Source organism: Triticum aestivum, chromosome 7A (assembly GCF_018294505.1).
Source record: "Triticum aestivum cultivar Chinese Spring chromosome 7A, IWGSC CS RefSeq v2.1, whole genome shotgun sequence".
NCBI classification, from domain to species: Eukaryota; Viridiplantae; Streptophyta; class Magnoliopsida; order Poales; family Poaceae; genus Triticum; species Triticum aestivum.
The window spans coordinates 486,827,523-486,971,701 of record NC_057812.1 but is presented as its reverse complement, the minus strand read 5'-3'; the positions used below and the strand labels follow the sequence as shown (position 1 = coordinate 486,971,701).

The 144,179-nt window shown below is 43.3% G+C and overlaps 1 protein-coding gene across 1 annotated transcript in view; it reads left to right on the top strand.

The window, feature by feature from the left end:
* LOC123147718 (stromal cell-derived factor 2-like protein) overlaps positions 1-2,272 on the top strand; it is a 20,518-nt gene extending 18,246 nt beyond the window's left edge. Inside the window, exons 3-6 of the mRNA XM_044567011.1 lie at positions 639-779; positions 1,505-1,554; positions 1,640-1,769; positions 1,878-2,272. Of these exons, the coding sequence (XP_044422946.1) occupies positions 639-779; positions 1,505-1,554; positions 1,640-1,769; positions 1,878-1,961 (405 nt within the window). The 3' untranslated portion in view covers positions 1,962-2,272. The remainder of the gene's footprint in view (positions 1-638; positions 780-1,504; positions 1,555-1,639; positions 1,770-1,877) is intronic.
* The last annotated feature ends 141,907 nt before the right edge of the window (positions 2,273-144,179 follow it).

The window sequence follows — 144,179 nt, the reverse complement described above, 5'->3', positions numbered from 1 at the left end:
CGCGACCTCCTCCAGCGACGGGCTGCGATGGCGCAGCGGCGGGGGGCTTGGCCCGGACGGGGACGCGAGTACCAATAATTACCGCTTTATCTGACCAAACTATAGTGGAAACTAAAACGTGAGTACGGATGAAAATATATTTAGGTGAGACATTGCACAAATAATAAAATACAACTACATACGAACATTATGTAGGTAGAATCCAAACATTCATTTTTGATTTACTTTATAATAGAAATGTAGGCGTAGCAATCTGAATAACATATAACAAATATAGTGTTCGCATGGTAAAATTAGGATACAATCTTTCTCCGAAGCTTTAAATGGTTGAGAAATGGACTACTAACACAATAACATAAACATCTAGCCGCGCAAATGCGCGGGTCACCCTTCTAGTTTTATTAAAACAGCAAGCAAAATGAAAATAAAATGACATTCTAAGAATAGCACAACTTATGTACCCCACCCACCATATGCGCCCCCACATAAGAGTTCTTGTTTCTTTCTTGTACTATTTCATGGTGGAACATATTTTAGTAGTTTGTTACCATATTAATTGATAACTCGTGGTACATGTTCTGAGTCAAACTCAAGCCTTTTCTTGATAACTTATTTTTATATTATATTTGAGAATGCAGATTGTGAGACCTCAACCGGATACTTCAGCAAAACAAGGTCATGCTATAACACCTGGAACAATCGTCAGGCTTCAACATATGAGGACTAGAAAGTGGTTGCACAGCCATCTGCATGCTTCTCCCATTACGGGGAATCTGGAGGTCAGTAACTCTTGTGACTTTCTTCTAATTTCAGGTCATGCATGATATGGTCCTTGTACCATTAGAAAACTTTTATTACTTTTAATTGTAGAAACAGTTTTAGCTGCAATTTTAGTTCTTACGTGTCCAGTTTGGTGGAGTAATTCTCATTGAAGTGACAAAATGGATGTATCTGCTGATTCAGTGGCCTATTATGTTAGTTGGTGGGGTCAACGGCCACATATGGTGTATGTCATCATTTAACGGAGTGGATTAAATTAACCAGTCTTTGTATAATTAGGCAGATACTTCTTTTGGTTTTGAATTGTCAAAAAAAGTATATCATATAAGTGAATTAAACTACTTAATTTCAAGAGTAAATTACTCTGGGTGACTATTTATTTGAGTGTGTTGAATAGGTTACCATCCTTCTTATTTGCACTTGGATCACCAATGTGCGCGGTAGTGCTGTACCCACTCATTTCGGTCAGTGCCTATATGTGCAAGTTAATAGAGTGGTAACCTATTTTACACACTCAAAAAAGTTTTGTGGCCTATTCGATACATATAATCATAAGGAATACATTATTAAAAAAATCAATTTTGTGGCACTTTTTGCTTGCACCCTTCACCAAATGAACAGTGTTTTATACAGAGAACTTATGGTGTTGCCTTCAATTATATTAGTTCACTTTCTTAGAACGTCATGATGTTCAATATGTATTCATGAATTCGTCTAATCTCAGGTTAGTTGCTTTGGTGGTGAGGGTGAGTCAGATACAGGAGACTATTGGATGTAAGTGTTGCACAATGCACATTATATTTCTGTGAACAGCTGTCGGGCCCAGTCCTTGATCTAGTTGATCTCTTTCCAATGCCAGGCTCGAGATTGAGGGCGGTGGGAAAACATGGCGTCAAAACCAACGAATTCGGTTGCGCCATGTTGACACTGGTGGCTATCTGCACAGCCATGACAGAAAGTATACCCGCATTGCAGGCGGACAGCAAGAGGTGAGTCCATCTGTCCATGAGAATATTCTCGGATGTTAGGTTGAATTCTCAGATTCTCTAGGTATTCTCCTCCAACAGTTCAAGAGCTTCTTGTCTCTGCCTTCGCAGGTATGCGGTGTTGGCGACAAGCGACCCGACAATGTCTGGCTTGCAGCTGAAGGTGTCTACTTCCCCGTGAGCCAGGCCAAATAGCTGCCTTGCTGGATGAGAAGTGTCTTCACTGAAATAGCAATTGTGTATGATTCGGAATACTGGAGTTGTAATCATTAGAAATGTTTGGTTACGTCCGAGTTCAGTTAATTTGAGCTATTAGTGTAATGTAAGCTTGTTGTATATGAACTGAAGAGCGCATGATGCTGCTGAGTACCACTTCGTTCATGCTCCGTTTCTTCCAATGCAAATAAATTGCATTAGCAGGTGTGCGTTGCAACATTACTCGCCACCGAATGATCCGGGGCAGATTGTAGGGGTGGTCTGATCTTCACGAATTGAAGGGGGAACAAGGAAGAGCACGAAGAACACCAAGAAGAAACACAAAGATAACTAGTGTAGCCCATTTAGTGAAGCACATATTGGCAGCGAACATCTTGATTGTCAACAACACTCTTTCAATTTTTAATAATTCAAAGGTTGACAGTTGATCCCAAATCCAAAGGAAAAATAGAAGGGGCGAAGCAGAACGTGGTGTTTTGGCTCCTGAGCTTGGATGCTCCCGCTGATGAACGACAGTAAAGAAATAAAAAAATCTGAATATTTTTTGCGTGCAAGATGCTCATGTGTGTGATGTCTGCAAAATTTGGTGAAGTCTGGACATTCAAGGAGCTTGTGGCACAAAAGACAAATTTTGGGTGTTTGAGAAACATTGAGTAAACATTTGAAAAAACACTGTTCGGAGTCGATTTTGTCTTTTTTACCATGAACTCCTCGAATATCCAAACACATTGAAATTTTGCACGGAGATCACACACTTGAGCATCTTCGATGACAAAAAAAAAGAATTTTCTACAATTTTTTGATTTATTGTCCATCGGATGCAGATGAGCCCGGGCACCATTTTAAATTATCGAGGCAAAGTAGTTTTTCCCATAGTCCACAGAGATATTGTATCTCCCTGAAGCTTTTTCTAGAAGGTAGAATTCGTGTGATCCATTGGAATCTTCTCCTAGAAGGGAGATCTTGACCCACGAAGGAAGGGTGCAGTCTAAATCGTGAAAACGGGGTTGTGGGAGAGTAGTGTTGTACTGCTAGACGAAGAGGTTGAGTGCCGCACTCTAGATGACTAAGGTCCAGTAACCGACAAACATAAGTTATCTCTAGAATGACAATTTTTTATGTAGCTTCACGTCCCTGATACTACCACTTGGATCTAGAACATACGTGTTGATGCTCATGATTTCCCCGATCCGAGTTCCCACGTCCGCTTTTATTCGCCTTTAGAACAGGAAAACTCAGTTAGTCACTAATGTTTGGACCATTCCAAGTCTCTATTGAAATTCGTTAAATAAATGTTAATGCTCCTTCTTTCATTTTTTTCACTTTCCTTAAAAGAATTAGAACTTTCCTGGATAAAGTTTATTGAGGGAGTTAACCACTTGCAAATGGAATCCTGGGCTAGAGTCTTTGGCTCAACATCCACAAATGACCGATTCCCCGCGCTAGCAAGTATTTGACTGGAGTGGGGGTTCTCTAGCCGAATGCGGAACATTCCATTGGGCTAGGCTTAGATGAGCGAAACTCCATCCAAATTAATATGCTTTGCAAACCCTAGATCTCTAGACACGGTTATGACTTATATTTTATTTTTTGAAAACACGGTATGACTTATATAGTTTGGGGTGTTAATATACATGGGTTGGTGGTATCAACCCAAACAGTCCAACCACCCGACCGAAGCTGCCCTTTGCGTGCTTCTCCTTCCTTGATCATGACTTGGCTTTCTCCTTGTATTTCTCTATGATCCATGCCTTTATGTCTTAGTATACAAATCGTTCTTACTCGAGGTAGTATCCATGTCTCATGTAAATTCAAATGTTGTTCATTAAAAAGTGGAGTCACCTCTATAGTACATAATAACCAATATAAAAATATGATCAATATATTTAACTAGGCCAAAATTGGATCATATATTCAAGACACCAACTAGTAAAAAGGGTAAGAGCATCTACAAGTAAACCCCTCACTTCGTTCCTACATGTCCGGACGGGCAACCTGGATAGTGCCCGGACAGGGGAGAGAGAGTAAGAAAGCCTACCCCCCTTCAGGTTGTACCTAAATACGAAAACCCGACCCATATATGGGGAGGATATAAAGGTGTACGGGAAATCCGCCACGTTAGAACCACCTCCACAATTCGTATGCATGTGTGCGGACAATTTGGAAGACATGGTTGTATGCACTAACAAATAGGGTCTCAAAGTGGGCATGCCTGGACACCATATGAACGCGTCCGCAAATGTATAGGGAGGGGGGCAAGTTAGTCAATCGTGGCTGTAGACGCTCTAAACACCCCGGTAAGCCCATCTCCAACGTCGTGCATCAAATCAGACACACCAAACATCTGCGGATACATTCGGACATTAGGAGTTGGGAGTTGGCGGAGTTCCTCACTCTCGAATTGTGGATTGTGTCTCGCAAGGAGGAGAAGGAAAATTGCCTCATCATGCAGTAGTGCACCTCCCATGAGAATGATGAGGCAGCTATGGCGAGGTTCGCTGCGGGAAATCCACACCTTGTGCAGGCGAAGTACGAAATCTTTGCCAATAAGTACGCGCAAGGCAAGAAGGCGATCAAGAAGGAGGACGAGTCTAGCCCCCTCAAGGGCGACCAAGAAGGAGGACGAGGTAGGCCCCTTGGTGATCAAGGTTGTGTCTGACGACGAAGAAGAATAGTTGGATAGTGAGACATAGCCATTCCTAGAGCTTTGGAACCGTGTCGACGACGAGATGATGATGATGAGTAGTGTGCTTAGTACTGAGTCTATCGTAGTACTTTGGTAGTGAGTCTAACATGTTTAAGTTTGGACATTTGGTATTTCGAAATATCGGAATATGCAATGATCATGTGCCTTATTTACACCACATCTACTATGACACAAAAATGTTCTAATGCCTTATTTACACCATTTTCTAGGTGATACAACACAAAGGTATCTACTTTTTCCAACAATTTTGCTATTGTTTTGGCCTCTCATTTGCATGTTTGAATGAAACTAACATGGACTGGCGTTGTTTTCAGCAGAATGGACTTGGGTGTTATTTTTGTGCAGAAACAAAAGTGTTCCAAACTAAACGGAAACTTTTGAGGATTTTTTCCAGAAAAAAAGAGGACTAGTGGATCGAAGATTGATCAAAGGAGGTCAACCAGGGCGCCACATGTCTTGGTGGTGCCTGTCAGCCCTAGGCGCGCCAGGTGTCTGTGTGGGCCCTCAAAACCGCCTTACAGTGATTCCACCACCTATAAATCACATATATTCTAGAAAAAATCACAAAACTGTTGGAAATATGCTCTAAAGGCAATAATGTTTATATTATTATATTTTTATATTCACAATTAAAGAGTTTATATTCTATGCTATAACTGTTATGATCCTGGAATACACGGTTCAATGGAAAACTCATATGCACGTGTGAAATGATAAATAGTTAAATAAAAGATTCCTCGTCTTGCCTCTAGGACTAGCTCAAGTGTTGTTGTTGATCACATTTTTCGGATCTTAGGATATCTTTTAAACTGTTAAACGAGAATCCTAAAACAACATTGAGATTACGATGTTAGAAGAACGATCATATTGAATCGAATCAAATTTGTCTGTTATGAATTGAGTAATATATATCGTTTATAATCAATTGTAATATCACAAAGTGTTAACGTATGATTTTGCTCCTTAGACCATGAGAGCATCGTAGTCACTTCTTACCGTACAATGAGCTTCGGGGTTGCTCAAACGTCACCTGTAACACGGTGATCATAACAACAACTTACGGGTTCATCAGAAAGTTTGACAAGGGACTAGATAGCTCAAGAGCGGGATTTGCTCCTCCGACGATTGAGAGATATTCTTAGGCACTCTTAGTGTGACGGCGTCCACCATCGTCTGGCTAGACATAGGTGAGTACGTCACGGGGATGCCGGAACACAACAACGAGAAAAATGAATAAAACCGGTAACGAGGATTTCAGTATAGTGAGCATAGTGATGACTCGGGAGGATACCGATGCATCCCGGGTTTTGTGAAATACCATGAAGCAAATGAAACATCACATGATAACCAAAGGTTCACTCGAATATCATTTGTGTGCTCATACGGACCGATATGGATGTCCACGGTCCCGCTATCGACCATTGAATGAAGGGGTTTCACTCATGTCTATGAGTTATCGAACCTACGCGGTCATAAACTTAAGGTAATCATGATCTACTGAGTGTTAGTAGTACGGGAGTGACGATAATATATTTGTAGAATTGTTTCATTAATATTCGGAACATTTCCGAGAGGATCCAGAAGCGTTAGGGGTCACCAGAAGGGTTTCTGTGAATATCGGGTGATACCGGGTTTTACCGATAAATATATATCAGTGAAAAATATTTCCGGGGATGTTAAATTATATAAAAAATGGTATGAAAGTATTTAGAACTATTTAATATTTAATTAAATATCAACGAGCCTTATAAAAGACCAAGAGGTGGAAGGCAACTTGGGCCACAAAGGCCCAAGTGGGGAGGCGTCTCCCTTCCCTAAGGAGGGAGGCTGAATTGGAGCAGGGGAGGAGTCCAACTCTTTCTCCCTTGACGGGCCAAAGGGGAGGGACTTTCCCTCCCCTTATGAGGCCCCCCCTCTCCCCTCCAACCTATATATACATGATGATTTGTGCTCTTTTGACATACAAGTTTTGGAGACTTTTCTAGTTTTTCTAGTTCTAGTTCTACTTGGTCCTAATTTACTAATTAGAGCTAGACTAATCCTCTAATCCTCATAATTAGGAGCCCATTGTGGTTCTAATATCCTTCCTCTAATTCTCCCACGACGATTAGCTCTAGACGATGAAGCACTGCCGGATCATGAAGGTTGTACGCTTGCAACCAAGTAGAGAGGTCGTGCTTCCGGTCTTCCGTTTGAGGGACTGTTCGTCGGCGGTTCGCGGGATCGTTCATCGGTGATTCAAGGGACTCCAAGTACAATCTACACCGACACGTTCTTCTCTCGCTACAAATCGGTGACGATAATGATCATGAGCCCAACCCATTATGCATCTTCATATTAATCTTGGGTGTGTGCGTTGCTACCTCTTGAACATGCGTTGGTTTTCCCTTGAAGAGGAAAGGGTGATGCAGCAAAGTAGCGTAAATATTTCCCTCAGTTTTTGAGAACCAAGGTATCAGTCCAGTAGGAGACTACACGCAAGCCCCTCGTACCTGCACAAACAATCGAGAACCTTGCAACGAACGCGATAAAGGGGTTGTCAATCCCTTCACGGCCACTTGCAAAAGTGAGATCTGATAAAGATAATAAGATAAATATTTTTGGTATTTTTGTTGTATAGATTGAAAAGTAAAGATTGCAAAATAAACAACGCCAGAAATAGCTAGTTGATGAGAGATTAATATGATGGAAAATAGACCCGGGGGCTATAGGTTTCACTAGCGGCTTCTCTCAAGATAGCATAATCTACGGTGGGTGAACAAATTGCTGTCGAGCAAGTGATAGACAAGCGCATAGTTATGAGAATATCTAGGCATGATCATGTATATAGGCATCACGTCCGTGACAAGTAGACCAAAATGATTCTGCATCTACTACTATTACTCCACACATCACCCGCTATCCAGCATGCATCTAGAGTATTAAGTTCATAAGAATAGAGTAATGCATTAGGCAAGATGACATGATGTAGAGGGATAAACTCAAGCAATATGATATAAACCCCATCTTTTTATCCTCGATGGCAACGATACAATACGTGCCTTGCTGCCCCTGCTGTCACTAGGAAAGGACACCGCAAGATTGAACCCAAAGCTAAGCACTTCTCCCATTGCAAGAAAGATCAATCTAGTAGGCCAAACCAAACTGATAATTCGAAGAGACTTACGAAGATATTTAAATCATGCATAAAAAAATTCAGAGAAGAATAAAATATTGTTCATAGATAATCTTGATCATAAACCCACAATCCATCGGATCTCGACAAACACACCGCAAAAAGAATTACATCGAATAGATCTCCAAGAAAATTGAGGAGAACTTTGTATTAAGATCCAAAGAGAGAGAGAGAGGAAGCTGATATGTCCATTTTGCATCATGCTTTTATATCAATATTTATTGCATTATGGGCTGTTATTACACATTATGTCACAATACTTATGCCTATTCTCTCTTATTTTACAAGGTTTACATAAAGAGGGAGAATGCCAGCAGCTGGGATTCTACCTGGAAAAGGAGCAAATATTAGAGACCTATTCTGCATAGCTCCAAAAGTCCTGAAACTTCACGGATGATGTTTTCCAAATATATAAAAAACATTGAGCGCAAGAACTTCACCAGGGGGGCCACACCCTGCCCATGAGGGTGGGGGGCGCGCCCCCTACCTCATGGGCCCCCTGGTGGCCCTCCGGTGACCATCTTCTACTATATGGACTCTTTCGATGGGAAAATAATCATAAGCCATCTTCTCAGATGAAACTCCGCTGCCACGAGGCAGAACCTTGGCGGAGCCAATCTAGGGTTAGAGCGGGACTGTTCTGCCGGGGAAACTTCCCTCCCGGAGGGGGAAATCATCGCCATCGTCATCACCAATGCTCCTCTCATCGGGAGAGGGCAATCTCCATCAACATATTCATCAGCACCATCTCATCTCAAAACCCTAGTTCATCTCTTGTATCCAATTCTTGTCTCCAAGTCCGGGATTGGTGCTAGTAGGTTGCTAGTAGTGTTAATTACTCCTTGTAGTTGATGCTAGTTGGTTTAATTGGTGGAAGATCATATGTTCAGATCCTATATGCACATTAATACCCCTCTGATTATGAACATGTTTATGCTTTGTGAGTAGTTACTTTTGTTCCCGAGGACATGGGAGAAGTCTTGCTATTAGTAGTCATGTGAATTTGGTATTCGTTCGATATTTTGATGAGATGTATGTTGTCTCACCTCTAGTGGTGTTATGTGAACGTCGACTACATGACACTTCACCATTGTTTGGGCCTAGAGGAAGGCATTGGGAAGTAATAAGTAGATGATGGGTTGCTAGAGTGACAAAAGCTTAAACCCTAGTTTATGCGTTGCTTCGTAAGGGGCTGATTTGGATCCATATGTTTCATGCTATGGTTGGGTTTACCTTAATACTTTTGTTGTATTTGCATATGCTTGCAATAGAGGTTAATCATAAGTGGGATGCTTGTCCAAGTAAGGGCAGCACCCAAGCACCGGTCCACCCACATACCAAATTATCAAAGTACCGAACGCGAATCATATGAATGTGATGAAAACTAGCTTGACGATATTCCCATGTGTCCCCGGGAGCGCTTTACATCATATAAGAGTTTGTCCAGGCTTGTCCTTTGCTACAAAAGGATTGGGCCACCTTTCTGCACTTTATTTACTTTTGTTACTTGTTGCTTGTTACAAATTATCTTATCACAAAACTATCTGTTGCCACTTATTTTAGTACTTGCAGAGACTACCTTGTTGGAAACCGCTTATCATTTCCTTCTTCTCCTCGTTGGGTTCGACACTCTTACTTATCTAAAGGACTACGATAGATCCCCTATACTTGTGGGTCATCAAGACTCTTTTCTGGCCCCGTTGCCGGGGAGTGAAGCGCCTTTGGTAGGTGGAATTTGGTAAGGAAAAATTTATATAGTGTGCTGAAATTTACTGTCACTTGTTACTATGGAAAGTAATCCTCTGAGGGGCTTGTTCGGGGTATCTTCACCCCGACCAGTAGAGCAAAGAGTTGCTCCTCAACCTACTGAACCTACTGAAAATGAAAATGCTTGCTTTGAAATTCCTTTGGGTATGGTAGAAAAACTCCTAGCTAATCCTTTTTAGGAGATGGAACAAAACATCCTGATGAGCATCTAATATATGTGGATGAAGTTTGTGGATTATTTAAGCTTGCTGGTGTACCCGGAGATGTTGTTAAGAAGAAGGTCTTCCCTTTATCTTTGAGGGGAGATGCATCGACATGGTATAGGCTATGTGATGATATGGAGTCTTGGAACTACAAACGATTGAAATTGGAATTTCATCAAAAGTTTTATCCTATGCATCTTGTTCATCGTGATCACAATTATATATATAATTTTTGGCCCCGTGAAGGAGAAAGCATTGCTCAAGCTTGGGGGAGGCTTAAATCAATGTTATATTCATGCCCCAATCATGAGCTCTCAAGAGAAATGATTATTCAAAATTTTTATGCTCGGCTTTCTGGTAACAATCGCACCATGCTTGATACTTCTTGTGCTGGCTCTTTTATGATGAAGACTATTGAATTCAAATGGGATTTATTGGAAAGAATTAAATGCAACTCCGAAGATTGGGACCTCGACAATAGTAAGGAGTCAGGTATGACACCTAGTTTTGATTGTGTTAAATCTTTTATGGATACCAATATTTTTCGTAATTTAGCACTAAATATGGACTTGACTCTGAGATAGTAGCTTCTTTCTGTGAATCTTTTGCTGCCTATGTTGATCTCCCCAAGGAGAAGTGGTTTAAATATCATCCTCCCATAGAAGTAAAAGTAGCTGCACCTATTAAAGTTGAAGAAAAGACTATTACTTATAATGATCCTATTGTTCCTACTTCTTATGTTGAGAAACCGCCTTTCCCTATTAGGATAAAGGATCATGCTAAAGCTTCAACTGTGGTTCATAAAAGCAATATTAAAACATATACACCTCCTGAGCAAGTTAAAGTTGAACCTAATATGCTATTGTTAAAGATCTCTTGTCTGATAATATAGATGGGCATGTTATTTATTTCTGTAATGAAACTGCTAGAATTGCTAAACCCCGTGATACAGATAAACCTAGACCTGTGGTAGGCATGCCTGTTATTTGTGTTAAAATAGGAGATCATTGTTATCATGGCTTGTGTGATATGGGTGCTAGTGCTAGTTCAATACCTATTGACTTATACAAAGAAATTATGCATGACATTGCACCCGCTGAGTTAGAAGATATTAATGTCACAATTAAACTTGCTAATAGAGATACTATTTCACCAATGGAAATTGTTAGAGATGTTAAAGTCTTGTGTGGGAAAACTAAATATCCTGCTGATTTTCTTGTTCTTGGTTCCCCACAAGATAGTTTTTGTCCCATTATATTTGGTAGACCCTTCTTAAATACTGTTAATGCTACCATAGATTGCAAAAGGGATGTTGTTACTGTCGGTTTAGATGATATGACTCATGAATTTAATTTTTCTAAATTTAGTAGACAACACCGTGAAGAAGAATTATCTAGTAAGGATGAAATTATTGGTCTTGCTTCTATTGCTGTACCTCCTAGTGATCCTTTAGAATAATATTTGCTAGACCATGAAAATGATACGTTTATGAATGAAAGAAGGGAATTAGATGAAGTACTCTTTAAATAGGAACCTATTCTAAAAAAAAATTACCTGTTGAAATCCCAGGGGATCCTCCTCCACCCAAGGGTGATCCCGTGTTTGAGCTTAAACCGTTACCTGATACTCTTAAATATGCTTATCTTGATGAGAAAAAGATATACCCTGTTATTATTAGTGCTACCTTTCAGAACATGAAGAAGAGAGATTATTAAAAACTGTGAAGAAGCACCGTGCTGATATTGGGTATACTCTTGATGATCTTAAGGGCATTAGTCCCACTCTATGTCAACATAAAATTAATTTGGAAGAAGATGCTAAACCAGTTCGTGATCATCAACGCCGTCTGAATCCTAAAATGAAAGAAGTGGTAAGAAAGGAGATACTAAAGCTCCTTGAGGTAGGTATAATTTATCCCGTTGCTGATAGTAAGTGGGTAAGTCATGTCCATTATGTCCCTAAGAAGGGAGGTATTACTGTTGTTCCTAATGATAAAGATGAATTGATCCCTCAAAGATTACTAGTTATAGGATGGTAATTGATTTCCGCAAATTAAATAAGGCTACTAAAAAGGATCATTACCCCTTACCTTTTATCAATCAAATGCTAGAAAGATTATCCAAACATACACATTTTTGCTTTCTAGATGGTTATTCTGGTTTCTCTCAAATACCTGTGTCAGCCAAAGATCAATCAAAGACTACTTTTACATGCCCTTTTGGTACTTTTGCTTATAGACGTATGCCTTTTGGTTTATGTAATGCACCTGCTACCTTTCAAAGATGCATGATGGCTATATTCTCTGACTTTTGTGAAAAGATTTGTGAGGTTTTCATGGACGACTTTTCCGTCTATGGATCTTCTTTTGATGATTGCTTGGGCAACCTTGATCGAGTTTTGCAGAGATGTGAAGAAAATAATCTTGTCTTGAATTGGGAAAAGTGCCACCTTATGGTTAATGAAGGTATTGTCTTGGGGCATAAAGTTTCTGAAAGAGGTATTGGAGTTGATAAAGCCAAGGTTGATGCTATTGAAAAGATGCCATGTCCCAAGGACATCAAAGGTGTAAGAAGTTTCCTTGGTCATGTCGGTTTTTATAGGAGGTTCGTCAAGGACTTCTCAAAATTCTCTCGGCCTCTGACTAATTTATTACAAAAAGATATACCATTTGTCTTTGATGATGATTGTGTAGAAGCATTTGAAATACTTAAGAAAGCATTGATCTCTGCACCTATTGTTCAGCCACCTGATTGGAATTTACCCTTTGAAATTATGTGTGATGCTAGTGATTATGCTATAGGTGCTGTTCTAGGACAAAGAGTTGATAAGAAACTAAATGTTATTCAATATGCTAGTAAAACTCTAGACAATGCTCAAAGAAATTATGCTACTACTGAAAAAGAATTCTTAGCAGTTGTATTTGCTTGTGATAAGTTTAGACCTTATATTGTTGATTCTAAAGTAACTATTCACACTAATCATGCTGCTATTAAATATCTTATGGAAAAGAAAGATGCTAAACCTAGACTTATTAGATGGGTTCTCTTGCTACAAGAATTTGATTTACATATTGTTGATAGAAAAGGAGCTGAGAACCCCGTTGCAGAAAACTTGTCTAGGCTAGAAAATGTGCTTGATGACCCACTACCTATTGATGATAGCTTTCCTGATGAGCAACTAAATGTCATAAATACTTCTCATACTGCTCCATGGTATGCTGACTATGCTAATTATATTGTTGCTAAGTTTATACCACCTAGTTTCACATACCAGCAAAAGAAAAAGTTCTTCTATGATTTGAGGCATTACTTTTGGGATGACCCACATATTTATAAAGGAGTAAATGGTTTTATTAGACGTTGTGTACCTGAGCATGAATAGGAACAAATCCTACGCAAGTGTCACTCCGAAGCTTATGGAGGACACCATGCTGGAGATAGGACTGCACATAAGGTATTGCAATCTATTTTTTATTGGCCTACTCTCTTCAAGGATGCCCGTAAGTTTGTCTTATCTTGTGATGAATGTCAAAGAATTGGTAATATTAGTAGACGTCAAGAAATGCCTACGAATTATTCACTTGTTATTGAACCATTTGATGTTTGGGGCTTTGACTATATGGGACCTTTTCCTTCCTCTAATGGTTATACACATATTTTAGTTGCTGTTGATTACGTTACTAAGTGGGTAGAAGCTATTCCAACTAGTAGTGCTGATCATAACACTGCTATTAAAATGCTTCAAGAAGTTATTTTTCCAAGGTTTGGAGTCCCTAGATATTTAATGACTGATGGTGGTTCACATTTTATTCATGGTGCTTTCCATAAAATGCTTGCTAAATATGATGTTAATCATAGAATTGCATCTCCTTATCACCCTCAGTCTAGTGGTCAAGTAGAATTGAGCAATAGAGAACTCAAATTAATTTTGCAAAAGACTGTTAATAGGTCCAGAAAGAATTGGTCCAAGAAACTTGACGATGCATTATGGGCCTATAGAACTGCATATTAAAATCCTATGGGTATGTCTCCGTACAAAATGATCTATGGAAAAGCATGTCACTTACCTCTCGAACTAGAACACAAGGCTTATTGGGCTATTAAAGAACTTAATTATGATTTTAAACTTGCCGGTGAGAAGAGGTTATTTGATATTAGCTCACTTGATGAATGGAGAACTCAAGCCTATGAAAATGCCAAGTTGTTTAAAGAAAAAGTTAAAAGATGGCATGACAAAAGGATACAAAAGCGTGAGTTTAATGTAGGTGATTATGTATTGCTATACAACTCTCGTTTAAGATTTTTTCCAGGAAAACTTCTCTCTAAATGGGAAGGTCCTTACGTTATCGAGGAGGTCTACCATTCCGGTGCCATAAAAATCAACAACTTCGAAGGCACAAATCCGAAGGTGGTGAACGGTCAAAGAATCAAACACTATATCTCAGGTAATCCCATAAATGTTGAAACTAATGTTATTGAAACCGTAACCCCGTAGGAATACATAAAGGACACTTTCTAGAACGTTTCAGACTCCGAAAAGGAATATGTATGTGGTACGGTAAGTAAACCGACTCCAAAACAATTTTTAAGGCAATATTTCTCCGTTTTGGAATATTTAGAAAAATAGAAAAATAAGCAACAGTCCGGAAAGGACACGAGCGCCCCCTACCTCGTGGGCACCTCGTGTGCTCTCCGGACTCCTTTTTCTTACTGGACATGTATTTTGGTCGGTAAAAATTCATTATATAACCTCCCGGGGGTTTTGACTCCCGTATCACGCAAAAATCTCCTGTCTTTGTTTCTAGCTGTTTTTCTGACAGATCTAGATTATCATGACGTCTCCAAGTGCTCCCAAGGACAGGTTCTTCGAGAAGGTCATCAAACCTTACCTCGCGGAGGTGCAGCGACACCCTCAAACCATTGAGATGCGTGATGGGTTGCTGCACATCCATGATGCTGAGGGACCGAAGGGGAATGGAAGCGTGGAGACGAGGCTCAAAGCAATGGTGCAACAAGTTTTCAAGTGTCAGGGGATGGTGGAGCGTGGACTCAACTCCAACTACATGATGATCGCAGAGTTCACCAACAAACACAAGCTAGATGCCGACAACATCGGGGAGACCATCTTCAAGCTTCACGAGAAAATCGAGCACCTTCAAGCTCAGATCTATGACCTGCAAAACCAAAACTGTGAGTATGAATATATATTCAAAAGGATGAGTTTGGCTACAGATTTGTGGATCCCGGAGACTCGGTCATCCTTCTATGATGGTGAGCCTATGCCTTGGAAGAAGGACGACAAGCCTACGCCATCAACAAAATCACCACCGTCTCCTCCAACAAAGAAGAATTGAGTATCTGGTATGGGCACTCCACTTGGCAACTGCCAAGCTTGGGGGAGTGCCCCGGTATCATATCACCATCAGTTTTATCTTTACCATTTTTCTTAGTTCGACCCTTTTGGTAATATCCTTGATCTAGTAGAATAAAAGTTCTTAGTATGATCTAGTTGTGAGTTTTGCTTTATTATCCTTCTATGTAATCGAGTCTGTGAGTTATATAATAAAGATTAGTGTTGAGTCAAGGGCTTGATTATTTTTACCATGATCCCAAGTGAATAAAAGAAATAAAAAGAAACAAAGAGATCATGTGACTCTTATGGAGAGTAATGAGCTCACATAGAAAGAGTATGATGAATAAAAGTTATTGAGGGTTGACAAACATAGTTTTGGTCATCGTTGCAATTAATAGGAAGTAATAAAGGAAGAGAGGTCTTCACATATAAATATACTATCTTGGACATCTTTTATGATTGTGAGCACTCATTAAAATATGACATGCTAAAGAGTTGACATTGGACAAGGAAGACAACGTGATGGGTTATGTTTTCTTACATCTGAGATAAATTATATTGTCTTGGATCCTCCAACATGTTGAGCTTGCCTTTATCCCTCATGCTAGCCAAATTCATTGCACCAAGTAGAGATACTACTTGTGCTTCCAAATACCCTTAAACTAGTTTTTCCATGAGAGTCCACCATACCTACCTATGGATTGAGTAAGATCCATCAAGTAAATTGTCATCGGTGCAAGCAATAAAAAATTGCTCTCTAAATATGTATGATTGATTGGTGTGGAAGAAATAAGCTTTATACGATCGTGTGATATGGAAGTAATAAAAGCGACAGACTGCATAATAAAGGTCCATATCACAAGTGGAAATATAAAGTGACATTCTTTCGCATTAGGATTTTGTGCATCCAACCATAAAAGCGCATGACAACCTCTGCTTCCCTCTGCGAAGGGCCTATCTTTTACTTTTATCTCCTATACTGCAAAAGAGTCAAGGTGATCTTCACCCTTCCTTTTTACATTTTATCCTTTGGCAAGCACAATATGTTGGAAAGATCCTGGTATATATGGCTAATTGGATGTGGGTTTTCATGAACTATTACTGTTGACATTACCCTTGAGGTAAAATGTTGGGAGGCAAAACTATAAGCCCCTATCTTTCTCCGTGTCCGATTAAAACTCCATACCCATAAGTATTGCGTGAGTGTCAGCAATTGTGAAAGACTATATGATAGTTGAGTATGTGGACTTGCTGAAAAGCTCTTATACATTGACTCTTTCCTATGTTATGATAAATTGCAATTGCTTCAATGACTGAGATTATAGTTTGTTAGTTTTCAATGAAGTTTACGATTCATACTTGATATTGTGATTGAATTATTACTCTAGCATAAGATATCATATGACAAGAATTATATAAGTTGCTGCAATAAGAATGATCATGATACCCTCATGTCCGTATTTTATTTTTATCGACACCTTCATCTCTAAACATGTGGACATATTTTTCGATTTCGGATTTTCGCTTGAGGACAAGCGAGGTCTAAGCTTGGGGGAGTTGATATGTCCATTTTGCATCATGCTTTTATATCAATATTTATTGCATTATGGGCTGTTATTACACATTATGTCACAATACTTATGCCTATTCTCTCTTATTTTACAAGGTTTACATAAAGAGGGAGAATGCCGGCAGCTGGGATTCTGGCTGGAAAAGGAGCAAATATTAGAGACCTATTCTGCACAACTCCAAAAGTCCTGAAACTTCACAGATGATGTTTTACAAATATATAAAAAACATTGAGCGCAAGAACTTCACCAGGGGGGCACACCCTGCCCACGAGGGTGGGGGGCGCGCCCTACCCCCTGGGCGCGCCCCTACCTCGTGGGCCCCCTGGTGGCCCTCCGGTGACCATCTTCTGCTATATGGACTCTTTCGATGGGAAAATAACCATAAGCCATCTTTTCGGACGAAACTCCGCCGCCACGAGGCGGAACCTTGGCGGAGCCAATCTAGGGTTCTGGCGGGGCTGTTCTGCCAGGGAAACTTCCCTCCTGGAGGGGGAAATCATCGCCATCATCATCACCAGCGCTCCTCTCATCGGGAGAGGGCAATCTCCATCAACATCTTCATCAGCACCATCTCATCTCAAAACCCTAGTTCATCTCTTGTATCCAATTCTTGTCTCCAAGTCCGGGATTGGTGCTAGTAGGTTGCTAGTAGTGTTAATTACTCCTTGTAGTTGATGCTAGTTGGTTTAATTGGTGGAAGATCATATGTTCAGATCCTATATGTGATAACCCACAAGTATAGGGGATCAATTGTAGCCTCTTTCGATAAGTAAGAGTGTCGAACCCAACGAGGAGCTAAAGGTAGAACAAATATTCCCTCAAGTTCTATCGACCACCGATACAACTCTACGCACGCTTGACGTCCGCTTTACCTAGAACAAGTATGAAACTAGAAGTGCTTTGTAGGTGTTTTTGGGTAAGCTTGAAAGAAAGTAAAGAACACGAAAATAAAAGCTAGGGGCTGTTTAGATAAAGACACAACTAAATTAGTTTTAGTGGAGAGCTTTTGTCAACAAGAAAGTTATTTGTCCCTAGGCAATCGATAACTAGGCCGGTAATCATTATTGCAATTTTATTTGAGGGAGAGGCATAAGCTAACATACTTTCTCTACTTGGATCATATGCACTTATGATTGGAACTCTAGCAAGCATCCAAAACTACTAAAGATTCATTAAGGTAAAACCCAACCATAGCATTAAAGCATCAAGTCCCCTTTATCCCATATGCAAACAACCTACTTACTCGGGTATGTGCTTCTGTCACTCACGCCACCCACCATAAGCAAATCATAAGCATATTGCAAACCCTACAGCGGGAATCCCTCACGCTTGCGTGACACGGAGAGCACCATAGGACAGCACCAATAATAAAACATACAACTCAAACCAATCACGATCATCAAATAGCCATTAGGACAAAACAGATCTACTCAAACATCATAGGATAGCCATACATCATTGGGAAATAATATATAGCGTTGAGCACCATGTTTAAGTAGATATTACAGTGGGTAAGAGAGAGGTTACACCGCTGCATAGAGGGGGGAAGAGTTGGTGATGATGGCGGTGAAGTTGTTGGTGAAGATGGTGGTGATGATGATGGCCCCGGCAGCGCTCCGGCGCCATCGGAAGCAAGGGGAGAGGGGCCCCCTTCTTCTTCTTCTTCTTCCTTGACCTCCTCCCTAGATGGGAGAAGGGTTTCCCCTATGGTCCTTGGCCTCCATGGCATGGGAGGGGCGAGAGCCCCTCCGAGATTGGATCTATCTCTATGTTTCTCTCTGTTTCTGCGTTCTATTCTAGCTCTGTTTCACCGTTTCGTATATATATGGAGATCCGTAACTCCGATTGGCCTAAAACCTTCGCCGTGAATTTTTTCCGAATATTAGCTTTCTTTCAGCAAAAGAAGAGCGGCAACCACCTTACGGTGGGCTCACGAGGGTAGGGGGCGCGCCCTAAGGGGGGCGCCCCTGCCTCGTGACCACCACGGGCACTGGTTCGCATTGATTTTCCTTCCAAATTTTCCATATTTTCCAAAAATAAGCTCCGTCCGTTTTTACCCCGTTTGGACTCCGTTTGATATGGATATTCTGCGAAACCAAAAACATCCAACAGACAGGAACTAGCACTGGGCACTGGATCAATATGTTAGTCCCAAAAATAATATAAAAAGTTGCCAAAAAGTATATGAAAGTTGAATAATATTGGCATGGAACAATTAAAAATTATAGATACGACGGAGATGTATCAGCATCCCCAAGCTTAATTCCTGCTCGTCCTCGAGTAGGTAAATGATAAAAAAATAATTTTTGATGTGGAATGCTACCTAGCATAATCTTGATCATATGTCTAATAATGGCATGAATATTAAGACACGTGTGATTCAAAGCAATAATCTATCCTTTGACATAAAGACAATAATATTTCAAGCATACCAACCAAGCAATTATGCCTTATTGAAATAACATAGCCAAAGAAAGCTCATCCCTACAAAATCATATAGTCTGGCTATGCTCCATCTTCACCACACAAAGCATTCACATCATGCACAACCCCGATGACAAGCCAATCAATTGTTTTATACTTTGACGTTTCTCAAACCTTTTCAACTTTCACGCAATACATGAGCGTGAGCCATGAACATAGCACTATAGGTGGAATAGAATATGATGATGGGGGTTATGCGGAGAAGACAAAAAAGGAGAAAGTCTCACATCAACTAGGCGTATCAACGGGCTATGGAGATGCCCATTAATAGATATCAATGTGAGGAGTAGGGATTGCCATGCAACGGATGCACTAGAGCTATAAGTATATGAAAGCTCAAACTGAAACTAAGTGGGTGTGCGTCCAACTTGCTTGCTCATGAAGACCTAGGGCATTTGAGGAAGCCCATCGTTGGAATATACAAGCCAAGTTCTATAATGAAAATTCCCACTAGTATATGAAAGTGATAACTCAAGAGACTCTCTATATGAAGAACATGGTGCTACTTTGAAGCACAAGTGTGGTAAAAGGATAGAAACATTGCCCCTTCTCTCTTTTTCTCTCATTTTTTTGTTTTTTTCTTTTCTCTTTTTTTGGGCCTTCTCTTTTTTGGCCTTTCTCTTCTTTTTTTCGTCCGGAGTCTCATCCCGACTTATGGGGGAATCATAGTCTCCATCATCCTTTCCTCACTGGGGAAATGCTCTAATAATGATGATCATCACACTTTTATTTACTTACAACTCAATATTACAACTCGATACTAGAACAAAGATATGACTCTATATGAATGCCTCCGGCGGTGTACCGGGATGTGCAATGATCTAGCGTAGCAATGACATCAAAAAACGGACAAGCCATGAAAACATCATGCTAGCTATCTTATGATCATGCAAAGCAATATGACAATAAATGCTCAAGTCATGTATATGATGATGATGGAAGTTGCATGGCAATATATCTCGGAATGGCTATGGAAATGCCACGATAGGTAGGTATGGTGGCTGTTTTGAGGAAGGTATATGGTGGGTTTAAGGTACCGGCAAAAGTTGCACGGTACTAGAGAGGCTAGCAATGGTGGAAGGGTGAGAGTGCGTATAATCCATGGAATCAACATTAGTCATAAAGAACTCACATACTTATTGCAAAAATCTATTAGTCATCTAAACAAAGTACTACGCATGCTCCTAGGGGGATAGATTGGTAGGAAAAGACCATCGCTCGTTCCCGACCGCCACTCATAAGGAAGACAATCAACAAACACCTCATGCTCCGACTTCATTACATAACGGTTCACCATACGTGCATTCTACGGGACTTGCAAACCTCAACACAAGTATTTCTCAATTTCACAATTACTCGACTAGCATGACTCTAATATCACCATCTTTATATCGCAAAACTATTGCAATGAATCAAACATATCATATTCAGCGATCTACAAGTTTATGTAGGATTTTATGACTAACCATGTGAATGACCAATTCCTGTCATCTCTCTAAATAGATATAAGTGAAGCAAGAGAGTTTAATTCTTTCTACAAAAGATATGCCCACGCTCTAACAAGTATAAGTGAAGTAAAAGAGCATTCTACAAATGGTAGTTGTCTAAGTGAAGAGAAACAGGCAATCCAAACTTCAAATGATATAAGTGAAGCACATGAAGCATTCTATAAAGCCATACTCAAAAGATATAAGTGAAGTTCAATGAGCATTCTATAAATCAACCAAGGACCATCTCATACCAGCATGGTGCATAAAAGAAAAATGAAAACCTAAATGCAAAAGACGCTCCAAGATTGCACCCAGCATCCCCAAGCTTAGACGCTTGAGTCTCCTTGAATATTTACTTGGGGTGCCTCGGGCATCCCCAAGCTTTAGCTCTTGCCTCTCTTCCTTCTTCTCACATCGAGACCTTCTCAATCATCGAACACTTCATCCACACAAAACTTCAACAGAAAACTCGGTAAGATCCGTTAGTATAATAAAGCAAATCACTATTCTAAGTACCGTTGCAAACCAATTCATATTTTGTTTTTGCATTGTTTCTACTGTAATATAACTCTTTCATGGCTTAATCCACTGATATAAATTGATAGTTTCATCAAAACAAGCAAACTATGCATCAAAAACAGAATTTGTCTAAAACAAAACAGTCTGTAATAATCTGAACATTCACCATACTTATGATACTTGAAAAATTCTTCCAAAATTAGGAAAAATAAACAATTTGTATAGGAAGACAGTGCAAAAATAATCAGAACAATTTGACGTTCCAGCTAAAAATGTAAAATCGTGCACTACAACCAAAGTTTCCGTCCTGCACCGTACAAACCATCAAGCAAATGTAAACATCCTAAAGGCAAACCTTGGCACATTATTTTTATAATACAATGGAATTGTACAAGGGGATAATTATTATTATTGAAAAGTTTCTGTAATCAAGATTCACAAAGTTTCTGTGAGCACGAACAAAGTTCAAGGCTAGCTCCCACTTCAACAATGCTCGTCTTTCTCACTTTCGCTTTTCTTTTTGAAAAAGTTTTGGGTTCCCCTCTTAATTTTTGTTGTTTTTAAACTATATATAAGCACTCAATAGAAATAAATGACTCTCTAAAACTTCCGGGTTGTCTCCCTGGCAGCGCTTTCTTTAAAGCCATTAAGCTAGGCATATAGTGCTCAAATAATGAATCCACCCGGATCCCAAGGTATATCAAAGCCAATTTTAATTAACAATGATTTGTAATTTAGTAGTGAGCACAAAGAAACATATATCATGCAATGACGAAGTCTAACTCTCTTCCTATGCATCGGCATGTCATAAAAGAACAATTCATGCACACCTAGTAAAGGCCAATGCATAGTATAAACAGTTTCTTGCAATTTTATCATATTGGAAACATAGAGAGGTGGAGATATAGTTCCTCTCTCATAATAATTGCAAGTAGGAGCATCAAGCACATGCATATTATATTCATCAAAATCATCATGTGCAACGGTAAAAGGCAACCCATCAATATAATCCTTAATAAGTGCAAACTTCTCCGATATAGTGTAGTCGGGAGAATTCAAAAAGATAATAGGACTATTATGCATGGGTGCAATAGCAACAATTTCATGTTTAACATAAGGAACTATAGCAAGTTCATCTCCATAAGCATAATTCATATTGGCATCTTGGCCAGAAGCATAGCAAGCATCATCAAAAAGGGATATTTCAAAAGAATCAACGGGATCATAATAGTCATCATAGAAATCATCCTTCGGTAAGCACGAAGGGAAATTAAACAATGTATGAGTTGAAGAGTTACTCTCATTAGAAGGTGGGCACGGGTAGCTAATCCGCTCTACCTCCTTTTGTTCTTCGCTCTCCTCCTCATCTTTTTCATCCAATGAGATCACAGTTTCATCAACTTCTTCTTCCATAGATTCCTGCAAAATATTAGTCTCTTCTTGGACAGCGGAGACTTTCTCAATAAGCGCATTAATTTCGTAATTGTATTCATAATTCTCATAACAATATTTTAGGATAGCTAAATTTCCAGGTCTATAAACAACATCATCAAAATCTTCAAACTCTTTAAACATAGATTCAATTTCATAAGCACCCATAAAAGCAACAAATTCTTCTATTTGTTCCACATCATAGTAATCATATATACCATTAGCATAAGAAGCTAAGGTTTTATATCATTAAATTTGCATGAAAAGGGAAGGTGTGGAGCCTTCATCCTAGAGCAATAAGTATAATCATATCTCAAGCATAGTTACCTAGCATACCAATTCAATATATGAATTTGATCCCATAATAGTTTCCCTTTTTGTGTCAAGCGATAATCCCTAAAGTATTCACGTTGATCCAACATTACTCCCATTACATAATTGAATGGGGTTTTCTCAGGATTATTAAAGTAGTACATAATATCTTTCACATAACCAGCATCGAGGGTTTTAGGAGGTTCCCCATCTACATGAGCAGAAAGTACACCTAATTTTTTTGGTATTTCATGTTCCATATCCATAACTAAAGATAAAGAACAACTAAGAACAGCAAATAAAATTACTTAATGATAAAGCAAACAAGCACACATGAGAATATTCACCCCACGCCATTGCTCCCCGGTAACGGCGCCAGAAAAAGGTCTTGATAACCCACAAGTATAGGGGATCAATTGTAGCCTCTTTCGATAAGTAAGAGTGTCGAACCCAACGTGGAGCTAAAGGTAGAACAAATATTCCCTCAAGTTCTATCGACCACCGATACAACTCTACGCACGCTTGACGTTCGCTTTACCTAGAATAAGTATGAAACTAGAAGTGCTTTGTAGGTGTTTTTGGGTAAGCTTGAAAGAAAGTAAAGAACACGAAAATAAAAGCTAGGGGATGTTTAGATAAAGACACAACTAAATTAGTTTTAGTGGAGAGCTTTTGTCAACAAGAAAGTTATTTGTCCCTAGGCAATCGATAACTAGACCCGTAATCATTATTGCAATTTTATTTGAGGGAGAGGCATAAGCTAACATACTTTCTCTACTTGGATCATATGCATTTATGATTGGAACTCTAGCAAGCATCCTCAACTACTAAAGATTCATTAAGGTAAAACCCAACCATAGCATTAAAGCATCAAGTCCCCTTTATCCCATATGCAAACAACCTACTTACTCGGGTCTGTGCTTCTGTCACTCACGCCACCCACCATAAGCAAATCATAAGCATATTGCAAACCCTACAGCGGGAATCCCTCACGCTTGCGCGACACGGAGAGCACCATAGGACAACACAAATAATAAAACATACAACTCAAACCAATCACGATCATCAAATAGCCATTAGGACAAAACAGATCTACTCGAACATCATAGGATAGCCATACATCATTGGGAAATAATATATAGCGTTGAGCACCATGTTTAAGTAGAGATTATAACAGGTAAGAGAGAGGTTACACCGCTGCATAGAGGGGGGAAGAGTTGGTGATGACGGCGGTGAAGTTGTTGGTGAAGATGGCGGTGATGATGATGGCCCCGGCAGCACTCCGGCGCCACTGGAAGCAAGGGGGAGAGGGCCCCCCTTCTTCTTATTCTTCCTTGACCTCCTCCCTAGATGGGAGAAGGGTTTCCCGTCTGGTCCTTGGCCTCCATGGCATGGGAGGGGTGAGAGCCCCTCTGAGATTGGATCTATCTCTCTGTTTCTCTCTGGTTCTGCGTTCTGTTCTAGCTCTGTTTCACCGTTTCGTATATATATGGAGATCCGTAACTCCGATTGGACTAAAACCTTCACCGTGATTTTTTTCCGAATATTAGCTTTCTTGTGGCAAAATAAGAGTGTCAACCGCCTTACGGTGGGCTCACGAGGGTAGGGGGCGCCCCGTCCGTTTTTATCCCGTTTGGACTCCGTTTGATATGAATATTCTGCGAAACCAAAAACATGCAACAGACAGGAACTGGCACTGGATCAATATGTTAGTTCCAAAAATAATATAAAAAGTTGCCAAAAAGTATATGAAAGTTGAATAATATTGGCATGGAACAATCAAAAAATATAGATACGACGGAGAAGTATAAATATGCACATTAATACCCCTCCGATTATGAACATGTTTATGCTTTGTGAGTAGTTACTTTTGTTCCCGAGGACATGGGAGAAGTCTTGCTATTAGTAGTCATGTGAATTTGGTATTCGTTCGATATTTTGATGAGATGTATGTTGTCTCTCCTCTAGTGGTGTTATGTGAACGTCGACTACATGACACTTCACCATTGTTTGGGCCTAGAGGAAGGCATTGGGAAGTAATAAGTAGGTGATGGGTTGCTAGAGTGACAGAAGCTTAAACCCTAGTTTATGCGTTGCTTCGTAAGGGGCTGATTTGGATCCATATGTTTCATGCTATGGTTAGGTTTACCTTAATACTTTTGTTGTATTTGCGGATGCTTGCAATAGAGGTTAATCATAAGTGGGATGCTTGTCTAAGTAGGGGCAGCACCCAAGCACCGGTCCACCCACATACCAAATTAGCAAAGTACCGAACGCGAATCATATGAACGTGATGAAAACTAGCTTGACGATATTCCCATGTGTCCTCGAGAGCGCTTTACATCATATAAGAGTTTGTCCAGGCTTGTCCTTTTCTACAAAAGGATTGGGCCACCTTGCTGCACTTTATTTACTTTTGTTACTCGTTGCTCGTTACAAATTATCTTATCACAAAACTATCTGTTGCCACTTAGTTCAGTACTTGCAGAGAATACCTTGCTGGAAACCGCTTATCATTTCCTTCCGCTCCTCATTGGGTTCGACACTCTTACTTATTGAAAGGACTACGATAGATCCCCTATACTTGTGGGTCATCAGAATACATTTAGCTAATAACTATGGACCCGAAGGTCTGTGGTAAACTACTCACACATCATCGAAGAGGCTATGGTGTTGATGTAGAAGCCCTCCGTGATCGATTCCCCCACCGACGGAGCGCCGGAAAAGGCCCCAAGATGGGATCTCACGGGTACAGAAGGTTGCGGCGGTGGAAATAGGGTTTCGTGGTGCTCCTGGATGTTTTGGGGGTATATAAGTATATATAGGAGGAAGAAGTAGGTCGGTGGAGCTGCGAGGGGCCCACGGGGGTGGGGGGCGCCCTCCTGCCTCGTGGCCTCCTCGCTTCTTTCTTCACGCCCACTCCAAGTCTCCTGGATCACGTTTGTTCCAAAAACAATCCTCGCAAAGGTTTCATTCCGTTTGGATTCCGTTTGATATTCCTTTTCTGCGAAACACTAAAATAGGCAAAAAAACAACAATTTACACCGGGCTTTTGGTTAATAGGTTAGTCCCAAAAATAATATAAAAGTGCATAATAAAGCCCACTAAACATCCAAAATAGATAATATAATAGCATGGAACAATCAAAAATTATAGATACGTTGGAGACGTATCAAGCATCCCCAAGCTTAATTCCTGCTTGTCCTCAAGTAGGTAAATGATAAAAACAGAATTTTTGATGTGGAATGCTACCTAACATAATTTTCAAAGTAATTCTCTTTATTGTGGCATGAATGTTCAGATCTGAAAGATTTAAGATAAAAGCTTAATATTGACATAAAAATAAGAATACTTCAAGCATACTAACTAAGCAATTATCTTCTCAAAATAACATGGCCAAAGAAAGCTTATCCCTACCCAATCATATAGTTTGGCTATGCTTCATTTTCGTCACACAAAAATGCTCTCATCTTAGACAACCCCGATGACAAGCCAAGCAATTGTTTCATACTTTAGTAATCTCAAACTTTTTTCAACTTTCACGCAATACATGAGCGTGAGCCATGGACATAGCACTATGGGTGGAATAGAATATGATAATGGAGGTTGTGTGGAGAAGACAAAAAAGAAAAAGTCTCACATTGACGCGGCTAATCAGCAGGCTAGGGAGATGTCCATCAATTGATGTCAATGCAAGGAGTAGGGATTGCCATGCAACGGATGCACTAGAGCTATAAATGTATGAAAGCTCAACAAAAGAAACTAAGTGGGTGTGCATCCAACTTGCTTACTCGCAAAGACCTAGGGCATTTGAGGAAACCCATTGTTGGAATATACAAGCCAAGTTCTATAATGAAAAATTCCCGCTAGTATATGAAAGTGACAAAATAAGAGACTCTCTATCATAAAGATCATGGTGCTACTTAAAGGATAGTAGCATTGCCCCTTTTATTTTTTATTTTTTTTGGGCCTTCCTTTTTTTATTCGGCATTTCTCTTTTTTATTTCTTTTTTATTATTATTTGGGACAATTCTCTATTAATGATGATCATCACACTTCTATTTACTTACAACTCAATGATTACAACTGAATACTAGAACAAGATATGACTCTATATGAGTGCCTCCGGTGGTGTACCAGGATGGGAAATGAATCAAGAGTGACATGTATGATAAATTATGCATGGTGGCTTTGCCACAAATACGATGTCAACTACATGATCATGCAAGGCAACATGACAATGATGAAGCTTGTCATAATAAATGAAACGGTGGAAAGTTGCATGGCAATATATCTTGGAATGGCTATGGAAATGCCATAATAGGTAGGTATGGTGGCTTTTTGGAGGAAGATATAAGGAGGTTTTTGTGTGATAGAGCATATCATATCACGGGGGTTGGATGCACCGGTGAAGTTTGCACCAACTCTCAAGGTGAGAAAGGGCAATGCACGGTACCGAAGAGGCTAGCAATGATGGAAAGGTGAGAGTGCGTATAATCCATGGACTCAAAATTAGTAATAAAGAACTCACATACTTATTGCAAAAATCTACAAGTCATCAAAAACCAAGCATTACACGCATGCTCCTAGGGGGATAGATTGGTAGGAAAAGACCATCGCCGTCCTCGACCGCCACTCATAAGGATGATAATCAAAGAACACCTTATGTTTCAAATTTGTCACACAACGGTCACCATACGTGCATGCTACGGGACTTGCAAACTTCAAAACAAGTATTTCTCAAATTTACAACTACTCAAATAGCACGACTCTAGTATTACCATCTTCATATCTCAAAACAATCATCAAGTATCAAACTTCTCGTAGTATTCAATGCACTTTTTATGGAAGTTTTTATTATACCCATCTCGGATGCCTATCATATTAGGACTAATTTTATAGCCAAAGAAAATTACCATGCTGTTATAAAAGTCTCTCAAAATGATATAAGTGAAGCATGAGAGATCAATAATTTCTATAAAATAAAACCACCACCGTGCTCTGAAAAGATATAAGTGAAGCACTAGAGCAAAATTGTCTAGCTCAAAAAGATATAAGTGAAGCACATAGAGTATTCTAATAAATTCTGATTCATGTGCGTCTATACAAAAGGTGTGTACATCAAGGATGATTGTGGTAAACTAATAAGCAAATAATCAAATCATACAAGACGCTCCAAGCAAAACACATATCATGTGGTGAATAAAAATATAGCCTCAAGTAAAGTTACCGATGGACGAAGTCAAAAGAGGGGATGCCTTCCAGGGCATCCCCAAGCTTAGGCTTTTGGTTTTCCTTGAATTTTACCTTGGGGTGCCATGGTAATCCCCAAGCTTAGGCTCTTGCCACTCATTATTCCGAAATCCATCAAATCTTTACTCAAAACTTGAAAACTTCACAACACAAAACTCAACAAAAAATCTCATGAGCTCCATTAGTATAAGAAAACAAATCACCACTTCAAGGTACTGTAATGAACTCATTCTTTATTTATATTGGTGTTAAACATACTGTGTTCCAACTTCTCTATGGTTCATACCCCCCGATACTAGCCATATATTCATCAAAATAAGCAAACAACACACGAAAAACAGAATCTGTCAAAAATAGAACAGTCTGTAGTAATCTGTAGGTTTCGAATACTTATGTAACTCCAAAAATCCTACCAAATTAGGAAGACCTAAATAATTTGTATATTGATCTACTTCAGTTGGAATTGGTATTTTATCTCTCTCTGGTTAAAATTGAAAATTATTCTCGTGAGCGCATACTTTCTGTTTTTTTCAGCAAGATCAAACAACAATCATCTAAGAAGATCCTAAAGGCTTTACTTGGCACAAACACTAACTGAAACATAAAAACACAATCATAACAGAGGATAGATGATTTATTTATTACTAAACAGGAACAAAAATAAAATTGGGTTGCCTCCCAACAAGCGCTATCGTTTAACGCCCCTAGCTAGGCATAAAAACAAGAATAGATCTAGGTATTGTCATCTTTGGTATGCAATCCATAAGTAGCTCTCATAACAGATTCATAAGGTAATTTAATTTAATTTCTAGGAAAGTGTTCCATGCCTTTCCTTAACGGAAATTGGAATCTAATATTTCCTTCTTTCATATCAATAATTGCACCAATCGTTCTAAGGAAAGGTCTACCACGAATAATAGGACATGTAGGATTGCAATCTATATCAAGAACAATGAAATCTGTCAGGACCCCGACTCAATGCCACATCGATCTAGCATGTAACACCTCATATCACTTTGCGGCCTCACGCACGGTATTTCCATGGGTGTCGCCTTACCTTTGCCCGGGACCGTTTGCGCCTTTTGGCACACGTATATGATAGTGTCGCTAGCATCCATATGATAAGGAGCCCGGGCTGACATGGCTAGTCGTAAACCCAAAGTGGCACAAACCTACAGGGACAGGCATCCATGACCCAGCATCGAATGTGTCGGTCATCAGCGAGTGAATCCAGGCTGTAGCACTCGGCTAGCAGGACTCCGGTGAACCGGGCTGTAGCGGGCTAACAGGACTCTGGTATTCATCGCGTGACATTTCCCCGAAGGGACAGACACAGGAACAAGGAAGGACACATGCCGGCCAGCCTAAGTGTTCCGGAGCAGTAGCAAGCTACCATGGCTCAGTGGAAACACTAGGAGACATTTCCCGGTAAGAGAGGCTACTAAGAATAAACAACTAGATAGTCAGATCCCACACATACCAAGCATTTCAATAACATACACACAATATGCTCGATATGTGCACATACAACATGGCATCACAACATGACTCTACGTCCCAAGTATGTATTCATTAGGCTCCGAGGAGCGAGATATCACAAACAGGGGTCTCATGACCCAACATTCAGAGCATACAAATCAAATCACAAGCGGAAGCTTAACATGTCTGAGTACAGACATCTACAAATGAAAAAGGCTGAGAAGCCTGACTATCTACCAGATCCTGCCGAGGGCACAAGATCGTAGCTGAGGTAACAAGCTAAACATCGAAGTCCACGCGGAACTACTAGCGAGACCGAAGTCTCTCTGCAAAAACATAAAATAGGCAAACGTGAGTACAAATGTACCCGGCAAGACTTACATCAGAACTAACTACATATGCATCATTATCAACAAAGGGATGGTGGGGGTTTAACTGCAGCAAGCCAGCTTTGACTCGGTGGCTATCCTGAACTACGACTGCAAGTAACTCTTTTGAGGTGGCGCACACGAGTCCACATATTCACCATATCAATACACCACTATGGATCCGCTCCCGTCTCCCTACGAGAACGCCATCCATAGCACTCACGCTTATCTTGCATATTTTAGGGTATCCACTTTCAGTTGTCTATGAACTGATATAAGCAACCCAGAAGTCCTTTACCGCGGACACGGCTATTCGAATAGATGATGTTAATCCTGCAGGGGTGTACTTCTTCATACATGTTTCCACCACTTAGCGTCTGCACACGACATGTGCTCGGCAGACTTCAAGCGAAAGCCGACGTGGGTGTAGACCACGACCTACCTAAACACCTAAGTCTCTAGTCCAGGTTTATCGCCTATCCAGGTTCCATCCGCAGGGAGTCCGGCCGAGGTTTCCCATACGGCCCCGAACGATGTGTACAGGGTTCCCGAGATACCTAACGGGTATTCGGTACACCGTGCCACGTACCTACCGCATCACAGCCCACCCCGCGGGTCAGCGCTGTCCACGGCCTCCAGTAAGCTACAAACACCAGAAACTACTTGCAACTCCTGGACAGAGGACTAGGGTGAATAAGAAGTCGAGCGGGGTCATATTTCAGGGCCCAATGCATGGTAGTAGCTGAAATCATGGATCACAAACACAGAACTCAGTTCCTGAGGACGGCTTCAATGAGACAACCCACCATGTACTCCTACATGGCCTCTCACCGTTACCTTTTACCAAATCGTGTTCACACACTTAGCTCACACATAGTAGGACATGTTCACACACCTCTGATTCATTCCCGATGAATCAGACCTGACTCAACTCTAAGCAGTAGCAGGCATGACAAACAAACATGAATGAGTAGGCACAACAGGGCTCAAACAACTCCTACTCATACTAGTGGGTTTCATCTATTTACTGTGGCAATGACAGGTCATGCAGAGGATAAAGGGGTTCAGCTACCGCATCAAGTAACAAATGACTCGTTGTTGTTCTAATGCAGTAAAAGAGAGCAGGGTGAGAGAGTAGGATTGTATCGGAATGAACAAGGGGTTTTTGCTTGCCTGGCACTTCTGAAGATAACACTCAGTCTTCATCAGTGTCAACGATCACATCATCGGTACAGCATCTATCGAGGGGGAACAACACCGGCAAACACAGAAGAAACACAATCAATGCAATGCACAGTATGATGCATGCTATGACATGGCAATATGAATGTGTTTTGGGCTAATGCATCTAGCAACAAGTTAAATGGGGTTGGTCTGAATACAAGATTCAAATTCAAACTCCATATGTGAGAGTTTAAATGCCATTTATTTGTTTTGTCCAAAACAGAGGACAAACATTGTTCAAACATGCATGAAAATGGTCCAGATGGATTCCTTGAATTTTTCTGATAATTTTTCATATATAATTTGTTTGATTTGGAGTCACGGTTGAATTACTATGATTTTTAGAAGTTTTAGCTATTTTATGAAATAAATAAATCATTTAGATTTTTTTTAAAATCCAGAAAAGGGTTTACTACGTCAGCATGATGTTGGCATGACGTCAGCAGGTCAACAGGGGCTGGTCCGGGTCAAACCTGACCAGCGGGGTCCACACGTCAGTGACACAAGTGACTAACAGAGTTAATTAATTCTAACTAATCAAATTAATAGCCACGGGGCCCACTGTCAGTGTCAACAGGGGTAATTAGTCCTAAACTAATCTTGTCAGGTGCAGGGCCCACGCATGTTAATCCCAGGGAGGTCAAACCCCTGGTCAGCGGGGTCAAACCCACCGGCGACTCGATGCCGGCGAGGCCAGACACGGCGGCGAGGCTCGGATTTGGTCCTCCGTCGACCAAATCGACGGCGGAGATGCGCTACGCGTAGCTGGGGAGCTCGCGCATCGAGTGGTGGTGGCGGTTGGGCTCGGGATGGTCGGAAAAGACGCCGGCGACGACGTTGGCGGCTGCCGGAGCTCGGGCGAGCTCGGGGTCGTCGCTAGGAGGCACGACAGGAGGAGCTGGTGGTGGCTACGGGCTACTGAGGTTGCGGTGAGCACGACGGTGGGCTCAGGAGCGAGCTGCGGTGGCTGTGGCCACGGCCACGCCATGGCCGGCGGCGAGAAGCTCTCGGCCGCGGTGGTTAGCACGGCTACAGCGGCCTTACAGGGCAAAGGAGAGGGGAAATTGGTTCAGGGGCTCACGGGGATCATGCAGGGAGGGTCAGCGAGCTCGGGGAAGCACGAACGGCGGAGAATCGATGATGAGGTTGACGGCGGCCGAAGGTTGAAGATGAGCTTGAGGGCAACGCTGCAGGGCTTCCGGAGGGCCGTGGATCGGTGGGGAGGAAGAGGGGGTCGAGGCGGAGCTCCTGAGCCCAGCGGCAGGGCGAGGGGTGGCCGGTGGCCGCGGCGAACGGCGTCGGTGGCGATGGCTGCGTTCGGGCGAGTGAGAGAGAGGAAGCAGAGGAGAGGAGGGCCACAGGGAGAGTGATAGAGAGGTCGAGGGGGTTCGGCATCTCCGTGGCGTCGTCTAGGCGCATCGGAGAGGGGCCAGGCAGGCAGGGAGGGAGGAGGTGGCCGGCGCGGGGCGGGCACGCGCCTCCGTCCTTCTGGCGAGGGAGGAAGACGACAGGGAGGAGGTGGTGATGGGCTGGGCCGTTGGAGCTGGGCCGGTTGGTGGGCGCCAGGTAAGTCCAGGTGGGTTCTCTCTCTCTTTCTTTCTCTTTTCTATTTTCTGCAATTGGTTTTGATTTGATTTAAAATATCAAATCATTTTTCTAAAACTTTCTGTAAATTGTATGTGAGCTCAGGAACTAGTCCAAGGTCACAGGCAACTTACAAAAATATTTGAACTTTATTTCTTATATAATAGAAATAAATTCAACTCAAATATGTCATTGGTTTAAGTCAAAGACCCAAAAATAAATAATTCTGTGATTCCAAAAATATTGGTTTGAATTTTACCTCTTACCAATATTTTCACAGAGTAACAGGAACATTTCTTTGGACTCATTTGATGAGATTTAAATGTTGGTTATTTTTAGAGGTCTTCTGAGGCTTTTGAAAATTCCTCAATTCAAATTTCATTTGAATTAAAACATGATGCTCACATGAGGGTCTAGCCTAGTGCATAACAGGACCAGGGATGTGACAACTCACCCCCACTAAACAAAAATCTCGTCCCGAGATTCAAGCATAGGGGAGGGTGAAGGGGGAACGCAAACTAGCACAATCTTCACGATCCAGGTTGCACTCCAAATGAACGTTGATTCAAACACCATCTTTGACTCAAAGTCTTCCTCTGAGAACTCCAACTAACATGACAACGAGAGGAAAGGAAAGACCCTAAAAGAATTGTTCTTCTCGAAGGTCGAACAACTCAGGATTAACCCACGGAATGAGACATAGCAACATCTCTCGAGCTAAGAGACGAAGCACACATCCATAGGAATGGAGTGAAGCAGATGACGAAGGTTCACTAGGTAGACAACAATTTCACGCTTAAGAAGGTGGTAATCGGTTGTCAACACAGCGAGGAGTTGGGTTGCCATGATACCATATCAAGACACCTGAGGGATGGTGACTCGTAGATATATATCCCCCGTAAGTGGCAAAAAGAATTACCTTTGATATAGAGATCATTGAGACTCTCCATATCAGCCTAGGGCAAATCACAATCGATCATTTGGAGGAGTTCGGTGGAATGACATTCCGGGCCAGAATGGATGATGTGGATTACCTTGTTGAAGACAACACAAGGGATGATTTTATTAACTGGGGGGGGGGGGAAGCTCAACAATAGAGAGTGAGTCCACTATTTTGAAAAGTTATAGCATAACCGAGGAAACTGAGAGCATCCCAGTTAGTGTCGATGATAACACCCAACGCTTGTACATGCTCTCAAGAGCTTGAGCATTTCCATATTCATCAGGGTTTACCAATCTCCGTGTCAAGGATCCTGGCAACACAACATACTACCATGATGAATAATGATGGATGATGCAGATGCAAAGGAAGATAACACCTTCTCAGATTTTACCTTAGCGAGGCTAAGGAAACAAAATCTGGATGATCGACCGAGAGACATTTGACACTCCGCTTCTAATGTTCTCCTTGATGTACTAGCGTATCCCATTCCTTGAAATGGTCTGGTATCTAGAACATCAAGTAAAGGTCGGACTTCGGAAACACAAAAATCATAAGGCATAACTAGGGAGTAAATCCTACGAAGTCCTTATGGGGAGGTGGCCAACTTCTTCAATCAAGATACTACAATAATAGGTCTTCTGGCGGGGTGTGTTGGCCACGACATCCACTTTACCGGTTACAGAGTAACCAATATTATAATCCTTGGAAAACATTCCAACCATCATATCTGCCTGAGATTCAGATCCGGTTGGTGTCAGAATATTCTAGACTCATCGAGTCTAGAAAGTAAAATGAAAGTTTGCAACACAAATCGATGAGATAACGTTGCGAGATTCTCGGGGAGTGAACTATGGTAGTAAGCTCCAAAACATGAGCTGGTACTGCTACACACATGTGAACACGCTGTCTCAGACAAGCATGACCACATGGTAGTCTTATAATAAAACACTACTGAGTTCAGGTGGGGAAACCATCAACAAGGATATCGAAGCCCTTGCATAAGGCATGCTCTTAAGAAGGAACTTCTTCTCCTTGAACAAATCAATCGGTGGCTTGGTGTGCTCGGGACACATATGGAATGAAGGTTGCAAGTCTCCAGACCACAGAATACTTCGCACGTATGCATGACTGACTTGGGATGATTCCAGAGGAAGCAACATTGACTTTCTCGAATCCACGGCGGCAACTTGCTCCAAGTGCACATGAATTAGAGGAAGTCACTCCTTTCATCCGAACATATACCTCATGAGCGGAACACGAAGATAATGCTTACACAAGTTTCCAACGCTAGCCTGATGTTCATCATGAATTATGGAGGAGATAAAATGTTGCTGATGGGCTCAACAACAACTCATCAGAATTTCCATATCACTGGAATTCCGCCATTATGTGAACAAGGTGATAGTATTGGTCAGACCAAAAGATGGAATGGTGTATGCTCGAGGGATCAACCACGAGTAAGACAACATTACGAACATCGTTGGTTTCTGATTTGACTTGACGATAGCCCATACTCAAATCCACGTTTTGTCAAGACAATAGATCCAACAACTGATCACGAGGACCAATTGATGGAGATATCATCCTTCTTCAACACACACACACACACACACACACACAAGAAGATATCCCTTAACATGAACTAAGCCAGACAAGCTTTTATCTCCCAACTCTCCAAGTTGTTGTCTAGCTCAACCAACTAGCTCAGGAATATCCAACACAGATTCTTGGAGAAGGAGTGATTTATAAGAAAACCAACTTGGTCACGAACTCAACATAGCGGCCAGGTGACAACCTGGTAATACTTTCGAGAAGATATTCGGAAAATCACGAACCACCGATATGTTAGTAAGCTCGAGAACAATCTCGCTTTCCAGAGCAAGACGATATGATCAAATAAGCAAGGATTGGCACTATCCTAACTCATTGATCGGAGAGTGCACCAGAAATAAGGACTAGGTAGCACAATCAACCTTAGGGTGACGATTCAATAATCAACACGCTAAGAATGAGGTTATCGTCCATTTAACTACCAAGCAACGGAGTTGCTAGGAGTATTGATTTCACACACCATGATTCACTTGTCGGCATTCTGGTTACCATAGCACATGAACCGAGGAATGAACAATGATGGCAAGAAGTATCACTATACCAAGAGTTCATAGGATGGTGTGCAGTTCCTATAATAATCCCGATATAAAAGATGGTAATACTCCAAGGTAGAACAGAACAAAAGCTGGAATAGCAATTTGATCTACGGAGCACAACTTCTTTGACCCAACCCTGGATATGGGTCAGGTTCTGGAGTTTGTTTCTCCTAGTCATTCCAGAATAGAATGGCTTGACGGACCACAAGAATAATAGGCATCGATGAATGAATGCATACATACTCTTGACTATCAATTGATAGACGACGGTCAGAAGACAACTAAAGGGGGACAACTCAAAGGAACATATGTTTTTCTGAGTTGTGGATGCATGGACTAGCATGTCGAACCAAGTTCAACATGTTTCTTTCGGATAACCCATGCAGAAAGGTAGAACTGGCAGAGTCACGATTTATGAATGGAGAACTCCTCAAGAGTACTCTGATTGTGATCTTTTGGTTCAGATAACTTCTGCCTGAATGGTTCATGGTATTTGGAAGAAGGAAATACCACGGACCTCGAGGACTATCGCAAGGTTACCATTAACCTAACGGAACTAGCAAACACTATCAACATGAAGTAAGTAGAGTGAATCTCGGGTTCAAGAACCCAGGAATAGAATACCTACTACTAAGTAGCATCACGGGATGCTTTCGAGAATAAAGGCCAGAAGCATCACAGTGGGACGCAAATCATGGCTAGATTACTAGATGATCCCCTAGGACACCTAGGGTCATAATAATAATTCCAACATATATGTCGAGGCAATAAATTACCTCAACGCACCGGTTAGTGTGCTTATTCTGACCATAAAGGACATCGGAAACGGAAAGAAAGGATTTGCAAATGCATCAGACTATTTAGAAACTTGGGATGACTCGGACGGCATAACGGCTGTAAATGCTCAGAAAAGATTTGAGACATTCACAAAAATGGTGGCATAACCACTCGGAAGCACAATATCAAGGTTTCGAGATCAACAGTTAACGTACGGAAGTAGTAGAAACTGAACAGAGGCTTAAGTCCAACAATTCTATAAGTCTACGGATTAGTAACACGTGATCCTGACAGAAAGAAGAGATAGCCTAGTTCTTAATCCCCGTAGAAGAGAAGATGATGACTCAGATCAGAAGGCCATGAGGTATAAGGAGTAAAAGAGCCTTACGTTTCAACCCACAATCAATTCCCCTACGTATAACTAAAGAATTTCTAGACTCGACTTCGACCAGTTTGGCTTGGTAATCCTACAGGCAGTCAAGCTCTGATACCAACGCTGTCAGGACCCCGACTCAATGCCACATCGATCTAGCATGTAACACCTCATATCACTTTGCGGCCTCACGCACGGTATTCCCACGGGTGTCGCCTTACCTTTGCCCGGGACCGTTTGCGCCTTTTGGCACACGTATATGATAGTGTCGCTAGCATCCATATGATAAGGAGCCCGGGCTGACATGGCTAGTCGTAAACCCAAAGTGGCACAAACCTACAGGGACAGGCATCCATGACCCAGCATCGAACGTGTCGGTCATCAGCGAGTGAATCCAGGCTGTAGCACTGGGCTAGCAGGACTCCGGTGAACCGGGCTGTAGCGGGCTAACAGGACTCTGGTATTCATCGCGTGACATTTCCCCGAAGGGACAGACACAGGAACGAAGAAGGACACATGCCGGCCAGCCTAAGTGTTCCGGAGCAGTAGCAAGCTACCATGGCTCAGTGGAAACACTAGGAGACATTTCCCGGTAAGAGAGGCTACTAAGAATAAACAACTAGATAGTCAGATCCCACACATACCAAGCATTTCAATAACATACACACAATATGCTCGATATGTGCACATACAACATGGCATCACAACATGACTCTACGACCCAAGTATGTATTCATTAGGCTCCGAGGAGCGAGATATTACAAACAGGGGTCTCATGACCCAACATTCAGAGCATACAAATCAAATCACAAGCGGAAGCTTAACATGTCTGAGTACAGACATCTACAAATGAAAAAGGCTGAGAAGCCTGACTATCTACCAGATCCTGCCGAGGGCACAAGATCGTAGCTGAGGTAACAAGCTAAACATCGAAGTCCACGCGGAACTACTAGCGAGACCGAAGTCTCTCTGCAAAAACATAAAATAGGCAAACGTGAGTACAAATGTACCCAGCAAGACTTACATCAGAACTAACTACATATGCATCATTATCAACAAAGGGATGGTGGGGGTTTAACTGCAGCAAGCCAGCTTTGACTCGGTGGCTATCCTGAACTACGACTGCAAGTAACTCTTTTGAGGTGGCGCACACGAGTCCACATATTCACCATATCAATACACCACTATGGATCCGCTCCCGTCTCCCTACGAGAACGCCATCCATAGCACTCACGCTTATCTTGCGTATTTTAGGGTATCCACTTTCACTTGTCTATGAACTGATATAAGCAACCCAGAAGTCCTTTACCGCGGACACGGCTATTCGAATAGATGATGTTAACCCTGCAGGGGTGTACTTCTTCATACATGTTTCCACCACTTAGCGTCTGCACACGACATGTGCTCGGCAGACTTCAAGCGAAAGCCGACGTGGGTGTAGACCACGACCTACCTAAACACCTAAGTCTCTAGTCCAGGTTTATCGCCTATCCAGGTTCCATCCGCAGGGAGTCCGGCCGAGGTTTCCCATACGGCCCCGAACGATGTGTACAGGGTTCCCGAGATACCTAACGGGTATTCGGTACACCGTGCCACGTACCTACCGCATCACAGCCCACCCCGCGGGTCAGCGCTGTCCACGGCCTCCAGTAAGCTACAAACACCAGAAACTACTTGCAACTCCTGGACAGAGGACTAGGGTGAATAAGAAGTCGAGCGGGGTCATATTTCAGGGCCCAATGCATGGTAGTAGCTGAAATCATGGATCACAAACACAGAACTCAGTTCCTGAGGACGGCTTCAATGAGACAACCCACCATGTACTCCTACATGGCCTCTCACCGTTACCTTTTACCAAATCGTGTTCACACACTTAGCTCACACACAGTAGGACATGTTCACACACCTCTGATTCATTCCCGATGAATCAGACCTGACTCAACTCTAAGCAGTAGCAGGCATGACAAACAAACATGAATGAGTAGGCACAACAGGGCTCAAACAACTCCTACTCATACTAGTGGGTTTCATCTATTTACTGTGGCAATGACAGGTCATGCAGAGGATAAAGGGGTTCAGCTACCGCAGCAAGTAACAAATGACTCGTTGTTGTTCTAATGCAGTAAAAGAGAGCAGGGCGAGAGAGTAGGATTGTATCGGAATGAACAAGGGGGTTTTGCTTGCCTGGCACTTCTGAAGATAACATTCAGTCTTCATCAGTGTCAACGATCACATCATCGGTACAGCGTCTACCGAGGGGGAACAACACCGGCAAACACAGAAGAAACACGATCAATGCAATGCACAGTATGATGCATGCTATGACATGGCAATATGAATGTGTTTTGGGCTAATGCATCTAGCAACAAGTTAAATGGGGTTGGTTTGAATACAAGATTCAAATTCAAACTCCATATGTGAGAGTTTAAATGCCATTTATTTGTTTTGTCCAAAACAGAGGACAAACATTGTTCAAACATGCATGAAAATGGTACAGATGGATTCCTTGAATTTTTCTGATAATTTTTCATATATAATTTGTTTGATTTGGAGTCACGGTTGAATTACTATGATTTTTAGAAGTTTTAGCTATTTTCTGAAATAAATAAATCGTTTAGATTTATTTAAAATCCAGAAAAGGGTTTACTGCGTCAGCATGACGTTGGCATGACGTCAGCAGGTCAACAGGGGCTGGTCCGGGTCAAACCTGACCAGCGGGGTCCACACGTCAGTGACACAAGTGACTAACAGAGTTAATTAATTCTAACTAATCAAATTAATAGCCACGGGGCCCACTGTCAGTGTCAGCAGGGGTAATTAGTCCTAAACTAATCTTGTCAGGTGCAGGGCCCACGCGTGTTAATCCCAGGGAGGTCAAACCCCTGGTCAGCGGGGTCAAACCCGCCGGCGACTCGACGCCGGCGAGGCCAGACACGGCGGCGAGGCTCGGATTTGGTCCTCCGTCGACCAAATCGACGGCGGAGATGCGCTACGCGTAGCTGGGGAGCTCGCGCATCGAGTGGTGGTGGCGGTTGGGCTCGGGATGGTCGGAAAAGACGCCGGCGACGACGTTGGCGGCTGCCGGAGCTCGGGCGAGCTCGGGGTCGTCGCTAGGAGGCACGGCAGGAGGAGCTGGTGGTGGCTACGGGCTACTGAGGTTGCGGTGAGCACGACGGTGGGCTCGGGAGCGAGCTGCGGTGGCTGTGGCCACGGCCACGCCATGGCCGGCGGCGAGAAGCTCTCGGCCGCGGTGGTTAGCACGGCTACAGCGGCCTTACAGGGCAAAGGAGAGGGGAAATCGGTTCAGGGGCTCACGGGGATCATGCAGGGAGGGTCAGCGAGCTCGGGGAAGCACGAACGGCGGCGAATCGATGATGAGGTTGACGGCGGCCGAAGGTTGAAGATGAGCTTGAGGGCGACGCTGCAGGGCTTCCGGAGGGCCGTGGATCGGTGGGGAGGAAGAGGGGGTCGAGGCGGAGCTCCTGAGCCCAGCGGCAGGGCGAGGGGTGGCCGGTGGCCGCGGCGAACGGCGTCGGTGGCGATGGCTGCGTTCGGGCGAGTGAGAGAGAGGAAGCAGAGGAGAGGAGGGCCACGGGGAGAGTGATAGAGAGGTCGAGGGGGTTCGGCATCTCCGTGGCGTCGTCTAGGCGCATCGGAGAGGGGCCAGGCAGGCAGGGAGGGAGGAGGTGGCCGGCGCGGGGCGGGCACGCGCCTCCGTCCTTCTGGCGAGGGAGGAAGACGACAGGGAGGAGGCGGTGATGGGCTGGGCCGTTGGAGCTGGGCCGGTTGGTGGGCGCCAGGTAAGTCCAGGTGGGTTCTCTCTCTCTTTCTTTCTCTTTTCTATTTTCTGCAATTGGTTTTGATTTGATTTAAAATATCAAATCATTTTTCTAAAACTTTCTGTAAATTGTATGTGAGCTCAGGAACTAGTCCAAGGTCACAGGCAACTTACAAAAATATTTGAACTTTATTTCTTATATAATAGAAATAAATTCAACTCAAATATGTCATTGGTTTAAGTCAAAGACCCAAAAATAAATAATTCTGTGATTCCAAAAATATTGGTTTGAATTTTACCTCTTACCCATATTTTCACAGAATAACAGGAACATTTCTTTGGACTCATTTGATGAGATTTAAATGTTGGTTATTTTTAGAGGTCTTCTGAGGCTTTTGAAAATTCCTCAATTCAAATTTCATTTGAATTAAAACATGATGCTCACATGAGGGTCTAGCCTAGTGCATAACAGGACCAGGGATGTGACAACTCACCCCCACTAAACAAAAATCTCGTCCCGAGATTCAAGCATAGGGGAGGGTGAAGGGGGAACGCAAACTAGCACAATCTTCACGATCCAGGGTGCACTCCAAATGAACGTTGATTCAAACACCATCTTTGACTCGAAGTCTTCCTCTGAGAACTCCAACTAACATGACAACGAGAGGAAAGGAAAGACCCTAAAAGAATTGTGCTGATGAAGCTCTTCCTTGAAGCTCTACTGGATCGTGAGTTCATGGGACATCATCGAGCTGAATGTGTGCAGATCGCGGAGGTACTGTACATTTGGTACTAGGATCGGTCGATCGTGAAGACGTACGACTACATCAACCGCGTTGTCATAACGCTTCCGCTTTTGGTCTACGAGGGTACATGGACAACACTCTCCCCTCTCGTTGCTATGCATCATCATGATCTTGCGTGTGCGTAGGAATTTTTTTGAAATCACTACATTCCCCAACAGTGGCATCAGAGCCAGGTTTATGCGTAGATGTTATATGCACGAGTAGAACACAAAGGAGTTGTGGGCGTGGGTATATACATATTGCTTGCCGTCACTAGTTGATTCTTGATTCGGCGGTATTGTGGGATGAAGCGGCCCAGACCGACATTACACGTACGCTTACGCGAGACTGGTTCTACCGACGTGCTTCGCACATAGGTGGCTGGTGGGTGTCAGTTTCTCCAACTTTAGTTGAATCAGATTCAATGAATAGGGTTCTTTCTGAAGATCAAAAAGCAATCACTATACCATGTTGTGGTTTTTGATGCGTAGGTAAGAACGGTTCTTGCCCAGCTCGTAGCAGCCACGTAAAACTTGCAACAACAAAGTAGAGAACGTCTAACTTGTTTTTGCAGGTAATGTTTGTAACACCCCGGACACACCCGCCGATGGTCGTTACTCCTAGCGGGATCTAGACTGGCCCCACAGATCAATACTAGTCTTTTCTGCGCACTTTGTCCTCACTCGTGCGCACCTGGGAGCAACTTCCCAGTCGGTCACCCATCCTAAAATTACTCCAAGCCGAGCACGCTTAACTTTCGAGTTTTGTCCGAATGGGCTTCCGGAAAAGAAGGAATTCCTTATTGATATGAGTAGTCTATCATCCCTATTAAGCTAGGCTATCACGTACACCCCCACTCAAAGGAATCAACGTCCTTGTCGGGCCACAAGAACATTCCCTCTTGGCACATACGTATGTGCATCCAGTACGGTACATGTGCCATGTCGGGTGCCACGATGGGTCACAAACGTCATGAACAACATGACCGCGCACCTGTTCGCAAACATCCGTGTAACCGCGAGGGTCGGCTCTGATACCAACTTGTAACGCCTCGGACACACCCGCAGGTGGTCGTTACTCCTGGCGGGATCTAGACTGGCCCCACAGATCAATACTAGTCTTTTCTGCGCACTTTGTCCTCAGTCGTGCGCACCCGGGAGCAACTTCTCGGTCGGTCACCCATCCTGAAATTACTCCAAGCTAAGCACGCTTAACTTTGGAGTTTTGTCCGAATGGGCTTCCGGAAAAGAAGGAATTCCTTATTGATATGAGTAGTCTATCATCCCTATTAAGCCAGGCTATCACAATGTTGTGATGTGATATGGTCAAGACATGATGCTAAATTTTATTGTATGAGATGATCATGTTTTGTAACACAGTTATCAGCAACTGGCAGGAGCCATATGGTTGTCGCTTTATTGTATGAAGTGCAATCGCCATGTAATTGCTTTACTTCATCACTAAGCGGTAGCGATAGTCGTAGAAGCAATAGCTGGCGAGATGACAACGATACTTCGATGGAGATCAAGGTGTCAAGCCGGTGATGATGGTGATCATGATGGTGCTTTGGAGGTGGAGATCAAAGGCACAAGATGATGATGGCCATATCATATCACTTATATTGATTGCATGTGATGTTTATCCTTTATGCATCTTATTTTGCTTAGTCCGATGGTAGCATTATAAGATGATCTCTCACTAAATTTCAAGGTATAAGTGTTCTCCCTGACTATGCACCATTGCTACAGTTCATCGTGCCGAGACACCACGTGATGATCGGGTGTGATAAGCTCTATGTTCACATACAATGGGTGCAAGCCAGTTTTGCACACGCGGAATACTCGGGTTAAACTTGATGAGCCTAGCATATGCAGTTATGGCCTCCGAACACTGAGACCGAAAGGTCGAGCGTGAATCATATAGTAGATATGATCAACATAGTGATGTTCATCATTGAAAACTACTCCATCTCACGTGATGATCGGACATGGTTTAGTTGATATGGATCACGTGATCACTTAGATGATTAGAGAGATGTCTATCTAAGTGGGAGTTCTTAAGTAATTTGATTAATTGAACTTTAATTTATCATGAACTTAGTACCTAATAGTATTTTGCATGTCTATGTTGTTGTAGATAGATGGCCCGTGCTGTTGTTCCGTTGAATTTTAATGCGTTCCTAGAATCCTCATTGCTGCACAGAAGAATTACATCCTGGAAGCACCGCTAGGTGACAAACCCGCTGCAGGAGCAACGCCAGATGTTGTGAACACCTGGCAGAGCAAAGCTGATGACTACTCGATAGTTCAGTGTGCCATGCTTTACGACTTAGAACCGGGACTTCAACGACGTTTTGAACGTCATGGAGCATATGAGATGTTTGAGGAGTTGAATATAATATTTCAAGCAAATGCCCAGATTGAGAGATATGAACTCCCCAATAAGTTCTACAGCTGCAAGATGGAGGAGAATAGTTCTGTCAGTGAACATATACTTAGAATGTCTGGGTACCACAACCACTTGACTCAACTGGGAGTTAATCTTCCAGATGATAGTGTCATTGATAGAGTTCTTCAATCACTGCCACCAAGCTACAAGAGCTTTGTGATGAACTATAATATGCAAGGGATGGATAAGACGATTCCTGAGCTCTTCGCAATGCTAAAGGCTGCGGAGGTAGAAATCAAGAAGGAGCATCAAGTGTTGATGGTCAACAAGACCACCAGTTTCAAGAAAAATGGTAAAGGGAAGAAGGGGAACTTCAAGAAGACCAGCAAGCCAGTTGCTGCTCAAGTGAAGAAACCCAAGTCTGGACCTAAGCCTGAAACTGAGTGCTTCTACTACAAAGGAACTGGTCACTAGAAATGGAACTGCCCCAAGTATTTGGCGGAGAAGAAGGATGGCAAAGTGAAAGGTATATTTGATATACATGTTATTGATGTATGATAATCCCCAAGTGCAGGGAATCATCGTAGCAATTTCCAAAGGTGGACGTGATAAGTATGGAGTGTCGAACCCACAAGGAGCTAAAGGTAAGATCAATATTCTCTCAAGCCCTATCTACCACTGATACGACTCTACGTACACCGAACGTTTGCTTCCAACTAGCAACGAGAAATAAAACTACATTGTGGGTATGAAAAGGATAACTTCGTACGATATCGGAGAGCTAAAATATGAAAGTAGGTACTGTTATCATAAAGTTAGAATATATTACCAAATATTATAAATAGCGAGTGTGGAATAATGATGGGTCGGTGTGCGGAATTGTCCTAGGCAATTGTTAACAAGACCGGTAATCACTATTGTAGTTTCATAGGAGGGAGAGGCATAAGCTAACATACTTTCTATTCTTGGATCATATGCACTTATGATTGGAATTCTAGCAAGCATCCGGAACTACTAAAGACCATTAAGCTAAAACCCAACCATAGCATTAAAGTATCAAGTCCTCTTTATTCCCATATGCCATGTCCCGCTTATCCGTGTTTGTGTTTCAGTCACTCACGCAACACAGACAATAAGCAAACCATGGACATATTGCAACACCCTACATCGGTAATCCCTCACGCTTACGCGACACGGAGGGCACCATAGGAAAGCACCAAAGTAAAACATACAACTCATACCAATCTAGATCATCAATCAACCCAAAGGCAAAGGATATCTACTCAAAACATCATAGGATGGCAACACATCATTGGATCATAATGTGGCATAAAGCACCATGTTCAAGTAGGGATTACAGCGGGGTGCCGGAGAGTGGACCGCGTAAAAGAGATGAGGATGGTGATGATGATGGTGATGTTGATGAAGACGATCACCGCGTCAATGATTTCCCTCCCGATGGCACTCCGGTGCCACCGAGAGAGAGGATGAGAGGTTCTCCCCCTTGTGCTTCCTCCTCCATGCCCCTTCTAGATGGGGAGAGGTTCTCCCTCTGGTCCTTGGCCTTCATGGCGATGATGGCCCCTCCGGGATCCTCCTCCATGGCCTCCGGTGATGATGGCCCCCTCCGTCAGGGTGCCAGAGAGGGCCTAGATTGACTTCTCGTGCCTACAGAGGCTTGCGGCGGCGGAACTTCCGATCTAGGTTAATTTCTGGAGGTTTCTGTATATATAAGAGGTTTTGGCGTCGAGAACAGGTCAGGGGGGTCTCCGGGCTATCCACGAGGTAGGGGGCGCGCCTCCCACCCTCGTGGGCAGCCCGGGACTCTTCTGGCCCAACTCTTTTACCCCTTGGCCTTCTTCTGGTCCAAAAATAAGCTTCGTCAAGTTTCAGGTCAATTGGACTCCGTTTGGTTTTCCTTTTCTGCGATACTCTAAAACAAGGAAAAAAACAGAAACTAGCACTTGGCTCTAGGTTAATAGGTTAGTCTCAAAAACCAAATAAAATAGCATATAAATGCATATAAAACATCCAAGGTTGATAATATAATAGCATGAATACTTCATAAATTATAGATAAGTTGGAGACGTATCAATGTACCTTACTAATGCTCGCAGTAGTGCCTGGGTATTTGATACTGGTTCAGTTGCTAACATTTGCAACTTGAAACAGGGGCTACGGATTAAGTGAAGATTGGCTAAGGACGAGGTGACAATGCGCGTGGGAAATGGTTCCAAAGTCGATGTGATCGCCGTCGGCACGCTACCTCTACATCTACCTTCGGGATTAGTTTTAGACCTAAATAATTGTTATTTGGTGCCAGCGTTGAGCATGAACATTATATCTGTATCTTGTTTGATGCGAGACGGTTATTCATTTAAATCAGAGAATAATGGTTGTTCTATTTATATGAGTAATATCTTTTATTGTCATGCACCCTTGATGAGTGGTCTATTTTTACTAAATCTTGATAGTAGTGATACACATGTTCATAGTATTGAAGCCAAAAGATGCAGAGTTGATAATGATAGTGCAACTTATTTGTGGCACTGCCGTTTAGGTCATATTGGTGTAAAGCGCATGAAGAAACTCGATTCCGATGGACTTCTGGAATCACTTGATTATGAATCACTTGGTACTTGCGAACCATGCCTCATGGGCAAGATGACTAAAACTCCGTTCTCCAGAACAATGGAGCGAACAATAGAGTTATTGGAAATCATACATACTGATGTATGTGGTGTGGTCCAATGAACATTGAAGCTCGCGGCGGGTATCGTTATTTTCTCATCTTCACAGATGATTTGAGCAGATATGGGTATATCTACTTAATGAAACATAAGTCTAGAACATTTGAGAAGTTCAAAGAATTTCAGAGTGAAGTGGAAAATCATCATAACAAGAAAATCAAGTTTCTACGATCTGATTGTGGAGGTGAATATTTGAGTTATGAGTTTGGTCTTCATTTGAAACAATGCGGAATAGTTTCGCAACTCACGCCACCTGGAACACCACAACATAATGGTGTGTCCGAACGTCGTAACCGCACTTTATTAGATAGGGTATGATCTATGATGTCTCTCACTGATTTACCGCTATCGTTTTGGGGTTATGTGTAACACCCCAGATGTAACTTTCCCTATTTGTACTCCAACTCCTGCCGTTTCCGGCGTTAAGTTATATTTATTTTCTCGGGTTCGGGTTTTTGTCTCCGGTGTTATTATCGTTGTCATGCATCTCATATCATGTCATCATGTGCATTGCATTTGCATATGTGTTCATCTCATGCATTCGAGCTTTTTCCCCGTTGTCCATTTTGCATTCCGGCGCTCCGTTCTCCTCCGGTTGTCATTTCTAGCTTTCTTTCGTGTGTGGGGATTAAACATTTCCGGATTGGACCGAGACTTGCCAAGCGGCCTTGGTTTACTACCGGTGGACCGCCTGTCAAGTTTCGTACCATTTGAACTTCGTTTGATACTCCAACGGTTAACCGAGGGACCGAAAAGGCCTCGTGTGTGTTGCAGCCCAACACACCTCCAATTTGGCCCCAAACCCACCAAACTCTGCTCCATGTCCTAGAGCGTTCGATCACGATCGCGTGGCTGAAAACCGCACCTCATTTGGACTCTCCTAGCTCCCTCTATGCCTATATATACACCCCCATTCCAAATTCGCGGATCCTCTCCCCCCTAACCCTAAAAAAATCCCAGATCTGCGCCGGCCGGACACGTCCGCCCCGGCCGGACGCGTCCGCTCCGATCCGCCAGCCACCCCACGCTCGCCACGTGGCAAGCCGCCGCCGTCCCCGCCCGCGGCCCGGCCGACCCGCAGCCGGCCCCTGCCAGCCCGAGGCCGCCGCCGCCCGCGCCCTTCGCCCGCCGCCGTCGCCCTCCACTCCGGCGCTGCGCCGCCGCGGCCCGCCCCGCCGGCCACCGTCGCCACCTCGTCGCCGGGCCGCCGCAGCCGCCGTCGCCGCCCCAAGCCATCGGGGAGCTCGCCGGCGTCACCCGGCCCCGGCCACCGGGCGTCGCCCCCGCCGGCTGCCGTCCTCGTCTTCGCCGGAGTCGCCTCGGGAGGCGCGCCCCGACCCGGTTGCTACAGTGATCCGAAACCCTAGATCCAGATCTGGGTAGTTTTTTTCGCTAAGTCCTCAGAATTTTTAGTCCAAGTGCACATGTTCGCGGCTCCGTAACGTTTCATCTGTAGCTCCGATTTGGGCGTATAGCATATCAAAATGTTTATCTCAGAGAGTACATCACTTCATTCCATTGCATTATTTTCGTTTGAGCTCATCTTGATGCCCGAAATGCTGTTAGAAGAGGGCTACTTGAGTTAATTGTCAGATCGGTTACTCCGTTTAGCACTTTTGTCATTTTTGCCATGATTAATGTGTGCATGCTATGCCCGTGAGTTCTTCATATGTTTTGTTAAGGGTTTTGTCATCTTTCCAGAGGTGCAACCCATGTATTTTTAGGATGTGTGTGGTGACTTGTGCAAGCTTGCAAAGAGGTGCACTTGCTAATTCTGTTTTCAGGGACTTAGTGATTTCACTAAGTCCTGGGATTGTTTAGTTCATGATGCCATATGTTCTTATTGTTTCCTAGTGATCCGTGCCTCTTTTGAGGATGATCAGTAAGGGAGTTTTGTTAACATTGTAGTGCTCTATCCATCCATGTCTTTGTTTGCAATTATGGAGCACCCTAGCTTGAGTCAATCGAGCTCTACTTTTGCTTCGTGGTGAATCTGGGCAGATTGTCAACTTGTTTGCGATTTTGCCGATGTTATTGTAGTTGATCCGTGCATGCAATGCTATTGTTCTTGCCATGTCTAGCTTGTATTTTGTGCCTTCTTTATGGATGTATGATTGTCTTGCCATGACTTTCACCGTAGTGAGTGCATCGAGCTCGTAAACATGCCTTCGTGAGTTATATTTCAGCATGTCCCAGTTTTCACTAAGTCTGAAAACTGATTTTGTTTTTGCTATGTTCGCGTGCTTGCAATTGTATTTTGTGATCCCTTTTGGCTCAAGGTCACTAAGGGACTTTTGTTAAGCTTGTTGAGTAGCTCCATGCCATGTCTTTCTTTGTCATGTTCAGGTCCTGTAGCATGTTGTTTTGTTGCTCCGAAGAGGGCTATATGATCTGAAATTCTAGACAAGTGTTAATTTCACTAAGTCTGAGATCTGTTTACCATTTGCGTTTTTGCCATGCTTGTTTGAACCTCCTAATGGATGAATTGGCCGTAGCTCAGTGCTAGACTTTTGTTAAGCATCTTGTATGCATCCCTGCCATGTATTTTTTGTCATGTTTGGTTGCTGTAGCCTGTTCATTTCATTGCATTTAGATGCCTACTTGCTGTAATCGCAGACCGGTGTCATATTTGAATCGCTTGCCATTTCCAAACCGTAACTCCGATTCCGGCGATCTTTATATCGTTTTCAAGCGATTTCACCTCATATTTCCAGTGGCACCCTTGGAATTCCAAGTTGAGGCCAGGTTCATGCATTTCCTGTCATATCTTGCATTTTGCATCCCGCATCGCATCCCGCATAGCATATCATCATTTCATCATGTTGCTTGATCTTGCACGTGGTTGATTGTATCCTTGTTGCTTGTTTGTCTTGTTTGGGTAGAGCCGGGAGACGAGTTCACTAACGAGGAGCCCGTTGAGTTTGCTTTTGAGGATCCAGTCAACTCTGACAACTGTGCAGGCAAGATGATCATACCCTCGAAATCACTACTATCTTTGCTATGCTAGTTTGCTCGCTCTTTTGCTATGCCATTGCTACGATGCCTACCATTTGCTTGCAAGCCTCCCAAATTGCCATGTCAAACCCCTAACCCACCTTTGTCCTAGCAAACCGTTGATTGGCTACGTTACCGCTTTGCTCAGCCCCTCTTATAGCGTTGCTAGTTGCAGGTGAAGATTGGAGGCCGTTCCTTGTTGGAACATCTTTTATTTACTTGTTGGGATATCATTATATTGCTATGTTATCTTAATGCATCTATATAGTTGGTAAAGGGTGGAAGGCTTGGCCTCTCGCCTAGTGTTTTGTTCCACTCTTGCCGCCCTAGTTTCCGTCATATCGGTGTTATGTTCCCAGATTTTGCGTTACTTACGCGGTTGGGTTATAATGGGAACCCCTTGATAGTTCGCCTTGATTAAAGCTTTTCCAGCAATGCCCAACCTTGGTCTTACCATTTGCCACCTAGCCTTTTCTTTCCCTTGGGTTCTGCAGACTCAAGGGTCATCTTATTTTAACCCCCCCGGGCCAGTGCTCCTCTAAGTGTTGGTCCACCTGTCAGCTACCGGTGGCCACCAGGGGCAACTCTGGGCTGGCCTACCCGTACCTAGGACAATCTGAGTGTGCCCTGAGAAAGAGATATGTGCAGCTCCTATCGGGATTTGTCGGCACATTCGGGCGGTGTTGCTGGTCTTGTTTTAACCTGTCGAAGTGTCTTGAGTTACCGAGATACCGAGTCTGATCGGAACGTCTTGGGAGGAGGTCTATTCCTTCGTTGACCATGAGAGCTTGTCATGGGCTAAGTTGGGACTCCCCTGCAGGGATTGAACTTTCGAAAGCCGTGCCCGCGGTTATGGGCAGATGGGAATTTGTTAATGTCCGGTTGTAGATAACTTGAACCTTAATTAATTAAAATGAATCAACTGAGTGTGTTACCGTGATGGCCTCTTCTCGGCGGAGTCCGGGAAGTGGACACGGTGTTGGAGTAATGTTTGCGCAGGTTGCTCTCTAGCTTCTCGCTCGTGCTTTGCCTCCTCTTCTCGCTCTCTTTTGCGAATAAGTTAGCCACCATACTTGCTAGTCGCTTGCTGCAGCTCCACTCATATTTTACCTTGCCATACCTATAAGCTTAAATAGTCTTGATCGCGAGGGTGCGAGATTGCTGAGTCCCTGTGGCTCACAGATTACTATTACACCAGATGCAGGGCCTGATGATTCCGCTCCAGGAGACGCGTATGAGCTCAAGTGGGAGTTCGACGAAGACTCTCAACGATACTATGTTTCCTTTCCCGATGATCAGTAGTGGTGCCCAGTTGGGGGTGATTGGGACCGTTGTCGCATGTTGGGTTCTCTTTTATTTTGGCGCCGTAGTCGGGCCATGAGTGTTTGGATGATGTAATGTTATTTATGTACTTGATTGACGTGGCGAGTGTAAGCCAACTATGTTATCTCCCCTTTATTATTATATTACATGGGATGTTGTGAAGATTGCCTAACTTGCGACATATGCCTTCAATGCGATTATGTCTCTAAGTCGTGCCTCGACACGTGGGAGCTATAGTCGCATCGAGGGTGTTACAAGTTGGTATCAGAGCCTTCCCCGACCTTAGGAGCCCCATTGCTTGATCGTTTTTAGCGGCCGAGTTGTGTCTAGAAAAATGTTTTGAGTCATTAGGAATTATATATCGGAGAGTTTAGGAATTCTTTTTACTTCCCAGTCTCCTCATCGCTCTGGTAAGGCATCCTGACGTAGAGTTTTGACTCTTCTCTTCTCAAATTTCACAAAAAAATTTAGGATCACGCGGGTATCTTGGAATCGTTCCGATGGTTTTATGATGAGAACATTGTCTTGGTGCCTCCTGTCAGGGGTTTAGTGGAAGTGTCCCGGGGAGTTGAGCTCTGAGGTGTTGTCATCATAATTTTATCGTTGCAGTTCTGGAATACCTGAGTTTAGTACGCCGACATCGAAAATCTCTTTTATGCAGTTCGTTGGTGAGATAACCTCGACGCCACCCAGTACTGGGGCGGGAGTTCGGGAGTATCGCCATAACTTGTATAACGGATGCTTTTCGAAGGTTGAGGTAGATGGTTTCCGAAGGTTTCTTGGTTATGTGTTGAAGGATGGATACAGCTGGATGTAGGATTTGCTAGTTTGGGTGAGATATTATGCTTCCCCTGTATCCCCAACACCTGATTGCATAACCGGAAAGGTTCGGGAGTTTCATAGGTGGGAATTCTAGTAGCTCTAGTTCTTCTTCCACGGATATTGGTTTGAGATTGGGATTTCTTACCGATTATTCGTTCTTGATCCGTACCTTGTTGATTTATTTCTCTACCTTAATTCTACGTGGCTTCTCAATTTATGGATATGTGACCATTTCAAGAGGAATGCATTCGTTCATTTTGTTCGGATGTGAAGACTATATGTTGCAATTTTCATTCCGTTGGATTCAGCTTCAATATTTATCTGTCAATGTGCTAATGGTGGTCAACCTCTTCAGGATGGCTCCTCCAACGCGCACGACTCCGAATCCTGATCCGCCACCACCTCCACCTCCTCCAGAGGCATGGCAAGCTGTGATGGCCGCAACCAATGCAAATACACAGTTGATCATGCAAATTCTTCAAGAGCGCAATCAAGGCAGTCAAGGGAATCAAGGCAGCAATCAGAGTCACTTTGCTACACTCAACCAGTTCCTTGCTAACGGGCCAAAGACTTTCAGCAATTGTGTTGAGGCAACCGATGCTGACGATTGGCTTGTGGATCTGTGTAAGCACTTCGAGTGCAGTAACGTCAGGCCTGAGGACTTTGTCAAGTTCGCTTCCTTCCAACTCAAAGATCAAGCTGCAGAGTGGTTCCAGCAGTACAAGGACTCCAGAGGTGGACGTGTTATCACTTGGGATGATTTCCGTCGAGATTTCCGAGCTCATCATATTCCCCAGAGCGTGGTTGAAAGCAAGCGTGAGGAATTCCGCAATCTGAAGCAAGGCTCTTTGTCTGTCTATGACTACAACAAGTTGTTTCAGAAGCTCGCCAGCTTTGCCAAGCAGGACGTCCCTGATGAGAAGAGCATGATATATCAGTTCAGGGGTGGTCTCAGAGAAGAAATTCAGCTCGCTCTTGTCCTCTTTGAGCCCTTGAGATATGATGAGTTCTACAACATGGCACTGAAGCAAGAGGCTGCTCAGTTGAGGTGTGATGCTTCCAAGAAGCGAGTCAGAGATGTTACTCCTTCTTCCTCTACTCAAGTGGCCAAGCAGCAGAAGTTTTGGCTTCCTCCTCCTCCGTTCCGTCAGCCGTATCAGCAGAAGAGCAAAGGTGGCAGTGGTTCTTCCCACCCACCCAACCCTGGCTTTCAGAACAAGACTTCGTCTCAACCTCCAAGATCGAGTGCTCCGTATCACCGTCCGCTTTCAGAGGTCACGTGCAACAAGTGTCAATAGAAGGGTCACTATGCCAACAAGTGTCTCAACCAGAGGCGTCTTCCTCCTCCTCCTCCTGTCAGATCGGCAAGTACAGCTGTGGTCAAGCATAACCCCAAGCATTCCAAGGTCAATTTGATGAATGCAGCTCAGGCAGAGGACTCGTCAGATGTGATCATGGGTAACCTTCCTGTTAATGATATTCCTGCAAAAGTTCTTTTTGACACTGGTGCATCGCATTGCTTCATCTCGAGACCGTTTACAAATAGGCATGAATTGGTTTCGCAAGTTTTGCCTAGTCCTTTAGCAGTTGTTTCTCCCAGTAAGCGCGTGCAGGCTAACTCCATCGTTCCGGATGTTTCTATCACTTTGGGTGACTACAAGTTCTTGGCTTCTCCAATGGTTCTCGGTGACTCGGATATTGATCTTATTCTCGGAATGGATTGGCTTTCTAAGCACAAGGCTCAGCTTGATTGTGCAGCCAGGCAGATTCAATTGACTCATTCGTCTGAGGATGTAATTGTCTTTGCCGCTCGTGATGATACTATCCGTCTGTTTTCGCTCAATGAGAAGGGTGAATTGGATGCCATCTCTCAAATTCCAGTCGTTTGCGAATATCAAGACGTCTTTCCAGAAGAGCTCCCAGGAATGCCTCCGCACCGGCCAGTTGAATTCGTTATTGATCTTGAGCCTGGCACGGAACCTGTGTGCAAACGTCCTTACAAGCTCGGACCTGAAGAGTTGAAGGAGCTGAAGAAGCAACTCGATGATGCAAGAGAAAATGGGTCTCATCCGGCCTAGTTCTTCTCCGTGGGGTTGTGGTGTTCTTTTTGTGAAGAAGAAGGATGGAACGGACCGACTTTGTGTTGATTACCGTCCAGTGAACAAGAAGACCATCAAGAACAAATACCCACTTCCCAACATCAATGAGCTGTTCGAACAACTCAAAGGTGCTCAAGTATTCTCCAAGCTTGATCTCCGTATGGGTTATCACCAGATTCGCATTCGTGAAGAAGATATTCCCAAGACAGCATTCAGAACAAGCTTTGGTTCATATGAATACACTGTCATGTCTTTTGGTCTCGCCAACGCTCCTCCGACGTTCTCTCGCGTGATGAACTTCATCTTCAATGCCTACACCAATGACTTTGTTTTGGTCTATCTCGACGACATTCTGGTTTTCTCCAAGAATAAGGAAGATCATGCCAAGCACTTGCGTTTGGTTCTCAATAAGCTGAGGGAACACCAGTTCTACGCCAAGTTCTCCAAGTGTGAATTTTGGCTCGATGAGGTTCTTTATCTTGGTCATATCATCTCTACCAAGGGCATTGCCGTGAATCCTGAGAAGGTGTCTGCAATTGTGAATTGGGAATCTCCTCAGAACGTGAAGCAACTCCGCAGTTTTCTCGGTCTCGCAAGCTATTGCCGAAGATTCGTTGAAAACTTTTCCAAGATCGTGAAGCCTCTTTCTAATCTTCTCCAGAAGCACGTCAAGTACGTTTGGTCTCCGGAGTGTGATGTTGCTTTCAACACTTTGAAAGAGAAATTGATCACTGCTCCAGTTCTGACTCCGCCTGATGAATCCAAACCGTACGAGGTCTTTTGTGATGCCTCTCTCCAAGGTCTTGGCGCAGTATTGATGCAAGAGAAGAAAGTTGTTGCTTATACATCTCGCCAGTTGAAGCCTAATGAGAAGAACTACCCCACTCATGATCTCGAGTTGGCGGCAGTTGTGCATGCTCTTTTGACTTGGAGACATCTTCTATTGGGAAGAAAAGTGGACATTTTCACTGATCACAAGAGTCTCAAGTACATCTTCACTCAGCCTAATCTCAACCTCAGGCAAACTCGATGGGTCGAAATGATTCAAGAGTATAATCCGAGTATCGAGTATACTCCAGGCAAGGCCAATGTGATTGCTGACGCTTTGAGCAGGAAAGGCTTACTGCAACAGTCTGATTCTTAAGCCTTATCAACCCGAGCTTTGTGAAGCTTTCCGCAAACTTAATCTGCAAGTTGTTCCTCAAGGTTTCCTCGCCAACCTTCAAGTCTCTCCTACCTTGGAAGACCAGATTCGCCAAGCCCAGCTTCTTGATGCTATGGTGAAAAAGGTGAAGATTGGGATTGCCAAGAGTCAGTCCAAGTACAAGTGCTACCGCCTTGATGACAAGGACACTCTCTTCTTCGAGGATCGTATTGTTGTACCCAAAGGTGACCTTCGTAAAGTGATCATGAACGAGGCTCACAATTCTCTCCTCTCCATCCACCCTGGGAGCACGAAGATGTATCAGGACCTTAAGCAAGCTTATTGGTGGACTCGAATGAAGCGCGAGATCGCTCAATTCGTGAATGAATGTGATGTCTGCAGAAGAGTGAAGGCAGAACACCAAAGGCCAGCTGGTCTCCTCCAACCTCTTGCCATTCCAGAATGGAAGTTTGACCACATTGAAATGGACTTCGTGACTGGGTTTCCAAAGTCCAAGCGTGGCAATGATGCTATATTCGTTGTCATCGACAAACTCACCAAAGTGGCTCATTTCTGCCTATCAAAGAGTCGATCACTGCAGCTCAATTGGCGGAACTCTATACCTCTCGTATTGTCTCTCTGCACGGTATTCCTCAAGTGATCTCTTCAGACCGTGGCAGCATCTTTACCTCGAAGTTTTGGGATTCTTTTCAGAAGGCCATGGGCACCAACATCCGCTTCAGCACAGCTTTCCATCCTCAAACAAGCGGTCAAGTCGAGCGTGTCAACCAGATTCTTGAAGATATGCTCAGGGCTTGTGTGATCTCCTTCGGCATGAAGTGGGAGGATTGTCTTCCTTATGCTGAATTCTCCTACAACAACAGTTTTCAAGCAAGTTCGGGCAAGGCCCCTTTTGAAATTCTGTATGGCAGGAAGTGTCGTACCCCTCTCAACTGGTCTGAAACCGGTGAACGTCAGCTTTTGGGTAATGACTTAATCACAGAGGCAGAAGAAATGTGCAAAGTCATTCGTGATAACCTCAAAGCAGCCCAATCCCGCCAGAAGAGCTACTATGATAGTAAGCACCGTGATTTGGCTTTCGAGATCGGAGATCATGTTTACCTCCGTGTCTCTCCTATGAAAGGTACTCGTCGCTTCGGTATCAAAGGGAAGCTTGCCCCTAGATACGTGGGACCTTTCAAGATTGTCAGCAAGAGAGGCGACCTCGCCTATCAACTCGAGCTTCCTTCAAACTTTGCAAATGTTCATGACGTGTTCCATGTCTCTCAGCTTCGAAAGTGCTTCAAGACTCCTGACCGCACCATCAACTTCGAGGACATTGAGCTCCAAGAAGATCTCTCCTATCGTGAGCACCCAGTTGCTATTCTTGAAGAGACTGAACGCAAGACTCGCAACAAGTCAATCAAATTTCTCAAAGTCAAGTGGTCACACCATTCCGACCGTGAAGCTACCTGGGAACGCGAGGATCACCTCCGTTCTGAGTACCCGGAGTTCTTTCAGTCATAGATCTCGGGACGAGATCCTTTCGTAGTGGTGGAGTGTTGTAACACCCCGGATGTAACTTTCCCTATTTGTACTCCAACTCTTGCCGTTTCCGACGTTATGTTATATTTATTTTCTCGGGTTCGGGTTTTTGTCTCCGGTGTTATTATCGTTGTCATGCATCTCATATCATGTCATCATGTGCATTGCATTTGCATACGTGTTCATCTCATGCATTCGAGCTTTTTCCCCGTTGTTCGTTTTGCATTCCGGCGCTCCGTTCTCCTCCGGTGGTCATTTCTAGCTTTCTTTCGTGTGTGGGGATTAAACATTTCCGGATTGGACCGAGACTTGCCAAGCGGCCTTGGTTTACTACCGGTGGACCGCCTGTCAAGTTTCGTACCATTTGGACTTCGTTTGATACTCCAACGGTTAACCGAGGGACCGAAAAGGCCTCGTGTGTGTTGCAGCCCAACACCCCTCCAATTTGGCCCAAAACCCACCAAACTCTGCTTCATGTCCTAGAGCGTTCGATCACGATCGCGTGGCTGAAAACCGCACCTCATTTGGACTCTCCTAGCTCCCTCTATGCCTATATATACACCCCCATTCCAAATTCGCGGATCCTCTCCCCCCTAACCCTAAAAAAATACCAGATCTGCGCCGGCCGGACACGTCCGCCCCGGCCGGACACGTCCGCCCCGGCCGGACGCGTCCGCTCTGATCCGCCAGCCACCCCGCGCTCGCCACGTGGCAAGCCGCCGTCGTCCCCGCCCGCGGCCCGGCCGGCCCGCAGCCGGCCCCCGCCAGCCCGAGGCCGCCGCCGCCCGCGCCCTTTGCCCTGCTGCTGTCTTGGTTGGTTTGAGAGCAGGCACTGTCTATATATCCAAACCGGAGGAGAGTTTGGGTTTGGCAGCGTAGCAATTCTCGCGGGAATCTCGGTCTTGTTTGGGCCGATTCCTTAACGAGAGCCTAGTCGAAAGCGCCCATAAAAAGAGTAAATCGTTTTCGGTATGGGTACGCTGGCCCCTACGAGGGGCGGTAAGCAAGGTAGAGACCAGTGAGCCTATTATATTAAGTTTAGAGGATTCTCCTAACGTGATGAGTTTAGTTTCTCACACAATTCTGATGAAAACATCTAAACATCTTTAGTGCCTTTTGCCTTTGAGCTCAATCCGCCGTCGCCCTCCACTCAGGCACCGCGCTGCCGCGGCCCGCCCCGCCAGCCGCCGTCGCCACCTCGTCACTGGGCCACCTCAGCCGCCGTCGCCGCCCCGAGCCGCCGGCGTCGCCCGGCCCGCAGCCGGCCCCGGCTCCGGCCACCGCGGCCCCCGGCGCCGCCGCCCCGGCCACCGGATGTCGCCCCCCGCCGGCTGCCGTCCTTGTCTTCGCCGGAGTCGCCTCGGGAGGCGCGCCCCGACCCGGTTGCTACAGTGATCCGAAACCCTAGATCCAGATCTGGGTAGTTCTTTTTCACCAAGTCCTTAGAATATTTAGTCCAAGTGCACATGTTCGTGGCTCCGTAACTTTTCATCCATAGCTCTGATTTGGGCATATAGCGTATCAAAATGTTCATCTCAGAGAGTACATCATTTCATTCCATTGCATCATTTTCATTTGACCTCATCTTGATGCCCGAAATGCTGTTAGAAGAGGGCTACTTGAGTTAATTGTCAGATCGGTTACTCCGTTTAGCACTTTTGTCATTTTTGCCATGATTAATGTGTGCATGCTATGCCCGTGAGTTCTTCATATGTTTTGTTAAGGGTTTTGTCATCTTTCCAGAGGTGCAACCCATGTATTTTTAGGATGTGTGTGGTGACTTGTGCAAGCTTGCAAAGAGGTGCACTTGCTAATTCTGTTTTCAGGGACTTAGTGATTTCACCAAGTCCTGGGATTGTTTAGTTCATGATGCCATATGTTCTTGTTGTTTCCTAGTGATCCGTGCCTCTTTTGAGGATGATCAGTAAGGGAGTTTTGTTAACATTGTAGTGCTCTATCCATCCATGTCTTTGTTTGCAATTATGGAGCACCCTAGCTTGAGTCAATCGAGCTCTACTTTTGCTTCGTTGTGAATCTGGGCAGATCGTCAACTTGTTTGCGATTTTGCCGATGTTATTGTAGTTGATCCGTGCATGCTATGATATTGTTCTTGCCATGTATAGCTTGTATTTTGTGCCTTCTTTATGGATGTATGCTTGTCTTGCCATGACTTGCACCGTAGTGAGTGCATCGAGCTCGTAAACATGCCTTCGTGAGTTATATTTCAGCATGTCCCAGTTTTCACTAAGTCTGAAAACTGATTTTGTTTTTGCTATGTTCGCGTGCTTGCAATTGTATTTTGTGATCCCTTTTGGCTCAAGGTCACTAAGGGACTTTTGTTAAGCTTGTTGAGTCGCTCCATGCCATGTCTTTCTTTGTCATGTTCAGGTCCTGTAGCATGTTGTTTTGTTGCTCCGAAGAGGGCTATATGATCTGAAATTCCAGACAAGTGTTAATTTCATTAAGTCTGAAATCTGTTTTACCATTTGCGTTTTTGCCATGCTTGTTTGAACCTCCTAATGGATGAATTGGCCGTAGCTCAGTGCTAGACTTTTGTTAAGCATCTTGTATGCATCCCTGCTATGTATTTTTTTGTCATGTTTGGTTGTTGTAGCCTGTTCATTTCATTGCATTTAGATGCCTACTTGCTGTAAATCGCAGACCGGTGTCATATTTGAATCGCTTGCCATTTCCAAACCGTAACTCCGATTCCGGCGATCTTTATATCGTTTTCAAGCGATTTCACCTCATATTTCCAGTGGCACCCTTGGAATTCCAAGTTGAGGCCAGGTTCATGCATTTCCTGTCATATCTTGCATTTTGCATCCCGCATCGCATCCCGCATAGCATATCATCATTTCATCATGTTGCTTGATCTTGCACGTGGTTGATTGTATCCTTGTTGCTTGTTTGTCTTGTTTGGGTAGAGCCGGGAGACGAGTTCACTAACGAGGAGCCCGTTGAGTTTGCTTTTGAGGATCCAGTCAACTCTGACAACTGTGCAGGCAAGATGATCATACCCTCGAAATCACTACTATCTTTGCTATGCTAGTTTGCTCGCTCTTTTGCTATGCCATTGCTACGATGCCTACCACTTGCTTGCAAGCCTCCCAAATTGCCATGTCAAACCCTAACCCACCTTTGTCCTAGCAAACCGTTGATTGGCTATGTTACCGCTTTGCTCAGCCCCTCTTATAGCGTTGCTAGTTGCAGGTGAAGATTGGAGGCCGTTCCTTGTTGGAACATCTTTTATTTACTTGTTGGGATATCATTATATTGCTATGTTATCTTAATGCATCTATATACTTGGTAAAGGGTGGAAGGCTCGGCCTCTCGCCTAGTGTTTTGTTCCACTCTTGCCGCCCTAGTTTCCGTCATATCGGTGTTATGTTCCCGGATTTTGCGTTCCTTACGCGGTTGGGTTATAATGGGAACCCCTTGATAGTTCGCCTTGATTAAAGCTTTTCCAGCAATGCCCAACCTTGGTCTTACCATTTGCCACCTAGCCTCTTTTTCCCTTGGGTTCTGCAGACTCAAGGGTCATCTTATTTTAACCCCCCCCCGGGCCAGTGCTCCTCTGAGTGTTGGTCCAACTGTCAGCTGCCGCGGGGCCACCAGGGGCAACTCTGGGCTGGCCTACCGTACCTAGGACCATCTGAGTGTGCCCTGAGAAAGAGATATGTGCAGCTCCTATCGGGATTTGTCGGCACATTCGGGCGGTGTTGCTGGTCTTGTTTTAACCTGTCGAAGTGTCTTGAGTTACCGAGATACCGAGTCTGATCGGAACGTCTTGGGAGGAGGTCTATTCCTTCGTTGACCATGAGAGCTTGTCATGGGCTAAGTTGGGACTCCCCTGCAGGGATTGAACTTTTGAAAGCCGTGCCCGCGGTTATGGGCAGATGGGAATTTGTTAATGTCCGGTTGTAGATAACTTGAACCTTAATTAATTAAAATGAATCAACTGAGTGTGTTACCGTGATGGCCTCTTCTCGGCGGAGTCCGGGAAGTGGACACGGTGTTGGAGTAATGTTTGCGCAGGTTGTTCTCTAGCTTCTCGCTCGTGCTTTGCCTCCTCTTCTCGCTCTCTTTTGCGAATAAGTTAGCCACCATACTTGCTAGTTGCTTGCTGCAGCTCCACTCTTATTTTACCTTGCCATACCTATAAGCTTGAATAGTCTTGATCGCGAGGGTGCGAGATTGCTGAGTCCCTGTGGCTCACAAATTACTATTACACCAGATGCAGGGCCTGATGATTCCGCTCCAGGAGACGCGTATGAGCTCAAGTGGGAGTTCGACGAAGACTCTCAACGATACTATGTTTCCTTTCCTGATGATCAGTAGTGGTGCCCAGTTGGGGGTGATTGGGACCGTTGTCGCATGTTGGGTTCTCTTTTATTTTGGCGCCGTAGTCGGGCCTTGAGTGTATGGTTGATGTAATGTTATTTATGTACTTGATTGACGTGGCGAGTGTAAGCCAACTATGTTCTCCCCTTTTATTATTATATTACATGGGATGTTGTGAAGATTTCCTAACTTGCGACATATGCGTTCAATGCGATTATATCTCTAAGTCGTGCCTCGACACATGGGAGCTATAGTCGCATCGAGGGTGTTACATTATGCTTTAGCGACAGCTGCATTCACGTTAAATAGGGCACCATCTAAATCCGTTGAGACGACACCTTATGAACTATGGTTTGGCAAGAAACCCAAGTTGTCGTTTCTTAAAGTTTGGGGCTGCGAAGCTTATGTGAAAAAGCTTCAACCTGATAAGCTCGAACCCAAACCGGAGAAATGTGTCTTCATAGGATACCCAAAGGGGACTGTTGGGTACACCTTCTATCACAGATCCGAAGGCAAGATATTCATTGCTAAGAATGGATCCTTTCTAGAGAAGGGATTTCTCTCGAAACAAGTGAGTGGGAGGAAAGTAGAACTTGATGAGGTAATTGTACCTTCTCCCTTATTGTAAAGTAGTTCATCACTGAAATCAGTTCCAGTGATTCCTACACCAGTAAGTGAGGAAGCTAATGATGATGATCATGAAACTTCTGATCAAGTTACTGCCGAACCTCGTAGGTCAACCAGAGTAAGATCCGCACCAGAGTGGTATGGTAATCCTATTTTGGAAGTCATGTTACTTGACCATGACGAACCTATGAACTATGAGGAAGCGATGATGAGCCCAGATTTCGCAAAATGGCTTGAGGCCATGAAATCTGAGATGGGATCCATGTATGAGAACAAAGTATGGACTTTGGTTGACTTGCCCGATGATCGGAAGGCCATAGAGAATAAATGGATTTTCAAGAAGAAGACTGACGTTGACGGTAATATTACTGTCTACAAAGCTCAAATTGTTGCAAAAGGTTTTCGACAAGTTCAAGGAGTTGACTACGATGAGACCTTCTCACCCGTATCCATGCTTAAGTCCGTCTGAATCATGTTAGAAATTGCCGCATTTTATGATTATGAAATTTGGCAAATGGATGTCAAAACTGCATTCCTTAATGGATATCTTAAAGAAGAGTTGTATATGATGCAACCAGAAGGTTTTGTCGATCCAAAGGTGCTAACAAAGTGTGCAAGCTCCAGCGATCCATTTATGGACTGCTGCAAGCCTCTCGGAGTTCAAATATACGCTTTGATAGTGTGATCAAAGCATATGGTTTTATACAGACTTTTGGAGAAGCCCGTATTTACAAGAAAGTGAGTGGGAGCTCCGTAGCATTTCTGATATTATATGTAGATGACATATTGTTGATCGGAAATGATACTGAATTTCTGAATAGCATAAAAGGATACTTGAATAAGAATTTTTCAATGAAAGACCTCGGTGAAGCTGCTTATATATTGGGCATCAAGATCTATAGAGATAGATCATGACGCTTAATTGAACTTTCACAAAGCACATACCTTGATAAAGTTTTGAAGAAGTTCAAAATGGATCAGGCAAAGAAAGGGTTCTTGCTTGTATTACAAGGTGTGAAGTGGAGTTAGACTCAATGCCCGACCACTGCAAAAGATAGAGAGAAAATGAAAGGTGTTCCCTATGCTTTAGCCATAGGATGTATCATGTATGCAATGCTGTGTACCAGACCTGATGTGTGCCTTGCTATCAGTTTAGCAGGGAGGTACCAAAGTAATCCAGGAGTGGATCACTGGACAGCAGTCAAGAATATCATGAAATACCTAAAAAGTACTAAGGATATGTTTCTCGTATATGGAGGTGACAAAGAGCTCATCGTAAACGGTTACGTCGATGCAAGCTTTGACACTGATCCGGATGACTCTAAGTCACAAACCGGATACATGTTTTTATTAAATGGTGGAGCTATCAGTTGGTGTAGTTCCAAGCAGAGTGTCATGGCGGGATCTACATGTGAAGCGGAATACATAGCTGCTTCGGAAGCAGCAAATGAAGGAGTCTAGATGAAGGAGTTCATATCTGATCTAGGTGTCATACCTAGTGCATCGGGTCCAATGAAAATCTTTTGTGACAATACTGGTGCAATTGCCTTGGCAAAGGAATCCAGATTTCACAAGAGAACCAAGCATATCAAGAGGCGCTCCAATTCCATCCGCGAACAAGTCAAGGAGGGAGACATAGAGATTTGCAAGATACATACGGATCTGAATGTTGTAGACACGTTGACTAAGCCTCTTTCACGAGCAAAACATGATCAACACCAAGACTCCATGGGTGTTAGAATCATTACAATGTAATCCAGATTATTGACTCTAGTGCAAGTGGGAGACTGAAGGAAATATGCCTTAGAGGCAATAATAAAGTTGTTATTTATATTTCTTTATATCATGATAAATGTTTATTATTCATGCTAGAATTGTATTAACTGGAAACTTAGTACATGTGTGAATACATAGACAAACAGAGTGTCACTAGTTTGCCTCTACTTGACTAGCTCGTTGAATCAATGATGGTTATGTTTCCTAACCATAGACATGAGTTGTCATTTGATTAACGGGATCACATCATTAGAGAATGATGTGATTGACTTGACCCATCCATTAGCTTAGCACGATGATCGTTTAGTTTGTTGCTATTGCTTTCTCCATAACTTATACATGTTCCTATGACTATGAGATCATGCAAATCCCGAATACCGGAGGAACACTTTGTGTGCTACCAAACGTCACAACATAACTAGGTGATTATAAAGGTGCTCTACAGGTGTCTCCGATGGTGTTTGTTGAGTTGACATAGATCAAGATTAGGATTTGTCACTCCGATTGTCGGTGAGGTATCTCTGGGCCCTCTTGGTAATGTACATCACTACAAGCCTTGCAAGCAATATAGCTAATGAGTTAGTTATGGGATGTAGCATTACGGAGCGAGTAAAGAGACTTGTCGGTAACAAGATTGAACTAGGTATTGAGATACCGATGATCAAATCTCGGGCAAGTAACGTACCGATGACAAAGGGAACAACATATATCGTTATGAGGTTTGACCGATAAAGATCTTCGTAGAATATGTAGGAACCAATATGAGCATCTAGGTTCCGCTATTGGTTATTGACAGGAGACGTGTCTTGGTCATGTCTACATAGTTCTCGAACCCGTAGGGTCCGCACGCTTAACGATCGGTATTATGAGTTTATGTGTTTTGATGTACTGAAGATATTTCGGAGTCCCGGATGTGATCACGAACATGACAAGGAGTCCTGAAATGATCGAGACATAAATATTGATATATTGGACGACTATATTTGGACACCAAATGAGTTCTGGGGGTCACCGGATATTTATCGGAGTGCCGGGGGGTTATCGGAACCCCCGGGGGAACTAATGGGCCAACATGGGCCTTGTGGGAGAGAGAGGAGAGGACCTAGGGCTGGCGGCGCACCCTGCCCCCCTTGGGAGTCCGAATTGGACAAGAAGGGGGCGGCGCCCCCTCTTTGCTCCCTCTCTCGCTCTCCTTCCTTACCCCTTCCTCCTTCCTAATTGGAATAGGAAAGGGGAGTCCTACTCCCACTAGGAGGAGGACTCCCCCCTCTCCTTGGCGCGCCCAAAGGCCAGCCGGCCTTCCCCCTTCCTCCTTTATATACGGGGGCAGGGTGGCACCCTAGAACACACAAGTTGATCATTGATCTCTTTGCCGTATGTGATGCCCCCCTCCACCATAATCCACCTCGGTCATATCGTCATAGTGCTTAGGCCAAGCCCTGCGCCGGTAGCTTCATCATCACCGTCATCACGCCGTCGTGCTGACGAAGCTCTCCCTCGAAGCTCTACTAGATCGTGAGTTCGTGGGATGTCACCGAGCTGAATGTGTGCAGACCGCGGAGGTACTGTATGTTCGGTACTAGGATCGATCGATCATGAAGACATACGACTACATCAACCGCGTTGTCATAACGCTTCCGCTTTCGGTCTACGAGGGTACGTGGACAACACTCTCCCCTCTCATTGCTATGCATCACCATGATCTTGCGTGTGTGTTAGAATTTTTTTGAAATTACTACATTCCCCAACACTACTATTGCTCCACACATCGACCGCTATCTAGCATGCATCTAGAGTATTAAGTTCATAGGAACAGAGTAACGCATTAGGCAAGATGACATGATGTAGAGGGATAAACTCAAGCAATATGATATAAACCCCATCTTTTTATCCTCGATGGCAAATACAATACGTGCCTTGCTGCCCCTGCTGTCACTGGGAAAGGACACCGCAAGATTGAACCCAAAGCTAAGCACTTCTCCCATTGCAAGAAAGATCAACCTAGTAGGCCAAACCAAACTGATAATTCGAAGAGACTTGCAAAGATATTTAAATCATGCATAAAAGAATTCAGAGAAGAATCAAATATTGTTCATAGATAATCTTGATCATAAACCCACAATTCATCGGATCTCGACAAACACATCGCAAAAAGAATTACATCGAATAGATCTCCAAGAAAATCGAGGAGAACTTTGTATTGAGATCCAAAGAGAGAGAGGAAGCCATCTAGCTAATAACTATGGACCCGAAGGTCTATGGTAAACTACTCAGACATCATCGGAGAGGCTATGGTGTTGATGTAGAAGCCCTCCATGATTGATTCCCCCTCCGGCGGAACGCCGGAAAAGACCCCAATATGGGATCTCATGGGTACAGAAGGTTGGGGCGGTGGAAATAGGGTTCGTGGTGCTCCTGGATGTTTTCGGGGTATATGAGTATATATAGGAGGAAGAAGTAGGTCGGTGGAGCTGCAAGGGGCCCACGAGGGTGGGGGGCGCGCCCTCCTGCCTCGTGGCCTCCTCGCTTCTTTGTTGACGTCCACTCCAAGTCTCCTGGATCACGTTTGTTCCAAAAACGATCCTCGCGAAGGTTTCATTCCGTTTGGATTCCGTTTGATATTCCTTTTCTGCGGAACACTGAAATAGGCAAAAAAACAACAATTTGCATTGGGCCTTTGGTTAATAGGTTAGTCCCAAAAATAATATAAAAGTGCATAATAAAGCCCATTAAACATCCAAAACAGATAATATAATAGCATGGAACAATAAAAAATTATAGATACGTTGGAGACGTATCGTGCATAGGCGCGAATTTTTTTATTTTCTACTACGTTTTCCAACAAAAACTCCTTGACGCATTTTATGATAAGGAGACGCCGTCACCTCCCGTTGTTCCTCTAGAGATCCAATCTGGAGTCTAATTTGGGCTTCCAAAAGGGAAATTCGTCATCGTCATCACCAACTTTTTTTCCAACAGCATATTAATGATGCTCTTCCCTATGTGTGAGTAATTCCCCTCTAGACACATAGAGGTAGATGGAAATTGGATGGGTTTTGTAATAGATGTCTGATTTGTTAGGGCTTGATGGCTACTAGCCACTATATGTTATGAGATTGATGTTGCTATGATTTTACTATGGTTAATGCTTAACACTAGGGCCTGAGTGCCATGATTTCAGATTTGTATTCTTGTCTTCTTGATCTTATGTGTAGGTTGTATGCACCCGTTATTGTTCTAAACTTTAGACCCCAAAATGACAATAATTGTGATATCAACAAGGATGGCTTTACCTTGAGGATTACATGTACTCATTGATTGTTAATGCCTTGGTCCAGTTCTATATTAAAAGGAGCACTTTAATTACCCTTATTTTTCATTAGAATCCCATTGCAACGGGGGTTAGAACAAAAGATGTTGTATAAGTTCTTATCGCAAGCACGTACAACTACATATGAAATACATGCCTACATATATATGATTGATGAATTGGAGCTAGGTGTTGGGGAACACAGTATTTCAAAAAAATTCCTACTATCACGCAAGATCTATCTAGGAGATGCATAGCGAGAGGGGATAGTATGTCCACGTAACCTCGTAGACCGAAAGCGGAAGCGTTTAGTAACGCGGTTGATGTAGTCGAACGTCTTTGTGATCCAACTGATCCAAGCACCAAACGTACGGCACCTCCGCGTTCAGCACACGTTCAGCTTGATGACGTCCCTCGATCTCTTGATCCAGTTGAGGATGAGGGAGAGTTCCATCAGCACGATGATACGTCTCCAACGTATCTATAATTTTTGATTGCTCCATGCTATATTATATACTGTTTTGGACATTATTGGGCTTTATTATCACTTTTATATTATTTTTGGGACTAACGTATTAACCGGAGGCACAGCCAGAATTGCTGTTTTTTGCATGTTTTAGGGTTTCGAAGAAAAGGAATATCAAACGGAGTCCAAATGGAATGAAACCTTCGGGAACGTGATTTTCTCAACGAACAAGATCCAGGAGACTTGGGCCCCACGTCAAGACACAAAAGAGGACGCCACGAGGTAGGGGGGCGCGCCTCCCCCCAGGCGCGCCCTCCACCCTCGTGGGCCCCCCTGTTGCTCCACCGATGTACTCCTTCCTCCTATATATACCTACGTACTCCCAAACGATCAGAGACGGAGCCAAAACCCTAATTCCACCGCCGCAACTTTCTGTATCCACGAGATCCCATCTCGGGGCCTGTTCCAGAGCTCCATCGGAGGGGGCATCGATCATGGAGGGGCCTGTTCCAGAGCTAGATGACTTCTTCTCTCTTTTTGGATCTCAATACAATGTTCTCCCCCTCTCTTGTGGAGATCTATTCAATGTAATCTTCTTTTTGCGGTGTGTTTTGTTGAGACCGATGAATTGTGGGTTTATGATCAAGTCTATCTATGAATAATATTTGAATCTTCTCTAAATTCTTTTATGTATGATTGGTTATCTTTGCAAGTCTCTTCGAATTATCAGTTTGGTTTGGCCTAATAGATTGATCTTTCTTATAATGGGAGAAGTGCTTAGCTCTGGGTTCAATCTTGCGGTGTCCTTTCCCAGTGACAGTAGGGGCAGCAAGGCACGTATTGTATTGTTGCCATCGAGGATAACAAGATGGGGTTTTCATCATATTGCATGAGTTTACCCCTCTACATCATGTCATCTTGCTTAAGGCGTTACTCTGTTTCCATTAACTTAATACTCTAGATGCATGCTGGATAGAAGTCGATGAGTGGAGTAATAGTAGTAGATGCAGGCAGGAGTCGGTCTACTTGTCTCGGACGTGATGCCTATATACATGATCATGCCTAGATATTCTCATAACTATGCTCAATTCTGTCAATTTCTCAACAGTAATTTGCTCACCCACTGTAGAATACTTATGCTCTTGAGAGAAGCCACTAGTAAAACCTATGGCCCCCGGGTCTATCTTCATCATATTAATCTTCCAATACTTAGTAATTTCCTTTGCTTTTTTTACTTTGCTTTTATTTTACTTTGCATCTTTATCATAAAAATACCAAAAATATTATCTTATCATATCTATCAGATCTCACTCTCGTAAGTGGCCGTGTAGGGATGGACAACCCCTTATCGCGTTGGTTGCGAGGATTTATTTGTTTTGTGCAGGTACGAGGGACTCGCGCGTAGCCTCCTACTGGATTGATACCTTGGTTCTCAAAAACTGAGAGAAATACTTATGCTACTTTGCTGCATCATCCCTTCCTCTTCGGGGAAAACCAACGCAGTGCTCAAGAGGTAGCAAGAAGGATTTCTGGCGCCGTTGCCAGGGAGTCTACGCAAAAGTCAATATACCAAGTACCCATCACAATCCCTATCTCCCGCATTACATTATTTGCCATTTGCCTCTCGTTTTCCTCTCCCCAACTTCGCCCTTGCCATTTTATTCGCCCTCTCTCTCTCTATCCTCCCTCTCTTTCTCTATTTGCCTCTTTTTGCCCGCTTGCTTTTTGTTTTCTTGAGTTTGCTTGCTTGTCATGATGGCTCAAGATAATACTAAATTGTGTGACTTTACCAATACCAACAACAATGATTTTATTAGCACTCCGATTGCTTCTCTTACCGATGCTGAATCTTGTGAAATTAATACTGCTTTGCTGAATCTTGTCATGAAAGATCCGTTTTCCGGCCTTCCTAGTGAAGATGCCGCTACCCATCTAAATAGCTTCGTTGATTTGTGTGATATGCAAAAGAAGAAAGATGTGGATAATGATATTGTTAAATTGAAGCTATTTCCTTTTTTGCTTAGAGATCATGCTAAAGCTTGGTTTTCGTCTTTGCCTAAGAATAGTATTGATTCATGGAATAAGTGCAAAGATGCTTTTATCTCTAAGTATTTTCCTCCCGCTAAGATTATCTCCCTTAGAAACAATATTATGAATTTTAAGCAACTTGATCCTGAACATGTTGCACAAGCTTGGGAGAGGATGAAATTAATGATACGTAATTGCCCTACTCATGGTTTGAATTTGTGGATGATTATACAAAAATTTTATGCCGGATTGAATTTTGCTTCTAGAAATCTTTTAGATTCGACCGCGGGAGGCACTTTTATGGAAATCACTTTAGGAGAAGCTACTAAACTCCTAGATAATATTATGGTTAATTATTCTCAATGGCATACTGAAAGATCTACTAATAAAAAGGTGCATGTGATAGAAGAAATTAATGTTTTGAGTGGAAAGATGGATGAACTTATGAAATTGTTTGCTAGTAAAAGTGTTTCTTCTGATCCTAATGATATGCCCTTGTCTACTTTGATTGATAATAATAATGAATCTATGGATGTGAATTTTGTTGGTAGGAACAATTTTGGTAACAACGCGTATAGAGGAAATTTTAATACTAGGCCTTATCCTAGTAATCCCTCAAATAATTATGGTAATTCCTACAACAATTCTTCTGGAAATTATAATAAGATGCCCTCTGATTTTGAATCTAATATTAAATAATTTATTACTTTGCAAAATAATTTCAATTCTTTGATTGAAGAAAAATTGCTTAAGATTGATGAGTTGGCTAGGAATGTTGATAGAATTTCTCTTGATGTTGATTCTTTGAAACTTAGATCTATTCCACCTAAGCATGATATCAATGAGTCTCTCAAAGCCATGAGAATTTCCATTGATGAGTGCAAAGAAAGAACCGCTAGGATGCGTGCTAAGAAAGATGCCTTTATAAGAGCGTGTTCTTCTAGTTCCTATGAAAATAAAGATGAAGATAGAAAAGTTATTGATGTGTCCCCTATTAAATCTTTGTTTTTTAATATGAATCTTAATAATGATGGGACTGATTATGATCCACCTTTACCTAGAAGACGTTCCAAGAATTCAGAGTTTTTAGATCTTGATGCTAAAATTGATGAAAGTGGGATTGAAGAAATCAAAACCCTAGATGTTGCTAAATCCACTATTTTGGATTTCAAGGAATTTAATTATGAAAATTGCTCTTTTATTGATTGTATTTCCTTGTTGCAATCCATGCTAAATTCTCCTCATGCTTATAGTCAAAATAAAGCGTTCACTAAACATATCGTTGATGCCTTGATGCAATCTTATGAAGAAAAACTTGAATTGGAAGTTTCTATCCCTAGAAAACTTTATGATGAGTGGGAACCAACTATTAAAATTAAAATTAAAGATCATTAATGCTATGCTTTGTGTGATTTGGGTGCTAGTGTTTCCACGATTCCAAAGACTTTGTGCGATTTGTTAGGTTTCCGTGATTTTGATGATATCTCTCTAAACTTGCACATTGCGGATTCCACTATTAAGAAACCTATGGGAAGAATTAATGATGTTATTATTTTTGCAAATAGGAATTATGTGCCCGTATATTTTATTGTTCTTGACATAGATTGCAATCCTTCATGTCCAATTATTCTTGATAGACCTTTCCTTAGAACGATTGGTGCAATTATTGATATGAAGGAAGGAAATATTAGATTCCAATTTCCGTTAAGGAAAGGCATGGAACACTTTCCTAGAAAGAAAATTAAATTACCTTATGAATCTGTTATGAGAGCCACTTATGGATTGCCTACCAAAGATGGCAATACCTAGATATATCCTTGCTTTTTATGCCTAGCTAGGGGCGTTAAACGACAGCGCTTGTTGGGAGGCAACCCAATTTTGTTATTATTCCTTGCTTTTTGCTCCTGTTTAGTAATAAATAATTTATTTACCCTCTGTTTAGATTGTGTTTTTGTGTTTAATTAGTGTTTGTGCCAAGTAGAACCGTTGGGAAGACTTGGGGAAAGTCTTGTTAATCTTGCTGTAAAAAATAGAAACTTTAGCGCTCACGAGAACTGCTGCCAGTTTTATTTGGAAAGTGATATTTAGTTAATTCTTTTTTAATATGATTAATAGATAAATTCATCACGTCCGGAAATTTATTTTAAAATTTTTGGGGTTCCAGATCTTGCGCTAGCTACAGATAACTGCAGACTGTTCTGTTTTTGACAGATTCTGTTTCTCGTGTGTTGTTTGGTTATTTAGATGAATCTATGGCTAGTAAAATAGTTTATAAACCATAGAGAAGTTGGAATACAGTAGGTTTAACACCAATATAAATAAATAATGAGTTAATTACAGTACCTTGAAGTGGTCTTTTGTTTTCTTTCGCTAACGGAGCTCACGAGATTTTCTACTTTAAGTTTTGTGTTGTGAAGTTTTCAAGTTTTGGGTAAAGATTTGATGGATTATGGAACAAGGAGTGGCAATAGCCTAAGCTTGGGGATGCCCGTGGTACCCCCAAGATAATCTAAGGACACCTAAAATCCAAAGCTTGGGGATGCCCTGGAAGGCATCCCCTCCTTTCGTCTACTTCTATCGGTAACTTTACTTGGAGCTATATTTTTATTCACCACATGATATATGTTTTGCTTGGAGCGTCTTGTATGATTTGAGTCTTTGCTTTTTAGTTTACCACAATCATCCTTTCTGTACACACCTTTTGAGAAAGCCATACATGATTTGGAATTTGTTAGAATACTCTATGTGCTTCGCTTATATCTTTTGAGTTATATAGTTTTGCTCTAGTACTTCACTTATATCTTTTAGAGCACGGTGGTGGATTTGTTTTATAGAAAGTATTGATCTATCATGCTTCACTCAGATTATTTTGGGAGTCTTAAATAGCATGGTAATTTGCTTAAATAATCCTAATATGCTTGGAATTCAAGAGTAGTAAAAGAACTTTCTTATGAGTGTGTTGAATGCTATGAGAAGTTTGATGCTCGATAATTGTTTTGAGATATGAAGATGGTGATATTAAAGTTATGCTAGTTGAGTAGTTGTGAATTAGAGAAATACTTGTGTCAAAGTTTGTGATTCCCGTTGCATGCACGTATGGTGAACCGTTATGTGATGAAGTCGGAGCATGATTTATTTTTTGATTGTCTTCCTTATGAGTGGCGGTCGGGGACGAGTGATGGTATTTTCCTACCAATCTATCCCCTAGGAGCATGCGCGTAGTGCTTCATTTCGATAACTAACAGATTTTTGCAATAAGTATGTGAGTTCTTTATGACTAATGTTGAGTCCATGGATTATACGCACTCTCACCCTTCCACCGTTGCTAGCCTCTCTAATACCGCGCACCTTTCGCCGGTATCATACACCCACCATATACCTTACTCAAAACAGCCACCATACCTACCTATTATGGCATTTCCATAGCCATTCCGAGATATATTGCCATGCAACTTTCCACCGTTTCGTTTATTATGACACACTCCATCATTGTCATATTGCTTAGCATGATCATGTAGTTGACATCGTATTTGTGGCAAACCCACCATTCATAATTCTTTCATACGTGTCACTCTTGATTCATTGCATATCCCGGTACACCGCTGGAGGCATTCATATAGAGTCATATTTTGTTCTAAGTATCGAGTTGTAATTGTTGAGTTTTAAGAAAAATAAAAGTGTGATGATCATCATTATTAGAGCATTGTCCCAGTGAGGAAAGGATGATGGAGACTATGATTCCCCCACAAGTCGGGATGAGACTCCGAACAAAAAAGAAAAAGAAAAAAGAAAGAAAAGAGGCCATAAAAAAGGAGAAAATGCCCAAATAAAAAATGAGAGAAAAAGAGAGAAGGGGCAATGTTACTATCCTTTTACCACACATGTGCTTCAAAGTAGCACCATGATATTCATGATAGAGAGTCTCCTATGTTATCACTTTCACATACTAGTGGGAATTTTTCATTATAGAACTTGGCTTGTATATTCCAATGATGGGCTTCCTAAAAATGCCCTAGGTCTTCATGAGCAAGCAAGTTGGATGCACACCCACTTAGTTTCTTTTATTGAGCTTTCATATACTTATAGCTCTAGTGCATCCGTTGCATGGCAATCCCTACTCACTCACATTGATATCTATTGATGGTCATCTCCATAGCCCGTTGGTACACCTAGTTGATGTGAGACTATCTTCTCCCTTTTTGTATTCTCGACAACCACCATTCTATTCCACTTATAGTGCTATATCCGTGGATCATGCTTATGTATTGCCTGAAGATTGAAAGAGTTTGAGAACACCAAAAGTATGAAACAATTGCTTGGCTTGTCATCGGGGTTGTGCATGATTTAAATATTTTGTGTGGTGAAGATGGAGCATAGCCAGACTATATGATTTTGTAGGGATAACTTTCTTTGGCCATGTTATTTTGAGAAGACATAATTGCTTTGTTAGTATACTTGAAGTATTATTATTTTTATGTCAATATTAAACCTTTATCATGAATCTTTCGGATCTGAATATTCATACCACAATTAAGAAGAATTTCATTAAAATTATGCCAAGTAGCACTCCACATCAAAAATTCTGTTTTTATCATTTACCTACTCGAGGACAAGCAGGAATGAAGCTTGGGGATGCTTGATACGTCTCCAACGTATCTATAATTTTTGATTGCTCCATGCTATATTATCTACTGTTTTGGACATTATTGGGCTTTATTATCCACTTTTATATTATTTTTGGGACTAACCTATTAACCGGAGGCCCAGCCCAGAATTGCTATTTTTGCCTGTTTTAGGGTTTTGAAGAAAAGGAATATCAAACGGAGTCCAAACGGAATGAAACCTTCGGGAACGTGATTTCTCAACGAGCAAGACCCAGGAGACTTGGACCCCACGTCAAGACACAAAAGAGGAGGCCACGAGGTAGGGGGCGTGCCTACCCCCCAGGCACGCCCTCCACACTCGTGGCCCCCCTGTTGCTCCACCGACGTACTCCTTCCTCATATATATACCTACGTACCCCCAAACAATCAAAGACAGAGCCAAAACCCTAATTCCACTGCCGCAACTTTCTATATCCACGAGATCCCATCTTGGGGCCTGTTCCGGAGCTCCGCCAGAGGGGGCATCGATCACAGAGGGCTTCTACATCATCACCATAGCCCCTCCGATGAAGTGTGAGTAGTTCACCTCAGACCTACGGGTCCATAGTTATTAGCTAGATGACTTCTTCTCTCTTTTTGGATCTCAATACAATGTTCTCCCCCTCTCTTGTGGAGATCTATTCGATGTAATCTTATTTTTGCGGTGTGTTTGTTGAGACCTATGAATTGTGGGTTTATGATCAAGTCTATCTATGAATAATATTTGAATCTTCTCTGAATTCTTTTATGTATGATTGTTATCTTTGCAAGTCTCTTCGAATTATCAGTTTGGTTTGGCCTACTAGATTGATCTTTCTTGCAATGGGAGAAGTGCTTAGCTTTGGATTCAATCTTGCGGTGTCCTTTCCCAGTGACAGTAGGGGCAGCAAGGCATGTATTGTATTGTTGCCATCGAGGATAACAAGATGGGGTTTTCATCATATTGCATGAGTTTATCCCTCTACATCATGTCATCTTGCTTAAGGCGTTACTCTATTTTCATTAACCTAATATTGTAGATGCATGCTGGATAGTGGTCGACGAGTGGAGTAATAGTAGTAGATGCAGGCAGGAGTCGGTCTACTTGTCTCGGACGTGATGCCTATATACATGATCATGCCTAGATATTCTCATAACTATGCTCAATTCTGTCAATTGCTCAACTGTAATTCGTTCACCCACCGTAGAATACTTATGCTCTTGAGAGAAGCCACTAGTGAAACCTATGGCCCCTGGGTCTATCTTCATCATATTAATCTTCCAATACTTAGTAATTTCCTTTGCTTTTTTTACTTTGCTTTTATTTTACTTTACATCTTTATCATAAAAATACCAAAAATATTATCTTATCATATCTATCAGATCTCACTCTCGTAAGTGGCCGTGTAGGGATTGACAACCCCTTATCGCGTTGGTTGCAAGGATTTATTTGTTTTGTGCAGGTACGATGGACTCGCGCGTAGCCTCCTACTAGATTGATACCTTGGTTCTCAAAAACTAAGGGAAATACTTACGCTACTTTACTGCATCAGCCCTTCCTCTTCGGGGAAAACCAACGCAGTGCTCAAGAGGTAGCACATGACGGCGTGGTGACGATGATGATGAAGTTACCGGCGCAGATCTTCGCCTAAGCACAATATGACCGAGGTGTGTAACTGTGGAGGGGGGCACCGCACACGGCTAAGAGAATACATGGTGTCCTTTGGGGTGCCCCCCTCCCATGTATATAAAGGGGAGAGGAGAGGCGGCCGGCCCTAGAGGGGGTGCGCCAAGGGGGGGAGTCCTACCTGGACTCCCGGTCCAAGAGAAGGAGGAGAAGAAGGAAAGGCCCCCCAACCCTAGTCCAATTCGGATTGGGCTTGGGAGGGGGGCGCACGCCTCCACCTGGCCGCCGCCTGCTCTCTTCCACTAGGGCCCATGAAGGCCCATTAACCCCCCAGGGGGGGGGGGGGTCCGGTAACCCCCGGTACTTCAGAAAATGTTCAAACCTTTCCGAAACTATTTCAGTGTCCAAACATAACCTTCCAATATATAAATCCTTATGTCTCGACCATTTCGAGACTCCTCGTCATGTCCATGATCTCATCCGGGACTCTGAACAAACTTCGGTTCATCAAAACACATAACTCATCATACAAATGGTCATCGAACATTAAGCGTGCGGACCCTATGGGTTCGAGAACTATGTAGACATGACCGAGACACATCTCCGGTCTATAACCAATAGCGGAACCTGGATGCTCATATTGGTTCCTACATATTCTACGAAGATCTTTATGGGTCAAACCGCATAACGATATACGTTGTTCCCTTTGTCATCGGTATGTTACTTGCCCGAGATTTGATCATCGGTATCTCAATACCTAGTTCAATCTCGTTACCGGCAAGTCTCTTTACTTGTTCCGTAATGCTACATCCCGTAACTAACTCATTAGCTACATTGCTTGCAAGGCTTGTAGTGATGTACATTACCGAGAGGGCCCAGAGACACCTCTCCAACAATCGGAGTGACAAATCCTAATCTTGATCTATGCCAACTCAACAAACACCATCGGAAACACCTATAGAGCACCTTTATAATCACCCAGTTACGTTGTGACGTTTGGTAGCACACAAAGTGTTCCTCCGGTATTCGGGAGTTGCATGATCTCATAGTCATAGGAACATGTATAAGTTATGGAGAAAGCAATAGCAACAAACTAAACGGTCATCATGCTAAGCTAACGGATGGGTCAAGCCAATCACATCATTCTCTAATGATGTGATCCCATTAATCAAATGAAAACTCATGTCTATGGTTAGGAAACATAACCATCATTGATTCAACGAGCTAGTCAAGTAGAGGCAAACTAGTGACACTTTGTTTGTCTATGTATTCACACATGTACTAAGTTTTTGGTTAATACAATTCTAGCATGAATTATAAACATTTATCATGATATAAGGAAATATAAATAACAACTTTATTATTGCCTCTAGGGCATATTTCCTTCAAGTAGTAGATGCAGAATCGTTTCGGTCTACTTGTCACGGACATGATGCCTATATACATGATCATGCCTAGATATTCTCATAACCATGCGCTTTTCTATCAATTGCTCGAGAGTAATTTGTTCACCCACGGTAGATTATGCTATCTTGAGAGAATCCACTAGTGAAACCTATGGCCCTCGGGTCTATTTTCCATCATATTAATCTCTCGTCAACTAGCTATTTCTGGTGCCGTTTATTTTGCAATCTTTACTTTTCAATCTATACACCAAAAATACCAAAAATATGTAGACATGACCGAGACACATCTCCGGTCAATAACCAATAGCAGAACCTTGATGCTCATATTGGATCCTACATATTCTACGAAGATCTTTATCGGTTAAACCGCATAACAACATACATTGTTCCCTTTGTCATCGGTATGTTACTTGCCCGAGATTCGATCGTCGGTATCATCATACCTAGTTCAATATCATTACCGGCAAGTCTCTTTACTCGTTTCGTAATGCATCATCCCGTGGCTAACTCATTAGACACATTGCTTGCAAGGCTCATAGTGATGTGCATTACCGAGAGGGCCCAGAGATACCTCTCCGATACACGGAGTGACAAATCCTAATCTCAATCTATGCCAACTCAACAAACACCATCGGAGACATCTGTAGAGCATCTTTATAATCACCTAGATACGTTGTGAAGTTTGATAGCACCCAAGGTGTTCCTCCGGTATTCGGGAGTTGCATAATCTCATAGTCAGAGGAACATGTATAAGTCATGAAGAAAGCAATAACAATAAAACTAAACAATCATTATGCTAAGCTAACGGATGGGTCTTGTCCATCACATCATTCTACATATTGGCTCCTACATGATGTGATTCCGTTCATCAAATGAGAGCACATGTCTATGGTCAGGAAACTTAACCATCTTTGATTAACGAGCTAGTCTAGTAGAGGCATACTAGGAACACTCTGTTTGTCTATGTATTCACACATGTAAGTACGTTGCCGGTTAATACAATTCTAGCATGAATAATAAACATTTATCATGATATAAGGAAATATAAATAACAACTTTATTATTGCCTCTAGGGCATATTTCCTTCAGTCTCCCACTTGCACTAGAGTCAATAATCTAGATTACATAGTAATGATTCTAACACCCATGGAGTCTTCGTGCTGATCATGTTTTGCTCGTGAGAGAGGCTTAGTCAACGGGTCTACAACATTCAGATCCGTATGTATCTTGCAAATCTCTATGTCTCCCTCCTTGACTTGATTGTGGATGGAATTGAAGCATCTCTTGATGTGTTTGGTTCTCTTGTGAAATCTGGATTCCTTCGTAGGCAATTGCTCCAGTATTATCAGAAAAGATTTTCATTGGACCTGATGCACTAGGTATGACACCTATATCGGAGATGAACTCCTTCATCCAGACTCCTTCATTTGCTGCTTCTGAAGCAGCTATGTACTCCGCTTCACACGTAGATCCCGCCACGACACTCTGCTTGGAATTGCACCAACCGACAGCTCCACCATTCAATATAAATACGTATCTGGTTTGTGACTTAGAGTCATCCGAATAAGTGTCAAAGCTTGCATCGACGTAACTGTTTACGACGAGCTCTTTGTCACCTCCATAAATGAGAAACATATCCTTAGTCCTTTTCAGGTATTTCAGGATGTTCTTGACCGCTGTCCAGTGATCCACTCCTGGATTACTTTGGTACCTCCCTGCTAAACTAATAGCAAGGCACACATCAGGTCTGGTACACAACATTGCATACATGATAGAACCTATGGCTGAGGCATAGGGAATGACTTCCATTTTCTCTCTATCTTCTGAAGTGGTCGGGCATTGAATCTGACTCAACTTCACACCTTGTAACACAGGCAAGAACCCTTTCTTTGACTGATCCATTTTGAACTTCTTCAAAACTTTATCAAGGTATGTGCTTTGTGAAAGTCCAATTAAGCGTCTTGATCTATCTCTATATATAGATCTTGATGCCCAATATATAAGCAGCTTCACCGAGGTCTTTCATTGAAAAATTCTTATTCAAGTATCCATTTATGCTATTTAGAAATTTAGTATCATTTCCAATCAACAATATGTCGTCCACATATAATATCAGAAATGCTATAGAGCTCCCACTCATTTCTTGTAAATACAACCTTCTCCAAAAGTCTGTGTAAAACCATATGCTTTGATCATACTATCAAAGCGTATATCCCAACTCCGAGAGGCTTGCACTAGTCCATAAATGGATCGCTGGAGCTTGCACACTTTGTTAGCACCTTTTGGATCGACAAAACCTTCTGGTTGCATCATATACAACTCTTCTTTAAGATATCCATTAAGGAATGCAATTTTGACATCTATTTGCCAAATTTCATAATCATAAAATGCGGCAATTGCTAACATGATTCGGACAGACTTAAGCATCGCTACAGGTGACAAGGTCTCATCATAGTCAACTCCTTGAACTTGTCAAAAACCTTTCGCAACAAGTCGAGCTTTGTAGACAATAACATTACCGTCAGCGTCAGTCTTCTTCTTGAAGATCCATTTATTTTCTATTGCTTGCCGATCATCGGGCAAGTCAACCAAAGTTCACACTTTGTTCTCATACATGGATCCCATCTCAGATTTCATGGCCTTAAGCCATTTCGCGGAATCTGGGCTCAACATCGCTTCCTCATAGTTCGTAGGTTCGTCATGGTCAAGTAACATGACCTCCAGAACAGGATTACTGTACCACTCTGGTGCGGATCTTACTCTAGCTGACCTACGAGGTTCGGTAGTAACTTGATCAGAAGTTTCATGATCATCATCATTAGCTTCCTCATTAATTGGTGTAGGAATTGATAACCCACAAGTATAGGGGATCGCAACAGTTTTCGAGGGTAGAGTATTCAACCCAAATTTATTGATTCAACACAAGGGGAGCCAAAGAATATTCTCAAGTATTAGCAGCTGAGTTGTCAATTCAACCACCCCTGGAAACTTAATATCTGCAGCAAAGTATTTAGTAGCAAAGTAATATGATAGTAGTGGTAATGGTGGTAAAAGGTAACGGTAGAAAAATTAATATTTTTGGTGTTTTATAGTGATGATAACAATAGCAACGGAAAAGTAAATACGTGAAGAACAATATATGGAAAGCTCATAGGCAATGGATCGGTGATGGAGAATTATGCCGGATGCGGTTCATCATGTAACAATCATAACCTAGGGTGACATAGAACTAGCTCCAATTCATCAATGTAATGTAGGCATGTATTCCGAACATAGTCATACGTGCTTATGGAAAAGAACTTGCATGGCATCTTTTGTCCTACCCTCCCGTGGCAGCGGGGTCCTATTGGAAACTAAGGGATATTAAGGCCTCCTTTTAGTAGAGTACCGGAACAAAGCATTAACACATAGTGAATACATGAACTCCTCAAACTACGGTCATCACCGGGAGTTTCCCGATTATTGTCACTTCGGGGTTGTCGGATCATAACACATAGTAGGTGACTATAGACTTGCAAGATAGGATCAAGAACTCTCATATATTCATGAAGACATAATATGTTCAAATCTGAAATCATGGCACTCGGGCCCTAGTGACAAGCATTTAGCATAGCAACATCAATCTCAGAACATAGTGGATACTAGGGATCAAACCCTAACAAAACTAACACGATTACATGATAAATCTCATCCAACCCATCACCGTCCAGCAAGCCTACGATGGAATTACTCGCACGGCGGTGAGCATCGTGAAATTGGTGATGGAGGAAGGTTGATGATGACGATGGCGACGGATTCCCCTCTCCGGAGCCCTGAACAGACTCCAGATCAACCCTCCCGAGAGAGTTTAGGGCTTGGCGGCGGGTCCGTATCGTAAAACGCAATGAATCCTTCTCCCTGTTTTTTTTCTCCCCGAAAGTGAATATATGGAGTCAGGGTTGAGGTCGGTGGAGCATCAGGGGGCCCACGAGGCAGGGGGCGCGCCCAGGGGGGTAGGGCGCGCCTCCCACCCTCGTGGACAGGTGGAGCCCCCCTGACGTGGGTCTTCCTTCCAGTATTTTTTATATATTCCAAAACAATTCTACGTTGATTTTCAGGTCATGCCGAGAACTTTTATTTCTGCACAAAAATAACACCATGGCAATTCTGCTGAAAACAGTGTCACTCCGGGTTAGTTCTATTCAAATCATGCAAGTTAGAGTCCAAAACAAGGGCAAAAGTGTTTGGAAAAGTAGATACGAAGGAGACGTATCAACTCCCCCAAGCTTAAACCTTTGCTTGTCCTCAAGCAATTCAGTTGATAAACTGAAAGTGATAAAGAAAAACTTTTACAAACTCTATTTGCTCTTGTTGTTGCAAATATGTAAAGCCAGTATTCAAGTTTTCAGCAAAGATTATGAACTAACCATATTCACAATAACATTTAGGTCTCATGTTTACTCATATCAATGACATAATCAACTAGCGAGCAATAATAATAAATCTTGGATGACAACACTTTCTCAAAACAATCATGATATTATATAACAAGATGGTATCTCGCTAGCCCTTTCTGAGACCGCAAAACATAAATGCAGAGCACCTTTAAAGATCAAGGACTGACTAGACATTGTAATTCATGGTAAAAGAGATCCAGTCAAGTCATACTCAATGTAAACTAACATTAATGAATGCAAATGATAGTCATCCCCTCCAACTGGTGCTTTCTAATAAGAGGATGGTTACTCAACATAAAAGTAAATAGATAGGCCCTTCGCAGAGGGAAGCGGGGATTTGTAGAGGTGCAGAGCTCGGTTTTGAAACAGATATGAATAATATTTTGAGTGGTATAATTTCATTGTCAACATAACAACCAAGAGATGGCGATATCTTCCATGCTACACACATTATAGGCGGTTCCCAAACAGAATGGTAAAGTTTATACTCCCCCTCCACCAACAAGCATCAATCCATGGCTTGCTCGAAACAACGAGTGCCTCCAATGAACAAGAGTCCCGGGGGAGTTTTGTTTGCAGTTATTTTGATTTGATTTGCATAAAGCATGGGACTGGGCATCCTGGTGACCAGCCATTTTCTCGTGAGTGAGGAGCGGAGTCCACTACTCTTGAGAATAACCCGCCTAACATGGAAGATACAGACCACCCTAGTTGATACATGAGCTATTCGAGCATACAAAATAGAATGTTTATTTGAAGGTTTTGAGTTTGGCACATACAAATTTACTTGGAACGGCAGGTAGATACCGTATAGAGGTAGGTATGGTGGACTCATATTGTATAACTTTGGGGTTTATGGAATTAGATGCACAAGCAGTATTCCCTCTTAGTACAAGTGAAGGCTAGAAAAAGACTGGGAAGCGACCAGCTAGAGAGCGACAACAATCATGAACATGCATTAAAATTAATCAACGCCGAATGTAAGCATGAGTAGGATATAATGCACCATGAACATAAATATCGTAGAGGCTATGTTGATTTTGTTTCAACTACATGCGTGAACATGTGCCAAGTCAAGCCACTCGAATCGTTCAAAAGAGGATACCACCCTATCATACCACATCACAACCATTTTAATAGCATGTTGGCACGCAAGGTAAACCATTATAAGCTCCTAGCTAATTAAGCATGGCATAAGCAACTATAATCTCTAATTGTCATTGCAAACATGTTTATTCATAATAGGCTGAATCAGGAACGATGAACTAATCGTATTTACAAAAACAAGAGAGGTCGAGTTCACACGAGCTTTTCTCATCTCAATAAGTTCATCATATAATCATCATTACTGCCTTTCACTTGCACGGCCGAATAGTGTGGATTATAATAATAGTGCACGTGCATTGGACTAAGATGGAATCTGCAGGCATTCAATTCAAGACAGAAGACAAGGTAATATGGGCTCTTTGTCAGATCAACGATAACGCATATAAGAGCCACTTTAACATTTAAATTATGGTCTTCTCCTCTCGACCCCCAAAGAACGAGAAAAGAAATAAAACTATTTACACGGGAAAGCTCCCAACAAGTAGAAGAAGAACGAGAAATATTTTTGGGTTTTCTTTTTAATTATTACTACTACAACATGAAAAGTAAACTAGCTGAAAGCTACAACTAATTTTTTTGTTTTTCTTAAGGTTTATTAAACACACAAGAAGAAAGCATAAAAAAGGAAAATAACCTAGCATGGATATTACAGCGAAAAAGTATGAGCATTGACAACTAGCAATGAGTGTGTGAACGTGAATGTAATGTCGGTGAGAAATACGTACTCCCCCAAGCTTAGGCTTTTGGCCTTAGTTGGTCTATGGCCACGGCTGGCCTGGCGGATATCCAAAGTAATAGTTGGGGTCGTACTATGAATAAGCCTCGGATTGCCACTGGTTGGCAATCACCTCCGGATCTCACTGATAATCAGACTGTCGTGGAGGATCAAATTGTGGTTCCGGCTCTGGCTCTGTAGCTGATGTAGGGTTCTGGTAGGCGTGAATGGCCTCCAATGGAACAAGGTACTTGCTTGCAGATAAATCAAATAAGGAAGGAGCAGGCAAGGTAATAGTCTCAGGATGATTTTTACCAATTATTAATTTGTACTTAAGCGCCTTTTACCTATTCTTAACAATAAAATCATGTGCTACCATACTCTTATAATCTAAATAAACAGGAGGCAGCAACTTCTCTTCCTTCTCATAATGCCTAATAGGTATGTTAAAGTGTGCAGCGAGGCACGAGGCGAAGATGCCTCCAAGGACGGGCCCCTTAGTACGGTTAAGATTTAACCGCTTTGCAATAATAGCGCCCATACTGAGTGTGTCATCATGAAATAAGGCATGGGACAAAATAACAATATCAGGGGCACTCAGGTTTCCACAGTTTCCACGCCCAATTAAGCATCTACTAGCAAATATAGCAAAGTAACGTAGAACAGGAAAGTGTATGCTAGTAATTCATGTGTCGGAAACCTTCCTCGTTTCCCCTATAGTAATGGTATCAATAAACCCATCCACATCGTCATGATGTGGTTCCTCTACGCTGCCCTTGAAAGGGATCAAACAAACCCGACAAAAATCTTGAAGTGACATCTCCTTATGCTCATCATATAAATAAAATTTCACCGTAGGTGGTGAGCTCCTAGCATGAAAATGAAAGTTTTGCACAAAGATATTGGTGAGTAAGAGATACTGTTCGCGTTGGTCGTGGAGGAAGGCGGTGAGGCCTGCATTCTCAGCCAATTCATAGAAATCATCATAAATCCTTGGCTGCTCTCAAGAAATTATCACAAGGCCATTCACACGGCCGAACTTCCGCGATGCGAGGAGATTATATTTGGGCCTCTTATCCTCCTCACTTTGCTTATCCTTCGAGCTTCGGCTCGATGAGCCCCTCAAAAATCTCTTCATCTTTTTCTGAAAATTTCTGAAATTTTAGTAACTTCAAATAAGAGTGAACCAAACTCAACAATATTGATAGCAACTACTCCTACAAGTGCCTAAAGGCAATATCATGCATCAAAACTACTTTTCACCACATAAATTTGACATGCAAGCTCAAGAACAGGGTCACCTAAGCAGCAAAAATATGCAATGTATAGAGCACTAGAACAAAAACTAATTGGACCATTGGAGGAGTCACATACCAAGGAACAATCCCCCAAAGCAGTTTTGTGAGAGGTGCTTTGAGCAAGGAGATCGAAAATGACAGCAAAATGAGCTTGGACTCGGGTTTGAGCTGGTTAGTGATGTTTGTGGGAGGAAGAAGGAGTGTGTGGTAGCTAGAATAAGTGGAGGGGAGTCACCATGGGCCCACGAGGTAGGGGCGCGCCCTCCACCCTCGTGGCCAGGTGCTTGCTCCCCCTGCTGTGTTTTCAGTGCCAGATATTCTCAAATATTCCAGAAAAAATCATATTTAAATTTCAGGTCATTTGGAGAACTTTTATTTTCGGGATATTTTTTATTGCATTGATAATTCAGAAAACAGACATAAATTACTATTTTTTCTTTATTTAATATAAATAACATAAAGTAAAAAGAGGGTACAGAGAGTTGTGTTTTCTAAATTCATCCATCTCATGCTCATCAAAAGGAATCCACTAACAAGGTTGATCAAGCCTTGTTAACAAACTCATTCCGAATAACATGGAACCGGAGAATTTTCGAATAACACTAGGTTACCTCAATGGGGATATGCACATCCCCAACAATAAGAATATCATATTTCTTCTTGACAGTAGGAAGAGGAAATTCAAAACCTCCAAAAATAATCGATGGAATTTTTCCAATAGAGTTTATACTATGAACTTGAGGTTGTTTCCGCAAAAAGTGTACCGTATGCTCATTGCCATGAACATGAAAAGTGACATTGCCTTTGGTGCAATCAATAACAGCCCCTGCAGTATTCAAAAAGGGTCTTCCAAGAATAATAGACATACTATCGTCCTCGGGAATATCAAGGATAACAAAGTCTGTTAAAATAGTAACGTTTGCAACCACAACAGGCACATCCTCACAAATACCGACAGGTATAGCAGTTGATTTATCAGCCATTTGCAAAGATATTTCAGTAGGTGTCAACTTATTCAAATCAAGTCTACGATATAAAGAGAGAGGCATAACACTAACACCGGCTCCAAGATCACATAAAGCAGTTTTAACATAGTTTCTTTTAATGGAGCATGGTATAGTTGGTACTTCGGGATCTCCTAGTTTCTTAGGTATTCCACCTTTAAAAGTATAATTAGCAAGCATGGTGAAAATTTTAGCTTCCGGTATCTTTCTTTTATTTGTAACAATTTCTTTCATGTACTTAGCATAAGGATTCATTTTAAGCATATCAGTCAAACGCATACGCAAGAAGATAGGTCTAATCATTTCAGCAAAGCGCTCAAAATCCTCATCATCCTTTTTCTTGGATGGTTTAGGAGGAAAAGGCATGGGTTTCTGAACCCATGGTTCTCTTTCTTTACCGTGCTTCCTAGCAACAAAGTCTCTCTTATCATAACGTTGATTCTTTGATTGTGGGTTATCAAGATCAACATCAGGTTCAATCTCTACATCGTTATCATTACTAGGTTGAGCATCAACATGAACATCATCATTAACATTATTACTAGGTTCATGTTCATTACCAGATTGTGTTTCAGCATCAGAAATAGAAATATCATTGGGATTCTCAGGTGTGTCATCAACAGGTTCACTAGAAGCATGCAAAGTCCTATCATTTTTTTTCTTCCTCTTAGAAGGACTAGGTGCATCAACATTATTTCTCTGAGAATCCTGCTCAATTCTCTTAGGATGGCCTTCAGGATACAAAGGTTCCTGAGTCATTTTACCACCTCTAGTCATAACTCTAACATCATTATCATTCTTCTTATTATTCAATTCATTGAGCAAATCATTCTGAGCTTTAAGTACTTCTTCTACTTGAGTGATAACCATAGAAGCATGTTTACTAATAAGTTTAAGTTCACCTTTAATATTAGCCATATAATCACCCAAGTGTTCAAGCATATCAGCATTGCGTTTTAATTCTCTACCAAAATAAGCATTGAAGTTTTCTTGTTTAACCATAAAGTCATCAAACTCATCCAAGCATGGGCTAGCAAACTTAGTAAATGGGATTTCAGCTTTATCATATCTATAGAGAGAATTTACCTTTAGTACCTGTGTCGGGTTATCAAGACCATGTATTTCTTCAACAGGCGGTAAATTAAGACCATGTATTTCTTCAATAGGAGGTAAATTCTTAACATCTTCAGCTTTAATACCTTTTTCCTTCATAGATTTCTTTGCCTCTTGCATATCTTCAGGACTGAGAAATAGAATACCCCTTTTCTTCGGAGTTGGCTTAGGAGTTGGTTCAGGAATTGGATCAGGAAGTGTCCAATTATTTTCATTAGTCAACATATTATTCAATAGAATTTCAGCTTCATCTGGTGTTCTTTCCCTGAAAACACAACCAGCACAACTATCCAGGTGGTCTCTGGAAGCATCGGTTAGTCCATTATAAAAGATATCAAGTATTTCATTTTTCTTAAGAGGATGATCAGGCAAAGCATTAAGTAATTGGAGAAGCCTCCCCCAAGCTTGTGGGAGACTCTCTTCTTCAATTTGCACAAAATTATATATTTCGCTTAAAGCAACTTGTTTCTTATGAGCGGGGAAATATTTAGCAGAGAAGTAATAAATCATATCCTGGGGACTACGCACACAACCAGGATCAAGAGAATTAAACCATATCTTAGCATCACCCTTTAATGAGAACAGAAATAATTTAAGGATATAATAATACCGAGTTTTCTCATCATTAGTGAACAGGGTGGCTATATCATTTAATTAAGTAAGATGTGCCACAACAGTTTTAGATTCATAGCCATAGAAAGGATCAGATTCAACTAAAGTAATTATCTCAGGATCAACAGAGAAATCATAATCCTTATCAGTAACAAAGATAGGTGAAGTAGCATAAGCAGGATCATATTTCATTCTAGCATTCAAAGTTTTTTGTTTCAGCTTAGCTAAAAGCTTCTTAAGATCACTCCTGTCATTGCAAGCAAGAAAGTCTCTAGGAGTTTATTCATCCATAACATAACCTTCAGGAACAACAGGTAATTCATATCTAGGGGGAGAATCTTCATTATCACTTTCATCAATATTATCAGTTTCAATAATTTCATTCTCTCTAGCTCTAGCAAGTTGTTCATCAAGAAATTCACCAAGTGGCACAGTAGTATCAAGCATAGAAGTAGTTTCATCATAAGTATCATGCATAGCAGAAGTGGCATCATCAATAACATGCGACATATCAGAATTAATAGCAGAAGCAGGTTTAGGTGTCGCAAGCTTACTCAAAACAGAAGGTGAATCAAGTGCAGAGCTAGATGGCAGTTCCTTACCTCCCCTCGTAGTTGAGGGATAAATCTTGGTTCTTGGATCTTTCAAGTTCTTCATAATGATAAGCAGATATAAATCCCAAGTGACTCAAAGAATAGAGCTATGCTCCCCGGCAACGGCGCCAGAAAATAGTCTTGATAACCCACAAGTATAGGGGATCGCAACAGTTTTCGAGGGTAGAGTATTCAACCCAAATTTATTGATTCGACACAAGGGGAGCCAAAGAATATTCTCAAGTATTAGCAGCTGAGTTGTCAATTCAACCACACCTGGAAACTTAATATCTGCAGCAAAGTGTTTAGTAGCAAAGTAATATGATAGTAGTGGTAACGGTGGTAAAAGGTAACGGTAGCAAAAGTAATATTTTTGGTGTTTTATAGTGATGATAACAATAGCAACGGAAAAGTAAATAAGCGAAGAACAATATATGGAAAGCTCGTAGGCAATGGATCGGTGATGGAGAATTATGCCGGATGCGGTTCATCATGTAACAATCATAACCTAGGGTGACACAGAACTAGCTCCAATTCATCAATGTAATGTAGGCATGTATTCCGATTATAGTCATACGTGCTTATGGAAAAGAACTTGCATGACATCTTTTGTCCTACCCTCCCGTGGCAGTGTGGTCCTATAGGAAACTAAGGGATATTAAGGCCTCCTTTTAATAGAGTACTGAAACAAAGCATTAACACATATTGAATACATGAACTCCTCAAACTACGGTCATCACTGAGAGTGGTCCCGATTATTGTCACTTAGGGGTTGCTGGATCATAACACATAGTAGGTGACTATAGACTTGCAAGATAGGATCAAGAACTCTCATATATTGATGAAAACATAATAGGTTCAGATCTGAAATCATGGCACTCGGGCCCTAGTGACAAGCATTAAGCATAGCAAAGTCATAGCAACATCAATCTCAGAACATAGTGGATACTAGGGATCAAACCCTAACAAAAATAACTCGATTACATGATAAATCTCATCCAACTCATCACCGTCCAACAAGCCTACGATGGAATTACTCATGCACGGCGGTGAGCATCATGAAATTGGTGATGGAGGAAGGTTGATGATGATGATGGCAACGGATTCCCCTCTCCGGAGCCCCGAACGGACTCCAGATCAGCCCTCCCGAGAGAGTTTATGGCTTGGCGGCGGCTCCGTATCGTAAAACGCTATGAATCCTTCTCCCTAGTTTTTTTTCTCCCCGAAAGTGAATATATGGAGTTAAGGTTGAGGTCGGTGGAGCGTCAGGGGGCCCACGAGGCAGGGGGCGCGCCCCCACCCTCGTGGACAGGTGGAGGCCCCCTGACGTGGATATTCCTTACAGTATTTTTTATATATTCCAAAATAATTATCCGTTGATTTTCAGGTCATTCCGAGAACTTTTATTTCTGCACAAAAATAACACCATGGCAATTCTGCTGAAAATAGCGTCAGTCTGGGTTAGTTCTATTCAAATCATGCAAGTTCGAGTCCAAAACAAGGGCAAAAGTGTTTGGAAAAGTAGATACGACGGAGACGTTTCAGGAATCACTGGAACTGATTTCTATGATGAACTACTTTCCAATTTGGGAGAAGGTACAATTACCTCATCAAGTTCTACTTTCCTCTCACTCACTTCTTTCGAGAGAAACTCCTTCTCTAGAAAGGATCCATTCTTAGATTTGAATATTTTGCCTTCAGATCTGTGATAGAAGGTGTACCCAACAGTCTCGTTTGGGTATCCTATGAAGACACATTTCTCCAATTTGGGTTTGAACTTATCAGGTTGAAGCTTTTTCACATAAGACTCGCAGCCCCAAACTTAAAGAAACGACAACTTGGGTTTCTTGCCAAACCACAGTTCATATGGTGTCTTCTCAACGGATTTAGATGGTGCCCTATTTAACGTGAATGCAACCATCTCTAAAGCATAACCCCAAAGTGATAGCGGTAAGTCAGTAAGAGACATCATAGATCGCACCATATCTAATAAAGTATGATTACGACGTTCGGACACACCATTATGCTGTGGTGTTCCAGGTGGCGTGAGTTGTGAAACTATTCCACATTGTTTCAAATGAAGACCAAACTCGTAACTCAAATATTCACCTCCATGATCAGATTGTCAAAACTTTATTTTCTTGTTATGATGATTTTCCACTTCACTCTGAAATTCTTTGAACTTTTCAAATGTTTCAGACTTATGTTTCATCAAGTAGATATACCAATATCTGCTCAAATCATCTGTGAAGGTTAGAGAATAACGATACCCGCCGCAAGCCTCAACACTCATCGGACCGCATACATCAGTATGTATTATTTCCAACAAGTCTGTTGCTCGTTCCATTGTTCCGGAGAATGGAGCCTTAGTCGTCTTGCCCATGAGGCATGGTTCGCAAGCAACAAGTGATTCCAAAAGTCCATCAGCATGGACTTTCTTCATGTGGTTTACACCAATATGACCTAAACGGCAGTGCCGCAAATAATTTGTGCTATCATTATTAAACTTGTATCTTTTGGCTTGAATACTATGAATATGTGTATCACTACTATCGAGATTCAACAAAAATAGACCACTCATCAAGGGTGCATGACCATAAAATATATTACTCATATAAATAGAACAACCATGATTCTCTCATTTAAATGTATAACCGTCTCGCATCAAACAAGATCTAGATATAATGTTCATGCTTAACGCTGGCACCAAATAACAATTATTCAGGTCTAAAACTAATCTCGAAGGTAGATGTAGAGGTAGCGTGTCGACGGTGATCACATCTACTTTGGAACCATTTCCCACGCGCATCGTCACCTCATCCTTAGCCAATCATCGTTTAATCCGTAGCCCCTGTTTCGAGTTACAAATATGAGCAACGGAACCAGTATCAAATACCCAGGTACTACTACGAGCATTAGTAAGGTACACATCAATAACATGTATATCAAATATACCTTTCACTTTGCCATCCTTCTTATCCGCCAAATACTTGGGGCAGTTCCGCTTCCAGTGACTAGTCCTTTTGAAGTAGAAGCACTCGGTCTCAGGCTTAGGTCCAGACTTGGGCTTCTTCACTTGAGCAACAACTTGCTTGCCATTCTTCCTGAAGTTCCCCTTCTTCCCTTTGCCCTTTTTCTTGAAACTAGTGGTTTTGTTAACCATCAACACTTGATGCTCCTTCTTGATTTCTACCTCCGCAGCCTTTAGCATTGCGAAGAGCTCGGGAATTGTCTTATCCATCCCTTGCATATTATAGTTCATCACGAAGCTTTTGTAGCTTGGTGGCAGTGATTGAAGAACTCTGTTAATGACACTATCATCAGGAAGATTAACTCCCAGTTGAGTCAAGTGGTTGTGGTACCCAGACATTCTAAGTATATGTTCACTGACAGAACTATTCTCCTCCATCTTGCATCTGTAGAACTTATTGGAGACTTCATATCTCTCAATTCGGGCATTTGCTTGAAATATTAACTTCAACTCTTGGAACATCTCATATTCTCCATGACATTCAAAACGTCGTTGAAGTCCCGGTTCTAAGCCGTAAAGCATGGCACACTGAACTACCGATTAGTCATCAGCTTTGCTCAGCCAGACATTCATAACGTCCAGAGTTGCTCCTGCAACGGGTTTTGCACCTAGCGGTGCTTCCAGGATGTAATTCTTCTATGCAGCAATGAGGATAATCCTCAAGTTACGGACCTAGTCCGTGTAGTTACTACCATAATCTTTCAACTTAGCTTTCTCTAGGAATGCATTAAAATTCAAAGGAACGGTAGCACGAGCCATTGATCTACAACAACATAGACATGCAAAATACTATCAGGTACTAAGTTCATGATAAATTAATGTTCATTTAATCATATTACTTAAGAACTCCCACTTAGATAGACATCTCTCTAGTCATCTAAATGATCATGTGATCCATATCAACTAAACCATGTCCGATCATCACGTGAGATGGAGTAGTTTTCAATGGTGAACATCACTATGTTGATCACATCTACTATATGATTCATGTTCGACCTTTCGGTCTTCAGTGTTCCGAGGCCATATCTACATATGCTAGGCTTGTCAAGTTTAACTCGAGTATTCTGTGTGTGCAAAACTGGCTTGCACCCATTGTATGTGAACGTAGAACTTATCACACCTGATCATCACGTGGTGTCTCGGCATGACGAACTGTAGCAACGGTGCATACTCAGGGATAATGCTACCTCTTGAGAATGCGTTAGTTTTCCCTTAAAGAGGAAAGGGTGATGCAACATAGTAGCGTAAGTATTTCCCTTAGTTTTGAGAACCAAGGTATCAATCTAGTAGGAGACAACGCACAAGTCACCTAGTACCTGCAAAAACAATCAAGAACCTTGCAACCAACGCGATAAAGTGGTTGTCAATCCCTTCATGGTCACTTAGAAAAGTGAGATCTAATAAAGATGGTAAAGTAAATATTTTTGGTCTTTTTGTTGTATAGATTGGAAAGTAAAGATTGCAAAATAGTAAACGAGATGCGATGTAAATAAAAGAGATGCAATATAATAAGAAAGAGACCCGTGGGTCATAGGTTTCACTAGTGGCTTCTCTCAAGATAGCATGCATTACGGTGGGTGAACAAATTACCGCCGAGCAATTGATAGAAAAGCGCGTAGATATGAAGATATCCAAGGCAATGATCATGAATATAGGCATCACATCCTTGTCAAGTAAACCGAAACGATTCTGCATCTACTACTATCACTACAAAAAAAAGACACATCCGTGACATTTTGGGCCGAATGAAATTTTTTTCTGTCATACATATGACACTTCTATGACGATAATTGTGATAAAACCCGGTATCATCATAGATGTGTTGGGATCCTACTTCTATGACAAAAAATCATGACAGAAAATGGGCTTTTCGTCCTGGGCGGGCTGGAGACGCAGCTACATGACATTCTTTGGGCCGTCCATGACGGAAAAAACCATGGTAGAAGCGAGGGGGAGGAAAATTTCAGGGAGTTCCCTGTTACGGTGGGAGGTCGGGGGCCGACCGATGCGCGTTTCTCTCGTACATGTATGCGCGTGTGTGCGAGGTGTTGGCTCTAACTGAACCTGAGCGAGGCGTTGGGCTCTAACTGACCCGAGTGATTGCACTGCAGGCTACGCGTTACTGAACCCGAGCGATCGATCGATGGCTGTTAACTGAACCCAATCGAGCGATTCCTTCGCTACTGCTACTAACTGAAGCCGATCGATGGGATGAACAGTGAGCGTTGTGGGGGGGAGGGTTGGATGAACAGTGAGCGGCGGCGTTGCCTCTGGATGAACAGGACCCCGTGGTGTGGTGGAGGGCTGGATAAACAGTAGACGGTGGAGGGGTGCCCGTGGAGGGGTGGATGAACAGGACCCCATGGTATGGAGGGCTGGATGAACAGTAGACGGTGGAGGGGTGGTTGAACAGGACCCCGTGGTGTGGAGGGCTGGATGAACAGTAGACAGTGGAGGGGTGCCCGTGGAGAGGTGGTTGAACAGGACCTCGTGGTGTGGAGGGCTGGATGAACAGTAGACGATGGAGGGGTGGTTGAACAGTAGCCGGTGGAGTAACGCGCGGTGGACGCTGGATGAACAGGAGCCCGTGGAGGCTGGATGAACAGGAGCCCGTAGAGGCTGGAGGAGGTCGACAGTGGAGATGAACAGTATCCCGTGGAGTCCCGTTTTGCAATACGCCACACCCCTTCCGATGAACAGGACCCCTGTTTCGACCATAGCGCTCCAACACAAGTCCGTTTCGTCCGTTTTGCAGTACGCCACACCCCTCCCGATCAACAGGGCCCCCGTTTTGACCGTAGGAGGTCCATTTTGACCGTAGGAGGTCCGTTCCCTCCGTTTTGTGGTACACCAGACCCCTCCCGATGAACAGGATCCCGTTTTGAACGTGGCCGATCAAACACAAGGCCATTTCCTCCGTTCTGCGGTATGCCAGGCCTCGTTTCCATCGCCTGTTCCGTCCAAGCCCTCCCGATGAACACGATGCATTCTGTTGCCTCCCCATGAACACGACGCATTCCGTTGCCTCCCCATGAACAGGACGCATTCCGTTGCCTCCCCATGAACACGAGATGACAATGTTTCTCCGTTCCGACCCAACCATGTACACGAGCCCTGGCCGTACGTATGCGCGGGTAGGCGTTCGAGACCCCGCCCGTATGTACACATATGTGGCCGTATTTTCTTTCTTGCACCCTGGTCGTTGTACATACGTGTAAATGCTATGTGCGCGCCTCTACTACGACACGTGCGCGCCTCTGCATCAACGAATATGTACGTACACGTTCGTGACCAGAATGACAATGCTACGTACGCTTCGACCAGGTGGGTCCCAACTATCAAGCACTTCCTTGCCTGCGAAGATGTAGCTGGTCGGTCCCAGCAGTCAGGGGGCGAATCGTTTTTTTTTGCCCGGACGCACTCCCTTGCGTGCGAAGATGTAGCTGGTGGGTCCCAGCAGTCAGGGGGAAATGTTTTTTCACGAAATACAATCGCCCGTCCGGTGGGTCCCACCTGTCAGGTGGAGGAATCATTATTTTCCGCGTAATAAGGAGGCACTTCCTTGCTGCGGCCGTGGACCCAGCTGTCAGCCTCTCCACGTACAGTCCACGTCCGATGGAAGTCGTTCCTTGACCACGTTGACCACGCCGCGCTGAGAGCACCAGGGCGTTGGACGACGGCGAGGCCTAGGAAGGGGACAACACAGAGGCAAGGAAGACTCGGCAGTTGTTTCCCACGCGGAGGGGAGTACGACTGTACGAGGGTTTACTGGTTCGTCTGCCGTCGCCAGAGAATAACAGCAGGTGTGGGTGAGTAGAGGGATGGCTAGGCCAGCGATGGGAGTACGGTCGGGCGGTGACGCCTGCACGGCAGCACAGCCGGCCGCGAGGAGGAGGGAGCAGGCAGTCCCACCGGCGCTTGTTTGAGCGGCTGGAGCAGGAAGAGCAGAGATTGAAGAAGCACGATCCCGTTGGGTGGACATCCAACAGTCAGTGCTTGTGCGTCAAACTTTTTTTAGGAAAGCCTCAAATTTGTGGAAAACAGGATACAGCCCATCTGCCATTATTTCTAATAATTTACAGCCCATTTGCTAATTCTTAAGGTTTTTTGGAGCCCATATTCTTTTTGTTAGCATTACAGCCCATATTGTGGCAACGGTTAAAAAAATATACAAAATTTTGCATATTTCGGTGCGGTCCGAACTGTTTTTAATCCTGAAATTTCGATTCACATTCAAACTGATTTTAAAAATAAATGTATATCAATATAAAATCCAACAAATTCTCCACGCATAAAAATTAATGTAATTTAAAATCTTGAAATGAAAAAAAGATATTTGAAACTAATTGCCGGTTTGATGTGTTTTAAAAATGTACAACCCATTTCTCATTACTGATGGGCCATTTTTTCTGCCAGCCGAATGAAAGCTCTCTTCGTCTTGAAAGATTTGCAGCCTAATAGGCCTGATAAAGAGACTTACTTGGCAAATCAAAAAAAAACTGGGTTGTGGCCGTGGACCCAGCTGTCAGCCTCTCCACGTACAGTACTCTTCCGATGGAAGTTGTTCCTTGACCATGTTAACCACGTCGCGCGGAGAGCACCACGGCGGTGGACGACGGCGAGGCCTAGGAAGGGGACGACGCGGCAGTGGAAGCCCGCGCGGAGAGGACTACGAGGGTTCACTAGTTCGGCTGCGGTGTGAGGCTGCCGTCGCCGCAGGGCCTGGCCAGCGGTGGGAATAGTAGGGGGCGGTGAGGCCTCTGCGGCAGCACAGCCGGCCACGGGAGGCAGGAGCATGCGGCACGACCGGCGCTGCTTTGGGCGGCTGGAGCAAGAAGACCAGAGGTTAAAGAAGCACTACGGCCGTTGGATGGACATCGTATGGTCACTGGAGCTAGAATCGTTCATATTGACTAAGTTGACAAAGCCCTTCATCCCCGTCAACTTAGTAGGCCCACAAGTCAGCCTCCCAGCAAGGTGGGTCCCAACTAGCCGGGGGAGTATTCATTTTTTTATGCATAATAAGGAGGCACTTCCGGTGGGTCCGAGCTGACAGCGGGGGGAACGTTTTTTTTCGTGAAATATGGTGGCCCGTCCGATGGGTCCCAGCAGTCAGGGGGAAACGATTTTTTTCCGCAAAATACTGGTGGCCCATCCGGTGGGTCCCCACTGTCAGGTGGAGGAATAATTATTTTCCGCATAATAAGGAGGCACTTCCTTGCGGCTGTCATGGACCCAGCTGTCAGCCTCTCCACGTATAGTACTCTTCTGATGGAAGTCGGTTGTTGACCACGCCGCGTCGAGAGCACCAGGGCGGTGGACGATGGCGAGGACTAGGAAGGGGACGACTCGGAGCCGGGGAAGACGCAGCAGTGGATGCCCACGCAAAGAGGAGTACGAGGGTTCACTGGTTCGGCTGCGGTGTGAGGCTGCTGTCGCCGCCGAATAACTGGGGTGTGGGTGAGTAGAGGGATGGCCTGGCCAGCGGTGGGAGTAGTAGGGGGCGGTGAGGCCTCCACGGCATCACAGCCGGCCACGGGAGGCAGGAGCAAGCGGCACGATCGGCGTTGGTTTGGGCGGCTGGAGCAAGAAGACCAAAGGTTGAAGAAGCACTACAGCCGTTGGATGAACATCGTACGGTAACAGGAGCTAGAATCATTCATATTGACTAAGTTGACAAAGCCCTCCGCCCCGTCAACTTGGTAGGCCCACAAGTCAGCCTCCCACTATGCTGGGTTCCAGCTGGCAGGGGGAATATTCATTTTTTTGTGCATAATAAGGAGGCACTTCCTTGCGTGCGAAGATAGCTGGTGGGTCCGACATGTCAGCGGGGGGCACTTTATTTCGCGAAATACAGAGGCCCTTCCGGTGGGTCCTAGATGCCAGGTGGAGGAATCATTATTTTGCGCGTAATAAGGAGGCATTTCCTTGTGTGCGGCCGTGGACCCAGCTGTCAGCCTCTCCATGCACAGTCTACTTCTGATGGTGCCGTTCATTGACCACGTTGACCACGCCGCGCCGAGCGCATCCAAGGTGGTGGACGACGGCGAGGCCTCGGACAGCAACGAGCCAGAGATGGGAAGACGCGGGAGTAGAGTCACAGACAGAGAGGTGTACGAGGGTTAACTGGTTCTAGTGCGGTGTGGTTCGGCAGTCGGTGGAGAAGAACAGGAGGTGTGGAGGGGTGATACGTCTCCAACGTATCTATAATTTTTGATTGCTCCATGCTATATTATCTATTGTTTTGGACTATATTGGGCTTTATTTTCCACTTTTATATTATTTTTGGGACTAACCTATTAACCGGAGGCCCAGCCCAGAATTGCTGTTTTTTGCCTATTTCAGAGTTTTGAAGAAACAGAATATCAAACGGAGTCCAAACGGAATAAAACCTTCGGGAACGTGATTTTCTCACCAAACGTGATCCAGGAGACTTGGACCCTACTCCAAGGAGTCAAAGAGGCGGTCACAAGGGTGGGGGCGCCCCCCTAGGGCGTGCCCCCTGTCTCGTGGGCCCCTTGGAGCTCCACCGACGTACTCCTTCTTCCTATATATACCTATGTACCCCCAGACGATCAGAACAGGAGCCAAAAACCTAATTCCACCACCGCAACTTTCTGTATCCACGAGATCCCATCTTGGGGCCTGTTCCGGAGCTCCGCCAGAAGAGGGCCGTCATCACGGAGGGCTTCTACATCATCATAGCCTCTCCGATGAAGTGTGAGTAGTTTACCTCAGACCTTCGGGTCCATAGTTAGTAGCTAGATGGCTTCTTCTCTCTTTTTGGATCTCAATACAAAGTTCTCCCCCTCTCTTGTGGAGATCTATTTGATGTAATCTAATTTTTGCGGTGTGTTTGTTGAGACCGATGAATTGTGGGTTTATGATCAAGTCAATCTATGAATAATATTTGAATCTTCTCTGAATTCTTTTATGTATGATTGGTTATCTTTGCAAGTCTCTTCGAATTATCCGTTTGGTTTGGCCAACTAGATTGGTAGTTCTTGCCATGGGAGAAGTGCTTAGCTTTGGGTTCGATCTTGCAGTGTCCTTTGCCAGTGACAGAAGGGGCAGCAAGGCACGTATTGCATCGTTGCCATCGAGGATAACAAGATGGGGTTTATTTCATATTGCATGAATTTATCTCTCTACATCATGTCATCTTGCTTAAGGCGTTACTCTGTTTTTAACTTAATACTCTAGATGCATGCTAGATAGCGGTCGATGAGTGGAGTAATAGTAGTAGATGCAGAATCGTTTCGGTCTACTTGTCACGGACGTGATGCCTATATACATGATCATGCCTAGATATTCTCATAACTATGCTTAATTCTGTCAATTGCTCAACAGTAATTTGTTCACCCACCATAGAATACTTATGCTCTTGAGAGAAGCCACTAGTGAAACCTATGGCCCCCGGGTCTATTCTCATCATATCAATCTCCATCACTTTAATCTTGTTTTGCTTTTTACTTTGCCTTTACTTTTTACTTTGCATCTTTATACCAAAAATATCAAAAATATTATATCTATCAGATCTCACTCTCGTAAGTGACCGTGAAGGGATTGACAACCCCTAATCGCGTTGGTTGCGAGTAGCTATCGTTTTGTGCAGGTATGAGGGACTTGAGTGTGGCCTCCTACTGGATTGATACCTTGGTTCTCAAAAACTGAGGGAAATACTTACGCTACTCCGCTGCATCATCCCTTCCTCTTCGGGGAAAACCAACGCAAGCTCAAGACGCAGCAAGGGGTGGAGGGATGGCCTGGCCAACGGTGGAGTAGCGCTTCATAGCGAAGCGTGCTAAGCAGAGCTGCTAGTAGCAGGAGGCGGGAGGTGGTCCCGGCGATGCTGGAGGAAGAAGACGAGAGATTGAAGATGGATGTCGGTTGTTGGATGTAAATCCAACAGCTAATATGTCAGAATCATTTGTTGACTAAATTGATAACGACTTGCATTGGCTTCGACCTATTGGCCCACATTTCATCATCCAAAAATGTGGCACGTATTTAACCCATTTTTTCAGAATTTACAGTCTTTTTTTGTGCGGTAGAATTTCAGTAAATTTGATCTTTTTTTTTGAATTACAGCCATTAGCTGGGCTGGGTGAACAAATAATGTAGCGTCCATGCGGCCCATTTATTTTATTTCCTAAAAAATTACAGCCCATTTGCACTTTCTCGAAATACACGATTTTGCTGGGCTGATTCTAATTATAATGTTGGGTTGGGCCAGCAACGTTATCAAAAAATAAAAAGGGGTTGAGCATTTTGTTATAAATATATTCAAATAATAAGTGATATTATTACATTCGTCCTTAAATCTTACCAAGCTTTTGTACACAATCACTAGGATTTTCGTGCCAAAACAATCCAGGATTTTATTTGTTAAGAAATTATTTTTATAAGTTAATAAGATGTGGGGTATTGTTTTCTTACATATGTAAGTATCTGTTAAATATATGATGACAATAAAAATAATATATAATAACATATAAAATATATATTTTAGAAAAACATGGAGCATCTCCCCGGTTCCATTGCTGAGAACGAAACCACAACATATTCTGATATAGCAGCTCAAAGAGCAGTTCAAAAGCAAAGATAGAAAAGCTACAAACTAGGGGGTGGATGAACAAGTTCTCTGAATAACACAAATCACCCGAGCGGTGCCAAAGGCAGAGCGGATAGAGCACTCAAATGACACAAGGAGGGTCCAGCGAAGCCTTCATGGTCTTCAGCTGAGAGGCCGTGTCAGCCTACGGCGACCAGTAAGCAAGCGGAGACACCGGGCTGGAAGGCGTAGCATGGTGGATGTCCCTCTTTTTGGCGTCAGGTGCCCATCATCTTCATCAGAGATCTTGAGACAAGCCCACAGGTCTAGCCCCAGAGCAGGTCGAGCCTTGTTCAGCCACAAGTGACCGCCAACGGTTTCTAGAGGGATCTTGTTAGGGTTTCCACGAAGCTCATCAACTTGTCCTTGTCCGATCCGGAGGAGAGAATCGCCTAGTTCCTCACCATGTTCCTGATCAACCTCAACACCCGCGGAATGGAAATCCAGGAGGTGTTACTGAAAATCATAGCATTTCTATATTTCCAGAGGCACCAAAGGACAGCTGAGCTAACAGTGTTTAAAACTGAGCACTTTTTGGTAGCAATCCAGAATCTGGCAACAGATTTGAAGGATGAGCCAATCTGACTAGAGAAATATTCCTTAATGTGGGCCCAGAGATGTTTAGCAACTATACATTCAAAAAATAGGTGAGAACAAGACTCTTGTTCCAAGCAGTAAACACAATCAAGGGGTTTGACGATGTGTCTCTTACTAAGGTTATCCCTACGCATCAATTTGTTTTTGGAGAGAAGCCAGAGAAATACATGAATTTTAGGGGGAACTCTCAATTTCCAGACAGCAGGGATAAACCCGGGTTGAACCCCTCTAAAGTTGATAACATGATAGAGGGAGCTAGAGGAATACTTCCCCTTATTGTCCAGCTGCCAAATCAGGGCATTCGGCTCGGCAGTAAAGGTAATGCTTTTGGTAATTTCCTCCAACTGGAACCATTGTTCCATGAGACTATCACTAAAGTTCCTTCTAAAAGAGAGTTTTAGGCATTGACCGTCCCAAACTTCATTGACACTTTTGTTAAGCTCATTGCGGACAGAGTAAATAGGCCAAAATTGGACTGCTAGGGGGGATGTGCCAAACCAAGTATCTTCCCAGAACTTGGTTCTGCTCCCATCCCCTATGTTTCATCTGTAGCCAAATTTCACAGCATGCATAATAGATTTTAATCCTTTCCAGAATCTAGAGGTCTTAGGGTTGGAGGAAGGGACAAAAATATTGGGTTTATTTCCTAGGTATTTATAGGCAATAAGAAGCTTCCAGGGTTTCAGGTCTTCCTCATAGAATTTTTTAATCCAAGACCCTAGAAGACAGATGTTAATTTCTTGGAGGTTAGGTATGCCTAGGCCTCCAAAATCTTTTTTCATAGAGACTAGGGCCCAATTAGCAGGGTGTAGCTTCCTATTTCCCTCAAAATCCTTCCATGAGCAATGAGACATCTGAGAATTGATGAGGTTCACTGCCCATTTAGGGAACTTGAAGAAGGAGAGGAGATACACTGGAATGCTAGCCAAACAAGCTTGTATGAGGATCAATCTACCTCTGTAAGAGAGAAGTTTGCCCCTCCACCCAGCAATTCTTTTAATGATTTTATCCAGAAGGGGTTGGATAACCTCTCTCCTCAGCTTATGATAGTGGAGAGGGATACCTAGGTACTTAATAGGGAAGTTATCTTTATTACAGACTAGAATAGAGAGGAAGTCAGCTAACTCCTGATCATCCATGTTGATAGGGATGAGTTCACTTCTAGAGTAGTTGATTCTCATGCCTGAGACTTGTTCAAACCAAGTTAGAACAGTTTTCAGATTTCTAGCATGTGTGGAGTCATTGTCTAAGAAAAGGATGGTATCATCTGTATATTGAAGGCAGATGATGTCACCAGGGCAGACCTCAGGACAGAGCCCTGCAATCAGACTATGATCAGCAGCTTTGCTCAGCATTTTAGTAAGAACATCCACTACTAAATTAAACGAAAGTGGGGAGATGGGGTCACCTTGCCTAAGGCCTTTACCAGCAAGGAAAAAAATCTCTTTCATAGTTATTTAACTTGACCCCAACAGACCCCCCATTAGTAAGTTGCTGGATCCAACTCTTCTCTATGAAAGGCTTGGAAAAGATCTAAGAGATCATTTTTCACCAAGTCCCAAAAATGCTGGTAAAACAAGAAGGGAATCCCATCAGAACTAGGAGCCCCATCAGGATAAGAGCTAAAAATGACTTCCTTCACCTCTGTCTCTGAAAAGGGGCTTCTAGCAGCTCATTTTCAGCAGGAGAGACTTTTTCAGAAGTAGAGAAAAAAATTGTTTTGTAGAGAGAACCTAGAAGGGTTTTCTTTCTTAAACAAGTCTTTGTAGAAGTCACTAGCCACCTCAGTAACAGGGCCATTAGGGCCATCAACGGAGTGAATGAGGGTTTTCCTCCTCCTCTGGTTAGCTACTGCATGGAAGTAAGCAGTATTTCTATCACCCTCCTTAATGTTCCTATCTCTAGACCTTTGTTTGGCTTTGATTTCTTCTTAAAGCCAAATTTTCTTGAGCTCTCCATGGACAAAGTTTAATCTATTAGTCTCAGCCTCAGAGAGGTCAGTGGTTTCTGCCTTAATATCTAGAGAATCAAACTTAAGGAGGAGAAGCCTTTTGTATCTTCTAAGATTAGCTTCCTCATTGGAGTTCCACCCTTTGGTAGTTCTTCTAAATCTCCTGATTTTGATCTGCCAATTTTTAGGGGGCAGCTGCTCCCAGTAGGCTCATTCTAGATTTTCCTGACTAGCTCAGTAAAATCTTCTCTAAGCAACCACCACTTTTCAAATTTAAAACTATTGCTCTTTGGAGTTTGGTTAAGACCAGAGTCCCAGAGCAAAGGAGTGTGGTCACTACCACATCTGGGCAGAGCTCTACAACTAGAAAGGGGAAAAAAACTATCTAATTCTGTGTCACAGAAAATTCTATCAATGGTGGACATAATCTTGGAGCAGCACTTCCAACATATCTAGCAGAACTGTGGGTTTTCCTTCTGACAGGGCAATTCTCAACTTTATGGGTAACCATTTTGCAGATAAAACAACTCTTGGGCTTGACACATTTATCCAAATGATGCCCTGATTCCCCACAGTTGTAGCAGTTCACCTTATAGTATGCCATAAGGCCCAAAGCAGGGGCAGGAGCAGTTTTCTGGATGTCCTATCTCTTCTTTTGCTAATTCTTGCCTTGAGATTTCCCACTGATCTGAGAGTCAGAACCACCAGCAGATTGATCTTGGGCAATTACAGGAGCCTGCCCAGATTGTGCCCCCATTTGGGGCGGAGGTGGGCTGTACCACTGCCCAACCGGCGCTCCCCCCATTGTGATAGGGGAAATTCATCGGAGTTCCTGGTTCCTTCTCATCCTCCAGCCAGATGTTGTCTCTCAGGAAGCAGAAATAACCACCAGACAGCTCAATTGAAGCAGCTTGCAAGCCTAATTTCAATCTTCTGCAGGTTTGGGGGAGAGGTAAGTTAGGGGATCCACCTGCTCCGGCTCTGGTGGCGTGCTGGTGGGCAGGAGTCCAGTCAAGCATTCCCATCTTGCAGCACGGCATGGATCTCCTGAATTCACTTCTCCTTTCGCCCATCGAACGAACGCAATCGGCGGCTCACTGGGGTGGGGCATCCTGTGCTTCTCCGAGAAATCTCCTTCGAAGTAGATCCGCAGGGCTAGATTCAACAGTTCCCAATCCACATGATCCTTGCACATCCGAGCATACCTGCGCGAGTGAGAGAACGGATTCGGTCCCTCCTCGGCTTCCTCCCTCGTAGCTTCCTCCTCTGCTTCCCTCCATTCGCGCGTGCACTGGGTCTAGGAGAGAGCGTCATCGCGGATCCGCATCGCCCGCTCCCTCCATCTCCTCCCTCGAGTCTCCCGCAGCATCGCCGGCGCGACGGAGTCGAGCGGCTGGAGCATCCACGGGAAGGCTTTGTAGACATGTGGGAGATGCATCTTGTACATCTGCCTGTCTTCCAACCATTCCCCCATGGATATGGCCGGCAACTCCATGGGGCACGCGAGAGGACTTGCTGAGGGGGGCAGGCGCGCCCGGAGTCAGGAGGCAGGGGGTGGCAGCGAGATCTATGTCGGTGGCGAGGGTGGAGGTAGTGGCGAGGGTGGCGGCGAGGGTGGAGGTGGTGGCGGGGGTGAAGGGGATCGCGAGAGCGGTCATCTATTTGCCAATTATGTGAACTAAACAGTCAACATATAAAATAATTTAAATATATATAATATAGTTAGAAGGGAAACATAAGTTGGACCTGGCGTTCCTATTCTTATATAGAAAAATAGAACAGACCTCTACGTTTTCTTAAAAAAATACATAAATTGGGCTGCCAAAAATAAAACCTCGGATGGGAGGTCCATAGGCCGGTCGATACATGACGACCCTAAGAAAATACAAACAGGCCTATGGACCTCCCATCCGAGGACGTGGGCTGCGCATGTTAAAAATGAAAGCCTAGACGGGGCAGCCCAAAACCACGTCCAACACTTGCCAAAACTTCATCCCTCGTTTTCTCTGTGTTTCGCACACTCGACATTGTGTGGGCATTTTGACTGTGCATCATATGAAGATGTGCTATGCATGAATGTTGATCAGCATGATGTTAACTGGCTGGTAGTTCCATTTTCGACCATGAATAAAACATCCAACATGATGTTAACCCTGTTTGAAAAGGTCGTGTTAATATAAATTCTCTGCCTCTGAGAGTTGCAGTTTCTTATCTGAAACTGAACTTGCAGTTTCTTATCTGAAACTGAAACTTGCAGTTTCTTCTCTGAGAATCACTTTTCTGCACTTTTATACTCCTATGAAACTACATTTTTTAAGTGCTAAAAATAGATATCTAGAATTCATAAAATACTCCATATGCTCAATACTACAAATCTGAAATTCAAAAGACATTCATATCTGAAAGTACTCTCAAAATACACAACACAAAACACAATTCACAACCTGCAAATTCTGACAACCCTAAGCTCCTCCTGACAATTCACAACCTGCCCGACTATTGGGCTGGGGGGTAGCCCCCTCCTATTCCTCGGCGGCAGACAGCCGCCCCGTGAGATGATGTGAACAGCGAGGGAGATGATGGCGGGGAAGCATCGTCGGGCCAACTGCTTTTCTCCTCTTGCAGTTGGGTTCGGTCGACAAAGACTCCACCGACTCGCTCTGGTAGGACACCCTCACAAACGGCACCTGTAGATGCTCGATCCTTCAATCTCTGGTGGATGCTCCATCTGGGATCGATACTCCCACCACCGTTCCCTCACGATCGGATTTGGTGAATCTGTTTGCTCCATGGCCCAGAGGAGCAGCTCTATGTATTCCGGCGTGACTCCCTCCGGGAGTATCGCTGCCTTTTCACTCTGTTGCAGATATTTGGCCATGGATGTCACCGTCGCCGCTAGTTGGTCCTTGTTGTCAAACCAATACTGTATCTCCAACATCCTAGCTAGCTTCACAGGGTCGCCGTCTGCGATCCTCACATATCAGTTGTACTCCTCCATCGATCTACTTCTCCACAGCACCTTCACTCGCCAGCAGTGGTTTTTGAATGGAAGAGGAGAGGGGCAACGCTGGTTTTGGATTATAACAGGAGAGGAGCGACGCTGGTTTTGGACTGGAACAGGAGAGGAGGGGCAGTGGTTTTGAAATGGAAGAGGAGAGGAGCGGCGCTGCATTTAGATTGGAACAGGAGAGGAGCGGCGGTGGTTTAAGAGGAGAAGAGCGGAAGAGCGGCGCTGGTCTTGGAAGTATTTTTTGTTGTTTCGCGTATTTTGGGTCAAAGTTTGACCACGTACTATATTTGACAAGCAAAATGTGAATGCATTTCACCAAAAATTGTATTGTTTGGTTCATATCTGAATGTAATTTCAAATTATACTCCCTCCATTTTTGTATACAAGGCCACAAACTCATATTACATGTACCAAGGTAAAAATCAATGCTATGTTTAAGTCAATGTTGCAAGCTAGCTTGTCACCTTGATTGTCGTGTTAATTAATGTGGTTTTTCTCTCCCAAGCACAACAAGCCAACTCTCTTACTCCTCATTGGTTGATTAATGTTGGGAATGCAAGCTAACCTTCTCACTCCCGCATGCACACAAGGGATATTAATGTCCTCGGGTGCTAGTACGAGGCAAACGCCATCAATTTTGCCTCGATTAATGTTAGTGGCCTTGTATAGTTGCAAATTTTAATTTTGATAGTGGCCTTGTATACAACGTATAACATATATTTTATGTGTGAAAATCATGGTCAATTATGACCCAGAATAAAAAGGAGACTAGTTAATGTGGGGTTGCTTTCTTAATTGAAGGGTAAATTGATTTTGATTTTGATCCAGTTAGAGCGCGCCGGCCCTCTCGTCCAATCCTAAATCGGTGCCGCACGCTCCTCTCCCTCTCCTCCATTGCAAAACCACCTCCTCTCCTCTCCATCTTCTCCATTCCAAAACCACCGTCTCGCCTCTCCCTCTTCTCTATTGCAAGACCATCGTCTCTCCTCCGTTTTCTAGACACTTTGCTCCATGGCGCGGGCGCAATCCATGGATACAAAATTAGTATATTGTATACTATTTAAAAGTCGAGGGCGGGGCTTTTCCTGCGCGGTAGGCGGTGGAGCAGTTCCGCCTAGTCGGTTCGACAGAGACGTGAGAAGATGAGGGAGTAGGCTGCTGCAAACGTAGGGTTGTGTGATTTGACAGCGAGTTACTGCTGGACAGGTGGGGCCCCGTGATTTGACTTGCCATTATCATTTTAACTGCGGCGCTACGACCGGCGTGAGTCTCCCAGATTCCTGACCACCTCCACACAGGTGCCTCTCCCAATGCTCCACCATGTAGTAGAGGCTGGCTCTTGCATGAGAGCCCACTTCTCCACTTTTTCCTTGCCTCTCTTTCCTCCACATATGCAAAAATGCCATGTAAAGTGCACTATTGTACTTACTTTTACTTGCTCCTACAGGTGCTTAAGCTTGCCACATAAGCATAAAGTCTGATGTGGCAAGTTAATCAAGAAGAGAGAGACTAGTTTGGTGACCCAAGGAAGAAACGGTGCTAAGCGCGTGTACCTAGGTGAAAAGACAATTTTGAGTCTATAGCTAATTAAATGAAGCAAACTTAGCAACACCATTTCATTGGAAGAGGTCACTCCTTGGCAAATGCAATAAATACACGCGCTTAGCACCGTTTCTTCTTTGAGTACGAAGAAAGAGATAGAGAGGAGTAAAAAAATACACTTATAGCCAACCTTGTTGTAGTATGAGTGACTAAGTGATGACTATGTATGACACGCCAACATTAGATAGCCTAACGCACCATGTTAAATCTCCAAGGGCGTGACCGCACGAGCGATGCAACGGTCGTGGTAGGCGCGACCATGATACGGGCTGCTGGCAGCCCTTGGATCTGAGATCAAACGGTCGCATGCTAAGTTGCTGAAAATTTGCAAAATAACCCTCCAGGATAGGATATTCACCCATAGGTCTAGAATCACGTCATGCAACCATTCGATCTCAGATCCAAGGGCTCTTGGAAGCCCGTATCATGGGAGAATGGAAAGCCACTACCCTATCATTCACACGCTAGCAGTTCGCTCCTACTCGTCCCCGCACGTCCTTCAATACTATGGCGGTTCGCTCCTAGTCGTCCCGTCCATTCACATTACGACAGTTCCACTAATCCTAACCCTCCTCCCAAATCCATGGCATCCCAAATCTCCACGATCGGCGGTGAGTACAAGGTTAGAACCATCACCGGCGATGAGTTCGACGTCATCTACACCCGTTCTTCCGCAACGGTGAAAGGATGCCTTTCTCGCTTCAGACACATATTCGAAGACTCAGATGATGAGTGGGTCGCTGGGCTAGATGTTGAGTACACCACAGTCCTGGGACGAGAGAAGGATCTAAAGGACGAATAGAGGAAGAAGCCCGCCATGATCCAAGTTTGCGTGCATGACTTATGCTTGGTCTACCACATATGCCATGCCGATGTTGAGTGCCAGGATTTTAAGGACTTCCTCGAGAGCAACCTAGTCAAATTCGTTACTGTAGACTTTGGTAACGACAAAGAAGTCCTGCATCGGATAGGCCTCATTGTAGGCACACCTTCGACCTCCAGAAGAATCGGCTGGTGTCCTCTCGCCAGCCTTCAATGCTGACCCTGGCAGGAACCATGGTTCATCCTTCGTACGGTAAACTGGAGAAATCTCATTACACGTTTCATCGTCATGCATGGCAGCAGAATTTACTAGATATAGACCACATCCACTACGCTGGAATGGATGGCTACCTTTGCTTCAATATCTACAAGGGTTGGATGAAGAGCAACAACCAAGTGTGCGGTTCAAGCAAAGAAGTATCGGCCAAGAGGAAGAGGGACAAGGACGAAGTCGAGGACGTGGACGAGGACTCCGAGTAACGTGGCAGTGTCGTTGCTCATGGTGGTTATAATGCAGTGTCTACCGGAATAGTTGCAAAGTTTAATTTCAGGTGTGTTTAATTTAATTTGAGGGGTGTGTTGTGCTGAGCCCCCAGCAGAACTATGTTATGTTTCTTCTCGTTACTTTAACTCTTCAGTACGTACATACTTGTATTTCTTACATTTCATCTTTTAGTTGGTATAGTACTACCACTCGTTTCTTCACATTATATACGTACAATATATATGGCCAACATCATATAGCCAGCAGTTTAGTTGTCAAAGAATTTCAGGGTGCTTAGTTTTGTCAAAGAATTCCAGGATGCTTAGAGGGTGCTTGGATCCAAGGGACTTATTTTAGTCTGACTAAAATTAGTCTCTTTAAGAGGCTAAAGTTCCAAGCACCCCTGACTAAAGAGGGGCTAAAACTAGTCTTGAGACTAAAAATTTTTAGTCAGGGGTACCCCTACTAAAATGTGGATTAGTCCTCTCTCTACTCATTTAACTCCTCTCCTTTAACATAGGCGAGTTCTGGATTGGAGGGTTTGGAGGATAATAAATGCTCATTAACTTGATTTTAGCCTTTTTAGTATTTGGATCCAAGCATGGGTGAGGCTAGCATGTTTTAGTCCCACTACTTTTAGTCATGGGACTAAAACGTATCCAAGCACCCTCTTAGTTTTATTTGAGGGGTGGGTTGTGCTGGACACCATTATTGTGACTAGCCTTTTTAATAGTACTATATGCATAATTTGGCGACGAGCGCTCTCTATATGTACCACCTTTTTTTACTTTCAAGTTTTGTTCCATGGCGCAATCCATCGATACTACTACTGTTGTACAAAAGTATACATTTTTAAAAGGCTAGAGGGCGGGGCAGTCTAGCTTGGTCGGTTTCATGAGAGGCGAGGGCCTTTGTGATTTGACGGCTCATTACTGCTGGAAGGCGGGGCCTTGTGATTTGACTGATCGTATAAATGCGCCGACGACCTGATCGAGGAGGAGCAAAGAACCATGCGGTATACTCAAGTTTTCCACTGGAGTAGTACTACGACGGAGGAGCACGAAACACGGTAGCCCAGTGCCATATGGCGATAAAAAATGATCTAATTTGCTAGTCATCTCATTGTTAGCATTGTTTTATTCATTCCCTCAAAAAAACATTGTTCTATTCATGCCTCGCAGAGAACGTGACACGTGCAGCGAAACACCCAAAGCAAAAGATGAAACACAGGAGCAAAAGGAGAAGGAAGATTATCACCCCAAATGATCTAATTCACCGCGGGATCATAACTGCTTCTTCATCGCCTCCACGACCTCCATCTCCTTGCGCGTCTCCTCCTCCATCTTCATCATTGTGTCCATGACGCGGCATTTCTCGACGCGAGCCTTCATCATCTGTTCCACGGCCATATTACGTACCTTGACAGTAGTCGGGTGCTCGATGCGGAGCTTCGCCAACTCTTTCTTCTGTTCCATGGCGAGGGCCTGCAACATCTTCATCGAGGAACTACTATTCTCATGCAGCTTCTTCCAGCCGGCGTTCTTCTCTTTCAAAAGGTCGGTCTCGTGGCAGAGCTTCGCATTGTCCTCCCGAAGTTGCAGGATTTTGCCGGTCGCCTTCTTCTCCGAGGCAATGCTCTTCTTCAGCAGCATCACCAAGCCGACAGTCAACTCCCCTGCTGATTGAGCTCAGCGGGCATGTCGTCGAGGCTCTCCTTCAGCAACTCCATTAAGCCTTGGATGAACTCCTTCTACTTATTGAGCTAATCGGGCATGCCATCGAGGGATAACGACTCCGGCTTCGCCGGCTCGGCATGTTCGCATCCGCGGCTATGGCGCTCCTGGGAGCCATCGCCTGCCCATGAGAGATCTTTCGAGGTCTCTGCGTGGCGTCGAGCCCTCTCTTTTTTCCGCAACCTTGGTTTCCGCTCCCTTGTTACGAGTAGTTCTCGACCTAGAGCTCTGCTCACCGGCCATGGCAATGACGGACGAAGAAGAAGCACTTATGAGGAGGAAAGGTAGAGTGATTTTCAGTTAGGTAGTTCCCCTTTTTATAACCTAAGTACTAGCACTAGTACTAATACCTGCATAGTGGGAACACAATCAAGTTTGGTACGTACTACTAGTAGGTGTGAGCAGGCTTTCGAATGTGATGGGAACAAGGTAAATATTAATTGATGGTTTTGGTTTTGAGGCCTGAAACGGCTCCCGATGAGTTTAGCGGAACATAAATTTCAAAGTACTACACTGCTCAAATGCGTAAATATTATGTTACTGTCAAAAATTGGCACAAAATACGAAGGAGACCAATGGAAGTACTACTAGCAACCCACGATTTAACTACTCGCATGCGCGCAATGGAGTAATAATGTCTTTCTTCCGCCCTCACATCCACTCAATTTGCATGCGCTGTATTAATTGACCATCAATGAAGTGAATGTCTTTACACACGTCAAATTATCACATGGGGTGGATCTTGGTACAAAATTGCGTCCGCCCGTGTACCCGCGTGTGCGTGCGAGGAATGAGTGCGTGCATGGCGTGCGTGCACATCTTCGCTTCGTGCATGTACCGCCAGTATGGCTCAGGGAGGACGAGTACATTCTTCTGGAACCAGCAGCACGTCACTGTGATCAATCCACGCAAGGAGGTCGCGACAACGCCTACACATGTGCCACGTGGCTTCATGAACTGTAAGAGAGACACTGTGTAGCGTGCCATTGGTATTCTAATTTACGTGTTTTGCACATACTCGAAGTACTAGTAAGGTACACGTGCATTGCACGCATCAGATTTTGCAACCAAATTATGAATAAATACCACACTATAGCATGTAAGCTCTGAGTCATATATGCCTGATGTAGCCCTTCGTTTAATTCTTATGGTTCATTTCATTCAAAATCAATTAGTTTTTTTATAAAAAAGCTAAGAATGCGGGAATAGGAAAAACATGGGATTATAGTGGAATGTCGTCTTGAATCCTACAGGATTGTACGAGTGTTTGATTGTGCATAGAAAAAACGCAGAATTCTTTCAAAGAGGTTTGAGTGGATGGGATGTTTCCTATGAAATCTAGTGCAAATGAATCATATGGAAAAATTCCTATGGTTTACAATCCTACGAATCAAACAACCAAGATAGGAAAAATTCCTAATGTTTAGAATCCTCCAAAATTCCTTTGAGAATCCTTTGAATCAAAGAAGCCCTTAATCTATTTTATGATTCATGGAATTGTGTGTTGTAAAGCATAAAGTAAAAACAAATAATGGCAATTCAACTAGAAAAAAGTTTGGGCAGTTATGATACGGAATATTCTAGAACAAAAGAGAACCACTATTGTTTTGAGGTTTGTGCATTATGCTTAAGTTCAACCATGGAGTCTGCTAGATTGTACATGTGGCAAAATCCGGTGAGGGGCTAGAAGATGGTGCAAGGGGCCGAGTGGAGGGAGACTATGAAGGAATGTACAAGTGCGAGATCGATATTTAGAGAGAGGGGGCGAACATGTGCGCTAATGCGCGCAGTGGCGGAGCCATGAAAAATAAATGAGCTAGGGGGCCAAGCATTGCTAATCCTTTACAAGGAGGGTCAATTCATGAACTTAAACCATTTTTAGCAGCAATTATCTAATGATCACATTCATATTAGCCTTGATATATAGTAATGTTAGGGGGGAGGGGGCAGGGCCCTTACTGCCCCCTATCTTCGCCATTGTGCACGCGTCTGAGAGATGAAGCAAAAGGCATGGATGATGAGAGGTGGACGTTGGATACATAATTAATGTGGGTGTATTAGCTATATATGTTAATCCTATATAGAGAGGTATAGATTGATCGATGTGGACGTGGGAAAGAGGGTGAGACCTCACTGGATATATCGATTGATCGGTTTGTGTGGAAAACTATGAAAGACCTAGCTATATACACACATACATAGAGGAACATCGATCGTTGCACATACACGCGTGAGAGATAAAGAATGCCCGATATGATGGAGAGGGGGATGTGTGTTGGTGTGTGCCTTCATGGGAGACCGACCTGAAGAAAAAGATTGCATGCGTGTGATGGATAATGCCGACTGGTAGTGTGTGTGCATGCATGCACGATAGAAAGTTAGTGGTACAATTATAAAGAGAAGACTACTGTGTGGGTCTAAAAGAATAGCTGAATAGGTGAGGTCACAATCAATGTAAAGTTGAATTCAAATATTTGAATAAGAGATCCTGATGTTTGAAACCCATGCATGCATGAATATAACGGAAATCTGCGCGGTGTGGTTTGGAAACAAGCATGTTGTAATGTATACACATTGAACAAGGTCAGACTGATTTGAATTTGAGATACCGATGGCAGACATCATTTGGCCACGTCGCATCCATGCATGGACACACTATTCTAATTGGAGATGATGGGCGGCTTTTGCATCACATATCTATATCTATACCCCTATATATATTATATTTTATATTTTTTTATATTGTGTGCGGGTAACTTTAACTTTGAAAGATGGTCATTGGATGAGGCGAATCCGATGGTCCAAAGATGGCAAATTTGAGCACTACTGGCCGTTGGATATCATCTAGATTCCACCAGATTTCGCCACATGTATAATCTAGAAGACTCCGTGGTTGAACTTAAGCATAATGCACAAACATCAAAACACAAGCACTTCTTATTTGTTCTAGAATCTTCAGAATTGCCCAAATGTTTTTCTACATGATTTTCCATTATTTGCTTTTACTTTATGTCTTACGACGCACAATTCCATGAATCTTAAAATATATTAGCTTTCTTATAAAAACTAGATGATTTTGAATGAAATGAACTATAAGAATTAAACGAACATCTACATCATGCATATATGACTCAAAGCTTGCATGCTATAATGTGGTATTTATTCATAATTTGGTTGCCAAATCTCATGCGTGCAATGCACGTGTACCTTACTCTGGTCTAAATGGTGTTTGTGTGTGTGTTGTGCGTGTTGAGGTGCAAATTATCTTTTTTTGGGGTACATGTTAAGCTTGTTCTGCCGAAATTTCAAGCCGCACCTTGTTATGCCGAAAATTCAAGCTAGCGTCTCTGTCTATCGTGCTGCGAAACTCCTGCCTCTTCAACACGTGCCTTGTTAGCCCGAAATATTTAAGATATATCTTTGTCTCGTTGTGCTCCGACAACTCCCTCCATCTCAACCCGCGCCTTGCTATTCCGAAATTACAACGCGCGTGAAAACTCCCACCTCCTGTGAAATCCCGACACGCGAAATGCCCGTGGTACCCCTGAACCGAAAGAACCACCTCAAATCGGTGGGGTTACTTTCGTAACTTACCCCACATTTCGGACAAGCACATCTCTAAGCCATGGTTCCCCACTGCCATCCCATCCGCCCACCCATTCGTACACCGAGGCCGCGAAAACCCGCTACGAAACCCCACACCCTGCTCCGTCCGCCACCCAGCCGGAGCCTCTTCCCCGACGACGTCGTCCACAACAACACCTCGACGTCCCTCATCCACCGTACTGGATGAGGATCCGTCGTCGGTCTCATCGTCCCGCCGGTTCAGCAACCCCGTCCTCCACCTCCAAGGAGCTGCCCCGACGTTCCCCTCGTCTTTCGCGCCACCTCCATTCCCACACCGCCGTCTTCACCTGCACCACCGGAAGAGCATCATCATCACCGTTTCCTCGATGAAGTTGCGGCCTAATCGGCGCCACCAAAGAGGTCGTACACTAATCGCCGCCTTTTCTTCTTGATTCGATCTCATGGTGCTGCCGGCGCTTGGTCCCGAGCCGACACGGCGCGGCTCCATCCACGGCGGCGTCGCAGGCCACTTCCTCCACGGCGTTGCTCCCTCAGCGGCGACGTCCACATCAGTAGGACATGCTGCTGCTTTAGCTCTCGCTCGCGCTGCTGCTCTGCTCTTGCTCTTGGTCCCCTGCCTGGTCTGCTCTTGCTATTGCTCTTGCTCACGCTGCTGCTCTTGCTTGTGATGCTGCTCCGATTTAGCTACACTTCACTCTGATGCCGCCGGGGTGAAGGAAGAACCAGCCGCAGCGGGGAGGGGGGCTCGCCGGAGAGGTACCCCACTATCTATCTTAGGGTTCATGATGGGGGCGGTGGTCGCCGACGGTGGTGGGGCGGTGGCGTGGGGATCACCGGAGAAAAATCTCGGCACGGGGGGGGGGGCTAGAGGGATGGCCGGGGCGGTGGCGGACCAGTCGTGGGGAGTGTTTTCAGGGCGGGTAGGGCGGCGCACCGCCGGCCGCGGGCGGCGGGGGGCTGCTGTTTGGCCGGCTCAGGGGGTGGAGGTTGAAGATGAACCGCAGTCCCTTGATTTCGTATCCAACGGCTGCAAAATCGACTGACCAGAGATGAAAACGTCAGTTGACCGACGTGTAGCCTCACCTTGCTAGTGCGTTCAGTTTCGACAGCAAAATTCAGTTTCGACAGTTAAGTTCAGTTTCGAGAGTTAAGTTCAGTTTCGACAGTTAAATTTAGTTTCGACGGTTAAGTTCATATATGAGTGGCTGATGTATTTTACATCTAGCACTTTGTGTTTATGTATTTTACGTCATGTATTGGAGATGCTATTAGAATTCCACTCAGGTTAACGTTGTTCATTGTCTCTCTTGTCCTGCTTCAGCCTCGGCGTCGTACAACTCACCGGAGTTGCTCCAACGACGAAACCCTCCATCACAGCGGAGCAGTACCTCGGGCTCCATCTTCAGACGCCTAAGATCTTCTTCCCCTCCTTCGACAGCCAAGTCAGCCAGAGCATCCTCACCGGCCAACCCAATCACGCTGAGATCGACATGGCTTCACCAAAGAGGTTGTACACTTGTTGCATATCTTTTTTACTCTACATGTTATATATATTGTCCACTGAGCACTCGTAGTAACGGTAAATACAATTATTTTATCCTACTATATGACAAGAAGTGAGGTACCATGCAACTTAGCTATCTGTGTTGGACTCTCTTGAACGCCATCATTATTTATCTCTGCGCGTTTGAGCCATGCATTTGTCGATGGGCATGGGAGTTGAGCTAGTATGGCAGTAGCCTGGGTCCAAAGTAATAGAAGTAGCACAAAAACATTTTTTTAGTGTAGGATTTTCCTTGCTCAAGCCTGCCTACTAGAATCGCCAGTGCTTGAAAGGAAAAGTGAATGAAAAACATCGGAATTGGAAAGTTTCCTATGGTACTACTTTTCATGAATTTGGTGCAAAGGAATGGAGCAAAGGAAAACTGTAGGATTTGTTCCTTTAGTGTATCCTTGAAAGAAAAACCGTAGGAATTCTAATTTCCACTTCTCCTCCTTTTCATATTCCTATTCATCAAGCACAAGACTAAGAGATAGTAGCATAATAGCATTATAACTGTACATTTTCTTGTGGTTTGACTTAATCTCACCATGCTTTTTTGCATCCTGTGATCTTCTAATTGTTGTGAATCAAACACCTAGATTGGCAGAAATCATGTGTTTTTAAATTCTCTGTTTTGCACGTGCATTCCTATCCTATTCCTGTCTATTTCCTATCCCTGCATTGTTAGAATCCTCAAATTCAAACAAGCCCTTACTCAATTACTTCTGTTACAGATATGTGTCAAAGAAAACCTTGTGTGGTTTGTCCTGCTCCTGCGGCGCTGTGTTCCACCCCAGCTGAGCTGCTCCAACGACGGAAGGGTTCACCACAGCAGGGATCCGCTCTCCAGACTGTCTTTCGCCACCTCAGATCTTCTTCCCCGCCACCTATATTATGTCATGCCATGATGTTTACATAGACAGCATGTATCTGAATTATGGCATGCCAACCCATTTTCTAAAGACATAATATAGTTATATCATCTCATCCTGTTTACATAGTCATCATATTTAAATTATGTCATTCTATCCGTGAATTATATCATGCCATCATGTTTCCATCGACGGCATGTTTGTGATTTATGGCATGCCAACCACTTTAATAGACACATCGTATAGTTATATCATGTCATCTTGTTTACATAGTCATCATATTTTGAAGTATGTCATTCTATCCTGTTTAGTTAGCCATCATACATGTGAAATTGTGTCATGCTATCCTGTTTAATTAGCCATCATATATGTGAAATTATGTCCTGCTATTCTGTTTGCTTAGACAACATAAATGTGAATTATTTCATGCCCTGTTTTCTTCCCTACTATCCATTGCACCTGTCTATCTTACAATGTATGTACATTCAATTACTTTTCTTGTTTATCAGCCCATTTCAATTGGAGGGAGTGATGGCAGTATCTGTGGGAGTAAAAACACGGTCTTTAGAAAAGATCGTGCTACCTGTCGATGCAGATAGAACCACGGTTGTACTTGCCCAAGAACCAGCCCCACCACACATAACCCACACTCATGCAGATTGTACCCCTACCCAGTTGGACAGAGAACCAGCTACACCCCTTCTAATCCCAACCCCAGCAGATAGACACCCAGTTCCCGTTGACACAACACCGTCTCCACCATAGAGCACCCAAACACGAGCAGTTAGTAAGGCAACTACAGTGCCCAAATCATGAGGACCACCACTCCAAACCCGAAGTCAACACTTAAAGCAGAAGAAGAATTGTTCTCAGGTCAGGTTCCGTAGCTATGGTTCATACTACTTTGCTCTTGCATCACTGTATTTACTGATACCAACTAATTTCAAATTTGAAGGATGCAATTGAAACTCCAATGGCGCAACGGGTATGTTTTAAACCTGTTTCTTCAACGTGTTTGGCTATTTGCTTGTGTAACTTGCTCTATGTTGATTTCAGTTTCAATTGAATAAACAGTTATGTTCTCATGCCATGCACATTACAAGTGTTGTTATTGCTGTGTAGTTTCCCACACTTATATTCTATCTATGCTGCTTTGTCTTAAATAGATATGATTCGAACTGTATCTATCTTGATTTGGTAACATAAACTAGAATGATATAGACCATATAGTGACCATACTACATAGATATATGTTTGTTTCATGCTGTTATCATGTCCACCTTACTACTGAACTGGTTTACCAAAATGATTTTCATATACTACATTGTAAACCTGAGATGTGTTTGTTTGTTTCTCTTTTAGAACGCGGATAAAATATTGGAGAAGAGTACCCTGTTATGCAATGGTAAAGGAAGTAATGCAGATAAGGTTCAAGATAGTGAGACATCCCTGTTGATCTCCAAGAAAGCTGATAAAACTATATTGAAGACACTGAGACAACCCCAAAGTCCTGTCTTGATGTAGTGTTCGAGTTACTGGCTACCACTGCTGGCACCAGCTCTTCGAACTCATTGCCTGAATCAGTTCAGCTTCTTGAGTCTCAACTTCAAGTTGAAAGACATCGATCAGATGTTATGCGACAGGAAGCCGAAGGACTGAGGAAGTCCCTGCAGAATTCAGATGCATACTTTCTAGTGCAACAGCAAGCGCTGGAGGACTTAAGCGCCAAACAAGAGAAACTTAATAAGCTTGCTAAGCATCTTGCCAGCATTATGGGTACCCAGGATATTGTTTCTTGAGCTCTTCTGAAGTGGTTTTAGTTCTAGACTTGTTTTGCTGCGGCGTTTATATGCTGCTGTGTTCCCTATATTTGCACTAGTGGCGAACTTTGATGCCCAGTGGATGTAATATGTGTAATAGCCGTGATAGCCTAGTGTAAGTTGCTTGCTTATTTATTTCCTTGTTGTCTTGTTTATTTGTTTGCTTGTAGTCAGTGCAGTTCTTTTTCTGCGGTTTGCTAGTGGCTGCAATAACCTATTTTTTAAAACTAGGCCACAATAACCATGGGCTAATATTTACTGTAGTGACACTGGGCCTCCTACGGGCCGTAGAAACAGTGGGCCTTCTATGGGCCGTAGAAACAGTGGGCCTTCTACGGGCCATGAACAATGGGCCTTCTACGGGCCGTATCATCAATGGGCCTTCTACGGGCCGTATAATCAATGGGCCTTATACGGGCCGTATGATCGATTGGCCAAACATGGGCCAAACAGACCGGACTCTGGCCGTATACGGGCTAGAGTTGGAATCGTCCGTTCATGGGCCGACCATAATGGGCCATCGTTAATAGGCCATATTTGATGACGCTATGAAAATGGCCCAACGTATTAACGGACCACAAACGGGCCGATTGTAACCACGGGCTGAATTTGGCCCACAAGCAGAAAATGACAGTAACGGGCCGTAAGTAAACGAATGCCAGAAATGAGCCCAAGAGTAAATGGGCTCTGAGAAGGCCGAAAGATAACATGGGCTAGAGACGGCCCAACAGAATAACGGGCCGTTAATGGGTATAAAGTGATACATTGTTCATTACGGGCCAGTTTCACCACGGGCCATTAATGGGTGTAAAGTGATACACTGTTCATTACGGGCCAGTTTCACCATGGGCTGTTAATAGGCCAAGAGTTACATAGGGCCTCATATGGGCCGAAAGATGTCATGGGCCATACATGGGCCAGAAGTGAAAATGGGCTGGAATCATATTGCATGGCCCAGATGACGCTACTGGGCCTAATTCAGATAGGGCGTAATGGGCCTTGGGTTAGCAGGCTGTAAATGGGCTATATGCGAACATGCCGTTAACAGGCTTTCCATGGGCCGGCCCTCCACCTTTTGACCAAGTCAAACGGGCCGGCCTTTTCACAGGAATGGGCCTCTATTGGGCCGTGCCACGTGTCAACATATCAGAGGCGCCTTCTGTCCAATGAGTGGATGACATCTGTCCCGACGATGAGCCGACACGTGTTTCCTCCAGCCAATGATGATTTTACATGTGGAAAATCCCCATTGGTCAGGGCTGTTAACGGGTTATCGGATCCAAAACCCGACCCGATAGCTTAACGGCGTTCCGTTACGTTGGATGCCACATGTCGGTCACCCTTGACGAAAGCACTTATGTGACGCGCGATTTATCGTCATGGAAGTGGACACTTCCATGATGATAATTTTGGTAATGTCATGGAACACTTCTACGACAGCACAGGTATGACTATCTTGATTCTGTCATAAATTTGTCATGGATGTACATGCATGACAAAAAACGCGACCTACTGTGACAAACACGTATCATCACGAAAGTGTATTTTTTTTGTCGTGTATTACTCCACACATCGACCACTATCCAGCATGCATCTAGAGTATTAAGTTCATAAGAACAGAGTAACGCATTAAGCAAGATGACATGATGTAGAGGGATAAACTCAAACAATATGATATAAACCCCATCTTTTATCATCGATGTCAACAATACAATATGTGCCTTGCTTCCCCTACTGTCACTTGGAAGGACACCGCAAGATTGAACCCAAAGCTAAGCACTTGTCCCCTTGCAAGAAAGATCAATCCAGTAGGCCAAACTAAACCGATAATTCGAAGAGACTTGCAAAGATATCAAATCATGCATATAAGAATTCAGAGAAGAACCAAATAATATTCATAGATAATCTTGTTCACAAACCCACAATTCATCGGATCTCGGCAAACACACCGCAAAAGAGTATTACATCGAATAGATCTCCAAGAACATCGAGGAGAACTTTGTATTGAGAATCAAAGAGAGAGAAGAAGCCATCTACCTAATAACTATGGACCCGAAGGTCTATGGTAACTACTCACGCTTCATCGGAGAGGCAATGGTGTTGATGTAGAAGCCCTCCGTGATTGATTCCCCCTCCGGCAGATCGCCGGAAAAGGCCCCAAGATGGGATCTCATGTGTACAGAAGGTTGCGGCGGTGGAAAAGTGGTTTTGTGGCTCCCTGCGATCGATCTAGGGTATAAGAGTATATATAGGCGAAAGAAGTACGTCGGTGGAGCTACGAGGGGCCCACGAGGGAGGGGGTGTGCCTACCCCCCTAGGCGCGCCCTCCTGCCTCGTGGCCGCCTCGTGGAGTTCCAGACTTCAACTCCAAGTCTTCTGGATTGCTTTCAGTCCCAGAAAGATCATCGCGAAGGTTTCATTCCATTTGGACTCCGTTTGGTATTCCTTTTCTGTGAAACTCTAAAATAGGCAAAAAAAATAGAAACTGGCACTAGGCCTTCGGTTAATAGGTTAGTCCCAAAATTAATATAAAAGAGCATATTAAAGCCCATTAAACATCCAAAACAGATAATATAATAGCATGGAACAATAAAAAATTATAGATACGTTGGAGACATATCAAGCATCCCCAAGCTTAATTCATGCTCGTCCTCGAGTAGGTAAATGATAAAAACAGAATTTTTGATGTGGAATGCTACCTAACATAATTATCAATGTAATTTTCTTTATTGTGGCATGAATGTTCAGATCCGAAAGATTCAAGACAAAAGTTTAACATTGACATAAAAATAATAATACTTCAAGCATATTAACAAAGTAATCATGTCTTCTCAAAATAACATGGCCAAAGAAAGTTCATCCCTACAAAATCATATAGTTTGGCTATGCTCCATCTTCGTCGCACAAAATATTCAGATCATGCACAACCCCGATGACAAGCCAAGCAATTGTTTCATACCTTAGTATTCTCAAACTTTTTCAACTTTCACGAATATATGAGCGTGAGCCATGGACATAGCTCTATAGGTGGAATTGAGTGGTGGTGGTGGAGAAGACAAAAAGGAGGAAGATGGTATCACATCAACTAGGCATATTACTGGGCTATGGAGATGCCCATCAATAGATATCAATGTGAGTGAGTAGGGATTGCCATGCAACGGATGCACTAGAGTTATAAATGTATGAAAACTCAACAAAAGAAACTAAGTGGGTGTGCATCCAACTTGCTTGCTCACGAAGACCTAGGGCATTTTGAGGAAGCCCATTATTGGAATATACAAGCCAAGTTCTATAACAAAAATTCCCACTAGTATATGAAAGTGACAAAATAATAGACTCTCTATCATGAAGATCATGGTGCTACTTTGAAGCACAAGTGTGGAAAAAGGATAGTAGCATTGTCCCTTCTCTATTTCTCTCTCTCTCTTTTTTGTTTGGCTTCTTTGGCATCCTCCTTTTTTCCTCACATGGGACAATGCTCTAATAATGATGATCATCACACTTCTATTTATTTACAACTCGATACTTAGAACAAAATATGACTCTATGTGAATGCCTCTGACGGTGTACCGGGATATGCAATGAATCAAGAGTGACATGTATGAAAGAATTATGAAGGTGACTTTGCCACAAATACGATGTCAACTACATGATCAAGCAAAGCAATATCACAATGATGGAGCGTGTCATAATAAACGGAGTGATGGAAAGTTGCATGGCAATATATCTCGGAATGGCTATGGAAATGCCATAATAGGTAGGTATGGTGGCTGTTTTGAGGAAGGTAAATGGTGTGTTAATGGTACCGGTGAAAGTTGCGCGGTACTAGAGAGGCTAGCAACGGTGGAAGGATGAGAGTGCGTATAATCCATGGACTCAACATTAGTCATAAAGAACTCACATACTTATTGCAAAAATCTATTAGTTATCGAAACGAAGTACTACACCCATGCTCCTAGGGGGATAGATTGGTAGGAAAAGACCATCGCTCGTCCCCGATCGCCACTCATAAGGAAAACAATCAAAAAATAAATCATGCTCCAACTTCATCACATAACGGTTCACCATACGTGCATGCTATGGGAATCACAAACTTTAACACAAGTATCTCTCAAATTCACAACTATCAACTAGTCTAATATCACCATCTTCATATCTCAAAACAATCATAAGGAATCAAACTTCTCATAGTATTCAATGCACTTTATATGAAAGTTTTTAGTATACCCATCTTGGATGCCCATCATATTAGGACTAATTTTATAGCCAAAGCAAATTACCATGCTGTTCTAAAAGACTCTCAAAATAATATAAGAAAAGCATGAGATATCAATAATTTCTATAAAATAAAACCACCACCGTTCTCTAAAAAGATATAAGTGAAGCACTAAAGCAAAATTATCTAGCTCAAAAGATATAAGTGAAGCACATAGAGTATTCTAATAAATTACGATTCGTGCGTGTCTCTACCAAAAGGTGTGTACATCAAGGATGATTGCGGTAAACTAAAAATCAAAGACTCAAATCATAAAATATGCTCCAAGCAAAACACATATCATGTGGTGAATAAAAATATAGCCTCAAGTAAAGTTACCGATAGACGAAGACGAAAGAGGGGATGCCTTCCGGGGCATCCCCAAGCTTAGGCTTTTGGTTGTCCTTGAATTTTACCTTGGGGTGCCTTGGGAATCCCCAAGCTTAGGCTCTTGCCACTCCTTATTCCAAAATCCATCAAATCTTTACCCAAAAACTTGAAAACTTCACAACACAAAACTTCAACAGAAAATCACATGAGCTCCGTTAGTATAAGAAAATAAACCACCACTTTAAGGTACTGTAATGAACTCATTATTTATTTATATTGGTGTTAAACCTACTGTATTCCAACTTCCCTATGGTTCATACCCCCCCCCCCCGATACTAGTCATAGATTCATCAAAATAAGCAAACAACACGCAAAAAACAGAAATTGTCAAAAACAGAATAGTCTGTAGCAATCTGAAGGTTTCGAATACTTTTGTAACTCCAAAAATTCTGAAAAATTTGGAAGACCAGTATAAAAATTATGTTGATCTACTTCAGTTGGAATTGGTATTTTATCGCTCTCTGGTAAAAAATGATAATAATTTTTCGTGAGTGCATACTTTCTGTTTTTGCCAGCAAGATCAAACAACAATCACCCAAGAAGATCCTAAAGGCTTTACTTGGTACAAACACTAACTAAAACATAAAAAGCACAATCATCACAGAAGCTAGATGAATTATTTATTACTAAATAGGAGGAAAAATCAAAGAACAAAAATAAAATTGGGTTGCCTCCCAACAAGCGCTATCGTTTAACGCCCCTAGCTAGGCATAAAAACAAGAATAGATCCAGGTATTGCCATCTTTGGTATGCAATCCATAAGTGGCTCTCATAATAGATTCATAAGGCAATTTAATTTTCTTCCTAGTAAAGTGTTCCATGTCTTTCCTTAACGGAAATTGGAATCTAATATTTCCTTCTTTCATGACAATAATTGCACCAATCGTTCTAAGGAAAGGTCTACCAAGAATAATAGGACACGTAGGATTGCAATCTATATCAAGAACAAAGAAATCTACGGGCACATAGTTCATATTTGCAACAATAAGAACATCATTAATCCTTCCCATAGGTTTCTTAATGATGGAATCCAAAAGATGCAAATTTAAAGAATAATCATCAAATTTACGGAAACCTAGCACATCGCACAAAGTTTTTGGAATCGTGGAAACACTAGCACCCAAATCACACAAAGCATAGCATTCATAATCTTTAATCTTAATTTTAATAGTAGGTTCCCACTCATCATAAAGTTTTCTAGGGATAGAAACTTCTAGTTCAAGCTTTTCTTCATAGGATTGCATTAAAGCATCAACGATATGTTTAGTAAAAGCTTTATTTTGGCTATAAGCATGAGGATAATTTAACACGGATTGCAACAAGGAAATACAATCTATAAAAGATCAATTATCATAATTAAGTTCCTTGAAATCCAAAATAGTGGGTTCATTGCTATGTAAAGTTTTGACCTCTTCAATCCCACTTTTATTAATTTTTGCATCAAAATCTAAAAACTCCGAATCATTGGGACACCTTTTAACTAAAGTTGACTCATCTACAGTCCCATCTTTATCAAGATTCATATTGGAAAACAAAGATTTAATAGGAGTCACATCAATCACTTTTAGATCTTCATCATTATTATCATGAAAACTAGAAGAACACGCTTTCACAAAGCAATCTTTTTTAGCACGCATCTTAGCAGTTCTTTCTTTGCACTCATAAATGGAAATTCTCATGGCTTTGAGAGACTCATTGATGTCATGCTTAGGTGGAATCTAAGTTTCAAAGAATCAACATCAAGAGAAATTATATCCACGTTCCTAGCCAACTCATCAATCTTAAGCAATTTTTCTTCAACCAAAGCATTGAAATTATTTTGCGAACTCATAAATTATTTAACACTAATCTCAAAATCAAAGGGAATCTTATTAAAATTTCCATAAGAGTTGTTGTAGGAACTACCATAATTATTAGAGGAATTATTAGGAAACGGCGTAGAATTAAAGTTTCCTCTATACGCGTTGTTACCAATATTGTTCCTACCAAAAAAATTCACATCCATAGATTCATTATTATTCTCAATCAAAGTGGACAAAGGCATATCCTTAGGATCAGAAGAAACACTTTTATTAGCAAACAATTTCATAAGTTCATCCATCTTTCCACTCAAAACATTAATCTCTTCAATCGCGTGAACTTTTTTACTAGTGGATCTTTCGGTGTGCCATTGAGAATAATTAACCATAATATTGTCTAGGAGTTTAGTAGCTTATCCTAAAGTGATTTCCATAAAAGTGCCTCCCGCGGCCGAATTTTAAAAGATTTCTAGAAGCAAAATTCAATCCGGCATAAATTTTTTGTATAATCATCCCAAATTCAAACCATGTGTAGGGAAATTACGTATCATTAATTTCATCCTATCCCAAGATTGTGCAACATGCTCGTGATCAAGTTGCTTAAAATTCATAATATCGTTCCTAAGAGAGATGATCTTAGCAGGAGGAAAATACTTAGAGATAAAAGCATATTTACACTTATTCCATGAATCAATACTATTTTTAGGCAAAGAAGAGAACCAATTTTTAGCACGATCTCTAAGAGAAAACGGAAATAGCTTCAATTTAACAATGTCATTATCCACTTCTTTCTTCTTTTGCACATCACACAAATCAACAAAGTTGTTTAGATGGGTAGCGGCATCTTCACTAGGAAGGCTAGAAAATTGATCTTTCATAACAAGATTCAACAAAGCGGTATTAATTTCACAAGATTCAGCATCGTTAGTAGGAGCAATCAGAGTGCTAATAAAATCATTGTTATTGGTATTGGAAACGTCACATAATTTAGTATTATCTTGAGCCATCATGACAAATAATCAATCCAACACACAAGAAGCAAGTGAAAAGAGACGAACGGAAGAGGGGCGAAGAAAAGGCAAAGGTTTTCGAAAATCGTTTTAGAAGTGGGTGAGAAGAAAACGAGAGGCGAATGGCAAATAATGTAATGCGAAGGAGAAGAGTTTATGATGGGTACTTGGTATGTCTTGACTTGGCATAGATCTCCCCGACAACGGCGCCAGAAATCCTTCTTGCTACCTCTTGAGCATGTGTTGGTTTTACCTTGAAGAGGAAAGGGTGATGCAGCAAAGTAGCGTAAGTATTTCCCTCAGTTTTGAGAACCAAGGTTCAATCCAGTAGGAGACAATGAACAAGTCACCTATTACCTGCACAAACAATCAAGAACCTTGCAACCAACGTGATAAAGGGGTTGTCAATCCCTTCACGGTCACTCGCAAAAGTGAGATCTAATAAAGATAGTAAAGTAAATATTTTTGGTATTTTTGTTGTATAGATTGGAAAGTAAAGATTGCAAAATAGTAAACAAGATGCGATGTAAATAAAAGAGATGCAATATAATAAGAAAGAGACCTGGGGGCCATATGTTTCACTAGTGGCTTCTCTCAAGATAGCACGTATTACAGTGGGTGAACAAATTACTACTGAGCAATTGATAGAAAAGAGCATAGTTATGAAGATATCTAAGGCAATGATCATGAATATAGGAATCACGTCTGTGTCAAGTAGACCGAAACGATTCTGCATCTACTACTATTACTCCAGACATCGACCACTATCCAGCATGCATCTAGAGTATTAAGTTCATAAGAACAGAGTAACGCATTAAGCAAGATGACATGATGTAGAGGGATAAACTCAAACAATATGATATAAACCCCATCTTTTTATCCTCGATGGCAACAATACAATATGTGCCTTGCTGCCCCTACTGTCACTGGGAAAGGACACCGCAAGATTGAACCCAAAGCTAAGCACTTCTCCCATTGCAAGAAAGATCAATCTAGTAGGCCAAACTAAACCGATAATTCGAGGAGACTTGCAAAGATATCAAATCATGCATATAAGAATTCAGAGAAGAACAAAATAATATTCATAGATAATCTTGTTCATAAACCCACAATTCATCGGATCTTGGCAAACACATCGCAAAAGAGTATTACATCAAATAGAGCTCCAAGAACATCAAGGAGAACTTTGTGAGAATCAAAGAGAGAGAGAGAGAAGAATCCATCTAGCTAATAACTATGGACCCGAAGGTTTGTGGTAACTACTCACACTTCATCGGAGAGGTAATGGTGTTGATGTAGAAGCCCTCCGTGATCGATTCCCCCTCTGGCAAATCACCGGAAAAGGCCCCAAGATAAGATCTCACAGGTACAGAAGGTTGTGGCGGTGGAAAAGTGGTTTCGTGGCTCCCTGCGATCGATCTAGGGTATAAGAGTATATATATGTGAAAGAAGTACGTCGGTGGAGCTACAAGGGGCCCACGAGGGTGGGGGCACGCCTACCCCCTGGGCGCGCCCTCCTGCCTCGTGGAGTTCCAGACTTCGACTCCATGTCTTCTGGATTGCTTTCGGTCCCAGAAAGATCATCGTGAAGGTTTCATTTCGTTTAGGACTCCGTTTGGTATTCCTTTTCTGCAATACTCTAAAATAGGCAAAAAAACAGAAACTGGCATTGGGCCTCCGGTTAATAGGTTAGTCCCAAAAATAATATAAAAGAGCATGTTAAAGCCCATTAAACATCCAAAAAAGATAATAGAATAGCATGGAACAATCAAAATTTATAGATACATTGGAGACGTATCAGAGAACACTTATACCTTGAAATTTAGTGAGAGACATCCTATAATGCTACCGCCGTACTAAGCAAAATAAGATGCATAAAAGATAAACATCACATGCAATGAAAATAAGTGATATGATATGGCCATCATCATCTTGTGCCTTTGATCTCCGTCTCCAAAGCACCGTCATGATCACCATCATCACCGGTTGACACCTTGATCTCCATCATAGCATCATTGTCGTCTCGCTAATTATTGCTTCTATGACTATTAAGGGAGTCCTGGATTAGGGGGTCTCCGGACAGCCGGACTATATCCTTTGGCCAGACTATTGGACTATGAAGATACAAGATTGAAGACTTCGTCCCGTGTCCGGATGGGACTCTACTTGGCGTGGAAGGCAAGCTAGGCAATACGGATATGGATATCTCCTCCTTTGTAACCAACCTTGTGTAACCCTAGCCTCCTCCGGTGTCTATATAAACCGGAGGGTTTTAGTTCGTAGGACAACATACAATCATACCATAGGCTAGCTTCTAGGGTTTAGCCTCTCTGATCTCGTGATAGATCAACTCTTGTAATACTCATATCATCAAGAACAATCAAGCAGGACATAGGGTATTACCTCCTTCGAGAGGGCCCGAACCTGGGTAAAACATCGTGTCCCCTGCCTCCTGTTACCATCCGCCTTAGACGCACAGTTCAGGACCCCCTACCCGAGATCCGCCGGTTTTGACACCGACATTAGTGCTTTCATTGAGAGTTCCACTGTGTCATCACCATAAGGCTCGATGGCTCCTTGGATCATCGCTAGCGATGCGGTCCAGCGTGAGGCTTTCCTCCCCGGACAGATCTTCATATTCGGCGGCTTTGCACTGCGGGCCAATTCGCTTGGCCATTTGGAGCAGATTGAGAGCTACGCCCCTGGCCATCAGGTCAGATTTGGAAACCTGAACTACACGGCCGATATCCTCAGAGACTTGATCTTCGACGGATTCGAGCCCATGCCGGACGCGCCGCGCAGTCATAACGAGCAAGATGTAACTCTACCGTCGGACAGTGTTCGGGAGATCGCATCTGCAGCTACTCTGATTTTTAACCTGGAACAAGTCACGCAATCCGAGAGCGGAGGGATGGACCCCGCCATGGAGGCCGCACTCTCAGCGGCGATAGATCCGGATACTGACTTCACCCTTTACGAGAGCCGTGTTGCCGAACCACTCGATTCATCTTTGGTAACGGACTCCGAGCCGCTCGTATCCGCGCCCGTCAAGTCCGACTGGGCGCCGATCATGGAGTTCACCTCCGCGGATATCTTTCAGCACTCACCTTTTGGAGATGTGCTAAATTCATTAAGGTCTCTCTCTCCCTGTCAGGAGAACCTTGGCCGAACTATGTCCGGCTAGAATGGGATGCGGACGACGTAGAAATTCGCCGCCCACCCACCACCCACTTAGTAGCCACTATCGACGACTTAACCGACATGCTCGACTTTGGCTCCGAGGACTTCGACGGTATGGACGACGAAGCCGGAGACGAACCGGAACCACCGCCCACAGGGCGATGGACCGCTACTTCATCACATGACGTGTACATGGTGGACACCCCCAATGAAGCCAATGGCGACGAGAAAGCGGAGGATGGCCCCTCCAAGAAGCAACCCAAGCGCCGACGTCAGCGACGCTGCCCTAAGTCCCGCCATAGCAAAAACAGCGATAACAATAGTCCACACGACTCCGGAAAAGACGACAACTGCACCACCCCGGTGGCAGAAAACGATCAAGATGCAAACAGCAAACATAGTACGGATCCGATGTCCGAACACGATGACACCAAAGATAAGCATCATCAATCCCCGTATAGGGAAGAAAACAGTCCGGACGATGATGCACCCATCATCCCAGAAACACACTTGGAGCAAGAGAACCTCCACATAAGGCTTACTGCCACAACGAGAAGCCTAAAGAAACAGAAGCAAAGGCTCAAGGTCGCACAAGATACGCTCAATGGCAAGTGGAACAAAGTAAAAAAGTATGGTAGAAGCTACCACCCAAATAGCTATCCAAAGCGCAAGCTATTACCGGAATTCGATGATGAGGCCTTAGAGCCCATACATGCGATAAGTGATACGGCCAACCGGCCAGATCCACCACCCTATGAACGCGATAGAGCGGCTAACAAAGTCGCGCATAAGTGAACACACGTTCTACATGAGAACTTGCGTCAAAAATACGGCGTGACCAGATCTATCTATGGATCTAGGAAGCGCGTTACGGTACACAACCAGCACCGAATACTACAATCGTCCAAACACTATGGCGCATCCCAATACAGGGGTGCCGCACACCCACTATGTTTCACTGATGAGGTGCTGGATCACGAATTCCCAGAAGGATTCAAACCAGTGAACATAGAGGCGTACGACGGAACCACAAACCCTGGAGTCTGGATAGAGGACTTCATCCTCCACATTCATATGGCCCGTGGAGACGATCTCCACGCCATTAAATACTTGCCCCTCAAGCTTAAAGGGCCAGCTAGGCACTGGCCGAAAAGCCTCCCCGAAAACTCAATTGGAAGTTGGGAGGAGCTTGAGGACGCTTTTCGGGCCAATTTTCAAGGGACTTATGTTCGACCTCCGGATGCAGACGATTTAAGTCACATAATCCAACAATCCGGAGAGTCCGCCCGAAAGCTTTCGAATAGGTTCCTCACCAAGAAGAACCAAATAGTCGACTGTCCGGACGCCGAAGCCTTAACAGCTTTTAAACACAGCGTCCGAGACGAATGGCTCGCCAGACACCTCGGTTAAGAAAAACCGAGAACAATGGCAGCCCTAACAAGCCTCATGACCCGCTTTTGTGTGGGCGAGGACAACTAGTTGGCCCATAGCAGCACCAGCGACCCAAACACATCCGAAGTAAGGGATGGCAATGGTAAACCACGACGCAACAAAAACAAGCGTCGAAATAAAGAAGGTAGCCCAGATAATACGGCGGTAAATGCCGGATTCAGGGGCTCCCGACCAGGTCAGCGGAAAAAGCCTTTCAAAGGCAGCAGAGAAGGATAATCTGGCCTAAACAAAATTCTTGACAAGCTCTGCCAGATTCACGGCACCCCAGACAAACCTGCAAATCATACCCACAGAGAATGTTGGGTCTTCAAGCAGGCCGGTAAGCTAAACGCCGAACACAAAGGGGAGGAGACACCAAGCGAAGACGAGGATGAACCTCGCCAGCAAAGCGCCGGAGGACAGAAAAAATCCCATCGGAGGTTAAAACAGTAAACGTGATCAATGTGACAAGGTGGAGAAGCAATCACGCACTCCGGCGCACCTGCTGGTGGTGCGCCATTAGTAGTTTTGCAAAAAAAAAATAAAAAAATATACTAATGGCGCACCGTGGCAGAGTGCACCATTACTAGTTTAAACTAGTAATGGCGCACTATGCCACGGTGCACCATTAGTAGTTTTGCAAAAAAAAGAATAAAAAAATATAGTAGTGGCGCACTTGGTTGTTGGTGCGCCATTACTAGTTAGAACTAGTAATGGTGCACTGTGCCTGGATGCGCCATTAGTTTGTTTGGAAAAATGAAAAAAAAGTTTTTGTTACTAGTGGCGCACCAGCACATGGTGCGCCATTAGTATATAGTAGTGGCGCACCACGTGTCTGGTGCGCCATTAGTGTCAATTTCATCTATAGCCCTTTTCCTAGTAGTGCCTTCATCTAAGTTCTTTCCTTTTTGCAGGTTACAATCGTGCTACACCCGTCCAGGACACGACACAACGGAGACACAGGCGCAGACGTGCAGTAGGGACCCGCCAAAAGGTTTATTTTTAGATTAAGGCCCTGTGTAAACCTTTTTTACTGTCTCTTGTTGCTCACATCCTCCGGATACTCCACACAACCAAGAAGGATGCCGGCGTTATTGGCATGTGGCCACGCCAGGATTTTGCACGTACCTGGACACATGGGGTTTCTTATAAAGGGCATTGTTTAGCCCGGTATATGTTATAAAGACCAAACACCTTAGGGAGTGTTCGGCGTCGCGAGTTTGGCCCTATATGCATCAGCTCCGAATCATGTCTTTGGTCAAATGTTGGGTTTTCCCGGCTCCCACGTTTTGGTACCTTACGTTCCGTTATATCGGCTAAGGTAGCACTGGGAGAACTACTGCGATTGTGCCCTGGTTTGTCCGGATGAGCACCTTAGTAGAGAAAGCCGAAAACTGACTATCACGATATAGCGAGAGACTGGTCAACCACTCAATGACTAATCGGAATCTTCGGGATTCCTCCACATTAACGAAGGGCCGTTTCCCGGTCATGTACGTACGTGCACCGTATTCGGACGAGCTCAGAAGTACCAGGGGCTATATAGTAGCCCCACTGTCAAACTCCTATGGCTAAGTGAAAGTGTTAAAGAAATATAGTCTGATTGCCTTGTTCGCTATGCTATCACCTCCTTAACGGACCAAGACGTTGGATCAAGTGTGGATATGCATCTTTTGCGAACACCCCCGCATTATATGCGTGGGGGCGGAAGCCGACGACTGCAAACTTTTAGGTTATATACATATATACATAAACGGCCGCACAGGAGGCATCATACACTACAAAAAATACACTTCCGTGATGATACGTGTTTGTCACAGTAGGTCGCTTTTTTGTCATGCATGTACATCCATGACAAATTTATGACAGAATCAAGATAGTCATACCTGTGCTGTCGTAGAAGTGTTCCATGACATTACCAAAATTATCATCACGGAAGTGTCCACTTCCATGACGATAAATCGCGTGTCACAGAAGTGCTTTCGTCAAGGGTGACCGACACGTGGCATCCACCATAACGGAACATTGTTAAGCTATCGGGTCGGGTTTTGGATCCGATAACGTGTTAACAGCCCCGACCAATGGGGATTTTCCACATGTAAAATCATCATTGGCTAGAGGAAACACGTGTCCGCTCATCGCCGGGACAGATGTCATCCACTCACTGGACAGAAGGCGCCTATGATACGTCGACACGTGGCACGACCCAACAAGTTTAATTGGGCAGGCCCAACTAAAGGCCCACAAGATTTTGCGGACCATAATGGGCCAGCCCAGCTAAAGGCCCACGAGATTTTGCGGACCATAATGGGTTGGCCCAGCTAAAGGCCCAAAAGATTTTGCGGGCCATAATGGGCCGGCCCAGGTAAAGGCCCACAAGATTTTTATGTGCCATAATGGGTCGGCCCAGGTAAAGGCCCACAAGATTCTTGCGGGTCATAATGGGCCGGCCCAGCTAAAGGCCCACGAGATTTCACCGACATTAATGGGCCGGCCCAGCTGTAGGCCCACAAGATTTTGAGGACCCTAGTAGGCCAGCCCATTAACTGGCTGCCATGTTTTGGGCCAAATGCCGGCCCATATTTGATCCGGTCCATTAATGGCCTACCATGCTCCAGGCCTAATAGTGGCCCATATGAGATCCGGCCCCTTAAAAGCCTACCACGTTCTGGGCCAAATTATGGCCTAGATCAGGTCCGACCCTTTAAGAGGCTTTGGGCTCAATTATGGCCCATATCAGATTCGGCCCATCAACTGGACACTATGCTTTTGGGCCCACTTGCTAAAGGCCCACTTAGTAATTTGGTCTGATATTAGTTTTGGCTTGTTAAGGGCCCGTTTAACATCTCGGCCCTATATTAATTTCGGCCTTTAAAAGTCCGTCATATAGTTGGGCCTAACTACGGCCCGGTTTGCATCCGGCCTGCTCACAGCCGATATCTGATTGGGCCAAACAAGGACCCAGAAAATTTTGGCCTGTTAAAAGCCCATGATTTGATTCGCACAATCATGGGTCGGGGTTCATTTCGGGCTGTTGCGTAACTAGTAGGAATTAAGAACAAACCTACTCTATACAATAAAGAAATTATGGCATAGTAACTAAGAATAAACCTACACTACACAATAAAGGATTTAAGGTATATTACATCCACTGGGCATCAAAGTTCGCCACCAGTGATCATAAAGCGCAACGAAGAAGAAGATTACAAAAACTAGGCACCATTGCAGCATAACAAAATAATACTGAGCCAAGACCACTTCCAAGACAGTTCAAGAAAGGTTAGCCTTGCGGGGGAACTGCTGCACAAGCTGCTGAGCAAGGCTGTGAGACCGGCCAAGCATGTTGGTCATAGCTTCCAGGTGTAGCTGTTTAGCGATGAGGTTCTCATTGGTGTTCTCCGCAATCTTTCTTAGAGATAGGACTTCAAGTCGAAGTTGAGTTGCAGAATGCCTTTCTGCTAGAACTTGGGACTGAAGAAGTCAAACTGATTTAGACAACAAATTCTGTGAGCTTGTCTGACTGTTAGTCTCAAGTAACTTGAACACTGCATCAAGATAAGACTTTGGGGTTGTCTCGCTATCTTCAAGATGTTTTGCCTTCTTTGCTACAATATATGTTGGGTTTGTCTCACAGCCTTCAGCAGACTTGTGCATGCCATCAGGCATATCACCCTGAAACAAGGCAGAGAGATGACAGGTTTTGCACGTGTATAAACAAAGATGATAACTGTTATGTCAATTCTATCCAATTTCAAATTAGAAAATAAAGAGTATGTTCAAAATATCAATAGCATAATTTGGCATTGTTCATAATGCGGGGAGCTTCACCACACTATTGGATTACCATGTAAACATAACAAGCATAGATGAAGGGCAAAGAAAAACATTGTTTCTATTTTGGATGATGTGCATGGCATGTTGTTCATATCATCAGCCACATCAGTAAGATAAAACAGGAGATGACAAGGTGCAAACGTGGGCTGCTTCACCACACACTGGATTATAGATCCACAAAAACAAGCATACATATAGGGAGTATTAAGTAATGTGCATGGTATGAATAAGGAATTTGGTTTTACAAGTAAAACTTAGAACTTACGGTTCTTACGAACATGCATTTTGGTAGAAACAGCAAACTAAACAGCAGTAAACGATAGGGAGTATGAGCAAATTAAACAGCAGTTGAGGATAAAGGCTTTAGAAGGACTGACTTACATTAACAGTTAACACCGGCTTTATAATTCCCTTCTCCATGGCAAGGGAAGGATAACTCAAGAATTTCAGCACAAAATCTTCTTCATAAGCATTGCATGTACTCTACATTTTGTAGAGAGTAATTATAGATATGATAATACTGGAAGGGATAGAGGATAATGAAGATAAGATGAAGATTGATGCTACATAATCAACTACCAATCCCTGGAAGTACAAGCGTTACAGGACAAAATGTACTGACAAGAGCAATGGGCTACACTTCTGCACTGGCATTGTCTGTGTATTCTACTTGTTGGTAAGATTAAATATAGATCTGATCTTTTTTAGTAAATGGTGGGCGAGGGAGATAAGATGCAGAATGCTACAAAATGAACCAATCCCTCTTCCCATAATACAAGAGTGTTTTGAACACTGGTGTACTATACAAAACATTCTTATATTATGGGACGGAGGGAGTAGCTATTAATGTAAGTACAGTGATAGACCATGTTCAGTCCTTACAAGAGGATTGCAGAGCTAAACCTCTTCAAAAGCATTGGGTTGATTCTAAATTTATGTAAGAGTCCATATGGATCTTATAATGTCCACCAAATGGACGATTATGAGGCTAACATGTGCAGTGATGCTACATAATCAAACACCTATGAAAGTAAGTATGGTCATACAGGGCAAGAGGTACTCACAAGAGCAATGCAGTGTGCAGTATAGTTGCGAGATTCTGTGGTCCCTTGAGAACGAATGTTCGTTTGCTAACAGTTTTTGTACAAGTGAGACATTAAGGCAAATGCAGAAATGTAGTTCAAATTGTGATGTGATATCATAGACAGTACCTTACGCTGCAGTCGAGACCAATGTGTAACAAGATTATTCCAGTCACCGTCGGATAAATGTAGCACTGGAGACTTTACAGAAATTTCTTTCAGAGGCTTGCCATCGAAGTGCGCTTGCCTCAGGTAGGAACAATACTTCATCAACGAGTGCTTGAAAAGCGCAACCAACCCCTGCTCGTCATCACAATCCAGTTTGCGCCTCGCCTATTTAAAAGAATGAAATCTTGTGTCTTCTGTCAGCAGAAACATATGCAGTAATGACCATGAATAACATTAGTACATTACTTACGCGTAAGTTGCGGAGGAAGACTGGAAATTGTTCTGTGTCTGCGGTATAATCTTTCCATGAAGGAAAGATGCGCACAAAGTTCCTGACAACAACATAAGCTTCATCTTCTAAACTGGGAAGAAATGGAATAGGGGTCCTATTTGCTGCAATTGGGGCTCTCTCTACTTCGAAAAGGGATTTGGCAACTGGATTTGGTGTACTCTTTGCTGGAATGGGGGTTTTGCGTCGTACAGCTGGTGCTATGTCAACTGGCATAATCATACTGTTTGTTGCAGTTGGGGTCTGCTGAGTTGGGGCATCAGAAATGACCAGTGTAGTAGGGCTAGAGTCTGCTAGAGTTGGGGTATTTTGTGGGTCAGGTGATATTGCAACTACACCTAATGGGTTATTTGATTTATCAGGTACCACTACCTTTTCCAAATACTTTGCTTGTGCTCCTCCACGATCAGCAATCGCCCTCTTCCTTTTGAACGTCTGATACACAAGAACAGCATTTGAATGGATAAATATGGTATGATGACAGATGGAATATGTACTGAAAATGGATAGGCAGGGCGTATTCACATACACGATGTGTAAACTAAGCTAATGGCAGTTCAACAAAGTAGAAGCAATGCAAAGCATTAGTTGCAAGATATGTGCGAGCAATGTAACCTTGGAAAGTTAGAGCAAGTACCTTGATGGGTGAATAAGATAGGGCATCTTCCTCTGACTCCTCCACTAGGGAGCTACATTGACTTAGGTCTCCCTCTAGCTCAGAATCACTGTTAGGATCATATTCTGAGCATGAATCTGTAGGTGGAGAGTGTTTGCATTGCATTGCATCCAGACTTCATTTCAGTCCCTTAATGCCAAGTTTGACAGCCATGGCATAGTTCTGCTTTATTCTTTTTGTGCGTGCAAGCTCATAATCATTATGATGTTGTTCAGAATCTGAGATTCATGAAAACATAAAAAGTAGTCAGATTATCTATGGAATGCGTTGCGGTTTCAACTCGGAGAGTGTCTCCCTATAAACCCCTGCATATGCAAAGTTCACCTCCCCAATCGTGCTGACCAGACCACACACAAAGATACACACCCGAGCGGCAAACATGCATTTTCGAAACTAATTTAGGAACATTTAGCTGACCAATTAAACAACTCTGTTTTAATAATATCAGATTCGTATTTGAACAACTAAGCTTGTTTAGCTTGATGGTGGGGCAGTGTTATTATGACATGAAGCATGTATTCTGATCGTATAGTGATCATAAAAGGGGGAAACTCTAAGCATATATTTTTTTAGCAAAAGAGGGTTTCCCCTCTGATTTCTATTAAAGAAACCACCACGGAACCAACCTGATCAATTAAACCCTAAGCATGATCAATTAAACCGTATTATGGCTGTGCCATGGCAGATTTGAAGCTGCAAAGCGGAGAAATGATATTTAGCATCCATTGTTTGCTTTGAACTAAGAACTAAATTCTAAGAGCTGAAAAGAAAGTAGAGTAACCAAGTTAAGATCTATTTTCTGGTTGAGATCAAAAAGTTGAGGAGATATGAAGTACCACCTCTCTTGCGGTGCCGTGTAGGCATCGGGGGTGCGATGGCTGTCGGTGGCGTTGAAGCAGATCTGCGACGGTAGACGGGTGCATCGCGGGATAAGTCCCATTGCGGTGGAAGACAAGGTCGTGTAAGTGGCCCCGGCAAAGAGGACGACGGCGCCGATGAAGCTAGAGGACGCGATGCAAGGCTATTGGTCCATCGCCGTGGATGAGAAACGTCCATCTCTAGCAGTGGACGACGCGGTCTTGGTAGGCGCTCCGGCATGGTGGAGGACGGTGGCGATGGATGTGGTGGAGGACGACGGCGATAGATGGGGTGGCGAACGGAGGCTGGTGTGGGAATGGGGTGTTCTAGCGCGGACGATGTATGAATGGGAAAATGGAGGGAGAGGTACGGGGAACCATGTTTTTGGGACACGCCTGTCTGAAATATGGGAAAGTTACGAACTTATCCCCCGTTTCAAATTTGGACGTCTCGTCGGTTGGGGATAGGACGGTAATATGGCATCTCCCAAATATTTGCCGGTAACTATTTCGGGCGAGGAAAGGGTGTTTTGCCGCCCATGGTTGGCGCCCATGGTGTATGAACGGGGCTGACAGGTAGGGCGGTTGTGTCACCTCTGATGGAAGTTACACATCTGCCCCTATTTAAAATATTAGCCTGCATCTATTTCGGACAAGGAGAGGGTGTTTTGCCGCCCACCGTGTATGAATGGGGAATGGAGGGAGAAACAGAGGTCTTTCGGACGAGCTTGAATCAAATGAGTTTTGCCGCCCATGTTTGACGCCCACCATGTCAGAATGGGCTCAGAGGCGGTCGTGTCACGTCTAATTGAAGTTACTAACCTACCCCTATTTAGAGCAGTGGAAATCAGGCCGATGGATTGTCCGTGTAATGGGTAGACAGTAATTTCCATCTCCCAAACACTTGGCTTCGGGCAGCCGATGTGGGAGTGGACATTTTGTTGTTTCTTTCGAATTTTGGGACAATAAGCATCCACGTTTACCCTGGCAACTAAATTCGAATCCATTTTGTATTCCTATATGAATCTTTATAAATCATTCTATGTGTTTTTATATATCTTCAAAAGGACGACAAAGATGTATTCCACTGTCATATATGAATATGGTTTACAAATGTCGATACTCAAATTCAGAAACTAGAATCCAGTTAAAGGTGAATTCGAATATTTGGAACACTTCATGTCCAACTCAAATGTCACACGTAGCATAATGTGTACTCCCATTTAGATATGTACACAAGCGATGTATCAAGATTCAAATACCAAGTCAATCAACCAAGAATGTACGGAACTAACAGATATATAAACACTTATAGAGTATATGGATCAATAATATCAACTAACATACATAAGCCAGGCCGCTATACTTTTTTTTGGCTACAATAGCATCCTTTTTTAGCTAGCATCTTGGCCCTTTCCGATGCGTGCCACTTATGGTCCATCTATACTACTATTTTTGAATGCACATTCAGCCCGATTGGCATATTTTTAGGTTTGGCACAACAATCCAAATGAAATGTCTCCGAGTCTTATCAATTAATACAGACTTGTGCTCAAATAAAATTACAAACAAAAAACAATTATTACATGATCTCTAAAACAAATGGTTTGATTGATTACATGAATAGACAACACAAAGGTTATTCAACTATGGAAAGAACATTTCACCTATGATTTACCAAGTAGGAATTTAATTTCCTTTTTTCCTTCAGGACCTTAACAATCTGGTCAGTCTCAGCTTGCTTCGTTTTGAAATCCACCAAATATTTAATGGTTGTCTTGAGTACTGCTTGTGATTGTGCTGTTTGCTTCCTCAACATGTCAACTTCATCTTTAAGTGCAGAAGCAGAATCTCTTTCTACCACTAGTTTAGCCTCTAGAGCATCAACAGTTGGCAATTCATAATGCACGATTGGGCCGGTGCCACTGCTGTGGGATGATGCAACGTCCATGGGGACCTCGCTCTTTGATCTTGGGCTAACCTGTTTTGCCATTAAAGTTCCGATTGGATTCAGAAAAGTTGAAGTTAGCAAAACATCTCAACTGGGAGTTATAACAGCAAACCAGTTAAATAAACAAGGAATTAAAGAGTTTCAATTGGATGCTAAAAAGTAGTTATTAACATCATTGTAACCCGCTGTTGCAGCAGCAAAGCAGTTAAACAAACAAGTAGATATTTAAGTTAAGGCAAACGGGTAATTCTTAACAATAAGTATCAAACAGATAGATAGGCGCAGTCTACAATATGATTAACAGGCTGTGCCATTATGTAATCAGTAGAAAACTAAATTAAGCCAAGCAACGTAATTGAACAATTTTGCAATAAGTGGCTAACTAAAATTCCGAGAAGCAGGTAACTGAACTTACGCTAGTTCTTTGTACAGGCACACTGCAACTTCTTTTTCGCTTACAAGGTTGTACGAAGGAGTCCATGGCATCAATTGCTTGGATACGCAGTCCCAATACTTCTTTCTTCCCACACTGCATGGGTAAGTCGAATGGTTAATATGGTAAGATGGTGCGTCCTTGATATGTTATATGAGGACGTGTAGTCAGACTAGTTGTAGCCAAACACATCACAATGGCTTTTACTGTATATTTCATGCGATTACTTTTGGCATATCGAGATCTAAGCAATCTACAATAGGATGAAAAGACTGGCATCCTTCACATTATTGGCAAACTCAGTTCATGGAAACAAGCAATTCAACCATTCTGTGGGTAAATCAAAAGCGCCACTGGAATATTTTTCACTATCCAATCATACACGCAAAAAGGGGCGAAGCCACCATAGGGGCTGGTACGGGCGGCCGCCTCAGGTGGCTGGAAAGTGTGCACCTAGTTTGAGTCGTCCAGGTTGGCCCATGCTAGTTTTGTTCGTCCCAATGCACGAGCAGGCAATGTAAAAAATGAAGAAAAATGTTTCAATTTGGATGGGCCAATAACATAAGTGCAAGGCAGGCCCTATAGCAGGCTCATGGCCCAAACGAGCGCAACTGCCTAACTAATCTATCCTCCGAGAGATTTTGATGTAATAATCTGGCATGGTGAAACAAGTGTCCTGTGTGTATAAGTAGTACGATAGTATTATTATCACATGGTATACCGTTGATAGAATTGCAACTCTGATTGCTGGTTAGGAACTGTCGTTCGATTACATTCCAACAGCTGTCGTGCTTTATTCAATTTTGTGTATTCGCCTTGCAACAGCATCTAAAACCAGTGCCGTACCGATCGCTTGCAATATGAAAAGCGATGAGGTAGAACACTTGGGCACCCAAACATGCAGGGTCGGCCTGCGGCCCAAAGTCCATAACCTGGTTTCGAGAAGCACTAGCTCAGTGCAGAAGTGGCGTCCTCCTCCTGCTATGGGTTGGGCGAAGATGAATGTTGATGCTGCGTTATCTCGCAATGGTGAAAGGGAAGCCCTGGCAGTTGTGAGCCAGGATCATACAGGCTTCTTCCTTGGAGCATCGACACTGGTGTCCGAAAGTGTTACTGATCTAGAGATCCTAGAGGCAATGGCATGTTGCGAGGGGCTATCTCTGGCTCTTGACTTAAACCTGCAACAAGTTCAGATTAGCACCGATTGTTCAGCAACAGTCAAGCATATTGGAGAGGCATACTTGGGGCCCAGCAAAGTTATTATGGACGAGATCAAGATGAAGAAGAATATGTTCCAAACCATGGAGATCATAGATGAAAAACGCGAGTGTAATGTTGAAGCGCATGTGCTCGCAAAAGCTGCTACTTCTTTGCCCTGTGGACGCCATCTTTGGCTCACAGGAACCCCCGAAATTATTTATATACCTATGACTGTTAATCTTCAATAAAGCAGCTTTTATCCCTCAAAAAAATCTGAGTATTATATTCTCAGCTGAACCCCCATAATGCCCGTGCGTTGCAGAGGGAGTATATTTCTCGGCAAGGTGAGCATGTGATATAAAAGATTTGTATATTTCTTTACAGAGGGAGTATCTCTCTGTCAAAAATATATTTATGTGTAACTAGTTACTCTTGTCGTTCTACTTCCTTTCGCTGATATGTGGGGCAACCGGCAATGGGGTCCACGTGCCATATGCACAAATTAGAGTGCACAACTTCATGGTAGACACACCCCGGTCATAGTGCCGCAGTAATGCCCAATGAGCCGTCAAATCACACCCCCCCTTTCCAGCTTTAGTAGTAAGCTAGACGGATGAAGCAGCAATATTTCACTGGGCCTGAATCCCCTTCTCCCTCGTCTGCTTGTTCAGAGAAACCCCCCCTCTCGGCGATTGCATAGGGTTTTCTCATGGAGAACCAGGTACGAATTCTTCACCCATCCCCGATAAACCCAAGTCCCTTGGTCGCAGGTAATCCTAGGATGGCAGCCGCCGCTGTTGATGCATTGTTCTTCCTACTGAATCTAGTGTGTTTGATTTGCAGTGCTCGAAGTGTGAGTACCCTACAGGTTTCTGCGCCCTTGGCGAGACGCCACACTTGTTCCTTCTCATCATAACATAGCATTTTGAAACGCGCACAGTATGTTCCTAGAATCCTCTTTTCTATTCGGGAGGGTGGGTTTTTTTGAACATGCTGTGTTTTGGTATTATTTTTCCTGCAATGTATTATTTGCTCTGCTAGAACACATGTACTCAAGATGCTCGGCCTTGCCATAACTAAATACACTAGTTTAATGGTCACAGTGAAGACAAGCCATGGATATAAGTTCCGAGTTGGGTTCATGAACCAAGAAGATCGCTGCTTTTTTATGGCCGAACTTGGATAAACTTTCTCAAGTGTTACGGACTGAAAGTTGGCGCACGAATGTTGATGGAAATAGTAGAACCTGGTCTCATGTTCACTGCGATCTTCCACCCCGACGTTGTTCCAATTGTTCATCCATGTTAGTTTTGTATCTGGTTCTTGCTTGTTGCCTCGATTACTTCTTAATCCACCTATTCTGTCTAACTAATCACAATTTAACTTTAGAAGTAGCAACGAATCTCTCACGAAGATGCTACTTCTAACTAATATTTTCTTATAATTGGTGGCACGTGTAGGTTTTTTCAGAGTTAAGCAGTCTGCTCGTTTGTTACTCTGTAATAACTCGGCTGTTACTAATGCCACTGAAGTTGACTGGATCGACATCCACAAGTTGCTACACTTTATTGATCGTCTTGAGGTCCTTGTGGGGCGTTTCAATGGTGGAAGGCCACGTGGGATATGTGTGCCACTGCTGCACTCGTTGAACTGTGTCGAGAAACTTATGGTACGAGCTGTTTTCTGTTATATATGTTGTTCATAAACTATTGCTTATACACAGTTTTACAGCTGTGATCTTCTTTGAAATAGGAACTGCTGAGTTCTATTGTTCCTATACAGATGCCTGACCATGGTCGGGTCAGACTTGCGCTTGGTCACAACATGATGTTTATGTCGACCTACTCAATTCCCCTTGGAGGTGAAAAGATACTTATTCATGGGTGGTCTCAAATAATGAAGGCCCGTCCATCTTGGAGAATAGGACATAAGATTATGTTCATGCTTTTCCATGGCTCTAAAGCAAATATCCTGTTTATTGACCATGTTGCGAGATGAAGCCGCTTTCAGAAGGTTGTGGATGCGCAGGATGGCGCCTCGGCCTTGTCCTGGGGCTTGGCGGCCTCACCCTTGGTTAACTGTAGTCAAAGTAGCACTGTTCGAGGCGTGCTTTGTATGGTTGAACCTGTATAGGTACTCATACCGCTTTCAGCTTTGGTTGTTAAGTGCCCCTGCTGGTTTCAGTTAAGGTTGTTAAGTACTCCTGCTGCTTTTACAGTCTGTCATGTTTCTTCAGTCCTGTCTTCCTCCAGCCGCCAAAACCAAACCAGCGCCGGAGGGGCCGCCTGCTTCCGCCTCCCACGGCTGGTTGCGCCTCAGTGCACGCATCACCGCCCCACCATCTCCTAAATCGTTGACGCTGATGTCCTCCATGCAATTTGGTGCGCTCGCCGCGGCGCCGCCCTCTCGCGTTGTCAACATGGTCAACAAACAACAGGAATCGGCAGAAGTATGTGGAGAGGATGACAGTAGGGGCCCACCACGTCAGCGTATGGAAAAATAAAATGCTTCCTCCTAGTGTTTTCCTGGCATCTGGGACCCACGACATTGTGAGCGTATATAGTCAACAGACAAGAGAACAGCACAAGATCGGCTGACACCTGGGACGTAGCTACTCGAGCGGTATTTTTTTGTTTGGTATTGTTGAGACGGAGCAGGGTTTGAACTGGGCTGTGGCCCGTCTAGCCCAGGCTTATATTTTATGTTCACCATGTGACCAGCCTAGCTATTTTTTCTTTGTGAAAATGAGCCCAATTTTTTTTTTGAAGAATACCCAATCCAGGCCTACTTAGTTTTCTACGCCCTGATGGGCTGCAACTCTTTCAAGACGCATGCAAATCTTGAAAGTAATATGAAATGGGTTGTAAATATAAAAACAGATGACAAATTGGCAATTACTTTATAATTTCTGAATTTTATTACATTTTCAGATTCCTATTTCACTGGGCATTAACCTAATTTAAATATATCTTCAAAGTACTTTAAATCTGGCTGGACATTTCGGTATTAAAAATAGTTTGGAACCCATAGAAATATGCGAAATTGGCCCTGGCCAACCAAAAAAACGATTGCAATAAATTGCATAAGAAGTTGCCATGAGCTATATATAAATTATTAAAAAAAGAGGGGGTGGTCTGACTTGTGGGCCTGTTTAGCTGACGCGTATGCAAGATTTTTTTAGTTATTATATACGTCAACAAATGATTCTAGCAGATGTAACCATTGGATGTCAATCCAACGGCCGTCGTGTTTCTTAAATCTCTGATCTTTTTGCTCCAGCCGCCAAAGCAGCACCGGCGGGACTGCCTGCTCCCGCCTCCCGTGGCCGGTTGTGCTGCCGCGCAGGCCTCAGCGCCCCCTACTACTCCCACCGCTGGCCAGGGCATCCCTCTACTCACCCACACCCCTTGTTATTCTGCGGCGACGGCAGCCTCACACAGCAGCCGAACCGGTGAACGCTCGTACTCCTCTCTGCGTGGGCATCCACTGTCGCGTCTTCCCCGGCTCCGCGTCGTCCCCTTCCTATGCCTCGCCGTCGTCCACCGTCGTGGTGCTCTCGGCGCGGTGTGGTCAATGTGGTCAATGACCGACTTCCATCGGAAGAGTACTGTACGTGGAGAGGCTGACAGCTGGGTCCACGGCAGCCGCAAGGAAGCACCTCCTTATTACGCGGAAAATAATTATTCCTCCACCTGACAGCAGGGACCCACCGGACGGGCCACCAGTATTTTGCGAAAAAAATCGTTTCCCCCTGACTGCGGATGGGCCATCGTATTTCGCGAAAAAATGTTCCCCCGCTGTCAGCTCGGACCCATTGGAAGTGCCTCCTTATTACGCACAAAAAAATGAATACTCCCCCAGAGCTGGGACCCACCTTGGTGGGAGGCTGACTTGTGGGCCTACTAAGTTGATGGGGACGAAGGGCTTTGTCAACTTAGTCAATATGAATGATTCTAGCTCTAGTGACCATACGATGTCCATCCAACGGTCGTAGTGCTTCTTCAACCTCTGGTCTTCTTGCTCCAGCCGCCCAAAGCAGCGTCGGTTGTGTCGCATGCTCCTGCCTCCCATGGCCGGCTATGCTGCCGTGGAGGCCTCACCGCC